The sequence below is a fragment of the Halichoeres trimaculatus genome, unplaced genomic scaffold, assembly GCF_033239565.1.
Source record: "Halichoeres trimaculatus isolate MK-OKI-2021-1 unplaced genomic scaffold, fHalTri1.1 fHalTri1_scaffold_11, whole genome shotgun sequence".
Classification (NCBI taxonomy): domain Eukaryota; kingdom Metazoa; phylum Chordata; class Actinopteri; order Labriformes; family Labridae; genus Halichoeres; species Halichoeres trimaculatus.
In genome coordinates this window covers 22,465,923-22,610,101 of record NW_027437189.1, presented here as the reverse complement: position 1 = coordinate 22,610,101, position 144,179 = coordinate 22,465,923, and the positions used below count along the sequence as shown (strand labels likewise).

General features: G+C 40.7%; 5 protein-coding genes across 8 annotated transcripts; 2 read left to right on the top strand and 3 right to left on the bottom strand.

The window, feature by feature from the left end:
• The first annotated feature begins 979 nt into the window (after nucleotides 1-979).
• Nucleotides 980-8,227, top strand: c1galt1la (core 1 synthase, glycoprotein-N-acetylgalactosamine 3-beta-galactosyltransferase 1, like a). The gene is made up of 4 exons (XM_074682141.1): nucleotides 980-1,214; nucleotides 1,990-2,244; nucleotides 3,090-3,754; nucleotides 7,074-8,227. The coding sequence occupies exons 2-4, from the start codon at nucleotides 2,034-2,036 to the stop codon at nucleotides 7,413-7,415; spliced, it is 1,218 nt and encodes a 405-aa protein (XP_074538242.1). The 5' UTR covers nucleotides 980-1,214; nucleotides 1,990-2,033; the 3' UTR covers nucleotides 7,416-8,227.
• Nucleotides 8,228-8,245: 18 nt separating this feature from the next.
• Nucleotides 8,246-10,222, bottom strand: tac3a (tachykinin precursor 3a). Of its 2 annotated transcripts, none has more exons than XM_074682142.1 (7): nucleotides 10,070-10,222; nucleotides 9,629-9,747; nucleotides 9,437-9,539; nucleotides 9,160-9,189; nucleotides 9,020-9,073; nucleotides 8,835-8,901; nucleotides 8,246-8,543 (listed from the first exon to the last, which is right to left on the bottom strand). In XM_074682142.1, the coding sequence occupies exons 2-7, from the start codon at nucleotides 9,731-9,733 to the stop codon at nucleotides 8,525-8,527; spliced, it is 378 nt and encodes a 125-aa protein (XP_074538243.1). In that variant the 5' UTR covers nucleotides 9,734-9,747; nucleotides 10,070-10,222; the 3' UTR covers nucleotides 8,246-8,524. The 2 variants fall into 2 exon arrangements, with proteins under 2 accessions (XP_074538243.1, XP_074538244.1); XM_074682143.1 differs by having other exon boundaries at nucleotides 9,650-9,747.
• A 31,199-nt stretch (nucleotides 10,223-41,421) lies between these two features.
• Nucleotides 41,422-118,570, bottom strand: znf385a (zinc finger protein 385A). Of its 3 annotated transcripts, none has more exons than XM_074680607.1 (8): nucleotides 117,891-118,570; nucleotides 75,228-75,379; nucleotides 65,829-65,939; nucleotides 59,616-59,790; nucleotides 49,600-50,001; nucleotides 45,359-45,543; nucleotides 45,124-45,216; nucleotides 41,422-44,831 (listed from the first exon to the last, which is right to left on the bottom strand). In XM_074680607.1, the coding sequence occupies exons 1-8, from the start codon at nucleotides 117,898-117,900 to the stop codon at nucleotides 44,583-44,585; spliced, it is 1,377 nt and encodes a 458-aa protein (XP_074536708.1). In that variant the 5' UTR covers nucleotides 117,901-118,570; the 3' UTR covers nucleotides 41,422-44,582. The 3 variants fall into 3 exon arrangements, with proteins under 3 accessions (XP_074536708.1, XP_074536710.1, XP_074536709.1); XM_074680609.1 differs by lacking the exon at nucleotides 117,891-118,570 and adding an exon at nucleotides 117,232-117,299; XM_074680608.1 differs by lacking the exons at nucleotides 75,228-75,379; nucleotides 117,891-118,570 and adding an exon at nucleotides 68,424-68,844.
• Nucleotides 118,571-131,758: 13,188 nt separating this feature from the next.
• Nucleotides 131,759-134,003, top strand: birc5b (baculoviral IAP repeat containing 5b). Its single transcript, XM_074682110.1, has 4 exons — nucleotides 131,759-131,974; nucleotides 132,451-132,560; nucleotides 133,606-133,723; nucleotides 133,816-134,003. The coding sequence occupies exons 1-4, from the start codon at nucleotides 131,849-131,851 to the stop codon at nucleotides 133,903-133,905; spliced, it is 444 nt and encodes a 147-aa protein (XP_074538211.1). The 5' UTR covers nucleotides 131,759-131,848; the 3' UTR covers nucleotides 133,906-134,003.
• Nucleotides 134,004-141,283: 7,280 nt separating this feature from the next.
• Nucleotides 141,284-144,165, bottom strand: neurod4 (neuronal differentiation 4). Its single transcript, XM_074681924.1, has 2 exons — nucleotides 144,016-144,165; nucleotides 141,284-142,958 (listed from the first exon to the last, which is right to left on the bottom strand). The coding sequence occupies exon 2, from the start codon at nucleotides 142,950-142,952 to the stop codon at nucleotides 141,894-141,896; it is 1,059 nt and encodes a 352-aa protein (XP_074538025.1). The 5' UTR covers nucleotides 142,953-142,958; nucleotides 144,016-144,165; the 3' UTR covers nucleotides 141,284-141,893.
• Nucleotides 144,166-144,179: the final 14 nt, after the last annotated feature.

Below are 144,179 nucleotides of genomic sequence, written 5' to 3'. Positions count from 1 at the left end.
ACACACACACACACACACACACACACACACACACACACACACACACACACACACACACACACACACACACACACACACACAATTTTTGATTTCAATGCAAGACATTGACTTATGTTGCCACACACTGTCATGTCTTACAAGTCGATCTGATATGAATATATATTTGCAGTGTTTAATTTATTTATTGATGAATTTATTTATTACTATTGTTAATTTATTGTATCTCCAGCCAGCACTGCCCTTACGAAAGAAAAATAAATGTACCAATATATATTTTTAAATGTATTGTAATATATTATTGATAATTTATGATATACATGGAATATTATATTGAGGGCACATATACAATGTATTTTATATTCATGAAATATATTGCAATATATTGCAAAATATACAAATGATTGCCACTTTTCATATATTTCAATATATTGGAAAATATAAATACTAAATCACATATATGGGAATATATTTCCTAATATATGACATTATGTTTTCCAATATGCTGCAATATATTTATCTTTCTTAAGGGTGGAGAGATTCTTTCATAGACATTAGTGCCCAACTGTATAAATTCATTTTTTGTGGGGGATCATGTCATTATAGGTAAAATCGGGGTACTTTTTTTTTTTAAATGAGAAAGCAATATCTACTTAGAATTTTTTTTTTCAAAAGGTCCATGCGCAGTTCTTTAAAAAAAAAAAAACTGTAAGGACGTGAGGAATAAATTCTTAGGCTTTGTTAGAGTGACATCTAGCGGACAAGGCTGAGAAAGCAACCTCTCACATTTTCTGTCACATGCTCTCTCTGCAGTTTTAAAAGACAGTTAAATTAGAAAATGACACATAAACCTAATACATGAACAAGCAATAAAACTCTTAATTTGCTGTATTTGTTGACAAGCGTTAGAGGACGTAAACAACCGCTTCCTCTATACGTCACCGGCTGCCAGCCAATGAGATTTAGTATTTCCACAGTTTAGCCAGTCGTGCTGGAGAATGTAAATTCTGCTCAGCAGCCTTCCTCTTACTAATCATCTACAGTTAAACGAGCGTCTGCAATCAAAAACGATACAATGGATGAATATGACCGTCACCTGACGTTATGGCAGAGAAATGTAGGAGATGTGTGCTTTATTACAGATTCAGGAAATATTTCGCTCGTTCAGGAGTAGAAAACGTCTCGTGCGTTTATAAATGAAAGACCCCGCAGAAAAGGTAAATAGCACACGCACACTCGCACGACAGGGTGAAAGCCAACATTTACAAAATGGAACAACCATGCGGGTGGACTAACATGAAATACCAGCTCATTGTTAGCTTTGTCTGGGCTACAGGCGACCTTATCTCTGTTTCTCGACAATCACAGTCATGTGTTTCGTGTTCAAACGGATTAAACGGCCTGATTAGGGTAACTGGCTTGTCCTGTATTTTTCTTTGTCGTCAAAAATTTGAGAGGGAAATTATCAACGAGGGTACAAGCACCCTGTAGTGTTAATCTTCGATATGTAAGAAGCTGGTATTTGAACTCATCACGGGGCAAAAGACAGATATGGACAGACTTCATGTGACACTGTGTCAAGTTTAAAGTCCATGCCCACAGAAGCTCCCTGAACTCAGCACGCACCTAACGGTCGCCGCGTGCGAATGTCGGTGGTCAAGCAAAACATGTTTGCACCTGTTCATATGAAGCTCATAGAAAGGAGGCATAGGTGTGATGATGTCATCACGTCAAACCAGGGACAACTCCACCGAGTGATTAGTGAGACAAATAGCTGAAAAGCACATGTAATGAGATTAAAAAGAAACCCACTGTGCTCTGGTAAACTTTTTATTAACGTGTATAAACATTTCCTGTCATGAAAACAAAACAAAAAGTTTCAGTTCTGTGTTTTGTCTTCAGTTACAGCTGGTCACCACCATTAACACCCTTTGTTTATGTATGTTTCAGCTATATCTATAAATCAGATTGGTCTGTTGTGTTTTCTTGTAGACATGCTGTAACCAGAACATTGCTGAGCTGGAGACAGTGTCACCATGAAAGGCTGTAGCTCCAGATGGGCCTTCTCCCTGGGCTTCCTGGTAGGGGTTTGCAGCGTCTACTTCTTCCCACGCCAGGTGTGGTTTGAGAGGAGCTACCCCCTGCTGTCAGAGGCTCAGGAAAAAGCCAGCGCAGTGGGGGCGACGCCTGACAGCTGGAGGAAGGAAGGAGGTGCTCTCATCAACCTGCTCCACCCTCACCATGCAGGTTCTGTACATTCTTCCACACTTTCCCTCTAATGAGACAGCTATTCGATGTGAATAGGGGGAGAAGCAGCACAGAAATAGAGCACTCAGTAATTATGTCTCAATTAATTATGTTTCCTCACTACTTTTCTTTGTTCTAACATTCCTGATTCTACAATATTTTAAGATCCCATATGGCTCTCGTTGCCCTCCTGGCTTTTTTTCCTTAGCTGTATGGGGACCATTAGGAGCCAAGGGGTAAAGTAAGAGTAAGTAGAATCATGACAGAATGCCAAAGCCTGAAATTGGTAGAGGACCCCCCCCCCAAAAAAAAAAAATAAATAAATAAATAAAGAAAGAAAGAAAGAAAGAATAAAGAAATAAAAAAATCAGGGAGAGCAGCAGCAAAGACTATGTGTACAGAAAATAACAGAGCAAGTATCAATGAAAATACATATGACACTGATAAAATCAGACAAAACCAAACTTTTAAATGTATTTTGCCACTAAGTAAGAGCACGCAGAGAAGAAAAACAGCCCAAAAACTCATCCCAGGGGTACATCACGCTGCTCTGGTACCTATATTTTAAGAAAAAGGTTCTATTTGATAAATAGAAGCCAAGCTAACTTGAAAACAGGGATCAGACCTGAGTTACTCACTCCCCTTTTAAGGCAGTTAATTCAGATGTTATGGTATGTGGTAGTAAATCCCCATCTTTCATCCAACAGAGTTAAAAGGCAGTCAGCCCCCTTGTATGCTGTGATAAAGCAGGGTCTTTCTTCAGTTTCAAGCCGTACAAATGAGTGAAAATAGAAAACACTGAATATTGGATTAACTGTGCTTTGTTGTTGGTTGTGTCCTTCTAGATGAAGTCAGCCAGGTTGCAGATCTGTTGTACCAGAAGGTGCGCGTGCTCTGTTGGGTGATGACAGGGCCTCACAACCTTGAGAGCAGGGCCCAGCACGTCAAAGCTACCTGGAGTCGTCACTGTAACGTGGTGGTGTTCATGAGCTCAGTGGAGGACCCTGACTTCCCCACAGTGGGCCTGGGCACCAAGGAGGGCCGAGACCAGCTTTACTGGAAGACCATCAAGGCCTTCCATTACGTTCACGAGCACCATTTGAATGAAGCAGACTGGTTCTTGAAAGCAGACGATGACACCTATGTCGTGGTGGATAACCTGCGCTTGATTCTGTCCAACCACACCCCTGAGGAGCCCATCTACTTCGGGAAACGCTTCAAGCCTTACACGAAGCAAGGTTACATGAGTGGAGGGGCGGGCTATGTGCTGAGCAAAGAGGCTCTGAAAAGATTCGTGGAGGGTTTTCGGACCAAAGTTTGCACACATACTACCCCTGTGGAGGACTTGGCTCTAGGGCAGTGTTTGGAGAAGATGAATGTCCTGGCAGGGGATTCCAGAGATACTCTGCATCGAGAGACTTTTCACCCATTTGTACCAGAGCACCATCTGACCGGCAAGTTTTCCAAGACCTTCTGGTACTGGAGCTATTGTTACTACCCTATTGTTGAGGCAAGTCTCTTCTCTTCTCATATAAAATTGTATAAACAGCCAAATATTCAGCATAAACCCAAGAAAGTAATTTTTATTATCCTTGCAAAATCAACCAATCTCTCCACTTTCTTTTCTTATCTTTTCTTTCTTGTAATTCCAGCTAATCAGAGCAACTTTTGTGCAAATGAGATGAATCTTCCTATACCCACTCTATATGTTGTCACATACATCACCAGTGCCATTTCTTTAATTTTCAAAAGATGCATCCCCATGAGTCTGCAAGCATTGTATTATCACTGGAAAAAGAAATCATTTTGTGTGTCTTTAACACATTTGTGACTCTGCCTGATAAAACCTCCTTTGCTTTTTGCTGTAAAGCAGACAATTGCAATGCTTTGTTCAGGAATCGAGAACTTAATGAGACTTGTTTAAATGACGAGGTCATTGCATAAGGATCTCATTGTGCCTCATAACAGGTTGGAGGGACAGGCCTTAAAAAATACAGGTCTGCACCATAGACTGTTTAACTACTGGACGTAGTCTCCCTGATGTCACCCATCTGTTCCTGAAACAGAAAATGAGGCACATCAGCTAAAGCGGCCATATTGGTAGTGGCAAGGGCTTTGAGTACAACTATAGGGAGCCCCTTGGTCATATGACCTGAGCTTGTGCCCCTGATTGGGCAAGCTCGATCTTAATATCCTCTGAATGGCTGAGTGAGAAAAAATTCACCCCCATACAGTGTGCCGATGTGAAATTAGCGATTCAGACAGGAGTCGTTTTTTGAACCTGGTTGTAAATAGGTTAATTTATGCTTTGAAAACAGCTTTTTTTGGCTTGGTGTGTATGTGACTTCTGGTACTTCTGGAGCCAGCCTCAAGCCGACACTCGAGAAACAGCAGCTTTTAGCACATCTGCATTGTCTAATTTTCTTAGAATTAATTTCTTTATCTGCACTAGGAGCTGAAGAAAATCACCAAAAATACCCCCAAGAATGGCACAATCTGTTCAAGTGCAAAGTGCAAGGTAGCTGCTTTACTGGACAGACCTCCTGCTGAGTGGATTTGTCTAAATTGGAAGGCTAAGTCAGCTGGGTGGACACGCTTTTTGGGTGTTAAGCGTTTGTCTTGAATCCTTTAATATAATTAGTGTCCATCTGCCTTCTAATTGCTTAAAATATTCTTTTATTTCGAAGAATACAGCATCAACCTGTTTTCTGGCTGAAGGCGAGCAAGAGTGTGCCACACTGTTATTTTGTTTTTGTTGATATAAGCATAATGTATGTGCTGTCATCAACGGCTCATCACAGGGATAATAACAAAATAAATGAAACGTGATTATCTGGCACTTTAACATTCCGTACCTGACCCCTGCATAAAACGAGTGAATTTAAAACGTGAATGAGTTCATTTTAAAGTAGATGGTTGCAGCAGAGACAATGTCCTGTCAACAAAGAGAAAATTGGTCAATTTGTCTCTGATGATGCAACTAATTTATTGTACTTTGCAATTAAAATGAGACAGGTCTATTACAGATCCTGTCACACCCTGACTGCCACGATGCTTTGTTCTCTGCGGTTTCAAAGGGAAAACATCAAAACAAATTGCCTCTTAATTTTAAATTAATATATATATGTTGTTTTATCTCACTGTACACTTGGAAATTTGTTGTTTCAGAACTGCCAGGATATGAGGAAATATGAGGGCTTAAAGAAGCAGGCAGGTTATACTGTAATCCTACCTTGTTGGGAACAAAGACATTAAATGCTCCAGAAAAGGTTATTTATTTCAAAATTCGTTCTTTTTGATGGCAAACTCTCAAAATTCAAGTGATGTGCATCTACTTTCATACTAATACACCTTATGGTAAATTTACAAACCACATAGTTATACTTACCAGAGGCGTTTTCACCTTTGTGACTGGGGCACTGACTTATGTTAGGGCGACATGAAGTCTGAGTGTACACACGCATACACACAAAATTATAACATCTACTTTAACTGCTTACAAAAGGATAAAGTAAAGGTGTTATATTCTTATGTACTTTTTTTACACACTACGTGGCAAAATTTGAATCTTGTGAGCTAACTTATTCACAGGCTCATAAAACATGTATTAAAGTCACAAAGTAATGCACTAAAATACAGCATAGAACTTTTAAGGAGATGTTGTCGATAACTGTATTTTGCATGTGAGCTATTTTTTTTTCTTCAGTATTTTTCTAAATTTAATGAACTGACTATAAACAAAATATGTGTCATTGTAATGCAAAGAAGGAGACAAGCAACACAGCTCATTTGATTTTGACCCAGGTCTTGTCTTTTGAAAGTACAGCTAGCAGTCAAAGCAGATGATTTTAAGGTGTTATCTTCAGTGACCACTTAGATTTTGATGGGGAGTCATTCTACCCTTGGTCCCCCCTCCGAACTGAGCTGTATTTGTTCTGTGGTAGCAGCTTTTATCAAGGTTAAAATGCAGATTGTGTTTTTGTTTCTAACTGGGAGCTCCTGTGAGGAGTTTTTGAGTAGTTATGAAAAAAAGCCAAAAAGAAGAGTGAGACGTCTTTATTTCCTAAAAGGCAAACAAGATCATAGCAGAGAAAAACAACAGAACTCAACGGACAAACTGGCAGCTGTAAGGCAGCACTTTGTCAACAGAGAGTGCTGGGATCGACACAGAAAGAATCCCACAGGAGTTTATTCATTTACTGCCCAGCTTTTTTCTACACTCCTTATTGCACAACACAGCTCTGTTAATCTACAGCTAAAAATAATCACAAACAAATGCAATGTGAACCCTAATCTGAGGAACAATCGCCCAAAACTTTGTGCCTAACCGATTTTAGAACAGCGGTCTGCTTTTTGAACAAATAAAGCTACTTATTATTATTTATGAAGTTGTTGCAGATGCATGTATGCAGGCTTGGGGCAGGCTGTCACACACAGGAGAAAACAGATACAAGATATTCTGGTTTGGTGTCTTGAATTTGAATTGTGGAAAAGCACCACTCTTCTTTGTAAAGAATGATAGGCAGATCTTTAAAGAAGACAAAATTTGTTTCAAACTTAGCTGAATATAAATTTCCATATTTTATTTTCTCCCTGGTTTTACGTTCCTTGTGTCTATAAAATAGAGACATTTGTATTGTGATTGTAGCTATCAACAGTTTGGACAGCTTGTTTTCAGGATTAGTAGTGGGACAGTGTTGGGAAAAGGGATTTATTTCTGATACTTTGAATTGTATTTTAATTTCATGGTATCATATGCGTTCTTTGATCCTCTAACCTGTACCTTGTATGTGTGTGTGCTGATGTGTGTGTTTGCTTTTCTTCCTCAGGGTCCGCAGTGCTGCTCTGACCTGGCAGTGTCGTTCCATTATGTAGAACCGGATCTCATGTACACACTGGAATACTACACCTATCACCTGAGAGCATACGGCTACAGGCACCGCTACCGACCCCCCTTACCGGCTGTGCTTAGGGCGCTACTACTCCCACAGAGTGTGACGTCACAACGTAAAGCTACTGAGGACGTGACCGAAAAGAGGAATCGCACAATTTCAGCCTTCTCTGTGAGGGGAAACCAAACCAAAGCAGAAACAAAGCTAGAGACAGCAGAGAAGGACAATTTAAAATCTCGGCTGTTGGGTGGGAACAGGACTGCAGTCACACAAGAATGATTGTCTTTCAGCAGAGGATGAATGTGTATGTGTGCTCCAGGGAAGTAGCAAAGTGTTTTCTCACTGATCACAGTACACAGTATGAGACTCAGCAGTATCTAAGTGTGAGAGGTTTGAAATTAAGCAGGATTCTCTGACAAACTGTGAACTAAATTGTGACGTAGTAAGTTTTAAAAATTTTAAATCTGCTTCTGTTGGATCTTTTAGATTCGCAAAGGTGAAAGTGTTTATTTTAAGAGTTTTTTTAAGCAAATTGCTGCACTGCAGAATTGTGTTTTTTTAATTCATATTTTATTTTGTGACTATTCTTTGTTTTGAATAGAAAGCAGTGACAAATCTTATTTCTTTTAAGAAATGAAAAGTCTAACAAAGACACGATGGATACCGTTCAGTGTTGAAGACAGCAGATGACTGGGCCAGTTAAAATGAATGATAAGTGTTTCTTTTATTCCTCTCAGTACAATTTTAAGTCTGTTCTTCAAATGTTACTTTTCTGAATTACCTTGTTTTTTCTTTTTTTCTTATTTGGTTTTTATTTTGTTTTAATGCACTGAAATAATAAATATTCACTTAACGTTCCCAGCCAGCAGGGATGTGTGTTTCAGCACAGTTTTGAAACTCCATGTGCTTCTATTAAAGATCAATGTAGCTTCTGATGATCACAGTGTTACACAGAGCTCAAATGAATCCCTCTTGTGTCGTCATTTCATGATCCCAGCAGTGAACACTGTAGCAGATGTGACTGAACATTTCTCTTTTTGCTCTGGAGCTGAGCTTGAAGAACACACACATGAACAGCTGCAGGAAAATGCCAGAACATTTTACATGAATAAATTATATATAAAAAATTATGTTTATTTTGAACTTTGAAGAAAATGAATAACATGACAAAGAAAAAGCATGTGTGGCATATCTCTTCTAATAATTTGTGTCTTCAGGTAAATCATTACAATCTGTGTAGATCATGAATGCGTCCCAGCGTAGCTGACAGGTTTACAGTGTGAATCATGTCTTTGAGTTGTTTTCATCAGATATTTCATTTATTGTATGAATTCTTTATGATCCTGTGTCTTTGTTGCCAGATGAGAGCGTTGCTTTAGCTTGAGCGTCTACAGTCCCTGGAGAAACCTGAAACAAACACACCATGCAAAGATGCAAATGTTGTTAATACACCTTAAATACACACAATCAACCATACAGGGCCAAGTGGACAAGTTTTTTTTTTCAAGATTCAAGGAAATGTAACAAAAGAAAATACAGTTTTAGTGTTGCTTTAAAAACGTTTCAACTAAATTTCCAGAGCCACTCCTGTCTAACAGTTTTGTCCATTACCAGACAGTTGAAGTGGAAGATTTATTTTACCAAGTTCTGGAGTGGGTGTGCTGTTCCATCTCTGAGTGAAAAACAAGCGGCACTCACCTCAGCCTGCACTTGTTGAGAAAGATCCCTCTCCTCTCCGGATACTCTCTCCTCCATGGGCCATTATCTGTGAAAGCAGAGATTAAAAATATCTTCACTGGTGTATACAGTACTGTAAGATGACTAGTTCAGAGCCCCAGCAGGGACACTGAAGACATTTTCACTTCATGGAATTGGACACTAACCAGGCTCTGAGTTTCTCCTGCCCATCAAACCAACAAAGATGTCGTGCATTTCCCCTGATAAGACAGACGAAAAATATCTATGTATGAACCTCAACGAGAAGTGACACTGAATTCATATACGAGATCAAAAAGGGGCTTACTTTTTTGTTGTGGTGGCACATCATTTTCGTCTGATGAAAATAAAATAAAATAAAAAAGAGAGTAACAGGCAATTGAAAGAATCACAACAGATGACTTGGAGAAAGTGGAGATAAATGAATTACTTAACCTCATACAGGAGGAAAAATTACAACCCAACTTCTAATGGCACTTTTGGGTCCATCTGATCATGTTTCACAGTTATACTGGTGTTGTAATGGCTGTCCTAAAGTAACAGGTGAATGATACCATAATCATTCAGATAAAAAAAAGACTTACCAGCATTTCGTCTTCCCATCAGACCAACAAAGCTGTCATAATCCAAATCGCTATACCTCTTCAGGATATTCCTCTTGAGGCTGTCCAAACCCGAAGTTGGCTGCTGTTATGGGAAATAGGAAAAAAACAGTTGCTTTAGAAAGTTTTACAGGGACTAAAACAGCCAAATTGGTGCGCGTAAAGGACACGTACATCTGAAGCAGATCTACGCACCCCGGGCTCCTCCTCACATCTGCACTGGCTGTATCGAAGTTTGGCGATGAAGAACAGAGACACCAGCAGAAAACATCTCCTCATCTTTTCAGCAAGATCTATGAACATATTTCAAGTCCTTTAAACCACACCGAACAAGGACAAACATGGCAAAGAGAAAACGGCACTTGTTGCTCAAACGCGCAGCGTAATTTGTGCGTAAAAGCGCCCGGAGTGGGTGATGGAAAAAGCGAATGAAGCAGATTTGAATGTATCAATTAAACGATTTTTATATTTTTTTCTGTTGTACAAAGACTTAAACAAAAGGAAAAAAAGTTTTCCTCGGCAAACCAAACATCCAATCCTTTAAAGAAAACTACTGATCCAAATAATACGCTAACATTTGCGCTCAATCATGCATTTGAAAGTATATTTCTTTACCTCGTTTCCGCTGAGCAGATAACTTAGTGAAAAGGAATCAGCTTTCACAGCTTAAGTGAGTAAAGCTTGGACAGATAGATCCTGCAGTGAGATCAGCTCAGATTAAATGAGGCGTCCAAGCTCTGGTGTAATAAATAATAGCTGGAAACCCGCGTAACGCCAATCAGAAATTGAGGCGTAGGTGGGGTCTCGGGTCTTATATCACGCTGTGTCGAAGGCTACGTAGCAACTCATTGATGGTCATGATGATGTCTGGAGCGTGTCCCACCCCCCACCCTCCACCCATCACTATGACCATCAAATACGCACACACGCCTGTCATAAATGACAAAAAAAGTACATGAAACGTCACAAGGACATAGGTCAGAGGATCCAAGCCCATCCCTGAACAAATGACTGTCTTTTATAGCACTTGTTGCAGCTGGATGAGAAAAACGCCTCTTATCAAACTTCAGCTGAACAAAGACTCAGAGTGTAACCCTCAGCTTGTGTTTCCAAACTACACTCCCTTGATCACTCCAGTATTTTGCCATCATGCACATATGCTCCTCTGTGTTCCTTGTCAGTCCGTTGACTTGTGAACATGATGAGAGTCAACATACTAATCTTTTTAGGAAGTCATTATGTGGATTGCAGCTGGCTCGGCCTGTCACTGAAGATACATGAGCCCCACTGTGTTGCATTTATAATTGACTGCCCAATAAACCCACCCATACAGATAATGTGCAAAGAAAACAGAGATTTGTCAAGTTTAATCTTGACAGGGTTTGATTGTTTCATTGATTAACAGTTTAGTTTTCCACCGCTGACATTAAGTATTTGAGAGGGTTTTTTTTTAATTGTGTGAGACCAGGGGTGTGCCTTTATCAACAAACAGTCTACAAACTCAGTATTTGCTTGAAGCACAAGTCCAGCTATCACCCATGAACATCAGCACAGTGTTCAGGGTGGGGGCACTGGCCTGCATTCAAGTCTAAGATACCACCTGAAAATCTGCAAAATACTCACTTTTGGATGGACAGGTTGGTTTGTTTACCAAAAAATGAAGTAGAAAATGTTGTTCCTTATGTTTTCAGTTGAGTCTGGCCACAAAAGATAAAAATCCAATTGTCCCAAGACAGAGTTGGCCCAAGTCTTCCAGCCCTAAGCTATGATTTTAGTCCATGGTCCTCTATCTTTATTTATAGTACTACACAAATACAAACAGGTTAGTATGAATATGAAGCTGTTTTGCAGCCAGTTAAAATATCATTTTCTCTCTTTTTAACTAGCTTGGTTTTTAATGGCTACACAAATCTCTTTGATAAACATTCCATTACCAGACATGCAAACATACCTTTACCTCTTTCTTCCTCTGCCCCTGAAGTAAAAGTCCTTTTTTGCAGTATTGTTTTGTCTTTAACTATCTTTGGATGCTCAGTAACTGCTGCCGGTGCAGTAGAACTTTGAAATTTTAGAGAGAGAATTCCTAGGCCTACATTATCAGCAGCACTCTACTGATATAAAGGTGCTTTTTTAAAATGTTCAATAATATATCGTTGATTGCACAACAATTAATGATTTTTTTTAATGTCGTTTATTGCTCCTGGGGGCCCTCTAGTGGCTGTGAGTCTTTGAGCAGGAAATCAGTTTGTTTGTGCGTTGGGCTGACTCTGTCCAATGACACAATGGCTGTACTCACAGCAAAAACACACTTTTTAAATCCTAGTTCAAAACCACACACTGTGTAAAACATGGTCTAAGTCTCAGCGATGGTCTAAGTCACCTTTTGGATTCTAAGGTGGTGCTTTTGAGCTCATATAGGTGGTGGCAGCATAGACTGTAAAAAAAATGGACGTCCACTCGAAGTGAGGTCTCCACAAAAACTGCTCCCCCTGGTGGCTGGCTGCAGTATAGGTTAAAAAATCAGGCTTTCCAGCCATTCCAGATGGGCTGTGGTCAAACTTTAAAAAATTAATACACCTCGTAGAAATGATTCTCAAGTCCGATTGTTGTGGTGATTTGAAGATATCGTTTGGCTGCCTTGTATTCAAGTCCTCTTTTTTTCTAAAAAGTTTCATTTTCATTAGTTATACGAGGCTAAAAACTAGGCTTTATGTAACGTTCAACGATGATTGACAGCTGCCGTTCTCGTGTATTTTTTTCGGGGATTGTAAAATATGTCGGGAGGTAGAGTCAGGAAGTGATTAGACTCTCAAAAGAAAAAGTATATTAATTTTGTCGCCCAGCTCCACTCAGATTCTCCCAGAATCCTTCACAGTCTCTTCTGCGCAGACTCTGGCTGCAAACTACTACAATGGTGGCACCTGTGATGGGGTATTTTGGCTTCAAAACTGTTCAATGATAAATGGCGGGGCCACGCTGTCCACATAATCGGGGCTAAAAGTGACTATTGATCAACTGAGCAAGAGGAAAAGAGGCTGAGTTGAGGCAGGCCTTATTACCTTCACTGCAACAGCTACAGTGTGACCACCTGTCAGTCTAATAGGTCAGCTGCGTCTCAAATTGTGCAAACTTGTAACCTTAATGTCTTCAAAGCTAATGTATCTGAAAGAAAAACTGTCAGTGTGGATAAAGAAATTAGCTACTTAGACCTGATTCAAAGATTTTGAACCAGCATCATAAAGTGTAGTTTTCTAAAACAACAAAGCACAAATAAAGCATCTACATGACACTCACATCCATTCACTCAACAATTATCTTTACCTTTTTTCCCCTTCAGGGTGCGGTAGATACTTACAGGTTGGAAGTAAAAGTAGATTTGATAAGTGAGGACAGGAATGGTACCTAAATGATACTTATTCATAAGTATGGTTGTACATTTACTTTATGCATATGTCAGAACCAAGCGGGACCACACCAGTCAAAAAGTCTGGATCAAGCCTGCAGACAAACAGACTGATTGAAATCTGTACTGCTTTGACAGACACTTTTTTTTCTATTCCAGTGATGATACAGTGAGTAGCAGTGGCGTCAGACAATCACTGTCCATGGCTTCTAAATTCTCTCCTTAAACGGCTCTGACAGATGCTGGGATGACCCGGCCGTCTTGTGGCTTGAAATAGCACCCACTGTGTGCCACTTTTAAAAGTGTGTGTCCCACAATACTACACAATTTGTTAAAGTTACCTTCATATTAAGTTGAAATATGGAAAGAAGAAGCTGGGAAGTTAAATCTATGATTCATATGTATACTACAAAATATGCAAGTGTTTCATAAAAGCAGCCTCTTTGGTCATCAATTGCTGAAAAACACTCAAATCTAGTGCTCATGACAACCCTATCATTTGTCTTACAATTACACAAGCAATTAGACTTGTGTGCATCTGTGTTTTTGCAAACACTCAGGTTCAAACCAGCATGAATATTTCTCACAAAGCAGAAAACTGGCAACTGTAACTTTCACCGGCCTCTAGAGACCAACACCTGATGGAGGGTTTGACACCACTAACAACAAAGCAGCAGTCAGGAACTTCACAGAGGGTTAACACTGCTATGATTTAGTAATGACTTCCCATTTCCATATTTGTCTTGTTCCTGTATGTAGTAGTGTGGGGTGGGAGGTGGTGGTGGTGGTGGTGGTGGGGTGTAGCAGTGCAGGCAGGGGTTCGGGATGGGAGATCTGACACAAGTGGAAGTCATTAATTGCAATTTTACATAATTGATGAGTGTTTTATTATCCCCCTTGGTAATCAAAGTGGTCCTCTCTGTAGACTAACAGAGAGCATAGCCAACGAGTGCCAGGGGCTATTTATCCCCAACATGCCATTACAGGCTTCTCCTCATTCCACTGAAAGGCATATGGATATTGGGTGTGATGTGCTCTGGGGCTGGCTGATCGTCCTGTTATACATCACAAGTTGTCACATGGCCTGAGCACGGCTAACCAATATGACGTGAACCCCTCAGCTATGTTGCATTGAGATGTCATTCATTTCTCAGGACCAGGAGAACCACTCTCCATACACAGGAGCTCCCCTTAGAGCTACAGACGACAGAGAAGGCAATTTGACAATATCTGTCCCTGACAGGCCAGCAGGATGTTCCCGGTTGGTTCACAAACAGCAGGTTGCTTATGGTGGCTGTACGTGGAACTGGATGTGAGGTGACACGTAACTCAAAAGAGAAAAGCTCAGTGTCATGGTCAAATTATTTAACATGAGGCAGTGTTAATTTTACAGCAAATTCTGATTTAGTCTTTTATATAACACGCCATTTAGTTTGAGTCATATTTAAAGGTCCCATATTATGCCAAAATCACTTTATTAAGTCTATTAGTGAAATTTGTGGGTCTTTGGCTTTCCTCCCAGCACACAAAATGTGATATTTAATGACAAAACCTGTACTTAGTAGTGCTTGTGAATGTAGAATCCTGACCTAAAACGAGCTGTTTCAGGGATTTGCTGACGTCAGCGATTCCCTTTGACCTGATTGGTCCACCGGATCAGATCTCCCTGCGGCTGCTGTTCAGAATGCCAAAGCTGAAGAGCTGCGCTGTTTTTGCCTGTAAACAGCCACATAGTTCCATTCACAAGCTTCCCATCTAGGAGGAAGACAAGTCTAAGTGGCAAGAGTTCATTTATGAGGGAAATGTGCCAGCTACACTCAGTAAAACTGTGCATGTGTGTGCTAGTCACCTCATGGCCGACTGCTTTTCCAACTTTGGACAGTACAACAGAGGGCTAGCAAGTAGACTGGTCCTGAATCCAGGCACATTACCAACCATCCACCAACAAACCTCTGACCTTGGAAATGTGAGTATTTTAAATGCTGTGTGCTGTGGAGCAGATGTAAGAGCTTTTCCTCAGTGTCCCCCCTGTCTCTGTGTTAGCTTCAGGATGCTAACTGTAGCTGTGGTTAGCTTGTTGTTCTAGCCTGTAATGTTACAGTAAACAGGCTTCGCTGTTTTCTGAACATTGTGCACCCGGAGCTCGTGGTGCCGCTCTCAGTGATGTGGAAGAAAGGGGCCGTATCAGCAGCGGCTCATTTACATATGAAGACCACGCCCACTAAATCAGAGCGTTCTGAACGGAGGGGCTATGAGAGCCTGGAAACAATGCTGCTGTGCTTGATTTATTAGCTTTTTGGACCAAAACATGTTACTACCATTTCATGAAGACATCAATGATCCATATTAAACTGCAGAAAAGGAGCAGAATATGGGACCTTAAAGTCATCTGAAACCTTAGTGTAGGTATAGTCGAGGAAATACCATAAGAGTTTTAGTCTCAGTTTTGTCTCAAGTTTTTTAGTCTCAGTATGATGGTTTTGAGGCAGCATTGTATTTTGTCTCACATCTTGCCTTACCCATTTCATCCTCTCCATCTGGAGCTTTCTCTCCTGTGAGCTCGTTTTGATGAAAAAGTGCTCAAGTTTGGCACATATGGTGGTGTGAGGCTGTATTGCTTTTCGTTGTTATTTCTTGCCTTCTCAGCGCCAGCCTTGCTCTTTTTACTGTCCACATTCTTGTGTTTGTACCGTGGACGGTGTAATAATAAAGGTTTGTACTTGTTCTCGTGAAGCCCTGACAAGCACTGCTGCACTTGTGCGTGCACGGATGAGTTGTCGAGGTAATGGGCAGAGAAAAAAGAAAACTGCTTCCCGTGCAGGCAGCCCAGGGACAGCTTTATCAACCTCTGTGACACATTTTAACCCAGTGCCACTCCCAGGGCCTGAGTCCCTCCCCAACATCTTCATCTCGTCTTTATTCATTGACAAAAGTGTCAGTTATGTTTCGTCACAGTCTTCATCATTGTGTCTGACTTTTTATTTAGTTTTTGTCCGTAAAAAAAGGTTCGTTAACAAATATTTTTTGTCATAGTCTTTGTCAATGAAATTAATAATAATAATAATAATAATAAATTTTATTTGTATTGCCCTTTACATCAAAAGATCTCAAAGGGCTTCCAAGTAAAAAAAAAAAAAAAAAAAAAAAAAAGGCAGTTAAAAAGATCTAAAACAGCGACAGCTAAGAAGAATCAAAAGCCTTGTTAAAAAGGAAAGTCTTTAGGTTCCTACACTGACATGTACACATAAAGGAGTGTGTGCCCCTGAAATTTGCATCATGTATAAGTAAAAGACCTCCCACAGTTTTAATCAGTCAGTTGGCTACTTGAAAACATTTAAATCCTCCTTGGAAATAATTAAATGTAAAGTTAAAAATCTAAGAGTTCTGACTTCATAATAATTTTTTTTTTGTTTTTCAAATATGTAAACAGAAGGCTGTTTTTTGTTGGTATTTCTATCCCTTTGAAAACTTCCTTAGGTTTTTTCTGCAACCACTCTCACAGTTTTATTAAATAATGTTGCCCATTTATCCCACGTCCCCTGTGCGAGTTTATTGAAATACAGACTGAATACACTGCAATAACCTTGCTTTGGAACACATATAAAGAGGGAAAATAGTGTGAAAACAGCTTTAAAGTGACTCACATTGAGTCAGGTGAAAACTTGTTTTTCTGTGTGCTTGCTGAGTGAAGAAGTCAAAACATTATCTCACACATTTTCCAAGTCTCCATGTACAGTTGCCTTCTGCAACCCTGAAAGATACAGCATGTCGGGATATATAAACAGTGAGTCTCTAGGGCAGACATACACACTCTTATTCCTCTGCTGTCTCTCTGATGGAGCTGTCAATCATCCATTGAGTCTGAAAGGACAGATCATCCAAGTTCCACCCAGAACTTGAAAGAGGGTAACGACACCCCAGCCATTTAAATAGGGAAGATGTTATGAAGGATGAGCAACCAGTGCGACACAGAAGTGAGCATGAAGATGAGGAAAGAGTGCAAAGATTCAAGCGTGAAGATTAATCTCTCTTTGTCCACAGATAAGGACTGGATGGATGAACAAATCTCAGGTCCAAAGGGGATTCTGCATGTTTGAACTCCCAAAAAGTCCTTCACACACTCAGTGGTCATCCCTGCTGTTTATCACTATTGCTTTTAGAAAAATGGGCATTAATTACATCTAGATTATTCCAGGCTGCTTCATGGTAGTTCATGAGGCACATCTGTCAGTAATCGAGTTAATGGGAACTAATCCATTAGGGAGAATTTAACCTAGAGTCCACTCTCTTTGGGCATGCAAAATGATTTTGATGGATGATTTCTTTTTTTTTGTTTTTAAATTTCACCCGCTCCTCTGTGGTCGCTAACTCACAAGGTCCCAGAGTGTCACTTCCATCTAAATGTTAATTTGAAGGCTGTTTCTTTCAGACCAACATAGATGCTGATCTGCTTTGAGAGTCCATTTGCATTAAATCACGTTTGCTGTGTGAAACTGTGAGCTGTTGTGTCACTCAGCCAAAACACATTATGTGTTTTTTTCCAGTGTTTTCCAAAATCTTCTTTTCTGTTCCCGTCTTGTCAAAAGGTTTTTGTTCTCTCTCTCAGTGACGATGGCCTGAACTGAGACCTATGGGAGACAATGAGACTCTGACGATGTTTAGGCTCTTGAATCTCTCTCTCTGATAGATTGGGGACTGTTTTGGTCCTCTTGTGTCGGTATTGCCCATTTTCTGCTCATCATGCAGTGCAAATACTCTGGAAGGCACATTCACCCTGTTGAGACAATCACTTTCTCTTACACTGTGTTCTGCCTACATCCTTTTATTTGCTCTAATGTTGATAGAAACGGTGAAAACGCTTTAGCTGTGGTGTAGAGCTTGTATTGTGCCTTTTGATGGAAAGAGGCAGATTCATTTTCTTCCACAGACTTTTTGACAAGACAAGATTTCTTTTTTGGTGGGTTTGTGTTGGTTTTTTTTTTCATCCAGCAGTTTATAACTGATACCTTTTCTAAGGATATGATTCAGTCTCTAGGTTTTAAGGGGTGACATTTTTCTGCCATGGTACCATGGTGCCAAGACATGACGAATGCTTCCAAATGAATTTATTGCAATATTCATGCTGCCAATTTGTCAAACCTTCTGTGGCTCTTTACTACTCACAAACCTGATTCAGAGCATTTGCTTTGAATAATGTGTGAAGGTGACTAACTCTCTAAATGGCTGCTTAAATCCCCTGGATTTGTAATACTTTGAGTCATTTACAGATTGTTAAATCAGATCTACAAATCGGTGAAAAAACTGTAGATTGATCCACTCTCCTCCTGTTTTCTTCAAGGCCAGGTTAAGTTGGCAGCATGATAATATTACAGGTATTCCATCTCTCCTCTTCAACCATCGTAGTTCGTGAGTTTGTAGCCAGGAGAAATTTGGAGGCTGAAAAACCTCCAGAAGAGAGAGATGCTGTGGAGGCAAATCAAATGCCATTTGGGTATACATTGTCTACATCCATGTCTACATGCCAAAATTAGCTGAACTGCTGCCATATGAATGGCTGATTTGACATTAGCGATGACGAGCAGTTGAACATCCATTCTTGATAAGGTGGCCAGTGAATGCAGTAGCTCCTTTGTCTTTTAAAGGTTGAGCCAAGTCTCTTGTATCCCCAAGCTTATCTTTTGGTCACTTCCAAAGCATGGAGATGCTGATGCCATTCATGTTTTTTCTTGGTTAGATCAACCACACACTGGCCACTTTTCAATCTTGGTTGTGTAATACAATGGGAGACCACACACATAAGAGACAGTTAAGAATGGTTTTTAACGTGACAGTCCTTGGTTCACCAATTTTTATCCAAAAGACTCAAAACCCACACACTTAATATCGTGGCTATGATTCTGTAATTATGAAATCTCACAGAAGCTGGTGTGATCAAATGCAGCTTAAGAGTATAAACGTACATGGAGAGCAATCAACCTAGCTGTCTTGGCCTGTGTTGTAACCAGAGTTGGGGTCCGTTACTCGAAAAAGTAAAAATTTACCTGTTAGTCATTACTATTGAAAAAAGTAGTGCCTTACACTACTTGATTACTCCATGGAAATAGTAACGAAGTTACACTACACGTTACACTACACGTTACACTACTTTATCCTCCTGATACATCTTTATATGCTTTAAGAGATTTGCGGTTGTGTTCCACGCAGTGTTCAGCCTCTTACTTCCTGGGCATAACTTGCATTTTACAGTCATGCTCTCCAAAATCGTGCCTGTCTATGCCCCCAATGGATCCCATTATACGGACGTCCGCTGCATGATTTTGGATCTAAATATCTCCCGAAGCACTGCTTGGATCAGGAAAGCCTTCTGGGTGAGTATTTTGTTCTACTTCATTCTATAAACAACGTCAAAGCTGTATAAACCGAAATTATCCTTTAAAAGGGGCATTTACAGTAGGAGGGAGTGCAGTGTTGTCAGTGGGGCACAGATTTATAAAAGGCAACCAATTTTACTGTGACAGTTCCATCAGCCCTGACCCGGAAGAGCTAGCAAGTAGTTGCTCGTATGGCCACCGTTCAATCTACTGGTGGTAATAAAAAGAACTCCGCTTAAATAGTAATATTTTAATATTAAAAAAATAATAATAATAAAAAATAAATAAATAGTAATATTTTGGTTGCTCTATTTGCAGTCATTGTAAAAGTAACGGTCATGACGTTTCATTTGTAACTCTAGTTTAACTACTAATCTAGGAGGAGTAGTGCCGTTACACTACTCGTTCCTATCAAAAGTAATTTAACTACTTGTAACGTTCGTTACTTGTAGTTATATACCCAACTCTGGTTGTAACAAACAGACAGAACAAGGTTAAGACAATAGGTAAAACATGCTACAAGCTCCTTTTCTTGTTCAGGATTTCACTTGGTTCTGGGTAAAGTTTTGACACTTTTGCTGCTGTGCATGTAAAATGTAAAAGAATGCAACATTGTTGATAATTAGAGTACTCTGTCAGCTGAGGTGGATCTTCTGTGGGTGCAATCTGATTGGTTCCCCTTGTGTGCCAACCCAAATTTCAATGGCTCTTGAGGCTGTTAGTCAAGTGGTTTCTACCCTCTCTTTTTCCATTAAACAGATGATAAACACAGTATCTGACTTAATTATGAGAAAAATCCGTGTTTAAAACAGTGGCAGTGGCAGCTAATGATGAAGCTTTTTGAAGCATTTAAGCTCTCCTGCCAAATGGTTGGTTCACAAAAAAAGGATTTACGTCTTGAGGCTTCCTGTGCACACAAACCCCCCTGCTGGTCAGAGGTTATCAATAGTCCTATCGGTGTGTAAAACACTCAAGACTGTCCTGCAATAGTGCAGCCATGGGGATGTACTGCCAAGTACAAGAAATGACTAAATCTCATTAGTGTGTATTGTGTTTTGTTCATGTATTCACTGATGTAATAAATTCAACAGACAGCACATATCTATTATTAACAGTCAAATGTTGATCAATAAATACTTTTGTTAATGCTTGGACTCATGAAAGTAATTGTTTTTAGACTGTTACTGTGCCTTAACAGAGTAAAAGATATTTAGTGTGCTTGTGCAACTTAAGGACTTTATTCCTTTCTGTTCAGTGTCGAAATAGGGTCTGCAGGATTCCATAAAAAAATAAAATGTCAGTTCTACAGGACTAACCCTGCTCAATCATTTCCTATGGGCCTCTATACATCTCTGTCAGAATCTGTGTCTGCCTCAACCCCCTCCTCTGCCTGTATGTTGATATTTTGGATGTAGCAGGAGGTTTCTGGGTGTTGAGTAACTGAGGTCACATCAGCCAGTCACAGAGCGCAAGTGACTTTGCGTGTTGATGATGGCAAGTGGAGGCTAATCAGAGCAGCTACGATCGTGGACGTGGCACAGAGAAAGAAAGACAGCCAAAGTGAAACAAAGGTGTTTTCCAAATGATATAACTTTTGGTGTAAGATTAGAAATTAAACATGATGATTTTTCTGTGATATTATTAACAAAATAACAAAAATGTCAAGAACTACCCATAGTTTGTTTTGTACATTTATAATAAAGGCAAAAAAACAACAACAACATAAAAAAACTAAAAAACTAAATCAACTGTAGCTTTGATTTCCAAAACTGAAAACCAGAGTAGCACACTACAAAACAGACTCAACAGAACAGTGACACTATATACTAAACGCAAAAGCAGTAGGCAGTATTTAGTGCCTACCACATACCACATTCATATGTATTAGGCAGTTTGGAAAACAGTGACAGTCAGAAGCACTGGGTGAGTGCTGGCACTGAGCAGAGGAGGAGCCTAGTTTGATTGCTGTGTTTACTAATAGGTAATAAAAATTCCTGCAGACTTTACCTTTAAAATCTGTTCCACTGTGCTGGGGTTCAGATTATTTCTCTTGTAGTGAAAAAATGAATGTGAAATGGTTCATTTTTTGGACCATGAACTAAGTTCAAAATTTTCAAAACTAAACCTTGAACATGAACTAGTTCATTTAGGGGCTGTGTACACAACAACAGTTTTAGGGTGAAACCCAAAAGTATCACTGTGTTTTGGCCTTGTGCTTACAGAAAAACAACATTTTGGCCAAACTGAAATGCAAAGTTTTGTAAAAGACCTCTTAAGTGGAATTTTTCTGAAATGCTGCCAACACTGTTGCCGTGCAAACAGTTGGTGTTTTCAGTGGAAACGCCGACGTCACACTTCGCTTTGCGCAACTGCCGTTGTGGACTACCGTGTTGTGCTTGTGCTGCTCTATCTGCTGTATCTGCTGACTGTCTTTCAACATAATGTGCATCTGTTGCTCCACTTCTGCTCTCAGTATTTGCCAATACACCAGATGACCGGCTCAACTCTACTTCGGTGGACATCTCCCAAAAGCGGCTTCTGGACAAGAAAGTTATAGCAGCAACTACTGGCCTGGCATGCTTACTACAGCGTTTTCAGTCCCTTATCATTTCTGTGTAAACGCAGATTTTTTCCACTGCGAGCTCACTTTTTGCGTATGCTGGCACAACACTGCTGATGTCACTAACCCTAAATGACGCATCAATACTGGCTTCATTAAATTCTTCAAAAGATTTCTTCACACTCTCCGAAGTGTCAGAACAGTATGACCCCATGCATACTGGGACAGACTTTTTTGGGGAGATAGCTTCAAGAGGACACTCTATGAACTGCGTCTTTTAGTCCTTCTGCACAGGCTTCACTTTTTAAACCAGATGTTGCTTTACATGTGTTTCGCAAACAAATGAAACAAAACTCACCTTTTGAATGGGATGCAGTTTGGCCTTCAGCTTTCTCTGTGTTTTACTGTGGTTTGTGTGTGTAATTTATTTTGTCTATTGTGTAGCTTTGTTTGGCAGCTTGCACATTGTGTGGTGTGTAAATGAGCACTTTGTGCAGACAGACCCTTTGACTGTTATTCTTGTTGTGAGTTGTAATTTGTTTGTGGTTCATTATCAACATTTGTGTGGCTTTTCTATCCTTTTTGCAAGTTTGAAGCTCCAGTGGGGAAACTAATGGTTTACAGTTCAGTGGTACCCGTTGTTGAATAAAAATGACACAGCATGGTTTAACAGGTGAAAGTATTTGCAGCCGTTGAGGTGGAAAGGTTTTATTGACAACAAAACTGCTTAACAACTTTTGGTCTGTGTGAAAAAAATTCTCTGTACAAACTTTTGCATGAAAAACTCTTTGAATTTCCAGAGCTTTGAGGTAAATTAAGGGAAGGAACATTCTAAACAATTTTTTCTGCCTTTTTGGGAAGGAGACCAAGAGGAGCATGCTAGTTTGAGACCAAGAAGACTGGAAATCCAGTGAGACAATCTGGTGCTGGAGCTTGACTGACTATAGAAACCTGCTAACACTTGAGATTTTCAGATGCCACACAATGAGTTAACATGACAGAACAATCTGAGTCACAGAGCGCAAACCAAGACTGAGGCAGGAGCAGCCTTTCACATATTTATTTCTCAACCAGGCACCAGAGAAACAGTGGGTCAACTTTGAAGGAGCCCCTGTACATTATTAAATTTTGCTCTGCCCTTTTTGTTTCACTATTAAAGGAAAAAAGGAAATCAGACCTTTGATGTATCACTCAGTCATGGCTGTTGCCCATATCAACACAAGCGTTTCAACAAATACAGCTGGTCTGAATAACACCTGTTGGAAATGAAGTAAGAAGAAAGCTTCTGATTGGCTGGAATGGCTGTACCTTTTGTCTATCTATCAGGCTAATCAGTATTTTTTCTGACCATGCTTTATTGAGAGTGGAGTCATGGCACCTACAGCGTACAGATGTAAGACATATCTCTATTTGTCTCGTTTCATGCATGCATCTCTTATCTTCACATCTACTTTAGACAGGTGCCATCTGCCTCTGTGCTTGAGGAGCAGGTTTAGTCCATCGCCACAACGCGTCTCAGAGCAGGCAACTCTAATATAATTAAAGTTAAGTGGAATCTGACCTGGATTGCTCTTGCCCACTGATGTACTAGCCTGAGATTCAACCTGAGGGAGGCAATTTCAGATCCTGCTCAGGCTTATATAACTCCTGACTCAAGACGCAGAATGGTTCAAGGTCTGTGATCTCCTTGTAAACGGCTTTAGGTCCCTATTTTCTGTTCTTCCACTCTTCATTTTCATCAGTTCTGTATTAAAGGAATTCAAAAGCTTAGACCTTTTGAGCGCCCTCTAATTCTGGGTGTTAGGCCATGCCTGTTTTTGACAGTCTGACTGCAGCAAGTCAACCCCAGACACCTTTAAACCCGTTTGTGTTGATTTTTTCACTCATTCTTTGATAGGTTTAACTGTTGGTCTTTATAAACATCAGAAAACAAACGTAACAAAGGATTGATCTGTAACTCCCAAAATCAAAAACAATTTAGTTTTGCATATTTCATCTATTGATGGGTAAATATAAATCTATATACACTGCCCAGCTCAAAAAAAAGTCACCACCAAAAAACAAAGGTCACACACTCTAATATTCTATTGCAGTGTCTTTAGCTCTGATTACAGCACGCATTCGCTGTGGCATTGTGCCAATTAGCTTCTGCAATGTCACAAGATTTGTTTCCATTCAGTGTTGAATTAATTTTTCACCAAGATCTTGCATTGATGATGGCAGAGTCTGACCGCTGCACAAAGCCTTCTCCAGCACATACCAAAAATTCTCCATGGGGTTAAGGTCTGGACTCTGTGGAGGCCAATCCATGTGGGAAAATGAAGTCTCATGCTCCCTGAACCACTCCTTCACAATCTGAATCTTGGCATTGTCATCTTGGAATATGGCCGTGCCATCAGGGAAGAAAAATCATTGATGGAATAATCTGGTCATTCAGTATCTTCAGGTCGTCAGCTGACCTCATTGTTTGAGCTCAGACTGTTGCTGAACCTAGACCTGACCAACTGCAGCAACCCTAGATCATAGCACTGCCCCCACAGGTTTGGACAGTAGGCACTAGGCATGATGGGTGATCACTTCATCTGCCTCTCTTCTTACCCTGATGCACCCATCAATCTGGAACAGGGTCGATCTGGACTCATCAGACCACATGACCTTCTTCCATTGCTCCAGAGTCTAATCTTTATGTTCCCTTTTTTCTGGTTAACCTCACTGATTGCTAACTACCATCATCAATGCAAGAGCTTGGTGAAAAATTGATGCAATGCTAGATAAATAAATCTTGTGACATTGCAGAAGCTTATCGAAACAATGCCACAGCCAATGCATGCCATAGTCAAAGCTAAAGGCCGTCCAACGAAATATTGGATTGCGTGCCTTTTTTTTATTTTTTGGTGGCGACTTTTTTTGGGGCCAGGCAGTGTATAGTACCAGGCAAACAAAAAATGTTTGATCTGTTTTCCCCATTTCTATGTTGCGACAAGACCCTGAGCTGACAAAGCCAGAACAATGGTATTGGTGTGGGAAGATTAACTGAAACACAGTCATACTGTATGTATACATAGGTACACAGTCTAATTTGGCCATTGAGCTCAATAAAGAATCTTAGGCCCCCAAGTGTTTGTTTTGGTCTGAGTTTAGATTGGCCTATCAGAGTATTCTCATGGGGGTTGCCAGTCAGGGTCCTGGGCTAAAGGTTTATGAACCCTGCTCAAGCTGATGTGCAAACCCTGGCTCCTAAAACATCACTGGCATATGTCATGTAGTAATGATGAAGGAGCATGTGGGATTAAATATTCAGCCAATTAAACAGATTGAGATCAAGTAACCTCATGCCCATGGTTGTAAACCAGATACAACAGGCTCAGGCTAGTGTTGTGTCAGGTTGCCAATGCTTACCATCCTGAGCAAGCCAAGGCATCGAAAAGGGATCCCTGCAGGCCCTGAAATTGCTGCTGGGACATGTACCAGTTGATTATATCTGATATTAATGTGCAAGACTATTTCAGGCCCTTTAGGACACGCTTCAATCATGCCTGAAGCCAAGCAAGTAAAGGCAGACTATGAGTTAAAGATGAGACAGCAATTGGGCAAAAATGTTGCACAGCTTTATTTTACACCATGGAGATTTTACTGGCTCTACTGCTCCACCAAAGTCTATCATATATTTCTTGTCATTGACTAATTTTGACTCAGAATCTTTTCGATGTTTTTGCTCCTCTGGGTTGGGTATTCCTCACTGGTGACTTAAAACATTTGTCAGTTAAACCATAAATACTTTGTGATTCAAGGTTTTCAGCTGCCTACCATTGAACAATGCTTGTAAGAACAGTTTGACCCACCTGAACAAGGAATCTTGAAAACAACCAAATTTCTAACTAAACAACAAGATTTTGCGGTGGACTTTACCTTGTCGTGAGCAGTGCAGTGAGTTACACTGATGGACCTCTTGATGAGAATTGACCATTGGAGTGATTTACTCTCTTGGGAGAAAAAGACACAACATTGGATTTAAAAGTAAACACTTAATGTGTATAACTAAACTAGTTTGTTCTATTTACATTTTTTATTTTATTGGCCTCTTGTATTGTGCTTGGGTCTCTGAGCTGCTGAAATGCCCTTTAAGAAGGTACAATCAACGGAAGTCCATAGAAAAATGTGCTTCTTAGTCATCTCCAAAGCTGGAAATAGAATATGATAGAAAAATATACTTCATTTATCCCAGAGGGGAAATTCAGGGGTCCCAGGAGCAATACAAGAAAACAAAAGTAATTAAGTTTATAGTGCAAAAAGGTTCATAAGAAAATAGATGATGACCTATTCTCCTCTTACTCAAATTGATTCACTTTTAAAGTGTCCACTGAATTCTATAAACAGGTGATGGTGATGTAACATGGGGTTTACAGCTTATTACTGTGGTGTGAATGAGGATCTACAATATTACTGCTTGGTATTTATCACATCTGGCCATTAGACTGGATGACTATGCCTGAACATGACCTCTGCCTGGGGCTTATTTCATTCTGTTATGCCTGCTTATAAAATTCTGTCAAAGGAAATCTTGGAGATCAAATTGTGCAAACTGGTGAAGGAAAAAGAAATTGGAAACCAAGGAAAGCTTTACATTTACATTATTCATCCCTAAAATGAATTTAAAGACTTAAGTTTAGGACTTTTCTGAAATGCCACTTCTTGCAGTGTGTGTTCTCCCCTCTTTCCATGTATGCATACTCACAGCAGCAGTAATGATAACATAAATATTTTAAGGACAGCATAGGAAAGTGCACATGTTTTATTCAGCTGTGATGGGACAGATTCCCATGAGACAAAGTGTAAAATTTCCCATGACAGCACTGGAAATACAATCGTCCACATTGATCTTTCACTATAGCAATAACCTCAAAGATTTCTATAGGGGAATGGAGGGTTTCTTTTCTGTATATGGTAATATAGCTGCAGTGTTGGTGCTCAGCTCTGTAAGTTCATGAACACAAATGCTCTGCTGATATCATAAAGACAGAACCAAAGATGAGTTTACCATAAAGGTAATTTAAAAAAAAACAATAAAAAATGTGACCAGTATATGACCGTTGGCATTTTGAGCTCTACTTTGTCTCTTTTCACAGGAGACCAAGTCAATGAAACAAATTATTCATGGGCCACTCATGTAATCTGCTGTTTGTGTTACCTTCAAGAAGCAGCAGTTATTGCTTTCATGGTATGAGTGGTCAGCTATTGATCAATTCTGACACATCAGGACAGTTGTGTTTGTCCTCAAGGCAAAGCTAGAGTAGATGGACCCGGTTATTTGTCAGTGAAAAACAGAACGTGTTTTCCATGCTGAGATGATGTCAGAATAGTTTTAGGTTTGAATGTCGTGGCGTGTTAAAACAAGGAGGAGGAACCAAGGGTGAGAAGGGAAGAAATGGATTAAAAAAAAAAAAAGCAAAACTAAAAAAAGAAAATGGACAAAATCCAAAAACACTTGGTTGTGAGAACACAGAGCCACCACAAATAGAAAGAAATTGCAGCAAAAAAGAGGTACAATGAAAAACTAATAAAGAAAAAGAAAACAGCAAGACTTAATACACAGAGTTATCTAACAAATCTGTGAGACAAGACAAAGGTGAAACTAACAAGGAGGCAGTTAAACAGAAGGTCAGACAACCACAAAACCAGACATGGGGAGCAAGAATTTGAAAAATAAAACAGCTAGCATTTAAAACTCAACAGGACAACAAAGTGAAAAAACAACACACATATCAGGGATACAAAAAAAAATAAAAATAAAAAATATGACAAATGGATTAGCCCTAAAAATATGAGAAAACAAGCCATGAAGCAAGACCATCTACAAAGAGTCAGGAAATCAAAGACAGATAACAAGCAAAAAACAGAAAACATGAGCCACACATGACATTAAAGGTTTGATTTGGGGTGGTAGGATATTAAAAATACAGATAAATAAATAATAATAAAAAAAGATTAAGAGATTTACTAGGTGTAGATAAAAGTCTAACAGGACTCAAAAGTCCAGAGGGAATCAAATTACCAGGTGTTATCTGCGCTGTACTTTATTCTGACAAATTTCTAAATTAGGAGCTGATTAAAACATCATTTTTTTAGAATGGGGAAAACTCAACCAGTGCCTTTGTGTCCTAATTTTAGATGGACTAAAAGAAAGAAAAGAAAAAACTCTAAAAAACCAAAACTTTGTTCAAATCTCCAAACAAATAGTTTATCATTTAAAACAGATACAAAAAAATGGACTCACTCAAGCAAACTGCATTGTTCTGGTGCATTAAAAAGTAGTTGTAACTCAACAAATCTGTTAAAAAAAAAAAAAAAATCACTTGCGTATGAGTCAGTGTCCAAAACTGATTGGCTGATTATAAGTAAAATGTTTTAACTCTTTACAGGTCATAAACAATCTTTTGTTGTTTGAACATCACGTCCAAAACATTATCCTTTCAGTCATCAAAATAAATGCATGCAGTATAATGCCAGCACTATTGACGAATGGTTTGCTGCACATCAAAGGATGGAAATGAAGTTCATTTCACCGTTCTCCTAGTCCCGACTCCAAAGGAAATTGTTTTTAGCCTGGTGGTGGAAATTATATGAGAACCAGCCACAGGATCAGATGTTCCTGTTGGACGCAGTATCTGAGGACATCACAGGTGATCAGTGCAGGGGAGGGGAGAAGGTCTTTTCCCCCCCTGGTTCATCCCAAGAGAAAACACTAGGTGTGATGTTGATAAAAACAAACACTCTCTGTTTAAGGGATGGTTTTGTTCGTTTGTTTTGGCTGACAGAAATTTTCATAAAATAGGATAAATTGAGGATCATACATAAGCAATGGATATTCTAAGTAAATTGTTCTTGTTGAATAAGTTTTTCTTTTGTTTTGACCGTTTTTCTGGATTTAGTCAGCGTTGTGGTTTCTTGATAGGCTCAATGGACACATTTGATTCGTACTGTCTGTATTTAGGGAACCATTCCCTTTGGAGAGAAAAAGTGGGAGGAATGCAATCAGCTGTAATGCAATTCCAAAACTCATTAGCAGCCTTCTAATAATGATGTCGCTTTAAGCTATATCTATAAACAGATATCTGCATGCAGAAGAGCCAATAATCAGCTCCTTGATGTCGCATCTCAACATCAAGAATCTTTCCACTTCTTTAGTTGCACAGTTGAGGCTATGTAAATCAGATGATAGCCAACAGGTAGCTCGTGATAATGCTGTTGAGCAGACAGCTTTATGAAACCTCTCAGGAGCATCCAGACTCCACCAACAGTGTCTTTTTAGAAATTTATAAGGGTGAAACCTTGATGATCAGGCAAGTAAAAACCTACACAATAACAGCTGGTTCAGGATTTTGTATCTTCCTGTTGATAGATTTGCTGTACATCTTCTTAACACTACTATGATAGGGGTGGTTGAGTTTGATGGTATATTAGCACCTGAAAAATCCACCAGATAGAGGCCATGTAATTGATTTGCCTTGCCAATGCTGATAAGAGTCTAAATACAGTGAGCTAGTGATCACATTGTCTCTAAATAGTTGTTAAGAGCCTGGACTACTGAGTGGGAGAAGAAAATAGTATTTATAGAGCTAGAGATGGGTACCTTTCACATTTGAAACAATACGGTACCGATGCCCGGTACCTGGCGATCGGTACCGGTACTCAACGGTACAAAGTTTCAGTACTTTTTTGTGTTTATGTGGTAAAAAATATCAATTTGGTTAATAATGAAATAAAAAAAAAAATCAAAATAAAAAAAAAATCAATTCAACAAATTTGTTCCTCAATATATAACCTTGCAATGCTGTGTTCATGTCCAGCATGAAAAAAATCACCTACCCTTCCACTCTCTCACAGTCACAAGGATGCATTTAGGTACCTAAACATGGTACCTTTTGGTTTTACATGAATCGATAGCCGGTACTTTTGACAGAATTCGGTCGATACCTATAAAAGTACCTAATTCGGTACCCATCCCTATATAGAGCATTTGTGCTAGTTGTCAGCATTGTATTGAGGACTCAATGCAGAAATATTAAAACTGTATTTTCAGTCAGTTTTCACAACTTTATACCATTATTTGGCACAGACATGATTAGCATTTTACGTTCCAACAAACGCCTCTCAAAATCTTTGAGATGTTTAATGAAAACGAGTTAAACCAACTGCAAGCCATAAAATTAGTTTAACTCATGTTGTACAAAGGGTACAAAACAGGGCTTTGAACTGGTTTTGGGGCGAAAAACAAAAACAGAAACTCTTGTCATTATGCTGGGAACAAAAACAAAACCAGAAACTTTTGAATTTTTAATTGTCTGGAACAGAATTGGAAAAATAAAAACAATGGTAACCGGTTAATGTCTGTCATGTTGGTCACGTAGCATTCACTTCCTGCGTTGTTCCCTCTTGCTCTTGCATGCCCACACCAGCCACCGGGCAGAGTAGTGGGAATTTAGCCACTACCGAACATGAGAAGTGATCAAGAACTACCCATGCGCAGTCCCCCAAAACTTTCCTTAGCTGTATCTTGCCCTGTTTCTGTCAGTTGTATAGATTGAGCAATGTGAAACGCTTGTTTCGGTTCTGTTCTGTTGTTCAGCAATACATAACGTCATTTCTTGTCTTAATTTATCTAGGTTATCACAATGCAACCAATGTAGGCATATTATGCATAAAATTAAAATTACTAACTGATGCAGCTTGAACAGCACAGGGCTATCATAAGTGATAATAAGATCAAGTGAACTATAGTGCTTGTTGTGGGAAATAACCGTAGATCGTATATAGAGTGGACAGCAGGGATTTACCATTGTACAATTTTGAAGCCAAAATACCCCCGTCACAGGTGCAGCCGTTGGTAGCAGTTGTGATCCAGTCCGTGCAGTCAAGACTGAGGGATTCTGGGAGAATCTGAGTGTAGCCGGGTGACAAAAATAATATATTTATTTCTTTTGAGAGATAAAGTCACTTCTTGACTTTACCTCCCAACATATTCTACAATCTCCGAAAAAATACACAAGAACGGCGGCTGTCAGTCATCATTAACCGTGATGTTAAACCTCATTTTTAACCTTGAATAACTAATGAAAATGAAACTTTTCAGAAAAAAGAGGACTTGAATACAAGGCAGCCAAATGATATCTTCAAATCACCACAACAATCGGACGTGAGAAACATTTCTACAAGGTGTATTAATTTTTTAAAGTTTGACCACAGCCCATCTGGAATGGCTGGAAAGCCAGATTTTTTTACCTATACTGCAGCCAGCCACTGGGGGGAGCAACCGTTAAACCCACCAATTTAAAGCCATAGAACAATATTAACCAGTTCAGGAACAACATTTTTGTTTCTAAACGGTTGAAGAACATAAACTTTGAGGTGGAACCCAAAACAGAAAACTTTAAAATACTGTCTCTGTTTGAATGAACCAATTGTGTAAAAATTCTGGTTCAAAACCCTGGTACAGAATGAGCTGTAACCGTAAATGACAAGTGCCATCTATAACAGTCAAGCGAGGGCTGGTAAAGTGATTATGTTCACAACACACAGTGTCCCGGTAAACACAGCTGGCACCACGGCTGTCACGCTAGACATGAGGGCAAATTGCTCAGTGCATGTGAAATTATGGATTGTGTTTGGGGTTTGTCTTTGCAGAATGTCATCACCATGGCAGATGGATGGAGTCCACCTTTATTCCACCTCACTTACTGGAGGAACTGTGACCGTCTGAGCCAGAGGATGTCACAGACGGCCAAGTATGATAAGAACTGATAAGATACCAAGAGGAGGACATTTAGGGTCTATTGTAAGCATGAGGAGCACATTATAAGCCTGTTGCACATCACTATCTGATCATTACTGTCATTATAATTCATTATAAATCTGGACTGGCTGGATAATGAGATTTTTATCTGACAGTGCCATGTCCTGATTTTAACAAATGAACACTGATATATATTCAATAACACAGCATCTACAAATAGGGTCAAAGGCAAATTGTCTGTCTTCTTAATGAGATTAATCTTTTTGAGTGGTAAAATGTATAAAGCCACTGCCAAAACAGCTAAATCTGTGTCTAATACTATGAGCTACATACAGAACTTTTCTCTTTTCACAAGACAATATGTCTCTTTTTTTCTTTTGTTTCGAGTGGTCCAATCACTGCTGTATATATTGTATAAAAACTTGGTCATTGTCTGGATTTAGTACACTTGGAGTTTGTACTTTTTGTAAAAAAAATAAATAATAACCCCCCCCCTTTTTGTTTTGTTTTGTTTTGTTTTGTTTGTTTTATTATCACAGGAAAGGCAAAGTTTAGAAACATAAATCATACAATGCCTTGTTTATGATGTGGTGCATGTTAATGTCTTTATTGAAGTCAAGACACAATTTCATAAATAGTCCAAATGGTATGAAAAAGAAAGAAAGAAAGACAGAGTGGATTTACTAGTGAATGAAAACCCAATAAATTATCAAAACTAATGTTAAGCTTTTAGAAATGCAACATGCCATCTGCACATCTGTACAGTCTGTTACCCAAAACTGCTCAGGTTCAAACTAGCACGGCATGTTAGCTCAGCTAATACTAAGTGGGCTATCGACATCAACACATTGGCTTTGTTTTCCACCCAAGTGACTTTGTGTCTGGTTATGTTTAGGTCTCTAGATTATTATGACCATTTACAACCTCAAACATTGTTCTACTCAGCTCAGGACACATTGGTAACTACAGCTTCTTGAAAACTGAGGGGAACTTTGTAGAACTTTTTTTGTGGTTATGTGAGGGTGTAACCAAAATGTTCAGACTTGGTCATATCTTCTCTATTCCCATCACATAGATACCTGAAAAAGTGCAAGTCAATGTCTTTGTGGACAAAGATTTGACTACAGTACAGTAGGACTCAGCACTATTGCTCGATGAAAATATGATACACGGGGGGGGGAAGATAAATGTATATCCCACTACTTCACAATTGTTTTCCTTTATTTGAAGGCCTCTCCTGTTAACCATCTTTTCATAAATCTTTAAGATATACATTTGTATAAAGGTTATCTTAAGCCTGATCAAAGCTCAGTTAGCTCCTCCATTAAAGCAATAATCTTGTACAGTATTTGATAAAAACTGAGTTTAAGTAAGCTTACACTTGGGCCTAAAAAGGAGACAGGGCATCAGATGACGGAGGGATAATTAGTTTGGGGCTGTCAAAACAGGATTATGTTGAATGACAACATTATTTGTTTCCTTCCACCAGTAAGTCATCATCTAATTAATGGTGGCATCCCACCATCTTTCACATAACAGCCTGTGTCTGACCATCAAGCTGCATGACAACACACCCCACAAACACATACACACACTTTCCCACAATCATTTTCATCACCATCATTTCCTGAAATGCTCCAGGGTTTACATTGCATGTATTTAAATAGATCAGTCTTGAAATGACATCTGTGAATCACTGTGCCTCTAAGCTAACCACATTAGCAAGATGCTCTACTGTAGTAGATCTGTGCTTCAAAGGGTGAATGAGAAGGTGAAGATATCAGAGTGATCAGAGTGATTTCATCATATATACTACAACCTTTGTGTGTGTGTGTGTGTGAGAGTATATATATATATATATATATATATATATATATATATATATATATATATATATATATATATATATATATATATATATATATATATATATATATATATATATATATATATATATAGAGAGAGAGAGAGAGAGAGAGAGAGAGAGAGAGAGAGAGCTACTTGCCAATGAATTATGGGTGGGTGCATTATATTTAAGCAGTTTTGATATCAATCAATTTTGATATCAATATCAGCTTTAATATCAGAAGTGTCATCCTTCTAATTACACTAATCAGACTAATCCTAATCAGACTATGTCAACTGTAATACAGCTCCAGATGTTCATCCTCGGCCAAGACATCCCTCCTTGCTATTAGCAGCATCAACACAGTTATTTTTTTTTTATCATTGCTGCTCCGTGATGTTAACATAATGACAACAATACTTTTTATTCAACCTCAGATGTCTCAGGATCCACAGTATGCTGTGTATTTGTTTGATATTACAGTCACTGATGGAAAATGCATCACTGATTAACAATAATCTATCCGACCATGCTCTGTGTTTTAAATGTACGGCTGATGTGTTGTTTCCTGTTAGCCATACCTTCTTACCTCTCACTCTTCAGTGCTGCTGCCTTGGCTGCAGGGTCTGGCTAACTGTACTGATAGTTCTTCTGGACACTACCACATTATGCAGACTATTTGAGTTTGCATACTTGTTCATTTCAAATGCCATAATTTTCTGTACATTTCTTCTGAGATGTTTTTTTTAATTTTTTTTTTTTAATTATTTTTGCTCAAGGACAGCGCATACTCTTCTGACACTCTCTTCAAATTTATAGAAGAGCCTCCTCATCACTATTTAATTAAACTCAGTCCAGCCTTGGCCAGTGCTGAATCAATGCAGTATGAAAATTGCCTTGACTGCCTGCTCTGACATGAAGGACTGCAGGCTGCTCTAACACAGTTGTTGCTTTTGTCTCAAGCAGCTCCTATGCTAACACAATCAAGCCACATAGACCCTGTGAACTAAGCCCTCAGACTGCTGAGTTATTAAAAGGATTTCTGTTAAAAAACTCATGTTGGGCAAGGTCACGCCACACACACCTGAACACACGTTGCATGACATGATCAGAGATAATCTGAGAGGATGGAGACTAAATCATGTGACCATGAGAGGAAGTTTGGTGGTAATTAGGATTGGGGAGAATTTACTTTATTTCCCTAAAGGGTGCAAGATATTACTCTGAGGCTTGATCGCTCGTCTGTCTTCCTCAGATGTCATCAGGTTCCTGCAATGATGCTACCAACAAGGGAGGACTGATAGATGCTTTTCACAGCAGCCTGTCTTCATTAATTCAGATATTAAGGCTTGACTGAATACATGGTAGGTAGAAGAAGACAGTTTGACATGTTAATATTCTGAGATAATTAGTTTCCTCTGTTGTTAAATTTTGAAACACGTGCCAGGTGTAACACTCCAAGTAGCTGCAAAAACAGTAATAACATCATGGAGCATTGGAGAACAGCGACAAACCGAAGTGAGAGAGTGAGCTCTCCACTTGGTCTCAACACAATTTTGCAACTAGTGATGATAATGAGATTATAGAGCAGATTACCCCGCTGTGTCTCCTCTCTGTCTTCCTCGACTGTCTGCAGTGTGCGCTCATTATGTCCTCACTGCTGCACCTGAACCTGCCAACTGGTGTTTGACAGACAGAGAGCACACGCCTGAATTCATCTCGGCTCCAACACTGAGGGATATCTGTTTTCATGGAGATGATCCTGCTCTACCTCACTCTGCATCTGATACGCTCTAATCTTTGTATTTTGACAATTTGCATTTTGGACTCGTGCTCTCCTTAAAACACTCTGAAGTTGACATGCAACCCACAGTGTGTACACACTTTCACTTAGCGACAGCTATTTGCTCAGAAGACATCTCATAAAAATTAATGGTTGTCATGACATTTTTCCCTTAACCCTTAAAAGCTTTTAGAACTTTTTCTCTGCTTGAATAAATGTATTTTGAAAAAGAACAACTCACCTTTTCCATTTAGCGTTGAACCTTCTGCAATTTTATGCATTCAAATTATAGACTCAAATTAAACATATCATTCATTCTGCTCAGAGAGGTTTATAATGGCCAGTGGTAGTAACACCGACACAATTCAAAAATCCCTGCCCTGTTCAGTTAACCACTGGAAGATTAAAATGTGCAAATGTATTACTGCTCTCAGTCATCTGAGACCCTGAACAGGATAAGCGGTTCAGAAAATGAATGAATGAATGAATGTATTACTGCTCCCCCTGGTGGCTGGCTGCAGTATATGTCAAAAATCCATCTCCCCAGCCATTCCAGATGGGCTGTGGTCAAACTTTAAAAAATTAATATGCATTGTACAAATGTTTCTCACATCTTGTTGTGTTGATTTATATATATATGAAGATATTATATGACTTCCTTGTATTCAAGTCCTCTTTTTTTCCTGAAAAGTTTTGTTTTCATTGGTTATAAGAGGTTAAAAATTTGGCTTTTCATCCTGTTTAACAATGATTGACTGCTGCTGTTCTTATGTGCTTTTTTCAGGGATGGTAAAATATTTTGGAAGGAAGAGGTAAAGCAGATTAGACTCTCAGAAGAACATCTATTTTAAAAATCTATTTTTTTGTCACTTGGCTCCACTCTGATGCCCCGTAGTCCCATATAGCCTCTACTGCACAGACTCTGGCTGCACCATGGCTGCCAATGGCCGCACCTGTGACAGGGGTATTTTGGTTTAAAAAACATACAGTGGTAAATGGCGGAGCCAAGCTGTCCTCTCGATATACAGGTTGTGTCCGAAATCACTCACTCATCACCTACTCACTACTCACTATATAGTGAATTAGATGTAGTTGACTATGTAGTCCACTCAATCAGCTAAATTCAAACAACATTTCGGACACTACTCATCCATTCGCAAACTACTGACAGTGACGTATTTGCTCTCTCGTCGCTCACGGAAGGCTGGGGATTTACAGTTATATCTTTTCTTAAAAAATGCAAAACAGTATTTATTTTAGTGATACCTAATATTATATTTAGCTTATTTTCTACAACAGCCAAATATAATAGAAACATTTATTACACGTTATTTTTAAAATAAATAAACCATATATTTGCGCGGAACTTATGCTGTGTTTAAGAATTACAAGGTCCAGTGAATGCATCACCCGTGTGGAACGGTTTAACGGCTAACGTCCGTGTTGTTTGTTTCTCAGCTCAAAGTTGTGAGACGGGCTCGTCCGAAAGTTAAACAGGGAGCTAAGTGTTATTTTCTGACAGTTTTTAATGTTTTTTCATGCTATTAGTAATCATTAAACATGTAATCAGCCATTTCTTCTGTTTGAATCGAAATGCATGATGGTATATATTGCTAATATAGTGAGCATCGCTAATACACTACTTTTCAAAATGCATTGTGGAATACATTGAGTGGACTATATAGTGAATGACCATGCTCACTCAAATTACGGACAGCACTACAAATGGCGTCTTCACTATATAGTGCACTATATAGTGAATTGGGAGTGATTTCGGACACAGCTACAGTCTATGACCCGAGCTGCTACAAGGTTGATGAAGCACAGATCAAGAAAAACAACCAAAGTGAAATGAAACGCCAAGCAGTCAAAGCTTTCTCCTACACTTAGCTTGTGCCAACATGCCAAGTCAGGTGCATGTCTCTTGAGTTTCTCCCACGTAGAAACACGATGCTGCAGGTGATTGCTGGGCTAGTGAATGTATCCAGGTAAAGTCATGGTTGGAGGCTGTGGGTTTGTGGTGCAGAAGAAGGAGGTGACCCGTTTGAATTTGTGATTCAAGGGACAACAACTGGTTCGTAAAAATGAAGCCTATGCAGAAGTGCTAAAAGTTGCTGTTCATTACGAATCTGCTTGAGGTTGGCTGCAGAAAGACCGGAAGTAGCATATACACCCAGCCATAAAATCGGACTTTTACAGCATTAAAAAGTATACTTACAGCCTGGTTCAAAAAACAGCTTGGGTCTTAAACGCTGATTTCATTGGCGCACACTACACTTTGAGTGATTTTTTTTCTTACTCAGCAGTTCAAAGGTTATATGGACTGTTTGATTTTCCATTCAGAGACACAGCTCAGGTCACATGACTGACGGGCGCCCTGTTGCTGTTGGAGAGGAAACTCACAGCTGGTGTCTAGGTGGCTACATCCATGTTTTATACAGTCCATGGTGTTGAGGCTGAGTTAAATGAGATGAACGGGGTCTGCGCGAAAGAATGCGTGAGGCTTTTATGCTTTTTAACACTCTGCGCATCTGTTGGTGTCTATTCCCAAACTGCAGGGGGCGGTGTATCACAAACGTGCGTCTACCAGAGTACTTACTGAGAGTGGAAGAAGTTTTCCTTTGTTTACAACATGACATATCTGCCCCAGAGACTTTTCCAGGTTCTTTTAACTGATTTGGCCCCAATTTCATGCCATGAAATATTTACCACCCAATTATCATGGTGATCTCTGTGTGAAGAGTCATACAGATGCTCTTTCTGCACTTCAACCATTAGATCCCGTTCTCCTGCCATCTTGTCCACACATCTCTGTCCGGAAGGTAAGAAATTTTCAAGTGTGCGGCGTGGAAATTTTCCGCGTGAAAGGTACCGCATGAGGGGGTGCAGGTTTAAAAATGACGTGACTTGTCCGCACAAAACAGTGTGGGCCCCACAGACGCGTCAAGCATAAATCAGCCTAAACAGGTAGGAACCCATGTTCACAACCAAGCAAGAGAACATTAGGGTAGATGTTTTGACATTAACTTAAAGTGTTATTTACTACAGTGAAAATCTGAGATTTAGATCCAAAATTATCGCTCTATTTTTGTGTCCCTTTCAGCACAGTCAGCTTTCACACTGTAGTATGAACTGCTACTGCTGCTGTGACAGACATGAACCATACCACTGTGCTTTTGATTAGCATGTTTCACTTAACAAAAACTGTGAGATGGAACCGTTGGCTTGTCCGAGACAGAATGCACTTTGATCCATAACTAATTTAGATTTCCCTATCATTCTCCAGTACTGCCAACATTCAGTCTTATGAAGCCCAAACTAACTACCATCTATCTCAGTGGAAACTTGTGTCATTTTGATATATGTCTATCACGATGAAGGAAACAAGAAGCTGTCTGAATTTCTTTGTAACTCAGGAAAGTAGGCTTGTTCCCGACAAAGGCAACTGCATAAAAATACATAGAACAACAAAAGACACTGGAACAGACAGTTAAAGGTATCGTTCTCATTTCTTTTATATAAAAGATCTTTTATACTGACATATAATCCTGACAAATTAAACAATGATGGTTCTGTAATTACAGTGATTACACTTTAATGTGTCCATAGTGCAACGCTTTTGCTGATCAGTTTTACCCAAAGAATAGAAAGACATTTGAGCTTTCACATCGTTTCAAGTAAACAGTCACATACTGAATTTACCCATTGCGCACAACATGTGTGACGCAAAACTCTTCAAAGAGAGTCAGCGTGGAAATGGGTGGTGGGAGGGCGAGCAAAAAGAACATGCCCTCTCATCTCAGGTGCAGACTTCCATTTAGAGAAAAGTGCAGGTAACCGAGCTCCCTCTTCAGCTTCCATTTGAAGGTCCCTGTCTGACTATCTCACAGTGTTATTGCCACATCTCAATGCATGGAGAGCTCAGGAAAAAAACTGCAGGCTCTGCCTCTCAGAGCTGTCTAGTGTGAAAGTAGGTGCATGCCATTAAGCTCTTGCTTTCAGGGAATCGTGATCCATAAAAGTGTTTGATTGAAAAAAAGAGGAAAATTCAATCTGTGGTCTCCACCTTTTCCTTTCATCTTCTGACCAAATAAAGTGTGACAGGATAAAAGTGCTTTGATGGGTGCTACATTATGGACTTACATGAAGTAAACCTGCTTTTGGACACCAAGCAGTCAACCTTTTTACTCAAGAGAAAAGCATAGATATAAGCTTTTGTGGAAATATTTATTAACATGAACAATTTCAATATAGTGTTTGGAGGGAAGTCTCCACCTGCTTTTTCAGACAAAATGCAAATTCTTCTGTTTTCAGTTGCATCCAAAATACATCCCATACAAAATTTTAAAACACATCAAACTGCACGAGGTTCATCTCTGACTTATGATATTTGATCCTCGTTTTCTCTGACTTCTTGCAGAATCTTATGGGTCATTTGGTTATCAATCTCTTTGTCAAGCACAGCAATAAAGAACCTATTCTCCAATCTGCTCATGGCCTTTTCATCTGCCTTTTGCAGATGAATTGGTCCTTTCAGGAAGGCTGAAGAGGTGTAGAGCTCTTAAGGGGCTCTATACAGTACTCTATATGTTCTCTATATGTATTCAGAATGTGTATTATTTTAAAGGTCCTCAATCATCAGCTGTCATGACCTTCACCATCATTCCTCTGATATTTGACACACCTGAAACCAAAGGTTGTTTTTTTTTGACAAACTCTTGTCATGGCAGCAAGGCCATCTAGTGGTTAAGTTGTATATTGCTACAAGTTGCAGATGTCTGCTGGCAAGTGTTCACTCATTTTTTGGGGGGGAATATGTTGTAAAAAAAAAAAAATCTAAAGGAATGGCATGAGGTCATTTACAGGAAATGGACACATCGGCTCTTCCAACAGAACAATGCTGCTCTTTATGAGACAGAACAATACAGCACCAGTCAGCTGCTGGTCCTCGAAACTGCATCTGCTGCTCCTAGATGAGATTCAGCAATGCCTGACAGAAGCTGAAATGTGAATGAAGAAAAAAAGTATTTGTGCTAATATTTCTAGTAGGGTCACACTGTAAACAGACATTTGACTGTTATGGCTAAAACTCACCTGCAGTTGGCTTTCTGTTTAATATAAAATATTTATAATTTGGAAGCTAATAGAATTAGTCATCTTTATGTTGACTTCTGTCAAATTTGAAAAGCATCCCAAGTTTCTTTACTAGGATTGGAAAAAAGTCAGTGCGACATTGGGTGTCTGTATGGTACTGGTTTGTAATCCTACCCAATATACAGAATAGTGGAATAAAATGTGCAGAATTTTTTTTATATAATATATGTACACACACACACACACACACACACACACACACACACACACACACACACACACACACACACACACACACACACACACACACACACACACACACACACATTGTTTGAATATCTACTTTTTAATGAATCTTGTCTTATATGAGTTGTGTTCTCTTCTCTTCTCTTGCTTTCGTCTCATAAGATAAAAATGAAACACAAATAAGCAGAAGATTTTTTGTGCAATGGCCACATGCATTATGTCCTACTGTTTTTACAGGAAGAAAACAAAGCTCTTCCTTTAAATTCATCAAAGTAAAGAAAACACACAGTTTCCTTATATATTGGATAATGTAATGATAATTTCCCCTCCTCTCTAAGCCATGTATTTTAAACTATATTTAATATCATGACCAGAAAAAAGACATTTTAGCACATCCATTAGTTCCTCTTCACATGTGTGGCAGCTGCTGCTGAGTGGTAGAGTCGTCTTCTGTGTTGCCGAGCAAGAAACTGAGCCCCAAATTGCTCCTGTGATGTATGAATGTCATTAGATTTCTGAGGGCCCCTGACTATAGCAGTCTTTGCAATCAGTGTGTGCATGGCTGGAGAACTACCGTCAAAGTGCTTCTGGTGCTCAGAAAGCTGCTTTAAGTACAAGTGCGTTGAGCGTTTACATGTAAAAACCTGGTTTCTCATTTAGTGAAAGGGCCTTAGGGTGCATTTTATTCTGTGCACATAATGAATGAGACCTTCAAGGACTATGATTTACTGAAAGACTGCACTCTACATGTGTCAGAGATACATTATGTGCTATTTCTCATTATTTTATCAGATGTGATGTTGAAAGGAAGTCGTGCACCTGATGGATTCAGAAAAAAGACAGGACTTTTTTTCATTTAATGATTTATTGACATTTACTTTTTTCCCACCATGGTTTCTCTCAATACCAACAGTATTGACCATAAAGTTTCTTTTTCATTTAAATTACATTTATAATGTTTTACTCACATACACATTTATTGTTTAATTTTCTTATTGCAATAAACAAGAGTAGCCAGAATGAGTCAGGTATTGCTACAATTCGCCATACAAACTCTTTGTCCCCTCTGACAATGAAATTCAAAAATAACTTTATTGGCAAGACAAAATTACACCATAGCCTCTCCATCACTCTCTCTGCTCTGGGAGAGGCTGAGGGCAGAATAAGGCTAAGGCTAGTAGCCTAAACACAGCTAACATGAAATACCTGCCTAGAAAATCTAACATTTATTTCCCAAGTGTGAATAATGAGGATGAATCAGTAAGAATTACCACATTGTGGACATACCTAGGACAATATGAACATATCCGTGGTGCTGCTACTCGGCTGACCTACCAGGGATGAGACTGCAGTACTCTGATTAGGTTTAGTCGTTGATCAGGTCTGACAGGATCAAGGATGACTGATCAACATTCTCAGACCAAACATGTGGGTTGTTTTATTTTCCTCCTTTTTGTGTTAGGCTACTTTAAAAGTCCAGGTTGCCCTTTGTATCTTGTGGGGAGTGGGGAGAGAGCAGGTCCCAGCACACACTAGAATACATATGGTACACACACCAACGGGTAGGAGAGCACAGATCCTGGAATAGTTTCTCACTCGTCAACTGAACTCTGCAAGGAAGGTCTCGTTCAGCAACACAAAGAAAAGAAAGAAAGAAAAAAAAAGAGCACAACGGTGGAAGCTGACTCCAAGCCAGCGTCTTCTTTAAGTAATGGCATAGATAATATTCCTCATGGTTTCACTTAAAACACATTTCTCACACAGAAAAAAATAAAGCAACTCAGTGAGTCCAACTCATAATATTAGCCTCAATCCCTCGATACCTGGCGTTGTACCCTGTTCCCCAAGCAGAGATAACCATAGTTAAAAACGCCCTTTAATATGAAGGGTCGGTCCCTAAGCCCAGCTACACCTCTGTCACTCTCTCTGTCCGTCTCTCAGTCTCTTCGAGGGCCTGAACCCCACATGGAAGAACAGAAAAGTCTATCAGCTGGCTGCTCCCAGTTTACACATGACTCCAAACAACATGTCACAACATGTCACAATGATAACAAGTCACTCTGATAAAAATTGCTCATTGCATTGCAATATTCAGACAAAGGTAAGACATTAGAGCTCATTGCTTCTCAATGAAAGGGCACAGTGTACATCTTGTTCAGAAGAGGGTGAAAGTTTGTTGCTTCTTAGCTAGCTTTTGTGGCGTGCCGTTGCTGCTTTCAATCAACAAATGTCTGATTTATCATCAATAATCCCACCTTTTTCTTCCCTTCCCTTCATCTTTGCACTTATTAACCTTTCCTACCTAAAAAAATATTTTTTTCTTGTCTTTTCAGTTTTTGCTCTTTTTAAATGTGATATAAATGAAAAACCCCAAATAAAACAACAGTCTAACACCAAACTAAACAAAGTGCTCACCAGTCTTTGTAAGAGAAAACAAATCATGGTGCATTTCATGGCTTTCAGTTGTAAGACAGGAAGTATTGATGGATGCCTCGAGCTGGACATCTTGGCTCCCCCGCTCTTGGCGGCTCTCGCTGGGCTACTGGTTCGGTTGTCACTCCAGCTCAAGATCAAATTTCTCCCAGAATGTGTTTGGCTTTCATCTTCCTCTTTATAATTTGTTCCCTTTGAGCATTTATGGTTTGCCAGTGTCGACATGTCCTTTACTTTTCACTCATGTGAACCTTTAGAGATGAAGGAGGTGAGGAGGAGGAGGAGGAGGTAGGGCAGGGCACAAATGAAAGAGTTCAACCCCTTGGTGAAGAGGCCTGACCCTGCAGGATGTTTTTGCAAGGTTGCATGCAGTAACAAGATAAAGAAATCAGTGCACAGGGTCACATCGTATTCATGAATCACCACCCACACAGTGAAGAAAGACCAGGATGCAAGGACTTGAAACTCCTTTTTTTTTTTTTTAAGACACTCAATGTGTCACTGTATAGATCTGAACTGTGCTCTAACAAGTTCAGTATCTCTGATAACAGTTAAACCAATTACTGTCATCAGACACAATGTAAGCTAAGATCAAATGCAGCAGTACAGTATAGATGTGACTTGTGCATGTTTCACCCTTCAGTGAGGCCTCTCTCTGACTGTTATGGAGGTTGGCAGATGTGCCCTGCAGCGGGTTTTTGTTGGTAAAGTCTATTTTAAAACACAGATTCGTTTGGGCTTGTGTGTGTCTGCATGCTGCCCGGGGGTGATTCCATCCGCTGACCCATGCCAGCCCTCCTCTCACCTCACACTCGCAGGGACATGACAGGAGAGTGCAATACCCCACAGTCACTTTTCTGCTGTCCAACCCCCTACCCCCCCATCCCCTTCAACTCCCCCACTGTAAAACCCATCACACATGCTCAGATGCGGCAACCACCTGCCTGACAGCCGAAGTCATGTAGTCTCTAGTGACAACCCAGGGTCACAAACTGAAGAGTTGCTGGCCTCCGGAGCAGAAGGGGGACATGTACAGTACCGAGGAGGCCGCCACGGCTACATGTGGCACTAACAGCAAAGACCGATGGAAGCAGCTACCCTACTGACATAACATTATTGTCTTGGTTTTTTGAGGTGCATAGGATGAGAAGAACACGTTGAGCTGTGATGACAGGAGGAACCCAACCTGGCCTGTAATTACTATGCAACACTACATGTGGATTAATGTTTCTGGAAAGGTCTGCTTGTGTGTCTTCTGTAGCTATTTGAGGAAGCCTTTTCGGGGGTTTCAGAGTGCAAGGGAGAGGGACCAGGGAAGGTGAGAGATGTACAAGGGAGTTCAATGCATAATGAAAACCTCTCCTCTCCTCATTCCATCTGCTCAGAAGTCTTTTTGAGATGAAAGGAGAGTTTCAGGTAAAGGGAAGAAAGGAGACTCCAGTCCTCTGCTCCTTTCCCTTGTTTCTCCCTCTGTTTGATTTCTAAATGGTTGGATTTTTTTCAAGTCCCCTATCATTTGCTGTTTGTTGATCATGTTTGTATCTTCACAGTGTGCTTTTTGGAGTGGCTGTTCCTGACTGGCCGAGGTCAGAAGGTGATGTGTCAGTATGGGGAGAAGAGGATTGGCCCGTGGGTGGTACGGATAGGCCCAGGGGCGGGTCTCAAGATGGCGTGGCTGAGAGGCGGGCCTTGCAATAAGTGATGGTGTGGATGGGGCGCGGGGGCTGCCGCACGGAGAGCCAGCTGGTTCGAGGATGCTGCTGCAGCCATCGCTGCTGCAACAGCCAAGGGGCTCGGCAAGAGCCCTGCACCCAAAGCTTTGGTGAGATCCTTGGAGAAGGTCAAAGAAGACTGCAGACAAAGAGAGAAGAGATAGAGAGATGAGAATGATTGACTCCAGAAGGTTAACACATGGTGGGGAAACAGATTTAGACCATCATGCTGCAGTGCAGATGTTTCATCTCAGAGATTTGCAGGAGAGCAGTGGTGAAACCAGAACTGGTATTTATTAAAAGTGATTACATCAACATAGTTTTTAAGGCCTTGCAGAGTTTATTTCCTCTATTATCACTGCCCTTCTGATCTGTTTCTCTGAGGTTTGCTAATTCAAAGAAGGGGTCAGAATTGAAGAATGAAAGGCTACCGTCAGATCAGCCCCCCTGTGCTTCTTGTGCCGGCTGAGGAGGGGGTTAGGCTTGCCCGCCATACCGTCACGGTGCCTTCGACTTGATATGTGCTAAAGGAAAGAACACAGACACATAAGCTGGCCCCATTGTAAATAAATTAAAATATAATCCCACTATAAGCATGTGAAAAGTGAAGTGTTGTTAAAGTTTCTATAATCATACCATGAGTATTATGTGATGTTTCTTTTTTACCTGTTTGAGTTGCAGTTCAGAGTTGACCCGCACATTGCAGATCTCACAGTGGAAGGTTCGTTCCTGAGTGTTTGGGTCCACTGGCCCCGCTCCCTGCTCTCCACTGGGCTTTGGGCCCAGACGAGGATACGCCTTGATGGGGCCCAGCCCGCTACGTGCCTCCAGGATAGTTTTGTGTTTGGTTCCTGCAGGCAGCCAGACGCACAAGACAAAAAAAAAAAAATCACAGGTCAGCAATGTCAGTAACCAAAGAGGAATTACTTTGGGAGCTGGATTTATTTTTTTTAAGAATATGAATCCTGATTCATCATGTATGAGTCATATGGTTTCCATCTGGACGTGATAAAATAAATCTGGAGACATGTTTCTGCAACACATTGATAGAGAAAAAGTCAGAATGATGAATATCAGGCATGAAATAAAAGAGTGGACCACTGGCTTCACTCACCAATAACTCCACACATATGCACAGCACACTGAGCATGTCCCATTGTACCAAGCTGTGGTGCCAAGTTTCTGCCACTAGGGGGCTGCAGTCAGACACAGCTGTGCTTTATGGGATGAGCTCAAAGCCCCCTCTAATGTCCGCACCACATTTAACTGTTTGATAGTGTTTTTAATTTGGAAGAGTCAAGGATGTCAGATCATAAAGTGTGAGCTGTAGTAAATTATCTCAGAATAAGTGCCAACACTGGTGACAGAGATGAACCACTGAACCCACACTGTCAAGAGCAATAATTTTGATAGTAAATGTCAAACTTAAAAATTTAGGGCCAGGTCATCATGAGAAACAGATTTATCCAGGATGAGGATATCTTTGCAGTTAGCTCAGGATTATGACACCTGTTCTTTTTAATGTGTGTCATTCCACATGTAAGTGATTCAGTGGCATTGTTACATCGAGCTGCAGGGGCTGGATACCCATGAAGATATAATAACCTTTTATTTTGTTTTACTGTATTTACTGTCACATTTGATACCATCATGTTTCTGTCTATTATTTATTGAACTGCCAGATCAAAATTAAGGCTTTTTAATAAATTACTGGACACAAAAGTAATTGAATACTGGGATTTTTTTTCCTTTCAATTAACAGAAAACAAGCAGGTATTCCACTATTTATCAATGTGTGATTCCAAGAAGAATTTTAAGACAGTGCACATTTAACTCTAGCTAATTTTCTTTAAGGATATCTGACCAATTAAAGTTACCAGGCAGATACTGTCATTTCGATTAAGTAGTTTCATAAAGACAAACAGAAATTGTTGCTTTGTGTGCTTTTAAACAGCCTACACATTCCAACACAGTAGGAGGTGGTATGCAATTTGTGATTACATACAGAGACGAACAACTCTCTGGGGAGAAAGTAAAAAATGTGTTCACGCTGTTTCGGAGCAGGATAACTCATTTGCAATTTGCAAAACATGCAGCAATTAATCTGCACAGAGGAAAACAATCTCCAAGTTTTAAAACAAAAACTAAATTATCATCACAACAAAGGCGAACTGGTGAACCGTAAAGCAGATGTAGCTGCAGCTAGCAATTTTTGAGTTAATTTTACAGGTATGAAGTTAATCAGAGACAAACAGAAACCTACTGAGTCAACAGCACATGGTGACCAAACTGTGGACAAATGATTTTGGTACATGGTACAACATCTAAAGACCTATCCCTAATTGGCTTTATGATGGGCTCTCTTAATGCAATCAGTCTGATTGACAACAACTGTAATGTTAAAGTAAATGGCATAACCTGCAGCCCTGCTTTACATGTAGATTTTTAATGTATATAAGGTGATAATTTTCTGATTCTAGCCATATCCTTCCTAGGCTGGCAGTTTTTGCTAAGTAGACCAGAGATGATTTTGTACATTTCTTTCCTGTCATAATGGTCTGCAATGTAGCACACCAACAAGAGTTCTAGAAAACATTTTATTATTATTGGAAAAATCCAAAAGATCACATTTTCTGGATTAAAATCCTTACCTGCCCATCATCACTCTGGTTTCCCCTTTCCCGGACATGCATTTCATCCCTTAAAGTAAAACATCCTGCTGATACTGGCTATGACTTTGAGTCGCTCTCTAAACCCCCTTTGAACACAGTTAAGGTTACAGCAGAGACAGACACTGTTGGGGTGGGTGAACATGGAGGCTGTGGGCTCCACCGGGGAAGAAGGGGGCTGGAATGACGGATTTCGCTCGTGGCCAGAAATGTGCTCTTGGGGTGTTTCTTTTCCCTTTGTTCTATTTTGGTCTGACAATGAATGGCCCAGTGGAGTTTTTTTCATCTTTGTAAGGTTGACTCAGTGTCAAGTAACACACAAGCAGACAAGGCACATCTAAAAACACAAAAATATGCAACTGTTTGGAGGAAATAAATGTTGAATAACTAAATATTGACATGGACACTGCTCACATCACAGTGTCTGCACATGTGCATTTATTTTTGAACCCCTGGAACATGCAGAGTTTTGATTTTGAGAATGAGTAAGAATGATTGTTTCCAGATCTTTTTCCTCATTGAGTTTGTTGACAGCAGACTTTGGCCTCTGATAGTGTGGTTCCTTTTTTACTTACAAGTTCAAGTACATTTAAACAGCAGATGCAACACAAATGCATTATTTTGATCATTATGGCAAAGCTTGGTTAATGGAATCATGGTGGTAGTTTCTCTTTGATCGTTTAGTACTTTATCTAAGAGGTATTTGTTTCCTGCTTTCTGTTTCAGCTGGCTGAGGCTATCATTACTCAAGGCAGGAGGGATACAGTTACATGGAGTCAGTCCCTCATCTTCTGTTGTGTTTTTCTCCATGAGCTGGAGAGAGGATAACACCCTAAAATAAAGACTGGAGGTCAGCAGAAACAACACGTCCTCAGAGGGAAACAAGGTCAAAAGGGGAGTTCTGTTGGCAGGACATGATGGATAAAAGCAGGCAGAGGGAACCGGCGGGCTGTTTGCAGCCCTGAGAAAGTGTCCTCATGTGTGAATGCTGCCTGACACAATGTCACAGCCGCCTTTGTCTGGTGAGCTCACCCACATAACATCTTATTTTTCTTTAATCCCCCTGATTAAATCCCTTATGCAGTGGTAACCATCTTCCTCAACTGTTAGAAAGCCCTCGGGCTAGAGGAAACAGTTTTTATGCAGCGAAGGAAAAAGACAATTTATGAATGTTGGAGAGCGGGAGAGTTTTGTTTTGGATAATCGTGTCTTTTGTGGGAGAAGAAAGTGGTGTGTGTTAGCAGATTGCAGGACAGGAGAGAAGACAAACAGGGCTCTTGAAACCAGAAGATGAGTGCTTGGTTTCATGGGTTGAGACTTCCAGAGTCAAACAGATCATCTGTCTGCTGAGCAGTGATCCTCTCTGTGTCCTCTGTAAGGTCATTGTCCAGTCATCAACTGAGACGATGCAAAACAATATGTAATATTCTAAATTAGGGAAAGCCTTATTTCAATCCCCAAAGTGTTAATATTCCTCATGCTTTTCTTTATGGTTGGAAATAAACAATCTTTTCTTGAATTCCTTCTTCTAAATGGACCACTTCCAGTTTTTGTCTCAGCCAATTAAAGGTCTTATGGAGAGCTTTTTGCTGTTTTGAGATAGACCGAAACTAACTTTATGCCTTTTTGTGACTGAAAATTGAAATCAGCATACAGATTCATTATTTTAATGGAGCTGTTTTTGAATGCCTCGTACCCCTGGCATGGGGTAGGTTTCAGCTGAATGACAGCATGTTGTTGAAACTACCCTTTTTCATCAGCAAATACTATCAGTGAGTGATAGGGTTGATTGCCAGAAAACTGGATGAGATTTCGGTTAAATAGCACTATTTAATCGGCAAAGTAACACTCCTTTGTCATGAACCAAAAGTTCCTCACATGAGCTTTAAATATCTTTCTGTTATGAAACAGAGTCCCACTTCTGTCCTAGTTTTCTTAAACATTTCCACAGTGTTTAGTGGAGTTTTAATAGGCCTTGAAGATATATTTAAAAATTCTTATATTGGTCTTTCTCTGCAGAATCCATCAGGTGACCAGGGTGTATACACTTGGTTACCAGCAACAACAGCAGCTGTTTGGTTTCAGTAAACAGAGAGAGGAGCCCAAATGAGCAGGAAGTTCCTCCTCTGAAAAGTCAAACTTCATTAACAGTCACACTTAATCCCTCATCAGCTAATTGCTTCAAAGTTCAGGAGCTTTACAGCAGTTTCAAGTATCAGAGGCTGAAGGTGAACCCACCTTTGTTATGAGCCTCCAGCTGTGACAGGGAATTGACAGCCACCTTGCACAGTGAGCAGTAAAGCAGCTTCTTGGCCTTGTCTTCCTCTGTCTCCGGATTGGACTGGCTGCTTGAGGCCGGGGGGCCGGCGGCTCCTGAAACTGGGGGTCCGGTCCCAGGCTGCTCTGAGATGGCGCTGCCATTGCCGCAGCCAGGGGAGGAGGAGGTGGAGGAGGAAGAGGAGGAGGAGGAGGAGGAGGAGGAGGAAGAAGGGGGAATCAGAGGGGGAGTGGAGGTGGGCAAGAGGGGGCACACTGAGGGCACAGGGGAGTCCATGGGGGGAGTAGGCGGGGTTGCAAGAGGAGGGAGGGGCCCCGGGGCCAGCAGGGGCATGTTTAGCTGTGACAGAGGCCGCGTTTCATCTATGAAAAGGAAACAGAGAGACAAAGAGAAGCAGAATAAATATACAGAATTTAAAGAAAGTCACATGACAGATTTTTTGTTTAATGTAAAAACTCTAAAGCATTTCTTATTGGCTTCTTCATGTCATTAAATTTTTGTTAGTTAAACCACATTTTAAACCACTCCTAGTTGCATGTTTGCGCCACATTAGGCTGCATAGATCTGACAAACCAACTCAAAGCGCTTTCTGTCGGAAGTACTGTATAGACCTCCATGGTTAAAAAGCCTTCCTTTTAATCAAGCTTCATATAAAGCAGACCAGAAGAGGAGTAATGTATGTTCCATGTGTGTGAAATGATGGTAACATGTGACACATGTGTCTCAGCTCTCTGATGTTTTCAACTGAGCCTCCCACTGATGTGGTCACATCTTATTGAAAGCATTTCTGAAGGGAGAAACAGGAAATAAAAAAGCTCTCCCTCCGCATGTTTTGACTCTTTCTCACACACCTGTTGTTTTTGGATGAGGTTGAAGTGGAATGCAGTTTGCTTTGTCACAGACCAACACATGAAGTCCAAAGAAAATATTAAGTTTTTGCTTCCTTTTGTGCTTGATGGTCATTGGAGAGCATGTCTGTATATACATTTCCCAGCACATGTTTCTGGTCATCCTCTGCACACGTAATGCAGTTGGTATTCACTAAGCGGTGGGTGTTGCCTGAATAGAGACCCCCTGATTTTGGGTGGGGTATTAGGAACTCCCCCAATCAGCAGGGATCCTTTCCAAACTCGACAGGATGTGGAGCCAAGGGCAGACCACAGAAAAGCTCCTTCGGATCATAGTATTTCAGGGATAATGTGGACTATTTCCTGGGAGAAAACAAACATTGACTTGAAGTGCTCAATTTCCTTTTACGTACTCCATCATACTCTGTCATTTTGTCACGCTCCATGGGACTGTGATACATATAGGAATGGTTCATGAGTCAGCTCCTTGTTTCTGAATAATAATTTGGGTACTGCAGAACTAAAGAGAGGTCACCACATTGCGTCATCTCTTATGAAGATGCCATTGTGAGTGCTTTCCATTCCTCTGCTGGCCAAGATCAAAATTCCCTCTCTTTCCATTTTGGAAGTTTCCAGCTGCAGAGCTGCAGGCTGCTCAGAGTGTTTGTTGAACAGATGTTTTGTTATAAAGTAAAGAAAGCATATTTCTGCTCTTGATGGCACTAAGGAGTCTATAAACCAGGCCTGGATTAAAGTGGAGCATGAGGATCTGTGTTATTTGAAGAAAATTGTTACTAATAATGCGCTTACTGTACCGCATTTCTGACTCAGCTGCTTGAAGTGAATGCAGAGCTTTTACCTGCAAGTACAGGGAGGAAAACTGATAGGGAAGCAAGCGTGTTTTTCTCCTGTGATGCGGTTAAATGTTGCCCACACACAGGCGCACACAAGTGCACACCACTTAAACACGCTGCAGAGAAGGATCTAAGAATCCAGTGCATCCATTACATGTGGTTCGAGTTAGAATCCAGAGCTGAGGAATAGAGAGGGTTGGCCAGATAGTAATGAGGGATTTCATGATCCATGATGGCCTGGAGGTCTGCCATACCAAGCCAACACATCCAGTCACTGTTTCACTTCATACCGCAGTGAATGCCTCACACACTCATCCCTCTTACAAGAAGTTCAGCTTGAGGATAAGCCCTCGAGCCCCCCTCAACCACAGTTAGTTACTCTTTGTCTTTTCAAAGCCAAAGTTTTGAATCTGACTGAGGAGCAAAGAGTCGCTTTAATATATTTACTGTTTGTAATAAAAGCATGAAAGATTTTGCTTGGATCAGATATTCTCTTAAAGAACCAGCAGACACAAACTGCTCATTTTTTCTCTCCCGGCGAGTGAGAGCACTCCACCGTCAGAGGTACTTGATCCTGCAGACACTGGGGATATGCTGTAAGTCTAATTAAACATTGATAAGCCAGCTAACTGACATTCACCCCTTCTCACTGGCCTCTTAGCCAAACACAGAAAGGCAGAATTAGCTGGGAGAGGTCAGCAGAGTGAGATAACTCGATCCAGATGCTGTTCACTATAGCCCGGTGTGTCTACGTTGCCTTGATCCACTTCAGGAAATTAAAGTTATGGATAGTATGTGGTCCATTGGGAGGAGAATTGTCCTGAAAGCCATGGGATTTGAAACAAACCTATTTCAAATTCCAACCAAAGAACTTTCAGTGTTTGCTGCAAAAGTCAAAGTTCAACAGGATTTCTTAAAGGGCCAGTGAGTGGGATTTCATGACATCTGGCAGTGTTTGCAGATAAAACCACTTAGCCAGTAACTGTTGTCCACATAAACACAGAATGGGTTGGTTTTTACCTTAGACGGTGTAACATATGGTTGAAGTGATGTCACTATACAGAGTTTTGAGATGCTAAACTCAACTTAGCTTTGTTTGAGTTTGGATGAGGCACAGAGCTCAGCCCTTGACACCTTTACAGACTGTCACAGAGTGCCTGCAGGTCAGTCCAGTCAACCGAGCCGTCACATTGGTAAATCTCATAAATTTATAACTTTGAATGCAACAAGCCTTAAAAGAATCCACCACTTGTACAGTGTGCAGATAGAGAATAAGAATTTTGGGGGGGACAAGTCTGGTCTGCGTTTTTGGGTGGGACCTGACAGCGCATGCTCATGGAGTAGACACCTTGCCCAAAACTCCTGAAAAAATTAAAAAAAATATATATATTACTCTGAGAACTTCCTTACAAAATGTTTTCTTATAAACTTTTTACTAGAGCGTCTTTGATCGTCTTAAAAATTTCGTACAAGGCACCCAAGGAACCAAGAGAGTGCAGGTCTTTAAAAAACATTACTTCAAACTCTACAGCTAACTCAGAAGCTCCAAAAATCTGCTTTTTGCTTGTTGTTTACATTGTTTCCAGGTTTTCCAGCCTCAAGCTAGTCCTCAAAGCACTTAGGTCTTTATCTCCTCTGCATAGGCCTAATAGTTTTGGAACCAGGGTTGCCGCTTGGTTTTTTATGACCTGCAAAGTGTGGTGGTGCTGTCAGTGTAACTGTCTGTAAGACACACTCATACCTCTGTAGATAAAAGTAAATTGAAAAGTTGCAAAAAATATGTGAAAATACTTTTTTTTTATTCCCAAAGGTCCATAAAGTGTGAAATTTTCTCAAGTTTTTAATATCTTTTTGGAAACTAAAGCATTCAGTAATACTACATAGTGCTATGTCTTAGCATGAAACTTGTTTCCTATTTTACAAGAAAAACTCACCCAAGAGTCCCAAATTCACTGAATAAGAACACCTGTGTAAGAACAATGTGTGGTCCTAAAAACAAAAAAACCTACTGCTGTAATGCTCTAACACTGTTTGTTAGTTTCTCTAGATGAAATTGCACAGCTCAAACCAAGGGAAACATGTGACAGGCTTGCTTGGTTGACACAACTCTGACCTACTGACTGGGTTTGTAAATGGATATGTTTTATGTAAGGGCTGGTGTGTGGGATCACAGGTAAGGGTTACTTCAGTATGATGTCTCTATTTACCAGGGTGCACCCACCCCCCATATCTTGCCATTTTTAATGATTAACAAGCTCAGAAACCCAATGCTGGCTTTGGCAGCAGAGCCTCATTCATAATGCAGTTTGGTGCATTTTTCCCAGTCCGGCCCCATCCGAGCACAAAAAGCAATATGAAAGCTGTACACAAATTAGTTTTACAAGACAGCCCTACTTGTGCTGATTGTTTCAGGGATATTTCAGCAAAAAGGCTTACTCCTCAAGAGAAATCAAAATAAGTGAATTCCCCCAAAATAACCACCCAGATCAACTGCTACTACAGACAGAGCATGAAATCCATCCCAGCTTTGTGAAACTAAATACCACAGTCACCTCACAGCCGTGCAACTCTAGCACTCACATGAAAGTCATCTGTTTAATTGACCTTGGCTGTGTGTGTGTGTGTATGTGTGTGTGTGTGTGTGTGTGTGTGTGTGTGTGTGTGTGTGTGTGTGTGTGTGTGTGTATAAAAGAGTGCTATAATATCATGGTGGTTTTAACCGGGCCCTTCATTAGAGTGGGAGTGTCAGACAGCAAAGGGACAAAGCGGAGGGAGAGGGTGGGGGAAAGGGGGGAGGGGGGCAGAAGAGTTTCTCTCCAAGTAAACAGCTGCCTCTCCATCACCCAAAGGCCCTGCCAAACCCTCAGCTCACTGGGCCAAATCCCTCTAAGCCAAGGGCCTCCTCTTTGAGGGCAACTCTGACCGCAAACCCTTTGAGGACTATAAAAACATGTGACCTGCTCTGATAGCCGAAAGGTTAAGAAACCAACAGCATTCAAAGAGAAGGCCAGCACTGACCCAGTGCTGTCTGAGCCCTTAGCAAGGTCTCTCTGTGTCCTGCTTGTGGCCATCACTGCATTTGGTATTTTAATGTGACATGGTGCAGAATTTAAGAGAAGCTAGAGACAATGCTGGACTAAGTTTTTATTGTATGGTGTCAGAAAATCTCCAGATTATGTTTACTACACAAAAACCCAGATCAACAAGCAGACCATTCACAGGAACAAAAAGCAGTCTATAACAAATGCTGCTCTATGTTGTAAAGGAAGTGCACTGTGGGAAATCTTCTCCTTGCCCCTCCCTGTGTGTGTTTGCTCGGGCCAGACCGGTTTGTTTATCTATGTGTGTATACATGTGTGCATAAATTATGTGTATATCTTATGTTCTTTGCTCCAGAGTGACCCAGGTCACTCTCTACAGGCCAAAACCACAGCAGCCAATTTCCAGATGCTGCTTTCCCAGTTAAGGCCATGCACAGCTGCCTTCTCCCAGGAATCTGTCCCCCATTCAGTATGGAGCAGAGGGACAAGATCACACTGGGGGCCAGAGCACACAGATAACACACACTCATAAGCAAGCAAGCATTGCAAGCAGGCCGGGAAGAGACAAGGTTCCAGGGTCACGAGACAGAGGCTTGGATGGAAAAAGGCATTCTTTCACATGTTGCTACTTTCAGATCTGGATCATGGCAGGCTGCTCATGCTTTTGAATGAAGAATCACTGATGGCTGCAGGCCTGGAGCTGATCTAAGGTCCCCAGTGAAAGACAGAGCGAAAAAGACTGGCCCTCTTACTACTTTGAGATGAGCTAAAGTGAACAGCCTGGGTGACTGTGGATTGCACAGAGGAGCACGAGACACAGAGACTTTTAAGGACTCTGGACCTTAGCTGCCTTTTGGCCTTTATAAGAGCTCCTCTTTTTATTCATCATGTTTACTCAGTGCCCCCTGCCAGTAAGAGCTGAAATGCCTGGTAAACAGTCAGCTACAGAAATTTTTGTAAATGTCAACAAAACATGGCTGATCTATTCATTGCCTGGTGTGTCGTCCAAGGGCAGAGTGGTGACACTGAGGGAATGGAAAATGTTGGGTGGGGTGAGGACAAGAGCAGAGGCACAGTCGGTGAATTAAAGACTGAAATAGGAAGATGAGCAAGACATAGAGGAGACAAAACCAACAGAGCAATGAAGACACTGCTAAAGAAAGAAGGTGCAATGCCTCAACAATGCCTTGCATCCAGCTAATAAATTGATTTGGCAAAAAGTTAATCACTTTTCTTGGCTTAGACTCTGGTCAATCAGGTTGTTCCTTAGTGGCATCATGTTTAATTTCTATCTGAATCAAAGCACTAAGCAGGTCTTAAGCCCTCCTTGAAAAAGGAGAAGCCAAAGCAACACCATCTTTAAAAAAAGTTGTCATGCACTGAATCACTTTTAGATTTTAAACTTTCTGTCAATAAACTGATAGTGGATCACGCTAAGTTTGTTGTCAATTACAAACTTTTGAAAGTGGATGCTGTTTTTGAGGACAATCACTCACTGCTTAATCGAGCAATGTGGATACAAATTGTCACAGACTGTTTATTCTAGTAAAGAGGACGCTTACTGGTAATATGGTGTCTTAGTCATTTAGAAGCTCTAGCCAGGATTATTTTTCATAAGTTACTGCTCAAACATTGGTTCTCCAGTTTTTCAGGAAAATTCAGCAGCAGCTATCAATAGCAGCATTCTTGTGTTCCTGTGCTCAAGATCTGGCCGGAAGTGAAGTATTCCAAAGACCATATGGAGACTGTCCAGACAGTAGGTTTAAAAGCAGATATATTAAGATTAAGTATCAATATGCTCAAAGACATTTTTTTATGTTTAGAGCACTACTCAACATCAGAAAACATGTGTGCACTTGTAGCAAATTGCTAGATTTAGCATTAATAATCTGACATGGCTCTGTATTGTTCCTGTGCTACTTGGAGAATGCGTTATATGCACTGTTTGTAAAATGCAGCATTTTGTAGCGAGTTGTGAATAACATTATAAGAATGCATTTACAAATTCACTTAATTTTGAGACCAATATAGTTAAAGGTGGGGCCTGCAGATTTTCCTAATAAAAATAATTACCAAATGTCAACTTTCAGAGGAATAATCCAGCTCAATCGTTAATTCTAGGTCTCTTTAACTGTGTGCCAGTACTTGTGTCTTCGCCACCCTCCCGGCTGCCCGTATGTTGATGTTTTGGTTGCTTTGGGACGTTTCTGGGCGGAGAGTTAGCGTGATTACATCAGCCAATCACAGAGCGTCCAGTGCGCAAGTGACTTTGCCTGTTGCTAACGGCAAACGGGAGCTTTCCTGAGTAGCCACGATATTGGCCATAGCACGAGGAAGAAAAAACAATATTAAAAGTGAAACGAAACGCCACACGGATAAAGCCTTTTCCCAGACGAGGTTGAAGCTTTAAGTCACTTCCAGACACCTGGAGAGCAGCACGGGATGAAGAGCGACGCGAGTTGGCTTTCTGCTGAGCAGGTATGTGTCAAATACCCGTGATTAGCTTGTGCTAACCATGCGAACTCAGGTGCAAAGCTCTCGAGTCTCCTCCAACGGAGAAACGTGGTGCTGCAGGTGGTTGCTAGGCTAGTGAATGTGTTCACATAACCCCGTAGACCAGTTTGAATTCGTGTTAACATGTAACGAAAACTCCTGCAGACCCTACCTTGAAAGGGCATATTGCAGGTTATTGAATTCATTTATTAATTTGATAAATTATTGTTATTTTTTTCTCTGTGTTTCAATGTGGTGACTGATGAGATCGCCTCGTGTATACAGACGCCCCACGATGAGTGGGCAGGCTATGCATGTGTGTGATACCTGCTAAAGTCTGGTTCGTATTGGAGTAGTGTGACCGCTGGCCGTATTCTTCAGCGGGGGGCAGCACTGCGGGCAGTCGTGCTTGAGTACGGCATAGTTGGAATGTCCAGAGTGGCCGCGCCCTGGATGTGCTTGTAGTGGAGAAAACATAATAGCGTGCACGGCTCTTGAGTTTCCTACGTATAAACGTGATGCTACAGGTTGTTGCTGGGCTTGTGAATATGTTCACGTAGTGTGGATGCTCGCTGGCAGTGAGCCAAGGAGGAGGAGCTCGGTTTGAATGTTGTGTTTTAGTGATGGGAAACTCGATTCTTTTTACTGAATCGAGTTCAAATGAGTCACTCAACAAAGTGAATCGGGTTTTTGAGTCATTTGAGTCACTCGAGTCAGTTACCCAGAAAGTGCATAGAAATCTATATTTCAGAGCGATTCATACCAGCGAAATGACTGAAAAGGACAACTAATACACTCCAATGTGAGAAAAAAAAGAATGAAAGATCAACAAATATTAAAGAAACTTTTATTTTTCTGACTCAAAAATAAAATAACATTAAATTAGATAAATATAACTGAGAAAAATTACAAAGTTCAAACAGAGTGAGTTAGTGTGATCCGTATGTGCTAAGAGTCGAGCCATGCTACGTATGTTCGAGCTGACGAGTGACTCATATGTGCTTTGAGTCATACTGTGAGAGAGTTAGTGATCCATATGTGCTGTGGGTGAGTTAATGACCTGTGTACACTGTGAGTTGAGCCATTCTAGGTACCAGCCATTCTCCTGTGATGTGAGTGAGGGGCTGGGCTACCGTGAGCTTTGTACTGAGTCAGTAAATGAGTAATTTTGGGCGAAGAATCGTGATTCTCAAGTCAGTAAAGTGATTCTCGGGTATTGAACGATTCGTTCAGGATTCGCACAACTCTATTGTGTTTGCTTACCATTTACGAAAATTCCTGCAGACCCTACCTTTGAGCTGCTACGTTTATTTTCTTACATTTAACAAAATGCTGTTTAGCAGGACATTATAAAGGCAGTAAGCTAGCGTTACAAGAAGCTAACACTCACCAAGGACTGTCAGTTATAAAAGCTAAAGCCAAAGAATCCCACTGTAACCATTCAGTGTGCTTACTACTAGCCTTAGAGGGGGGGGCGGAATAAGGATACTGGTACAAAGGACTGTGTGACTCTGTAGGTGAGAATCACAAGTTAAAAGAGCAACTTCTGTTTTGTGCAGAGTGTCATGGGTACACTCTGGCGGCAAATGGGCAGCTGCTTGCTGGCATCAGTTGTGTGGTGTTGTTTTCATGACAACTTTAAGTAAGTACACTTTAATATAGATATCAACAAAGCGAATATTGTCTTGATTAAAAGATTTTTCACATTGATGATTGTATTTGAATGAGTTTGTTTTACTCAGTGGTAATACACTGAATTGTTTGAACTTGAGTTGCCTCGGATGATAGGTTATTGTGCGTGGCACATAGCATTATGTTTCTCCTTTGATCAGCATGTCACTCAGAAAGCGGCTCACAGGATATTTTGTATTATTTTGGTAGGTCTACTCCTCTCTGTGCAGTTAAAGCAAGCAGGTTCTCACATTACGTGTATGTATTTGATTTAAGTCTATGCAGTTTTTTTCAATTAAAGGTTGAGCCAAGTCAGCTTTCCAGCAGAGAACCTAAGACGAAACTTTTGATTGTAATGAAATCAGTCACAAGAAGATGCCACAGATACTTATTGAAAATTCTGTACTTGGTTTTGGTTTGTGCCAGGATGTCAATTTAAACTTCTCAACCTTACTGGAAAATGGGGTCAGACTCTTCTGCTTTAGTAAAGTTTTCCTATAAACCTGCCTCTCTTCATTTGACTGATCACTGGCTGTTTTCATCAAGCATCTGCCAGGACTTAACCAAGTCTAAATTCAGACAGACTTGGGCCCACTCCTTTGAAGGCTCAATCTAATTTCTCACTGCAATTTCATGTGTCCCGAAAAAATAACTCACTTCTTCATCTGTGTCCCACTTTTAGAGCAACTTTCTCAGTCTCATATGGATGCATACATAATATATATATATGTATATGAATTCATTTATTATACCACTTTTACTTTGCTGCATGAAGAAAGTAACTTATGGGGTTTAGTGGGAGTTTGTTGTTGGTCATAAGCTCTGCTGGAAACTTGTCAGACCACACAGAGAGCTGAGATGCTCCCAAGAAAAACAACACAGTGCAAATCCTCTGTGATTAGATGTCTTTGTTATTCTTGCATACTTTCCATCTAATTTTCCAGCAAAACGATAACCCTCCAAACATCCTGCTAAGATTAAAAAAACGTATTGCCACAACAAAACTCACACAAGCATACTTTTTTGGCCTCTACTCCTGTTTTTTTTGTGTGTGTTTTTTTTTCCTCACCGGTTTTGCCTGGTTCGCTGTCTGGGGTGGTGCCAGGGGCTCCGGGCGGAGATGGGGAGGAGGTAGGGGGCACAGTTTGAGGCTTGTCCCCTTCTTGAGGACGACTCTTTGAGGTCTCAATGCCTTTCACTCTCCTGGCATGGCGGTTTCCCTTGTAATGGGCTTCAGCCTGGCTCTACAAGAAGAAACAGAAACAGAAAACAGAAATTAAAGTTAGAAGTAAGATCCAATGCCAAGTAGTGAATAAAACATTTCAGGCTAGGTCAGAATTACTGTTAGTCCTGCACACACTTCATGTCATTATGATATCATGTTATTCAATATACTCAGGGGCTGGAGACTCAGTCTGCAGGCAGGTTTACACCCGAGGGGTAGATTGATTACATAAAAAAGGTACAGTTTACTTTGACAGATGCTCTGCACCCTCGGTCTGTTGTCGTCCTTCTCTTGTAGTCAAAATCATATTGTATTTTTTGCAGCCAGCAGTAAATCTAAACCAGCAGTAGATTTTCTTTTGGATCATCTGTTAGTCTGCAGTGGACATTACTTTGACATACACTCTCTGCAGTCTAAACCTGGACATAGGCCCTGACAGTACTTGGCTCCAGCTTTCATTAGTACAGCCACGCTGACAGACATGCCAGAGGGAGTTGAACTCTGGGTCATCAGGATGCCACACTTTTGGCCTGCAGGGCCCATAAGTCCCACAGAGACACCAACCTCCCTGCTACAACATGCACGCATGTCATGTTACAGCCCACATTACCAATGGGAGGATGGCATACGTGGGAGCCGAACATAAATAATGTGGCCACCTCCAGCTGCTCGCTGAGCAGGGTCAAGCTCTTCCACAATCCCAGACTTAATTGCCTGCCTATGGATCTAAATATACAGGCATCCAGAGAGAGTTATATCTTGTGAAAAGCTAAAAATGGGTAATGCAGGTACCGAGCATCATCCTGCAATCCAGCAAAGAAAGAAAAGCAGTGCAGAGATCTATTACAGAAGCCTGTACGGCTAATCCCCTGTATGAGGGTCCAGCTACTAGCTAATGTGTTTGTTCACAGAGTAAATAGAGGTGAGTCATTCCTCAGCAGGCCACTGTGACATCAGGGGAGTCTGTCTCCAGCCGGTGTGTTTGTATGGCTGTGCAGAAATGCACGAGTCCAGGACTTCATGCTGGATGAGATGGAAGGTTGCTACACAGAGCTGTCGCCAGGCGTCTAGCTTCACGGTGTGATCAGACGCACACCCAGGTGGGCAGGGGTTATCCATGTGATTCCATTTACCATCTGTTTGCAGGGTCTTTATCTTTCCTTGATCATGGTTTAAGTGTCTCTAAATTAAAAACACAAAGAGGCTTCTTGCTGACACAGACACATAATGTCAGTAGCACACTTGATTGAGATTACACCCCGCTACCTCCATGAGCAGACGGAGCAGATGTTCCTTACCATGTGCTGTGCAGGCCAGATATTGTCTGTACCAAGAGGCCAATGATGAAGATGATTATTAAGTGGCTGGGCTGCTGTTAGTTGCCAGGGAGAGACACAGACTTGAAGGCTGGCTGACAGCTGTTATAGGTGCTGAAAGGCATTTGAGTGACACTTAGGACATTAGACTGACCACAGGCTCAGGGGTGGGGACAGACCGGCTTGGCATATGAGGCAGGGAGTGATGAGTGATGTTTTTAACTGAGTTTGTGTGTGTTTTGCTATACCATGAGGCATCCAGGTTGTGAAAGGCAACATAAACCTTGGCTATTGTGATTAAGAAGAGCACTTTTCATTTAAATCACGATGATTAACCAAGCTGCAGATAAGGCAGACTTTCTGTAACCGGACCCTGTCAAAGGGGTCTTAAGGAGCTGCTACAGCAAAGCCTGACAGATCAAGGTGAAGAGGGAGATGTGGGTGCAAAGGGGGGTGCTGGGAGCTGAGTGATCTCATAGATGAAAGACGGAATGAAGGGAGACAGAAAGATATACGGGAGCGCATGGCAGAGCGGCCACCGCGGCTCTATTAACCTCTCCGACCAAGCCGCAGGGATCAACTGCCAAACAGCTGAGTATCAATGTGAGGTTGTGCATAGAGAGAGGGGAGAAAGAATGAAAGGGGGATGAAAGAGAAAAACTGACACCAGGGACTACAAGACCAGAAAGATGATGTAAGAAGCTGGACTGACATGGGGAATGATATAAAAGAGGCAAAAAAAAACTCAGAGAGAAAAAGCTGCACCGCATCGACCGATGACGCCTGTGTTTCATTATGCAGAGAGTTCAAACTGAACAAGTGCTTTCCAGCAAGACATTTTTTAAAGAGGGAAAAGCTGTAGTGTTTCTAGTCTGCTACAGCTGGTGCTCCATGAGCGATAAAGAGGGGCAAAAAAAGGCGAGCAAGTTTAAAAAGTCAGAATATGACAAATAGACTTGGATCATAAAAAAGGAGGAAGTGGAGAGAGCGCGGAGTGAAAGGAAGAAAAGGAGAGCAGTGGAGTTGGCAGGAAGAGGAGGGGAGTAGGGGACGCATATCGGTCTATCTTGCTGCAGTAGCTGTGACGTTGGTCAATGCAGGGCGACAAAGTCTATGATGTCACTAATGCAGCACGCCATCAAGGTTATTCTGCATAACCGTTTAGCACCTCACACCGGCGCACGACCCAGGGACAGCAGGGGCACACAAACCCTCCCTTTCCTTTTCCTCCTCTCCTTCCCCTGTAAGTCTACTCCTTCTCTTCTACATTCCCAAGATGCACCGGGGCTGTCAGAGCCCAGACACTAATCCATGCCCTTGACGAATGCATCTTATAATAAGTAGTGGCAGGCAATTTTAGGCATTTCCACACTGTAAATAATGCAGCAACAGAGAGGGAGACGGGCAGGATGGGGCGGGAGGAGGCTGCTGAGCGAGAGACGGGTAGAGAAAGGGAGAGAAAAGATCAAATGAGACGAATGAATGATGGCAAAATGGTGCGTGAAATGAGGAGAGCACGGGGTGGGAGTGGGGTCCTTTGAAGACAAATACATTGATCATGACTGTACAGTACGTGTTAGGCTAAAAGTGTTTTTTTGACCTATGAGCAACCTGACAGGCTCACAGGTGGTGGATCAAAACAGAGGGATGTCAAAACTAAGAGCAAAATATTCTTTTAGTGGAAACTGATCCCTGAACCATGAAAATGAGATGGGGAGTGCAGCATTGTATCCTCAGAAGTGTTTTCCTGCTGTGTTATTTCTTTGATGAAAGACGTATCCCCACTTGATGTGATGTCAAAGAAGAGCATTGTGGGAGGGGAGCCATTCTATAGGATTTTAGGCAGCCATTAATCTCCAGCTGAGCTCTGTAGGACAGCACGAACTAGACACAGCCTGCTGCAGGGATGACATTGATGATACAGTGCAGCACGGGCTTTTTCTGGCGTATACTGAAAGTGAAAGTCACATTGACGGTAGAGTGAACATATGTATGAATAAGTGGCTAGGACACACGCCAAGGCTGCTGTAGTTTACACTCATTGTTACCTGATAAAGGTAGGTATAACTCGACATGACATCCATTTCTCCTGATTCCTAACATTTGCTCCTATATGCACCAGAATACTAAAGCACACCTTGGCTGATTTGAGTAAATAATCTATGAAATGTGCATTTTCTTTCAGAATTTTTTTTGTTCTGGTTATGTAACAGGGGTTTTGTGGCATTTGTCTAAGTTCCTTTATGTTTTCACTCACTGCTGAACAAATATTTCATGCTGCTGACTTTCATAACATTCACCTGGTTTCAAAAGAAAAAGAAAAGAAACAGGCAAACAAGAGCTGAAATTGAGCCAGCTGTATGTCTTTCAGCAATTTATAATTCACAGTAAATCCTCCTTCTCTGCTTTTTGTTAAGGCACTAGAGGTGTGGAAAAATATTGACATAACAATATATCACAATACTTTCACTTGTGATAAAGTATTGATATATTGAAAATAAAAAATCCTATTTTAGGTGAGTTGGAAGTACAATATGTCTTTCTTTGCAGTATATGGGGCTGAAGAGCTACTCTGCTGTATGTTTTCCATAAACTGTATAATAAATCTAATCTCAAAGTGTATTAAAAATATTTTATTCCTAAACTTGATGTGGGTTTTGATGCCGTAAGCATCAATGTTTTCTCTCTATTCTTGGGTCAGTTATTAAAAATCATTTAAAGTTTAATTACAGTGTAGTAGACTGATAAAATTATAATAACAGTCATGTATTTCACAATATTTTTTTTGCGTAACATTGTTTACACCAAGTCGCATTTATCAGTTTCACAAACTGATCAAATCTTTCATCCAACAATTTTTTTGCAAAAGTAGTTTTATATCACAGTAGTGTAACTGACAAAATTGATGCACTTTATGTTTTCAAGTTAAGTTTTGTATGAAACACTGCATCTGACTTTCATTATTTCAAACACAATAAAATAAAAAAAGTTGTTTTCAATCAAATAGTTAGCAGTGTAGAATATCGCAATATATCACAATATTTTGATATTGTGATTTTATTGTATCATGACTAGAGGTGTCCCAGTTCGATATTGATATCAGCAAAAAAACAAATATCGGTATCGTATCGGAATGCATCTAAAATCTCCGATATAAGCACTCCGATGTAAGCAGTTTCTGTAACCCATTGCTTAATAATTAATAGGTCATTTTTTGCTCATGCCTACTGTTGCTGACTACTGTTCTTTGTTTGAATAATTTCACTTAATCAAGCCTTTTCTAACATGACAGACATACTACAGAAACAGTAATGAAAGTATGCATGTTTAATGCTGATATCGTATCAGATTAATATCGGTATCGGCCAATACTCAATGCTGCAGTATCGGTATCGTATCAGAAGTGAAAATGTAATATCGGGACATCCCTAATCATGACCCAAGTATCTTGATGTGTATTGCATTGTGAGGTTCTTGCCAATACTCGCCCCTATCAGGTTTCTCTCTCAGGTTTAGGTCAATTCATATCAAATATCAGGTATCATTTTGGGTGGATTATACTGCTATGACTCATACATTTTGATCCCACTTTGCATTAGAGTCAACATTTCTTCCATTTTCCTGACCACATAATAATGATTGTAAATATTCAGATGCTCAAAGTTCTTCTTTCTGAACAAACTTTAGCAAAGAGGACATGTCTTCTCTGAAAAGGACCTCTGTTTGATCATAAACTGTCGGGTTTCAAGTATTTCATTATGTAAACATCTTCTTGTGATTGTTTCCTGTGCTTCAGAGATTTACTGCAGACGACGCTGCAAAGTGGCGGCTTAAGAGATTACAGCTCTGTCGCTCCCAGACCACATGGAAACCATGATTGTAGACCTGAGAGGTATATATAGCCCTGGTCTCCTCCTTAATGTTGTGTACTGTGGATGGATGCACGCCCTGGCCCTGAAGTCTGCACCACTGAGTAGGGAGCGTCGCAGCCAAATTATACACTGCACACATGACAGTTGGCTCTGATGTTGTCATGTGTCCGTCCTTTTCCTCTTTAGCAGAGAGAAAACACAAAGGAGCTAGCAGTACTAAATCTAAAATACTTCAATGTGATTTTTGTTGCTGTTAGTCTGTCAGCGGTAATGTGTATGAGGTGCCCATGGGTATGATGTGTCGTTATCCTCTCATTACCAGTCTTCATACTAAGTTACTCCATATGGACAGATTGATGAAGCTGCAGCGAAAATGAAGCGATTGAATTATGGAAACGCATGCAAAAACAAATTGCTTTGATTACAAAGTGATTCTTGTTTCATTGCATGCTAAAGCGAAATTAACTCTACTCATGTCGGAGATTTTAATCAAGCTTTGTTGCTGTTTATGAGAAGAGAAAAATCTCCAGGGTAAAAAATAAATCCTGCTTCTGCTAGGGGGCTCTGCAGCAGCTTTCCAGACTGTGCTGCAGTGTAGTTTCCTCACTAAACTCTACTCTCTAAAGGAAACAAATTAAATTCCAGTGGGGTCACAACTGCCAAAACACAGCCCAGACAAATGCACAACATCCCCTGAGTCAACTCAGATACACATTCCTGAAGAATCTGTGTACAAGGTGAAGGTGTTTGTGTGTAAACAACAGGGTGTAGGATATTTAATTCATTTTGGTATGAGGAGACTTTTTGAGAGATGGATGGAGTGTATTGTGAGTGTATTGTGCTGTGAATGTGCTGTTTTTTTCCTGTACCTCTGAGTTGAAGCGGATCTGGCAAACGTTACAGGAGATCACAGGCCGCTTGGTCTTCACCAGTGGAACCCCAAAGGTGTGGTTGATGACGGCCTTCTGCACCGGGTCCATCTGATGAGAGATGAGGCAAAAAAAAAGAGAGAATTGGAATTGTGAGCTGTGATTAATGCTCAGGAACTACTACGATACAGCTCTGCGCTCCAGATGTCCTGGTGCTACGAGTCGATGGGCCGGTCCATCAAAACGAAGTCAGGGGTGAACGTGCTTAGCTGACTGTTTTGGATTGGTGTAAGAGACCAGAGCGGAGGAGAGAGGATCATGCTTTTTCTTTCCAAGAGACTAACTGTTGAAGTCAAACTCGACACACACGCACACACACAGAGGAGAGATATTACAACAGTGTCGATTGTTTGTCTGTGTTTATATCCTGCTAACATTGGTTCAAGTGTGTTTACGAACTGTTGTAGATCTTAAGCACCTGTTGCATGCTACCCAAGCTCAGGCTTCTCTTCCAAAACCAGGTTTATAGATTCACACTGTCCCTGTGCTAATTGTTTCAGCTGGGTTGTCCATCATCCGCGTGGTGATAAGCGCCTTGTATAAATTTAACTGACTAGCTTTAGCCGCGCTCCAATGTGTCATTGACTGAGCCGCTCACTTTAACCCCGTCCCAGACACAAAAGACCTTGCCTGCACCCAACTAGACGGGCTCCATTCCAATTATTTATCTCTGTTTGAAGCTGAATTTATCTAGCGATCATTGTTAATTGACCTGAGCATTATTCTGGGCTCTTTGGCTGGGGTGGATTTCCAACACAGACAAGCGTCTGGCACTGTGGCTGCAGCTAAAGCAGGCAAAAATTTATAAGGTGATGTGGCTGCGTAACGCTACACAAAAGGAATGAAGAGATTCAAGAGTCCTGGCCTGGAGACTCAAATGGATATGATATCGAGTGCTGAGAATTTAGAAAAAGTTCCAGAGAGTTCTCCAAGTGTGATGCAAGCCTGTTGCTTGGGAGAGTCTGACAGACTGTAAATGACTCAATTTGGCTCAACACTACGTTTAATTTGGCTAATCACCAAATTTTTCTTCCAGCTATCTAGCACCCAGAGTTTGGTCTCATCAAACACACAAATGGCTCAAGAAGACACTGGCTGCTTGGGGGAGAAAAAGGAGAAAAGAAGGGCAAGGATGAATATTCTCATAACTCAAGCACTCACAATGTGAATTTCTGCATGGTGCCTGTTTCCCAGCAACCCCAGAGAAACGGCGTAAACAGAGAGAAAGAGAGAGAGAAGGAAATGGGGAGGAGGCCTGAAACATTTAGCTGGGTGACAGGACGGTCCAGAAACGCACCATCTGGAGGAGCGAAGGAGCGAGGGGGAGAAGATGGATTGGGAGATAGAAAGAGAAGAAGAGGCAAAAAAAGGAAAGAGCCTTGAGAGGCAGAGAGAGGAAGGGCCCAGACATCCTTAGATTACAAATTCTTATCTCGTTTGGCTCTTTCTTTCACGCCACGTTCCATGACTCCCTTTTCTTCTTTCCCAAGAACCAGACTCATGTAGTGTCAAGAAGTTGTGAAATAAGACCAAGAAGTGAGGTAAACTACCCACATGAATGTATGAAAAGTACAGCACTGGCTTTACATTTTTACAAAACAATCTACCTTGCCACATTTTACCCCAGCTCTCACACTGAAAAGTTTATATTTTATTCATTATGCAGTTGTCCCATGTGTGACCCCTGTCTAAAAGCTTTAATAAAAGTAGAGGAGACTTGGTGGAGTAACTGTACAACATGATTCATGGGTTTTCATCCCAGCTAGCTGCTGCAGGACTGGGTGTGGGTCAGTTATGATCCATCCAGTTGATTCAGCTGTTAAAAACAACTACCAGCTGCCAACAAGCCTTTTTGGACAGCAGCTCACATGGCCTCAAACCCAAATGCTCCGCAAAACATGTAATGAAATAGGAGCTGAGCCTTGTGATGTAACTGCAGTGGGAATTTCCAAAACTTGCACAGACTGACACGAACCGGCTTCTTGCATTGAGGGTTTGATTAGATTCTCAACAATAAATGAAATGAGTAACATGAGTGAGCTGGGGAGTTTTTGTAATGTGGTAAGATCGGAGATATAAACCACACACACCGCTAACCCTGCTGCCCTTTTTAAACACAGAGCTTTTTCCCGCAGAAATGTGCTTCATCTTTTTTTCAGAGAGCGCCTCAGCATCTTTGCAACTGCATGCACCTTATGTCAACAGCATCCTGTGTTGAGATCTTTTCCCTCCTTCTCCCCTCTCTTCATCTTCCCCTCTTTCATCCTTTCTGTGTAACGTCCTCTGATGTATTTGATCGTTTCCCTGCAACAAGCTATTTTGAAGCGTTCAATTCCAGCAGCTAGATATGCACACATCTCTCTGTGGGGCCACTCTGGCAGTGGTGGTAAAGCCTGCGCTGCTCCAGATTATTTTTTTAAAAAGCCTTTGAAGCTCTGAATCCTGCAGTACTTTTTAGTCATGCCCAGATGAGGACATGGTTGGATGAAAGACAAAAAGCAACGCTAAAAATCTTCAAGCCTTAAAACAACTCACCTTCCTCTCCTCTGTGTCTGTAGAGGCTTGGAGCTGCATTGGTCCTCCAGTGTGTGTGCCGTTACTGCTGGCCGAGGTGTGTGTTTGTGTCTCAGCATGTGCAAGGCTGAGAGTGTGTGGTGCACCTTCCTCACTCATTCAGCCTCCTAGTTGGTTGTCAGTGTTGAATACAAAGTAACTCACTCAGAGAAGTAGGGCTTGTGCCTAGAGATGCATTGCCAGCAAATATTTCTTTGTTTTTCCTTTTTGAAGTGCACTCCCTGCCTCTCCTTTAGAAATCTGACACTGACATCTGAAAGTGTTCCCTCCAAATGATTTCCTTGCTCTCCCTTCTTGCCTTTTCACTGACACATCACCTTACAAGTTGCTGTCCCTTAAGTTTAGCCTCCCTCTCCTCTCCTCTCAGCTGCTCTCTCCCTCTGCCTCACGCCTCCCTGTAGAGCTTTTCCCTTGGTTTTCTCCTCCCCTTCTCTTCCTCTCTCCCTTTTTTTTTCTTTCTCCCTCCTTCTTCATGCATACTCAATCAGCCCAGATGCAGCCGGGATTCTGTGTGTGTGTGTGTGTGTGTGTGTGTGTGTGTGTGTGTGTGTGTGTGTGTGTGTGTGTGTGTGTGTGTGTGTGTGTGTGTGTGTCTGTGTGTCTGTGTGTCTGTGTGTGTGTGTGTCTGTGTTTGTGCGTGTGTTTCTCTCTCTCCCTCTCCTCTTACTGAACTCTCCCTCTCTTCCCCAAAGTTCACACTATCTATCAAATGTCATCACCAGCCGCTGGAGCTTCAGCCCAGCCCAGCAGCCCCCCTGGACAAACCACACATGTATACACACAAGCCCACTTGATACTCCTCCTCTGTGGTTTCTTACTGTAATTGTAAAGATTACAAAACAACTCAGCACACACAAGTTGTAAAGCCCAATGAAGAACAAAAAACTGTCTAAATCACAGGCCAAGGGGAAAAAAAGCAAAGCATTTTACATACATTTACAAGTAAATGTATGTTATTTTAGTATATTATAGTAAAGCATAGCATAGCACGGTTTAGTTTAGGATAGAAATTTATAGTATAGTATACTTTAGTTAAGCATAGTAAAGTATCGTACAGAATAGTTAAGTAAAGTGTAGTATACTTAAGTTAAGCATAGCATAGCATAGCATGTTATAGTATCGTATAGTTTACTTTGGTTAAGCATAGTATAGAATCATATTGTATGGTATAGAATAGTATAGTATAATATAGTAAAGTATAGAATAGTATAGTCTAGAATAGTATAGTTAAGTATAGTATAGTGTAGTATAGTATAGTAAAGAATAGTATAGTATAGTGTAGTATACTTAAGTAAAGCATAGCATAGAATAGCATAGTAAAGTATGGATATTAAAGTATAGTATACTTTAGTTAAGTATAGTATAGTATGGTATAGTATGGTATAGTATAGTATAGAATAGTATAGTATAGAATAGTAAAGTATAGTGTGGTATAGTATAGAATAGCATAGTATAGTATAGAATAGTATAGTATAGAATAGTGTAGTGTAGTATAGTATAAAATAGTTTTGTTTTGTTTTCTTTTGTTTTCTTTTGTTTAGAAGTATGTAGTATCGTATTGTATAGTATAGTATACTTAAGTATAGTATACTAAAGTAAAGTGTGGTATAGTGTTGTATAGTATAGTATCGTATAGTATAGTATAGTATAGTATAGTATAGTATAGTAAAGTATAGAATAGTATATTACAGTGTAATATAGAAAGGTATAGTATAGTATAATATAGAAAAGTATAGTATAGTATAGTAAAGTATAGTATAGTTTAGTATAGTACAGTGTAGTGTAGTACGGTATAGTTTAGTACAGTATAGTAATAGTGTGACATAGTATAGTATAATATAGAAAGGTATAGTATAGTTTAGTATAGTATGGTATAGTATAGTATAGTGTAGTATACGGCCTTCTAGGCATTGATTTCTCTAGTGCAGCGTTGCTATCTCCAGTGGTAGTAATGTCATCTTTGGTTTGGTAAACTATGAAATTTGTCACTGGATCTGGATATCTCTGGATGTAAATAAGTAAAAATCTCTGGTCACGTGACATTGATGTGGTGTTTTGTTATGTCTTATTGACTGAAACAGGCAATGTAGTGTCTCTAAGTGGTTAAAGGACGCTATGAACCAGGGGTGTCAGCCTTGAGCCTGCACATACCTGTCCTTCTATCTTCCAGTTTACATGTTTCTGTGATGAAAGTTGAAATTCAGTTGTAAAATCGAAGTTATACTGATCTATGCTAACTACTAGCATATCAGTGCAAGATCCCTTAAAGCTAGGGCTTTTTCTTTCTACTTTGTTTTCAGTACATTAGGAGATGTAGAACTTATTGAATGTATTGAATAGGAATCTTGTGTGAGATTGTAACTCGCATTTATTTGTGTTTCAGTTCTTTAGTAAAACTTTAAGCTAAAAATCAGAGTTTTCTTAGGAAACTGTAATCATCTGCTAAGCTAAAATAGTTGGGGGTGAATAGTTGAAGTAAGGTCCTGCAGCTCTGGATTAATGTAATGAATCGATAAGGGAATTGTTGAGCATAGAGGATAATTATATTGATGGATTGAACCATTTCTTACCGATTCATAACAGGAACCAGTTTTCGATACCCATCCCTACTGAGGAAATACAAAGTGAAGTAGCTGCAGCCAGCATTACTAGAAGAATAAAAAGGAAAATGCTGTAGCCTTAATTTGAGCACTGAAGAAATTTAAATAGAAATGTAAAGCATATTAATAGCCATCAGGAGCAAGCATCCAATACCAGTATCAGCACCAAAAAACCTATCTCATTCATACCTAAGAATAGACCTAACATTAGATTCCTAAGATCAGACTTAAATAAACAAAAGTAATTTAACAAGATGCGCTGTTTGAGAGTGATTTATAACAACAGAGCAAAGAAAAGGAAGAAAACGTGTATAGACAGGTGAGATTCAACAAGTCCGTGACTGCATTTGCATGATTCGACACCTTTATCTAAAATTCCTGACTCTGCAGCTTGAGCGCGTCCACACTGGGGCTGAGGGAGCGTGTGGCTGTCTCAGGCCCAGCTGCTGTAGATAAATAATTCAGCCTTGTCACTGTCTTGAGTCACATTGAGTAAGACAGGCAGGTAGAGGACAAATTGTATTAGAGGACCATAAAAGCTGTATATATAGCTTTAGGAGAGGCCATTATTGTATTTTGGGGCTAATAACCTTTAGTCTGATTAAGACCGTACACTCAGCACAGATCACTTATTAAGAGAGTGACGGAATAACTAGCTGCCAGCTCAGCGCATGGACATGTCTCTCTGTGTTACAGCATCTTACATTGTGTCCACATCAAAGTGTTGTTCATATTCATATTCATATTTAGGCAAACACCAAAAGGCATGTAGGATCAACACTTTGAACCTGAAATAATACAGTTCAGCTCTTCATTCACAGCGTAATGTAGAGATGTAATGTACTGATGTAGAGTGGAAGTCCCCAACAGACACTCCATGATTGTTTACGCATTCCTTTGCCTAAAAGCCCAAAAAGCCATAAAATAAAACCAGTGATGTAAACAGAGCAGCCAACATTCCCTCTAATACTCTCGCTTTTCCTGTTTAAATTTACTCATCCACACAAAACTGAATTAAACATGAAAACATCCCAGGGAAAGCTTAGGGCATCAGAAAACATCAAGACAGAATCTTCATTAACAGCAACCAAAGTTTTATCTTTGTTATTTTCTGTGAACCGTGGCTAGAGATGTGCATTAATCAGCCGTCAAACAACCTTCGAACAGACCGAGCCTTATTCAGAGGGCTAAATCTTGCCCTGAAGCAATCACAGTCTGGCTTTTAGGTCGTTAGAAAACAACCTACTTGAGGAAATTTGGACAGTTTCTTTTAAGAAGATGATCATTTTAGTACTAGGCCTCTTATTCCATTCATTAGTTTGGTCTGTTTTATGCAGTGTGAGAGGATATGAAAATAATCTAAACTTATATTTTCAGTGTACCCAGTTTTACAGTATTATATTTTCTGGCTAAAACATAAAAAGTAGATGTTTGTCCTCTGGGCAACAGCTATTTAAAATTTGTCCCTTTAATGAAAAAAGACGACCTTTGAGACTGAAATTAAATATTATAGTATGAAGGTTAAACTGTCATTCTGCTGGTGTTTTGAGTACAGCACTTTAAAAGGACGTTAAGTTCCCTCTTTGTGTTCAATAGTCTGCAGTAAAGCTCTAAGGTTAGAACGTCCTCCAAGCCTTTCCTATGGCCCCCTCTCCTGGCCACAGGGCTGTAAAACATCACTCATGGCCAGCTCACAGTCATAGCAGCAAAAGCTATTAACATTTGCACTCCCTGTGAGCCAAGACGTTGTTCTAAATATTAGGATGGAGAGCAGGCAGCTGTCAAGGGAAGAGAGAAGTAGAGATTTTAAAGGCAGAGAGAGATGAAAAAAAAAAAAAAGCAAAGCAAGAATGATTTCAGGGCTTTGAGAGCAGATGCCGGAGTGGAAACTGAGCGCCTGCATCGCTTCAGTATCTCCATTAATCCATGTCTGCTGGGTGCACTGTGCTTTTAACATCAGTGAGAATACTTCCACTTATGTCATGGCTCCGCGGAGAGCTATTAAAATGACTGTATCATTAAAATGTGTTTAACAGTGTCTGGACACATGTAACCAGGCTACCATACCAGGTCAAAGCAGATACAAAATATTCCCAATTAGTAACAGGAGACTGCTGTGATGCCTCTCTGCAGACTAGGCCTACCCGTGTAGAGAATAACTCAGACATGATCCTAGAATAGCACTGCCCCATTTACAGTACATGCAGAGTTCATAGATTTTACATATTGCTGACGAGAACTGTGTTGACAATCCCTAATGGTGTCTGGAGGAACAGGCAGTGCTTTATGCTGAGTAAGTAAAATGCTAAATGTCTCTACGGTCTCGTCGTAATGATCAGATGTTAGTCAGGGCCCGGGGAACAGGAAGATCCCTCTCCATTAAAATAAATACCACATCAAACAAACTGCTGCGTTTGAAGTACACGGCTCTGAAGATGGCTTCAGAACTGCTTCAAATCAGTGCTTTGAATACAGAAAAAAGTGGAAGAAGTCACAAGAAAACACCTTTAATTTCTTGTAGTGAGCAGCAGCTATGCGAGGGAGGGACGATATTGTGGTATACACTTGGATTATGATATTTTTTATTAGAGGTGTCCCAGTCCGATATTGATATCGGATATCGGTCCGATATCAGCAAAAAAACAAATATCGGTATCGTATCGGAATGCATCTAAAATCTCAGATATAAGCACTCCGATGTAAGCAGTTTCTGTAACCCATTGGTTAATAATAAATAGGTCATTTTTTCCTCATACCTACTGTTGCTGACTACTGTTCTTTGTTTGAATAATATCACTTAATCAAGCCTTTTCTAACATGACAGACATACTACAGAAAAAGTGATAAAAGTTTGTATGTTTAATGCTGATATCGTATCGGATTAATATCAGTATCGGCCAATACTCAATGCTGCAGTATCGGTATCGTATCGGAAGTGAAAATGTAATATCGGGACATCCCTATTTTTTATTAACAAAATATAGTCATATTGCTAGAAGAGCCAGACCGATATGGGATTTTTGGGGCCGATGCCGATACTGATACTGGGGCAAAAAAAAGCAGATATCCAATAAATCGGACGATTTATCCGATTTACCGCCTAATATAAATTAAATATAATAAATTCATTGATATACACAGGATATATACTGTATATTAACAAAAATTATAATACCCAATGATGCAAGACAGAGACAGAACTCTATTAAATTAAAGAAGTCAAACTTTAAACACAGTAAGTAGAAAAAAAAGTCAAACTGTAAACACACAATGAGCAACTTACACAACGTTAAAACGCTGTATTATTGTCTTACATAAGATAATGATGGACGCGTGAAATAACAGTACCATTTATCTCTGTTTATCTCACAAAAAGCAACTAACACAATGTTAAAACGACATTCTATAGTCTTACATTAGATAATGGTGGAAGGAGGGGGCGGGCACTCGGGCAGTGTACAGCCCAACACACAGACACACAGGAACAGGAGTAACAGAATCTCCACGGAGCAAAATTTTTAATAATCGGCTATATTTTGGCCGATGTGCGACCGCGAACCGAAAGCGAACAGCAGCAGAAGGATGCTAAATGTTAAAGTGCCGTTTCGAGGATGATAAAGAAAAGAGAAGAAGAACAATCCTGAACAAGCTGCGTTAACTCTTGAATTGAAAGTTACATCTGCACTGTGTTGTGTGCTTCAAGCAGTTGTTAGCTACACCAAATGCTAGCTAGCAAGAGCTTGTTGAAGTCTTTTTGGTCCCAGCTAATAAAAATTCCCTGTTGCATTTTTATCATTAATTTTTGTGGTTATATTTTGTGTATGTGTGGTTTGTGTACACATTCAGTTTGGATTCCAAGAATGATTAAATCTGCATTTCTATATTAATGTTATTTATTTGTTTTCACTTACAGTGTGGCCAGTATATGCTAATGATAAATCATGAATCTTTCTTAACCTTGCCATAGCTCAACAATGGATGGATGAAGTTTAAAGCTCGTTAGTATTATGGAAGCAAAAACACAAACCCCATGTTGATACCTGGCTTCAAGTTTTTCTTATTTTGTCAAGACACCACCCCCTTCATTTTTTGTTTCTGTCAAATTGGGGGAGTTAAAAGACCGCAGAATGTGTGCGTCAGTGTGTGTGACTGCACCACTCCTCACCGTGTTGAAGTTGTGGAAGAGGCTCATGCTGTGCGGAGGAGGTGGGGTCTCCATGGGAAACTGCAGGAAGGGCTTCATGTCCAGGTGTGGCTGAATCACTGTAGGGGTCCGCAAGAACGTCGGCACCGCTGCCCCGGCCCGGTTTATGCCTCCTAGACACCAAAAACAACAGAGATAAATAATTGTCACTCAAATAGAACAGACAAGAATTGATAATGAGAAAGTTTTCACTTTGCTTCAACAATGAAGATAGCTAAAGGCAACTAATGAGCAGAGAGCAATTGGACAGAAACAATTTTATTGCACACTGTTGTTTCATAGAATCTGCCTCTGAAATCCAAAAACCACAATGAGCCATAATTGCACTGCAAAGCAATTATTTCTCTGCAGATAAAGCAAAACTTGTAGCACCCTCGTGGACAAGCCGTCCTGTAAACTGTGAGAGGGAAACGCAGCATTTGTGCCGTTAAGACTGCTCCATTGATTACTTTGGACAGCCCTTCTGTTTTTCCTGACAAGTTGGCAAGACTGAAACGCCAAAGTGCAACGCCACTGCTGTGTGCAAGTGCTGTGATGCTGAGAGGTTTGTGTGCTTTGAGGAATCCACATCACTTAAGCGTTTTATTTAGTGAAACATTCACACCAAATGAGGCAGGGAGAGGAGAAGAAAGAGCACGGAGGAAGTGGGGATCCCTCTTATCCACCTGCCTTCCAGTCTTTTCTCTTCTCCTCCCCTCTCCTGGGACACATCTGCAGTCTGATGATAATGAGTTTCATCTCAGCGTGTGTTGCTTTATGTTGTCTTGACTTGTGTACTGGAGTTGGATTACTTGTGCAGTTGTATCTAATTATGGGATGAATGAATCATACATTGTTATTTTTCTTGTCATGTCTGGCACATGCTCTTTGGTTTTGACTGTATGTACCAAGCTGTTTGAGTAGCACTCCATAGTAAGGCCGAATAAATGTGGAAAAAATGTAATCGTGTTTTTTTTTTTTAAACAATATTGCAGTATAAATCAGCATTATTCACTAAGCACAAGCAAAAAATCTTTCTATAGTGTGCCCACAAAGGACACTGTCAACATTAACAATTCTTTCCTGTAGGCCACGCCTACATGTTATAAGACAGTAAGACCAATTTATGCATGAATTGATACGGATAACATATCTTAACTATTACAATCACAGGAAAATACAGACTGCTTAATTTAACCAAAAGTTATTATGTTCCCTCAAGTTCTGTGTACATGAAACTTTGTAGTAAAAAAAAAAAAAAATATATATATATATATATATATATATATATATATATATATATATATATATATATATATATATATATATATATATATAAATTGCAGCCTCTGTGATTTGAGAATTGCATTTTTTACATTGTGATGTCGTTTTCAACTTGATTAATTGTTCAGTAATTGTTCAGCCCTACTCCATAGGCGTTCAAAAATACACTTATGAACACAGCTGCAAAGTAATCCTACATATGCACACCTAAATAAAAAAGACTCACACACCTCTGCACTTTGTTGATGTGTAATTCTCCTAAAATAGCATGCAAGGTTGTCATAATGATACACGGCTTTCTATTCTAGCTGCTGCTCCCCTCTGCCTGCTCCTACTCTCCTCCTTATCCCTCCTCGTCTCCTCTTTAACCTCTGTCAAGGATGATAGTGATGGGGCCCACACAGCAAAACTCAGCCTCAGCAAGCTCTTAGATTAAGCCTCTTAATATCCGCAACTGGATTTCTGTGGCTTTCAAATTCTCCAGCGACTTAAAGCTTTGCCGCTCTCCTTTTTTTTTTTTCAGGATTGCTCTAAGCTACTCTCTCACTTGGTTACTTTTCTCCATCCCTCGCTCTGCAATTTGCCTCTACCTGCCTCCACACTTTCACATGGTAATTTGTGCATTATTTGACACCTCTGCCTTTTTTTTTTTTGCCAAGCTTTATGTCAAGCGAAAGTGATCAGAGGAAATAATATGGCTGCCTGGCTGGTGGAATAGGGTGTTAGCAGAGGCAGTCTACAAAGTTTGGATTAGAGAGGGTGGGAGGGAAAGAGAGATAGAGAGAGATTGACTTTGTCAGACTGAGTGAAAATGCTGTCTCAGCTGAAGACCAGCTGCCTTCTGCCACGCATCTGTGCGCCTCAGGGAGGAGAGGACTGCATCATTACCTCTAGTTGGGCGTGAAAAGTTTCTCCCTCTCTCTGAACAAACCACAAATATAAACATGTAAACACATCTAAGAATGTACAAATCTGTGCACACAAATTTACAGTCACAGGTTTGCGGCCTTCCCTGGTGCTTCTCATCGTGCCATGACTCAGCTCTCCTGAACTCTTCTCTCAAATCTATTTGTGTTTCTCTACAGCAGTGTTTTTCAACCACTGTGCCGCGGCAACAGGGCTGGGACGATATGCTCTTCTCGCAATTTGATTCAATTACGATTTTTGGGAGGCCAGTTCTATTTAAATAGCAATTCATTGGTGTTTATGTTTTTTGCCACTGAGTGATGCTATAATAAGGGGTACATTTCATGTCCATGGGAGATATTTATCAATTTTACAAAGTATTAATTTCAAGCAATGACCATTTTTACAATGGGTCATTTGCATGATATTTCACTTTTATTTAATACAGAAAGTTAACAGTCAATAATTTATTAAGCTAAAAATGCAACTCATGTTTTGGAATTTGCAGTTTTTGTGCTATCTGATTTCTCAAATGTCAAGTTTGCTCTTTAAAATTAACACTAGAATGCATGTTCGTAAATATTATTTTCAGTATTTTTTTTTGTTTAACAAAGTTAAAGACAAGACAAAGGTGTTTTAAAAACTGTTTCAATAATTTGTATGGATCAAATAATTCAATCATTTTTTTGACAAAGAATCCCAATTTTGATATTGCAAAACAGAAAATCCTGACATATGGGTTTTAGATTTTTTCTCCCACCCCTACATGGCACACTAGTGTGCTGTGAGATACTGTATTGTGTGCCATGGGAAATAATCCAGTTTCACTTAATTTTTCTAAAAACACTGAAAACATGCCATTGTCGAGTTGCTTTAAAAGTAATGTGCTTTCTTCCATGTCAGCAGGTGGCAGCGGGTAACTGATTGCCCTTAATACTCAGCTTTAGTATTGCATGAGACAGGTAGCCTCTACATTAATGGAGAAATTTTTGAAAAGAAATTGTCCAAACTCCAAACAAGGCCTGGGACAAAATTCAGACCCTGATGAAGGCTCTAGTATGGGAGGTAGTCAAGGAAAGCAAAGATGGTGAACTCAAGGCTGTACTGCAAAAGCTGTCTTTCATTTGGATTTACTTTTACCAGGATGCAATGACACGGACTCTGGTGTGCTTGGTGTGTGGCGAAAAGCTATCCAGCAGTGCCATGGTCCAAAATAAGCGTATACGCCATTTCCAAATGAACCACCCGATGCTTCAAAACAAGCAGGTGGACGATTTTGCCTGTGTTGAGAACATGTTGAAACAGCCAACTTTTGTGGGAAAAAAACACAAAGGAACAGGCCTCGAAGCTAGCTACCACATTGCTGAACTTTTTGCTGAATCAAAAATGATGCACACTGTAACAGAGTCATTTATAACACCTGCCTGCAAAGCTATTGTAAGGGGGTGCTTAGCTCTGACACGGTAAAAGAAAGTTAGGGTATCAGCTTTATGTTCATCTAGACAGGCCCAAGTTTCACAGTGGGTGAGTAGGGATGGGTACCTTTCACTTTAGAAACGATTCGGTATTGATGCCCAGTACAAATTAAAATAAAATCTAATTTTGTTTCAATTTGACAAATTTATTTTTCAATATATAACCTTGTAATGCTGTGTTTATGTCCAGCATGGAAAATCACCTACTCTTCCACTCCCTCACAGTCACAAGGATGCATTTAGGTACCTAAACATAGTACCTTTTGATTTTATGTGAATCGGTACCCGGTACTTTTGGCAGAATTCGGTCGGTACCTATAAAAGTAGTACCCATCTCTATGCGTGAGTGTAAGACACTATATCTTTATCAGGCTACAGATGATATTTTTTAATACTTCTGGTTGGTGGTGTGCAGTGGGACTTTTTCAATGTAAAAAATGTGCCTTGGCTCAGAAAAGGTTGAAAAAACACTGCTCTACAGAATACATCTTGAATAAGTAGAATGATGCTGATCCTTTATGTACAGTCAAAATGCCTTGTTAATATAAGTCCACAGTTTTCTCAAGGACTCCACAGCTTCTCCTGGGTGATGTGCTGTGACGAGAGAAAATGGGAGGTCCTGCTGCTGCTCCGTCCTCCACCTCTACCTCCATGACTGATGAAGGCAGCTCCTCCTCTGGGGCTGCGCCACTAACAACATGACTAATACTCTGCCTCTTGACTGCATTTATCATGACACTACACTGCATGTTGATACATGGCCTGAGCTCCTGTCTGTGGCTCCTGTACCGCGGTGATGTTTGCAGCTCCCTAGTGAGTCTGCTCTCGAACATGAAGTCTGTTTCTGGCAGTAGGTCAGGCCGCCTCTGGCAGGCGGACAAACGGAGAGATTTGGCTGACCTGGGAACAGAACGTGTCTCTGCAGCAGCAGCAGAAGGAGCTGAAAGTGAAGGAGGGAGAAGAACTGCGGAGCAGGAAGCAGAGCGAGGGAGGGAGGAGAGCAGCCGTCCTTGGAGCAAAGACAGAGCTTTCCCACCAGGGACAGAATGCGTCTGTGTGCGCCTATGTGTGTGTCTGTGTGCAGAGCCATGTGTGTGTTTGTCTGTGAGCATAAATCAGAGTGTGGCTGCTTTCTTCTCCCACTGTGTAATTACCCCATTAACTTTAACATGTCTGCTGGGACCATCTCACAGTGTAAATAAAAAAAAAAAATCACTGTGTGTGGGAGCAGGAGAGTGGCTGTGCTACCTGAGCAAGTTTTGCTTCATACATGTGTTTTTACAACATGTGTGCACAAGTGAATGTTTGGTTATGGGCCCATTAGGCCTGGCAGTGCACACTGACAAAATTTTACACAGAAGCAAGAGCAAGAGCTAATCCAATGATCAGACACAAGTGTCTTATTAAAGACAAATTCTCACAACTGAATAAGACAAAGAGGTCCAACAAAAGCAAAGGAAATGATTCTCCTCTATAACTATGACACAGACAAAAGTGCAATTCCAATACTTGTGCTTAAAAGATTTAATTATTTATCACAAGGTTACTAAGTCAGATAAAATAATTTCAATTTCAATAAATTAAAAGGCCTCCCTTGATGCAGTTTATTGTTTCTGAGGGTTTAAAGGTAAAGTCTGCAGGATTTTCCTCAAAAAGTTCCTCCGGCTCAATCATTACCTCTGGGCCTCTAAACATGTGAACCAGTGTCTGCGTCTACCTCGAGCTTGACTCGACTTTCGCTCGCTTTCAGGCACTTGAAGAGCAGCACGGGACAGATAGCAACACAAGTTGGCTTTCTGCTAACCAGGTATGTGTCAAAACCTGTGATTAGCTTGTGCTAACATGCCAGGTCAGGTGCACTGCTCCCAAGTCTCTCCCATGTAGACAGGGGATGCTACAGGTGGTTGCTGGGCTAGTGAGTGTGTTTGTGTTGTCATGGTCGAAGGGTATGAGTGTGCGCTAGGGCTGGACAATTAATCAGATTTTAATCATGATTTCAATTTTGCCATCTGACAATCATAAAACCAATATAATCGAAGAAAAACAAATAATATGCCACACAGTGAAGATGTATGCAAGTTCCTGTGCTTCATAGCTCTTCTGTGTTCCATGTGCAGCCACAGCGAGTGTGTGTGTGACTTATGTGAATCAATAATACTGTATGTGCCACTTGCTGGTTCTTTAAAGTTGTGTTTAAATCAGTACTGAAGTTTTTGAATAAATGAATAATTGTGTATAATAATTGTGATTTCAATATCACTTAAAATAATTGGGATTTTTATTTTTACCATAATCGCCCAGCCCTGGTGTGCGCTGCCACTGGCACTGAGCCAAGGAGGAGGAGCCTAGTTTAAATGTCATGTTTACTAACAAGCAATGAAAATTCCTGCAGACCCTACACAGACTGTATAAAATATGGACATAGTCGCCATGACGTCACCCCTCTGATTCTTAAAAAAAAAAAAAAAAAAAAAAATGAATGTTGCCCTTTGAGACCTTTAAGCTTAACAAAGAATATATGTTGTTGCTGACTGCTTGCAAAACAAGCAGCTTCAAGATTTGGCTGCAGGAAACTGTAAAGCGACCTTTTTTATTTTTGTTGTTTTATATTTTATGGTTTCACTTATCATGAATGACCTGGATAATAAAAAAAAATACATTCAAAAATGATCCTCAATTAATCATGAAAGTAACTGCTGCTATTAAGTGAAAAAGAAAGAAGTGAGGACAGAAACTGCCTCGCCTCAGTGCTTTGCCATATCCCCTTCCTTCTGGACCCTCTTGACTGGCTGCTGCTGTAGCCTGATCGGTTTGAGACAGACACTGTGACAGACAGGCCAGTCTGGAAGAGCCGAGAGTAGTCGGACAGTGATTTGGATGTTGTTAAACCCTCTGACATGCCAGGAATCTTACCAGGCTCGCAGGGGCCATAATCAGAGCTCTTAAACAGCCTACGGGGATCCGCCAGAGGGTTTCAGTTTTGCAGCCAGGGGCTTGCTTGAAATGTGCATGTGCGTGGGCTTTTTATGGTTCTGTCTTTTTGGGGACCTCTTTGGGAAGAGAACTCATATTTAATGCTGATTTAAGTTTAGATTATGGCTTCAGAGTGGGTTTAGGTTTGGCGCATAGCTATAATAGTTTGTTTTGAGGGTTAGGGAAGGACAAGAGGATTGAAGAATTATGTGTCTGCAGCGAGCAACCACAAAACCCATGCTAATGCAGTCTTCACACATGCAGATACAACAGCATGAGAGGAAGACAAAGCACAGGCCTGTTTTCTGCAGTGTGGCAGAAGGGAAAGAGTTAAAGATGAAACTGCGGCAGTATAGATGAGTTTACAGGGGGTATAGGGGGAGAAAAGATGGAGGTTTAAAATTAGAGAGCAGGCAGAAGACAGATCAAAGGCGGAGAGTGACTGATTCTCCTATTTGGAATAATTCGCTAGCCTGCATGGCCCTGATAAATATGCTGCTGGCCACATCCCTGCTTCTGCTTGGGAAATACATAGATATGTATATATACACACACACCCACCCACAGAAATCAGTGTTCACAGCTCCTATTTCTCCATGTGACTTAGTTTAAGGCTCTTCAATGCGGGTATTTTCTCACAACTTTCTCTGAGCTATAATGTTAACATGAAGTGACACTCTGTTAATTATAAATGATAATCTCTTTAAACCTGTCATATGATTATGCTCACACTGCTAAATGCATAACTCTGTAGACTGAAGCTGATACATGAAGAATAATCAGCGGATGTCTCTGTCGTTTCTTCAACGGGACAATAAGCTGTTTCTAAAATCTCGGCTTGGAGAATCTTTTCATGTCCTGAGATTATCTATCAGGCTGTGTAGGTTGTGCCACACTGTGTTCAGCCCTCTTTCCCATGGGCGTTGGGTGCATTCAGCAGAGAACAATGGAAGCAGGGTAGCTGGCAGCGGGCATGCTGGACAGACACAGATGTGCCAGGCTGTTTGGCAGCTAAAGGCCGGGAGAAGGAGGAGGTACAGTCCGGCTGCCAGCTCGCCTTTCTGCTGGGATGTGAAGCAGGCACCTGTCCTCCACACAGCCCAGAAACAGAAACATTTGAAGACTATCCATAGTCAGTGCTAATATGTTAGATGATAGTCAATGAAATAACACATTAGATTACATAAGCCCCGACTTGGATTAACATATTGAAATGACATGAGAGAAATATTTTTTGGCATATCAAAGTTTTGTGCCACGCAGCAGCTTTAGCGATTATCTGCGCGGCGTTGGTAATTTACTTTATCGAGCTGGTGTGCGCAGCGCTTTGAGATTTCAGACTAACTGCCGACTCTAAATCTTGAGAAAACCTGCCCTTGGCTTATGTATGCATTATTGAGAGAACTCTGAGTCAGTGAGATGATTTAAAGAGACTGGGGGCTGCACTGGGAGCTTCCTCAACATAACCCCTAACATAGCCTTCCTCATAAAACCTCTCTTTTTTTTCTCGCACTTTCCTCTTCAGACACACACACACACAACAGAGCAAACCAGACTGATGCTGTAGAAACACCATTAGCAGAGCTTCAGACTCAGTCTGACAGTTCAGAGGATACTGGCTGTCTGCACGTTGACTAATTCAAGGCAGAGATACAAACTGGGGTATCCAGACTATTTCATAACCACAGAGGAGGAGAATTCTTGTGACCCAAAATGACTGTCTTGTTGATATGACACTGTTTGTGGCCAGGGAAAGCTGTTGTTTTCTCTGTTATATCCCTGCTGGTTTTCTGTTTCATATGCTTGTAATGTGTGGCAAACAGCCGGCCATCTGTCTGTCTGTCTGCCTTCATTTCTCATACGATGTCACTCTCATTCCCTCTTTTTCTCCCTCATGATGAGCTCAGTGTGTATTCTGCTCTGTACACAGCTGTGCCCGGGCCTACTGCAATAGCCAATTCATTTCAGCAGTGGAGGCAGCGTGATAGAGTAGGGGACACGGGAGTATCAGGACGGCCAGAGAGAATGAAAATTTGGCCATGGTCCTGCTCAGTATTCCCTTCCAGTCCCAGGCCCAGCAGGACAGTATGCCTCCCTTTCACCTGGCCCCGAGCGCAATCAACAGGATCACACGTCTGGCAAAAAGCCCCACTCAGACGCACAAAGAACCAACTGAGGTTGGCACTTGCACAACCACACATAACAGGCATCAAAGGCAATTATATGTGAACACAAGCATAATGCCCTGCAAGATTTCACTTTTCCTGTCTCACTGCACCCTCTTTTATGCATTTAGGGGATTATCTAGCCGAGCCAATGAGAGGCAACATTCCTCCGACTTACACGTCTTTCTGACTTAATCATGTGTCCATCAGAAAGCAAATAAATTTGTTTTATGTTCACCTGCATCCATCCAAACAAGTACTCTCTCACATGCATTGAAAACACAGGAGTGCATGCTGTCGCAGCTGCAACCCCACAGTCTTAGCAGTGTGCCGCACAAGTCTGACGTACATTACCAAAGATTAGTGTGCAACATTGCTGAGAATAATATGGTGCAGCTTCCATCTTGAAACCAAAAATGCAGCACTCCCCCAAAAAGACCCGAGCAAATACAACCACAAGAGTGACCACAAGAGTGTGCTCCTGAGTCCCTCTTTAAACTTCAGAGCACCACTTTTTACTTTGTTAAATCCTTAATGCCTTGAGTTATAATAAGATAAAAAAGTGTATCAAACTTTATCCTTCCTATCTTTTTTAATCACTGTATGCTAATTTTAGCTTCCTATGAAGGTTAATACTTGTATAAAAGGTAGGTGGATGTAGATAAAGATCTGTTTGATTTGCTGCCTGGAACCGCTGCTGTTATGCTTTAATGGGAGGATTATGTGGGGAAAGCTTTGGAAAGCTGGAACTCGTTTTGCTGCATCAATTTCAAGTCGGCTTTTGCTTTTGTGTCACATGTAAAGTGTGCCGGTCTGTCTGGTGGAGTGTGCGTGCTCGCATGTCAGGTAATGTAAAAAGGTTTTGAGAGCTTAGGGTTACAGTGTAATGATGCAAGACTTCAGCACAGTGCACAGTATCAGTCAGAACATGTCTCAGGACTTAATCCTAATATAAGCACTGCAGGGAGAGCCATGACAACACACACACACACACACGCTTACAAAACTGTGAACCCATACGAGCAGTGCCAGAGAGAAATATGATGGGTGTAAAAGTAGTTGCAAATGAACACTGGCTTTGTCTCTGAATTTGTTGTTCTGTGCGGCCGAACCGCGCGGGCAACATGTTTGTTTCTGCTCACATTTTTCTACATCAAGAGGAGGGTGTCAGACTTTCCCCGCTAATTGCAGGTCTTTAGATTTGAACCAACCTACCAATTTGGAGAGCAACAATTTTGCTAATTTCATCATACTGTAGGCTACAAGTAAAGTACAGACTGGAGCATGTGTGGTGTTTTGCTTTGTGGTTGGAATACCAAAAAAAAAAGCTGTGCAACAACAACAACATTAGGGTCACAGAAAGTTAACACAGCTTCCAATGAGTGATCAAAGTCTCAGACACACTGTTGACATTTTTAGGTGGAAGCAAAACAAAGTGTGCATTCATCATCATTGTCCCAGCTTGTAAGAAACCAGACCAAAACATCGAAACATGATCTGTGGTCTCTCCTGGTCCAATCAGCTTTATACAAGATGGGTTCTCCTCCAAATGGCAATCCTGCCATAAGAAATACCACCAGACATACAAACATGTCACACACAGATAAGGCAAGGTAAACCTCCAGTCTGCCAAGTGGGAGTATTGTGAGTAATGACAGAGTGGATGGGCTGGTAATGACACCCTGGTGAGATAATATGACAGTTGCAGGCCCAAAAAGCCCCCCGAAAAATCCTATCTTGATCTCTTCTAAGTAGCTGAATCAAGGTTGGGAGGATTTAATTGCCAGTCTGTCTCTTTGGTAGACACAGAGGAGCTCACTGGGGATTCCAAGCGAGACAGAGAGAAAAGAAAGATAGCGGCTAATAAGGGAGGAGGTGTATGATGCAAAAATAATAGAACTGAATGAGTAAGAAGCAACGTAACCTCTGATTCCCTTGCCTATGTTGCCTGTTGACCCTAAAATCCACATAACACAGCGATCAAATACACACCAGGGCCGGTGCACGTGCTTGAGCCACAGAAGCAGATGCACACCCCCTTCCCTTTAATCCTTTGGATAAATCTCCTGCTGGCTCTGCATCCAGCAGCAACTGAACTTTTGGAGGTTGTTGGCTTTTGTTACTTGTGACTGGGGTGAGGGATTGTGTGTTGGTGCAGCACACAGACACAAAGACACACTGGCATACGCATACATGCACGCGGATCTAGTGGGCTGATCTGTTCTCTCCAGAGTAGGTTGTGACCTCCCTGATTTATACGGTAGATATGGTGTAGCGATACAATCAGCTTTGCAAAGCCAAATCCTTTCACTCTGTAATTTTCCCCGTCTTTTTGCACTAGATCTGTATTATCTATTCATCCAAGGGCAGTAAAGGTGGGCTGGTGCAATAACACATCTCTATTCCTTTCTCAAATGACTGATATCCTGTCCGTCTCCAGTTCCACCTTAAATCAATGATGGCTCGGATAGCCGCATGTTGGGCCGCATGTTGGAGCCCGCACCAACTTGTTCAGGACAGGATTAATAGACTTAATGAAAATATGCCTCAGTTTCCCTCAGCCTCATTACATTCCAATGTGATACTTATCTCTGTAGCACCTTGCGTGATGAAAGCATACCATGCAATTAAGTTTGAACTGCAGCACGAAATGATTTTGCTGTGCCAGGCTCAGCTTGTGTGCTGTCCCTATATGTGTGTGTGGGTTTCATGTGTGTGTGTGTTTGTGTATGTGTTGTGACCGAGAGTGTGAGTGCTGTTTTGAGGTCAGTAATGACAGACAAATAGCTGTCAGGGCTAATGGGAGGGGACAGCCAGGGATGATGGGTACACTGAGAGAACAAGGCAATGCAGCGCCGCTGTTGAGACATGGAAACACAGCACAACCACTGTGTTCATACAAACACAGTAAACAAACATTTAAATATGCACCAACACACACCCCTGTGTAGTTATCAGTGTCTCATTTTATTATTACCTCTATAAAATGTTACCATGACCCAGCTAACTTTCATATAGCTAACCCTTATGTGAGCTAACATTTGTAAGCTAACCATGCAAGCTAACATATAAACCTGGACTGCTTTTCTGCAGACAGTGACAGATGTAGGACACAGGTAAGTGAATTTCTCTGTAGTACCCAGTGGTATTAGGTACTGGTGTGGACAGTTTGCAGTGATTCACTGTGAAGAGACGCTGTAACTGGGAATGTAAGTTGGCATGCTAACATCAGTGGCACAGAAGTGACAAGCAACAGGAGATCTTCAACAAAAGTTTTTCTTTGAAGTACAGTTTATTTTACACACATGCCCACCTAATGCTCATCTCCCTTTGTGTAAGGACGCAAGTCAGCCAGAGTCCATTCATTCCTGTGGGATATCTCTGTGATAACAGACGTGTCTGTGATGTTTCTCCAGCTCTTTAATGCAAACAATTATTTTCTGAGAATTGCCTTTGTCATACTGAAAAAATTAGATTTTTAGTGTGGTACTTCAGCTAACTTGCTGCTAATAGGCTAACAGGCTGTTTGCGTCAATATAGTTGCTTATATTGATTATCATGCAAGTTTGTGTGTTTGTTGGAGTTTGTTGGAGCGCAGATGACCTAGTGATTTAGATAGTGCTCCATGAATAGGTATAAATAATTATAAAATAATAAATAAAATACATAAATGAAGTATTTTCTATTTCTATTTCTATGAGGTTCAGGCTCACACGGGTGGCCCGGGTCTGAATCCAGCCTGTAGTCTTTTTCCCACATGTCATTACCCACTCTCACTCTTCTGCTTGCTCCACTGTCTTCCCTACTGTGTGATTAAAGGCATAAAAACTGCCCGAATAATATCTTTAAGCAACAAAAAAAAAGTTTCAATTTTTTTTTTTTGGGGGGGGGGACAATTTTACCATTTTTATTGCTCAGACAGAAGAAAAGAGGCATGAAATACAAGAAGTGGAAGGCTGTAAATGAGTCATATAGCTACCAATGATAGGGTGTACATTTGAGCTTCTCAGCCAAATCAGCTACTCATTTATTGGGGTTTAACACTTTATCAATCTGATTAATGTAACTCTTCTTAACTGTATGGTTATTATTTCACGCAACCAGATTATCTGTACCAGTTTTATAAGGAATTTAGGAATGCAGATAGGGATGCACGATATTATCGGCACAATATCTGTATCGGCTGATAAAAGCTTTAAAACACGTTTATCGGTATCGGCAGATGTGAAAATTTCTGCTGATAGGCACAGACGATAAGGTGCTATTCAGTTAGGATTATTATTATTTTCCACCTGAAAAATAAACTTCTTAAATAAAATGTAGCACTTCATTTATTTGCACTGCAGAGCTCTGTGTGTGTCACCAGGTTGTTACAGTAGCTCTAAAATAATCAAATGCAACTTGGTTATGTTTAAAAATGCATTGTACATTTAAAGTTCATGTGATCTAAAGAAATTATTTTTCTGTATTTCAATACTGAATGTCTTGAGTTTGAAAAAATAGTACATTTCTTATTTTTGGTAAAACCAAATGTTTTTTGTCTTGTTTTACGTGTGTTTCTTAAACAAATAAGACTGTCACAATTAGAGTAACGTATAAATTCCAGTACAGGATAGACTTAGCTTTCTTTACAGTGAAAAAAACAAACAAACTTGTGATTATCGGTATCGGCCAAAAGGGGTTTTGATATATCGGCATATCGGATATCGGCAAAAATCCAATATCGTGCATCCCTAAATGCAGATGTCATCTCTACCAGTAGAAGTAACTGGTCCCACCTTGGCTACAGGTAGTCCCTGTAAGGTTTCTGTTTCTGACATGGCTGTTACACACTGGACCACCGACTATGCATTTAAGGAGCTTCAGGCTCCACTGACAGACTCCAAAAGAAATAAAGCATAATGAGCAATGAGGTAAATAACGTAGCATCAAGTTTTTGTCAGACTTCTAACCCTTATAGAAAACAAACTGTCTGTGGCATCAAGAAAATACTGTGACAAGACCAACAGGAGATCCTACATTCCTCCCCTTCAACCCCCCCTCGCCCTTCTCTCTCAGGTTTCTATCTTTTTATGTATTTTTCTATTGTAATGAATGCTCCTCCCTTGGCCGAGAGCCATTCAGGTTTGTAAGATGATCACAGATCTGTCCATCGGAGATGTGTCTGAAAGTGGCTGGCTGCAGGCAGTGTCTGAGTCATTGATAGATGGACTGCTAGAATCCTGTGGATGAGGAACCAGAGCATTTCTTTGTTGTGTCTGTTGAAAGACAGTGATCCACTGCTGCAGAGGGAGATCAGACTTATGGCACTGGAAGAAAGGGGAGGGACAATGCTGTGTGTATATCAGAACACTGCAATAGGAAAAGAGGGATGTAGGGACTGAGAGAGAAAGCCAAAAAAAGGGAAGAGAGGGACAGACAAAGGACAAGGTGACATTCGTATTCCATAGCGGCAGCACAGCCAAACATGTAAACCCTCTATTACCTCCCCTCTTCACTCCACCTGTCCTCTGTCGTCCGCTGTTCCTCACCACAGCCTGTTCATACCCTGCTCCCACTTCCCTTTTGCCACCCAGCCCCCACCCAAACCCACATGTGTGTCTCCCATCTCCTCCCCTTCTTGTTCCAGGTATGGTCACACACCCAGGTGGAACAATGGCCAGTGACTTTATTCCCATGCACCTCCCAGAAACCTGTGCCCTCAGGTATGGAATTCAATCACTCAGTCACAAACAGGCGGATCAGCCCAAATACACTTTGCAGGCATACACAAAGGCAGCAGATTCTCTCTGAGATTAGGCCCCCAGCTCTTTGGGAAGAGAAAAGGAGGAATGATGACATGAAAGGGGGATGTGATGATTTTTTACTCAGCTCTTTCAACAAAAAAAAAGAATAATTTACTCTTTCCTGGGGTTGCTAGTCCTTTTCATTGACTCCTTCTCCCCAAGGAGGGTAGAGGGCAATATGCTATCAACCTAATAGAGTAGGGGGAAGGAGACTTTATGGAGTTGACATCCACCACTTTCATTGCAGCCCTGCAGTGTGTTGTCTATGAATATGGAGCAGACCACAGACGAGCATGTCCTCCAACATGGTGCTCTCTGTTCGTCCCTGGGCAATCTAAGCACACAGCCCAATCTCTTTAAGTGCTGGAAGCTCTCTTCTGTGATGTCACTTGTCATTGGTGTGACCACAAATGACACTTTTGTTTAAATCAGCCTCCCCTGAAAAAGGAGCTGGCCCCAACATACTGTTTTGGAGACTTTGCAAGTGAAACCCACGCAGAAGGACCCCCCCCCAGGCTGCTGATTCCCCAGGCAAGGCTCATTATATGAAAGAAGGGAACCTCCTTGAGGCAGACCTGAGCTCATTTGTCAAAGTAGAGAGCAATGTTTTCCTCCTCTTGTCTTTTACGCAGAAGCTAAGTTGAGAGAAGGCGCTCTGCTTTTTCATACCACCACCCACACATCTAAGTTCAGCTGAGCCATATTCAGCATATTTTCCCTGATAGTAGGCGATGCATTATTCATTGAGCTGTGGTTGATCTTGGCTGTAATAAATCTCCAGTTGATAGACACACGGACCTAAACCAGCACACGCTTACACACACAGACTTACATTCTCCTGGTATTGATGCATGATGAATTAAAAAAAAGGGAAGTGAGCATCAACGAACCAAACCCCAGTGGAGAGATCTTAAACAAAGCATAGCATGGATAAAAGGAGCGCAGTGCTTTTGAACAGCTATCCAAAGCAGCATGGTAATGAGAGTAATGAGGTTATCAGACACTGAGCACGGTGCAATATGCTTTTTTAATGTGACAGCTGAGTTACATCAGAGGCTAACCCCAATAAAGAAAAACACTTTTAAAAGGAAAAGCAGAACTTTGCCTCAGTTCACATTTTAAGGACACTTGGAGTTCTCCCATTAAAAAAATAAATAAATATACAAATAAACTAAAAAATGAGGGGAACTGGAACACTTTGCAATGAGTAACACCAGTCCTCCAAAAGAAGGTCATATCACTGAAAAGTCTGTAGGAAACTCAAAGTTTATATTGCTGTATAATTTCTAAAAAGCTGCTCTCTAGCTATCAGTCTGATTCAGGGATATATTTTCTTTTGCAACTTATGTTTTGTTGTAAGAAATACAGGAAGTTAAACCTATGAGAAATATGTTGTTTATGAACTCATGAGAAACACACATCTTATTCTTACATCTCATTCAGCTTACAGTGTTAGTGATAGCGGTTGTGTTTTAGCACATTGGCACAGTAGTGGGCTTGGTACTTGAACCTGAATCGACAGGGGCCACTTGCAACTAGGGGTGTAATGATCCATCGATATAGATCGATACATCGATTGGTTAAGCAATGATCCAATCACATCGATGGAAAGTCTAAACATCGATCAACATCGTGGTCTTTAATGTACGCCTTTATTTTGAAATCCCGACCGGACATGCCAGACAGCTGTGTGGTGTATTTTTGTCAGCTGTTTCCGGTAGCAGCTACTACCGGAAACAGCTGACAAAAAGACACCACACAGCTGTCTGGATGACAGCTTCTGAAGAAGACGGCAACGTTTACGTCGAAACATGTCAAGGTAAAAAATACCTTTTTGTCTTTAAAAAGAACACTAAAACACTTAAGATTTCTAAGAAGACAAGATGAATATAATCTGTAATTAATTCATTTGTCATTTTAAAGTCAAACACCACTCGGTGAAACTTGTCTGGTCTTTCTGCTTTTACTTACTTTATCTGATAGAGGTGGTGCAGCTGTTTTAGTCAGCTGTTTTAAGCATGTAAACAAATCTATGGAGTTAATCTATTCTATGCTCATTTTCTTTTTCTCTTTTGTAGCCCACTAAGATCCAGCACAATTAATTTAGGTGTCAGCAATAAAAACTCGTCACATGAACTTTCAGCAAAATAACAGCCACAGCATGATGTTTCCAGTTGATTTGTGAGGTTACCACCAGTGTTGCCACAGTTAATTTAAAAAAGTAATCTGATTACTGATTACTGATTACTGATTACACCTTCAAAAAGTAACTTAGTTATATTACTGACTACTTGATTTTAAAGGTAACTAAGTAAGATTACAAGTTACTTTGTTAGTTACTTTCAGCAGCTGCCGGCAACACCTGCAGCTGCATAATTTGGCAAAAATTGTACAATGCAATTAAAATGAATTATAATATGAGCCCACATGTTTTGTTTTAAAGGAATATGCAGACATTGGTAGTTGTAAAACGTGTACTTTACGATTAAAAACAAAAATATTCATTTTACACATTTTGAATTTCAAAATACAACTAACAAATGCTTTTACAGTACCAGTTTTGGTGCACTGCGCAATTTTTTATATAAATTATTGTCTTTTTAAATTCTTTTTTTTTATTTTTTATTTTTTTTGGGGGGGGTCTAGTTTGGTTTTTATCAGTTTTGTTTTTCTCAAAGCTGTAGTCTATTGAACCTGTATTTGTAATAAAACAAGCAAAAATAAATGTTGCTGGAGTGTGGGCTCACATAATTCTCATTACCCTGCTCTGGGTCCCCCAGTCTAAAAAGTCTGGGCACACCCCTGCTTGCCACTGGGTGCCTCGTTGTAGCCTACGTTATGTTGCTCTGCTCCTCAGCGGATGGATTTATGCTAAATTAAGGGTTCAGCTCTTGGAAAAAAGGGAGTTACAATGAAAGACGGGACTCACCTTCCCCCAGGTAAAAATCAAACAACTTCTCAAGCGTTTATGGCCGCAGTGCGCGAATCTCTCTCTGATTGATTCCTAAATGTTTGAGTCAAATATCTTAGGCAAACTGCCAGTGCAGAGTGAACAACGGACCATAATATTACCATCTATAGCTGACACAAACTCAAAACAGTGACTGTGTTTCCAGCTAGAAAACGAGCATCTCTCCTCTCCCCCTCTGTTTACGTTTGTGTCGCTGGCTGCTATTACTCGTGAGTTGTCCTCATGCTGAAAACCTGATGAACATGCAACTTCCGTCACTCCCCGAGACACAAGGAAAAAGCATTTAGATTTTTTAAATGAAAAATGAAGAAAAGTAGCGAAAAGTAACGCACAGTGAGTTGAACAAGTAACTTTAATCTGATTACTGGTTTGGTAATTGTAACGCGTTAGATTACTTGTTACTGAAAAAGGTGGTGATATCAGAGTAACGCGTTACTTAGTAGCGCGTTACTGGCATCACTGGTTACCACACATTCTCCACTGTGACTATTGTACATGTGTGGAAGCTGGTGGTAATGCTTAGACAAAATACCCTACAGCTGTCATGTGTAATAAAAAAATATTCATTAAATAAAAAATAGATGTCATACTGTAGACTGACGAGAAATTTGGAGAGCCTGCAGCTCATACCAGCTGTAGATGATATGATTTAAACATGTAAGGCCTACAGGGTCAGGATACCTTGAGAAAATCAAGTTTACCCTCTTATATGATCTTCCTCTTATCCGTCTCCCTGATCTTCATCAAAAGGCTACACTAAAGAGAGTTGCTTGAAAGCAGCAGTCTGTCATTTAGGAAAATGTACTTTTCCTCTTTCTTGCAGAGACATGAATGAAGGCATCAATAACACCTGTCTGTCTGTTGATAGGCTCGCACACATTTCTCTTCAGCAGCCAGTTAGCGTAACTTGGCACACAGCTCGTCTAACTCTACACAGAGGTGTGATTTTATTTTTTTAAACCCAAAATGCCAATCTTATCATCAGCAGTTATCTCTTAGAGACAGTAAAACCTGGGATCAGGGTTTGATAGACTCACAGCAAATACAGTTTTCATGCCTGTTTCTGTGGTGGACCAAATAACTGTTTCTGTTAGTAAACGCTGAAGTCGTTGCGCAGTGGTGCTTCATGGTGACCTTGTGCTCTTATTGTCAAGGAGAAAAACACAAATTAGCAAGGGACAGTGTGTGTGTGTTTGTGTGTGTGTTTTACCTTATTGGAGAGTGATAATAGAGGGACAAAGATAAGGAAAAGCTCACAGAAGAGAGTGCTAACTACTTTTGATTGTCAGATAATTCAGGAGTCCCGATGCCCCCCCCTCTCCACACACAGGACGGGGAAAGGAAAGGAGGAAAAGAGGAAGCACAGAACAGCAGTGTTTTCAGACATGGTGAGAGTTCATCACTGTGGCTTAGGTGCTGCTTGCCTTTGCAGCTCGTCCCTCATTGTTATTATGATTTATTTTTTAATGAGCAGCGCTGCCCTCCCCTCTGCCATACAAAGGCCTGATTGAATCTGGCGTTCCATTAGCATGTTAAAGAGGCCCGGCTTCATCTGTGAGCCGCTGACTGACAGTGGATATCATCTCTGTAATTGCTGGGTATAGTGGAGCCAGGGCTGGCTTGGAAGAGAGGAGCGAGGGAGACTGTGGAGGAAGAAGGGAGCTGCAGAGAAACAGAGAGAGAGGGATTAGGATTTAAAATGGGGGGATGCAGGGAAGAGGGGGAGCTTTGAGAAGCTGCTGGATCGAGCTACATCTCTGTATATCTCAATTTGGTACGGTTGGTACCTCATGCAGAGAGCTGGGAGATGTCTGTTTGAATAAGTTTTTTTTAAAGCAACACTCGCAGTTGAAGACACTTATCAAAGCAGAAACAGAACAGAAGACCTGCTTGTTCAGAGCCTCCTGTTCTACAAGGAAATTATGTTGCACCAAGTTCGTAGGTATTATTGCTCAAGCCTCAGCAAAGTGCACATGGGATTATGTCGTGTGCACTGTTGGCGTTTTTGAGCAGAGCTTGTCATGTTCTGCGGGGACGTGACACTGTACCTGACACCTTTATGTGACAGTGTGTGTTTGCTCTGCTTGTCAGCTCTGCACCACATCTCACCCCATGTCCTCTGCTCTTTCTCTCCCCCCCTGCCGCTGTGCACAGAATGTTTGTGCTTTTCCCACTCACTCCTCTCCATATTTCACTCTCTTCTCTTCAGCTCTTCTACTTTCTCATCCACTGCATTATCGAGATCCTCCACCTCATCCATCGCCCTTGCTCTTCTCTCCCTCTTTTCCCCACCTCTCTTTCTCTCCTTCTTTTCCCTCTTTCTCCCTGCAGTAAATGGTAATTGAAAAAACACTCTGGTGGTGTTGGTGGTGGTGGAGGAGGAGAGCTGCAGAAAAGATGGTTATCCTAACTTCACATGCACTGCATCCAAAATTAGCCTCCCCCTATCCCTCCCCCTCTGACTCCTTCTCCCCTGCTTGCTTTGCTGTGACAGTGTGACATGCATGCAGTGCTGCAGCATCGTCAGCTTTACGTGTTAACACTGGAGGACAGTCCAATGGTACCACAGCTAGTGGGTGCGTGTGTGTGTGTGAAAGTCAGATGTGCAGCACCAGCACATTTCCAATTCCAAAGAGAGACCAGGTGACAATGAAAGATGTCAAAGCACAAAGAAGCACCAATTACCCAAATCTGCAAAACTTTGCAGGAGGAGATTGGTGCTGCATGAGGTTTCCATCCAAGTTGCTTTAATTTCAGATGACTAATCAGGATGACTGTGAAGTGTAAAGTACAGAAGGATAAAGTAGAGTTAATAGGGCTTCCACGTCACTCTGGACAAATCACATTATGTCAATAAATCTGTCTCAAATAGATTGGATAGATTTACTAATGAGTAAATTAATGCCCTCGGCTGATGCTTTCAGGTCTTGCTGTCACACAAAGCGGCTTAATTCATCAGCTGCAGGCTGCTGTCGGGGATTTACTTGAATCAGAGGGACGTTTATGTAAACAAAAAGGTGTTTTAGAAAGAAAAGCAATCATACAGACACAATCCACTATGCTTGAAAGTTTTCTATTCATAAGTCCTGGAGTAAGTATAAAAAGTATAAGTTTGACTTCCTCTGCTCTAAAAAACACTCTCACACACACATATATAGCTCTTAGAAAATAAAAGTTATCTTGTCTTCTAAAATAACTCAAGACATCCATTTGTTGGCCCAGAAAAGACATGTTTCAAGATTGTTTCTATGTCTAAAGCCTTTTTGCTCAAATAGTCAGAATTGAGGAAACATAAAAAGAGAAGTATCTTAAGCTGTGAAGAAAAGCTACATCAACTTTTTGCACTGGATCAGACTGTTGGTTTGCAATGACAGCTCTTTACTTTTACTGGACAGCTAGACAAAAGAACAGACTTGCCAGTGCATCATGACATCTGAGTGCAAACACACAAGTTAAAAGCATTTTTATGTAGTTGTTAATGTCAAAACATAAAAATATCATGCCCATGTTACACATATACATACATACTATATATTTAAGTAGTAACAACAAAAAAGGGAGTGACAACATTAAAACTCCTTAGCTTGATTCTCGAAGGACTTGAACAGAAGATGCAAATCTACTGCTAGACTAATACAACTAAATGATTAATAGGCAATCACGGTTGAGCATTTTAAAGAGGTACATTTAGATATTTTGATTTTAGAGCGCGGCCAGGGCCAGCCCCAGTCACCCCTCTGGACACACCTCCGAACCTCTAGAAAATTTGCATGAGCTGTATTTCACTTAAGGAGCTGAATCACTAGATGGTCAAGCCAAGTGTTTGACAATGGGACATTACCAGCTGTCCCGGACACTCAAGCAATTGTATAATACACAGTTAAGTCTCAGTTATTGGTTACAATTGGTAAAAAAAGAGGAATGCAAATGTTAAGAAAAGATGACTGCCTTGAAAATTGATTTTCTCTTCAGAATGATGGTCATAAAACCATCTTAATTCATATCAGCCTCGGTGGTTAGCTAAGGATACAAACAAAGTTGCTAGGCACTGCCCTGTTGGCTATGGCTGCCTTTTGCAGCAGTTCTCTCTTTTTTGTCCGTTTCTTGTAATTTTTTTTCGTCATCTTTGTATTTGGAGTGGATCATTACTTTGTATGGCTCATTTTTGGTCATGGACACCAAACTTTTTGTGTCTTCAGTGATAATTTTACTACTTTTTCTCCTGTGTTTGTCCGGAGATCCTACATGTATCCATGGCTGCATTGTTTACATGTGAACTCAGCTGTTAGCAGCCTGTAGCATGCCAATGCTAACTTGTGTAAGGCCTGATGTCTTCCCACAAGGTGAAGAGAAGGAGGTAAGGACGACGTGCTGGTTCTCAGGTGTGAGCTAAGAAATGATGACATCGACCTGTCCTTCCATCCATCATCATTGGGAAAGTAAGATCTATCTCCAATAAGATGCACAAGCTAGCTGTGCTAACCCAGCAACAGAGGGAATACCAGAGGGCAGAGGACATGGCTAACGGAGCTAACATCAGACACCAACGCCATGTGGGAAGAGCTTTTCTATTCTAAACACCGGGTCCATTATGGATTGTATCCTGGTAATTGGGAGACGGGTATGGAAGAAAAAATGGTAGCGAATTCGACTTTACTCAGATTGTTTTGTTTGTTTTGAGTTATCTTTGACCTCATGTCCATTTTCTCTGCTTTACATACAAAATACTGAGAATATCAAGTTAATAACCATACATATATATCATACAATCTGAATACACACGCATTGAATACCACATCAAAGCACATTAAATTCATGTTGACCTCTAAAAAAACGGCCTTTCAACATATATTCTTAATCTTTTCTGCTTATGTAAATTTGCATTAGTTATATCCATACATTTTTCAAATTGCTACATGCCCTGATAACAATCGAACACACATACATTCACTAACACATGCACACTCATGCACATGTTAAAGTCCTCCACAAGCCCTCAGGCACCCCCTCCTCCACTAACACACCATGAAATCTCCAACACTCAACACATTTACATCACATTATTGCTAACGTGGTATAAAACTGTGGTCTGAACAGCATCTGCAGAAATGCATTGTTTGAATGTGTAAGCTTCAGTGTGTGATAGCAAATGTAACAGTTTCTGCTGCCATTTACATTTCGCTGATTGTTAACAGCATCTTATTAGTGATGTGCATTACAAGAAAACAGTGATTGCATTGTGTGTGTGTGTGTGTGTGTGTGTGTGTGTGTGTGTGTGTGTGTGTGTGTGTGTGTGTGTGTGTGTGTGTGTTTAAAAATGAATACATTTTAGTTGCCTGATTGTAATGATCTCCTCTGTGTTGCTCCAGGATTAGTAAGGTAATCATGGCTTGTGTTGACACACACTGTTGGTGAGATTGATGTGTGTGTTTGAGTGGTGCAGGACTCCGAAGCTTTACTGACTGCATTAGCCACTTGCTAATAATCTGAGCCTTAATGGCTTTCCCCAACAATGTTGTTCCCATGCTAAATGTTTTATTCAAATGCAGGCTGGCTTGGCTGGTAAAGTGTTGAGATCTATCACTGTTACTTTCCCTCACACAAACCCTCTGTCCAAATCAATGTAGCCACGTCCAAAGAGGTAGTTTATCACCGGCAATTATCCTCCTGGTAGAGTACCCTCTCTTCTCTGTCCTGGACGAGTCAGAGTTTCGTATTCACTGTATATGGGCAAAACCCTGAGGCCAAAGCTGACATATGAAAATATGTGTATATATGTTTCTGAATGTGCTCACAGAAAGGACACAGAGGTTTGGCTGACGAAGTGGTGTGTGTCTACAGCAGTGAGAACAGCCACAGGATAGAGGCAGATAACTGTCATCATTGAAATTTCTCTCCCTGGTTTCGGCTAAGTTGTTTCTATTTTGAAACTGTGGACTGTGCTTAAATGTCACAAGCACACCAAAAGCAGTAATTAAAGTTTTTTGGTAAGATTCTAAATTCAGAATCCAATCACTGGGTGTATAGTTTTTCTACAGCTGAATTCCCACATTCTCTTGACTCTCCAGAGTTTTTCAGGGTGAGCTGTGTGTGGAAATGAAAACAGCCTAATTTTTCCCCAACTTGACCTGGAGTTTTTCTGCCAAACTCTCAGGAAAGAATAAGAAATCAGGGTGAATGCAGCAAGTGAAATTCATAGTGTTCCTTTTTCACTCATTTATTGTAACTGGGGTTATTTACAACCATTAGAGTTCATGACCAATCCACTTCTGCAGTGGTTTTCAAACTAGGGCGTGCGTACACTAGAGGGGCTTTACATTATGACAGGGAGGGGCCAGGTAAAGTGAAGGTGCCTAGTACGTAGTTTGGGTAGATCAAAGCCCCGTTTACATGACGTTTCATCTGAAAACACTAAAACGCAGTGAAAAAAATCTGTTTTTACACAGAAACTGAAGGGACTGAAAACGCTGTAGTAAGCATGCCGAGCCTGTTGTCAACGCTATAACTGTCCTGTCAAGAAGCTGCTTTTTGGGAGATCTCCACCGAAGTAGAGTTGAGCCGATCATGTGGTGTATTGGGGAATACTAAGTGCAGAAGTGGAGTAACAGATGTACATTTTGTCGAAAAACAGTCAGCAGATACAGCAGATTGAGCAGCACAAGCACAACACGGTAGTTTGCGACGATCGTAACAATGGTACTGTTGTCCTAATGTATGCGCGAAGCGGAGTGTGACGTCAGCGTTTCCACTGAAAACACTGTTTACACAGCAACGGTGTCGGCAGCGTTTCAGAAAAATCCCACTCTGGAGGCCGTTTTCAAAAATTTGCACTTGGGGTCAGCTGAAACATCATTTCCATGTAAATGCGAGGCTGAAACCCTAAAACCTTTGTCATGTAAACGGCCCCCAAGTGTCAGTTAAAAATGTTTTAGGTGTTTTTCCATCGTCTCTTCTGTGGCATTTGAACCATTCACACCCCTTCAGCTACGCAACCAAGATGGCGAAATTTATAAAATGTAAAAAAAAGCCATAAAAGATCTTGGTATGGCTAGAGATAAGCATAAGGAGTGACAATCAGTCAAAAATTAGTACTATAGAATTACTGACGTACCCTGAACAGTATGAGCAGTATAGAAAATGAATGAATGAATGACTTTAAGTAAAAAAAAAAAAATAGATAAATAAATTACTGCCCTGTTACTCTTTCAGCTAACACTACCAAGAAAAGTGAAAGTTTCCTCAGTTTCTCAGTAAGCTAGTGTCACAGTTAATGTTAATCTAGCAGGAAATGAATCTTGTGCAGAGGCAAGTTTAGCGAAATTCTGCCACAAATGTGATATGCAGCTAATTTTTTTGAACATTTAATAATGCATTTCCACAAGATTGATACAAGAGGCTGTGCTCAAACTACATACGGTATTTCAAATAAATTAGGTCTTTGCGTGTTTGCAGGAAAAGCATATATGTCTGAGAGTGTATTTGTTTGAGAGCTTGTGTGTGTTATTAGTGGGACTTTATCTCCAAAAGATGGGCACAGCAAAGAAAAGTTTTGAAACCCCTGCTTTAAAAAAAATATGTATCATACAAATGTATTCAATAATGTGTCATGAAGCTGAACAGATTCTTCAGACACCACATGCAGCAGTCAGTCACCCATCATTCAACCTGGCACTGTGAAAAAGATTTTAACTCTGACAGTTTGTACAAGTTGCTGTGGGTTATTGTGGGCTGTAATTCAGAAATCTTTGAATGAAGAACGCTTCAAAGGGTGATCAGTTGCCACAACAGTGAATTAAAGCTGTGACAAAATTTGACATTAACAATGATTTTTTTCATCATTTGAGATGGTTTGGAGCTTGCCAAAGACTCAACAACTGATGGTGACATTAGAGGAGGACTGTACCTTCTCATGTCCTGCCATCTGAGACCTCAAATCTAAGTCTGACAGGGAAATCTTTTTGTTGTGATGGGCATGTGTTAAACGGGAGCTCTGGGTCAAGCTGTCCCTAAATGTTCAAGAAATGTTCAGGGATGCATATGTGAGACTTTAAATACAATTGGACTAAGTACATCAGACCCCCAGAGAGGAAGAGGTGAGGTGTTGGTTTAAAAACCTACAATAATTACAAATCAAACAATTAATTTGAAGTGCTACAGGGTACATGACAAAATTTTTATCCATGCATTTATACTGTGCACTTATTAAACAACCTAGAAACATCTATTTGAAAATGTAAAGAGAAAAAAATAAATTACAAATGAAAACCTGGGTCATGCTTATCTTTGGGATGCACCAATACCGATCAGTGGTATGGGTAATGGGTGCCCCTCACAGCTGGATCGGTATCAGTGGGAAGAGATCCATGTTGCCGATCCAGGCAAACTGCTCTATGCTTTTTTTTTCATATACCAGCGCTCTTTGCTACTTGATTTGAAATGTTGCCTCTGATGCACTTGTTATGTATTTTGCTGCATTACCAGTTTATAGTGTATAAAAGTTTACATTTGAAAAGAACTTGTGTACATTCTGAAGAATCATTTTGCTGGTAAACAATTCAATATTTTTTAGTTAAAATAAATATTAACTTCAGTCATTCCATGTACTTATTTTTTGCCTTTTACCCAAAACATTACTAGTTGTATCCCACAATTATCACAATTTTCTGGCCGATCACCAATCACCGATCACAGATCTTTAAAAAGTCTGACCTGCCGATACCGATTTGGGCTGATTTCTATTTTTTTTATTTTTTATAACTGACAGCATATACCTTCAATGCTCTAATCTTATTTTATTGAAAATCATTTAACAATACCTGTGAAACAGTAAAATCTTTATGTTTTAACTTTAACAACCAATAAAGTGTCCTGAGTTTTAGGTCTCAGAGCAAAATGCAACAATAGCTGGCTGTCAGACCTTCCCAGAGGTATATAAGATCAGTTTCATGTGTAAAGATGGGCTGATCCCTGATCTCTGATCCCTGATCTCCCAAAATTAAGGCAATCTGCACTGATTGATCGGTGCATGTCTAAATGCAGGTTATTATTTTACACTTGTATTGGATCGGTATCTGTTGATACCAAAACCCAGATATAGACAAAAGTTGGATCGGTGCATCCCTAGTTTATCTGTTTAAACTTTTCAGACAACATTTGCTGTGTTTAGATGAATCAGAATGAAGTTTCCTCTCAATCCCCCTTACATCAAGTGCTTCCTCTGTGCTGTTTACTGTGTGCATCCCTAAGCAAAGTCTGGAGACTAAAGTGATGTTGAAGGATATCTGTTGTGGAAAAGCAAACACGTGTATATGATCAGTGAATCATGATTGCTTTTGTGTGTTTGTCACCCAAGGCATTGAGGCTGGTTAACCTCACCTCTCATTAATGACTTATCAGCCCACTCGCATGCCAGATCTTCAATTGTGGGTGTGGTTTTCCATTTTTTCAAAATATTTACCTGACAACAACCTAAGAGGTGTCGAAACCTTGTGGTGATTCAAACACTTAGGAGCATGCAGTCCGTGTGTTAGTAAAGCTGATCGCACCTTTTTACAACCCTGGATTCAAGGGTGTATGATTTTTGATAATGGCTTGGAAAAATAAAACCCTGCCTTATTCTTGAGGTTTTATTGTGGGTATGTTAACTTGGCTAATCAAATACCCAAGGGCTTTGTGGCATTCATCCCGGTATCTTCGCACAGTGGCAATAACAAGTTTGCATGTCTGTATATGTCACTGCACATTGACGGAAAAGCCACGGTGATGCAGATTGTTGTGCTAGCTGCTGCTCCTCTGCTGCTTAAAGGACACACAGATGTGACGCTACAGTGACGACAACAACTAACCACAATGTAGTCTTTCCTGTTTCTTCCCTGCGTGCTGAACACATCCCACGCCCACTGCCTTGTACTCCGTCTCTCTCGCCTCTTTCTCTCCACTCTCCATCCTGCTATCAGAGTCTCAGACTGCGGCAGCGCAGGGCACTGAGTCGGAAAATACAGTGATTGTTTCAGACAAAAATAGAGGGGCTTAGAGAGAGAGAAAGAGACGCTGAACGAGGCCAGGAGGAGGAGGAGGAGGAGAGGGAGTCCAAGGGTGGCAGACAGAGTGGAGGAGAGGTAGAGGAGAGACTGCATAAGATGAGAAGAGCATTTCTAAGGTCATCATGTGGCTTCACAGGCTCAGGGGAGACGCGTAGAGAGTAACAGCTCCACTGAGAACTCCACTCGTTGTGCCTGCGTGTTTGTCAGCGAGTGGGTTAGGTCGGAGGACGAGAAGGAGGAAAAGAAAGGGGAAGTGCAGGAGAGGAAGCCAAGCTGTACTACAAAGAGTCTCACCTTGTTCTGCACCATGCACACACAGCACCCCAGCTGTCATCCAGCTTCGCTCGCTTTCTCCATCAGGGCCGGTGGGGGACATGCATCATTCATGAGCGGGGACTTACTTGGCTGCGTCATCTCCTCAGATAACTGTCAATAACTTTTTCCCTGGCTTCACCTTTACTCGGGCAGGAGGGAGCACTGAATGCACGCCAAATGTTGTCTGATGAAAGGATTTCTTTTTCAGAGACAGAGAGACAGCTGATGGGAGCTGCTTCAGCATTTGATTTGTCCAGAGGACTGGCTCAAAATTAAACTCTTCTCCATGTTGCAGAAGACTTTGTGAAGGAAAGAAAAATCACGTCAATAGATGTCAAAATGAAAATGAATACAATTTTGAATCCAGTATAGTTTAGAAATAACAATAGATGAGGTTTTTTTTTTCTGTATGATTAAACCCTTCCCCACTTCATGATGCATCACTGCTACAGCATCAAAGAGAGGACAACCACATACAGAGTGTAATATAAGAGGTTAATTATCTGAGAACCACTGAGTCCTGCCCTCAGTACCTTTTTTTTTGCCCAGTCTGTCCTCTTCCCCGAGTGCCTATGTCGCAGCCTGCTGCGAGGCTGCCTGCTGTGAAGGTCACCCTCCCTGCAGCGATGGATTACACAGGCGCACAGTCAGGCAGAATACGATATTGCTCTTGAGGGGCAGGTCTGGGGCCCTAGCTGGCAGGGACAGGCCCTTTTGGAACTTGCGGATCCTGCTGAGACCCAAGAATGATAACGTGGCTACCTCCAAGGGGCTAAAAGGAAGAAGGAGAGATGCAACCCTCCCAGGGGGTGCATTTCCATCTATTCTGATGGACAGAAATCTACATTTTGGCATCCAACATTTTTTGCACCACTGCAGTTCTGGGTTAACTGAATATAAGTACAGGCTGTGGGTAAAGCGAGAGCACAAGGACATCTTTTACTGTGCATATAAAACACCATATGACAGCAGCACAATGACTACTGTGATACATCAGTTCACTGGGGTAAACAAAATCACTCTGACAGTAACCATCAGTAACCCTATATGCCACTCTTTCAGGTTGAAGAGAGGAAAACAAGGAACTTATGAGTGAAATTGCCATTACTTTAGTTACATGGAAACTGTAAGGAGATCCACTACTTATGAGTCACTACTGCTCAACATTTATCAGCTCAAACTTTGACATAACACGCTCAGATTTCCTGAACACAAAGGAAACAGAAATTCCAGCGCATAAGTATGCAGTGCCCTACCTGGCTGACGTTAGCACTTAGGGATGCTTATGCTAACAATCTGTTAAAAATAACAGATCAAGAAAAACAAAGTATCAATATTACTTAGTATCTTCATTTAAACTACTGCTACTGTATCTCTAATTATGATTTTGTAATACTGATGATCAGGGCTTGACATTAACACCGGCCAACCGGCCAAATGCGGGTGGAATTCGGCAGTGGCTGGTAACACCACCGCTCCCACTGGCCACTTTGGCGGGTTGAATTTTTATTTCAAACATGGAGCAGAGAGACAAGCAAAAAGATGACTGATGATGAAAGCTCTGAGGAAATTTAATTTACCTCTCCTTTATTGTCATTCTCATGAAAAAAGAAATGATTTTCTGATTACAATCGTTAAATATTTAAGCAGACAGTGTCTCTTGCTGAGTTTTTACCAGTTCAATTAATCCCCTTTACCATTTTATTATAAGCAATAACAAACTACTATTTTGATTACTATGTCTTAATAGACTGCATATTTTCATATGAAAGGAGCACAATGTTACACACAACTTTATCAGAGCTGAATACCTGATTAAGGTACCTGTGGATTTTAACATTGGTGTAGTCTTGTTTTGAGTGTGCATAGGGGTCATTTACATTTAAAGAGGTTGTAAATCTTTTTTAACTAAACTTTAGCATGTCATCATCGGCTTTAATCATATTGAACATAATTATCCAACAACAAATTGTGGCCAGTCAAAATACTGAGTGGCCAGTAACTCAGGGATACCACTAGCCACAGTGGCTGGTGAGCAAAAAAGTTAATGTCAAGCCCTGATGATGATCATATTATGTGTTGAAAGGACCCCCTCGAAAATGAGATGATGCATCTCAAGGGGTTATCCTTGAAATAAACAATAAACAATCCTTTGTTTTAACAGTTATATACTGGAAAATACTTTTCCCAGTTATTTACTTTGGATATTACTGTAAGATACTGAGTAAACTTCCAGTAGCTCACACATTTTTGGGGGGAAGATATTAGTAAATAAGGCCCATTGACTGCGAAGATCGTGATCCATCAGTGTTACTATTTTTTATCCACACCTGACGCAGACATCGTCACAGCTCCAGCGTAATGTCTGTGACTGCTGCTAACCACCAAAGTGTGGTAATAAGAGCCCTTAGGTACCAGAACAGCATTGATGGGACCAACAACAGCCACAGATGAGTCACAAACTCCCAGCAGGCAGAGCAGGGAATGGAGTCCCATAGCCTTCACCAGGTGTTATCAAAGAGTCTTCAAAGGAGCATTCATCACCCTGTTTTCTAGCCTGAATTCAAAGGGACGGGATGGCTCCTTTTATCCTGCAAAAACGCAATGAGGGTCAGCTTTCCTTTGAGTGGGACAGGAGGACAACGTCTCTCTGGAGTCTTGCCACCGTTTAGAGGTCGGACGAGAAAAAAGAAATCTACGCACGCACACACAAGCACAGTTGGCAGAACGTGTTGTCCTTTGCTGGCTTGGCTCTGCCCACTGTGACCTTAATTTGTTCTGTCTTGAGTATGGGTGCCCAGTGGGCAGCCGATGCACCTCAAGGGCAGGAAGTGACATGACATGTGAGCGTTATGAACATGTGGGTTCAAGCATATGTGGGAGAAGACTGATAGAAAGAGATAGAACAAGGAGAGAGAAGATTGAGACAAAAACATCAAGATCAAAGTGTGTGTGTGTGTGTGTGTGTGTGTGTGTGTGTGTGTGTGTGTGTGTGTGTGTGTGTGTGTGTGTGTGTGTGTGTGTGTGTGTGTGTGTGTGTGTGTGTGTGTGTGTGTGTGTTCGTGTGTGTGTGTGTGTGTGTAGTTCGTGTACTTCTGAGCTTCCGCCGTGTTTGCACATTTAAGCAAAGGAGACAAGAGGGGGAGAACAGCAGGCTGGAAACACAGGACGCAGGTCCAACAATAAAAGCAAAAGAACACAAGCTGTCTCCCTGCCGGCTAATCCTCTAATGAAGATTTGTGGCGCTGGCTGGCTGGTGATTATTGGTCCAGCACGGAGACAAAAACCTTCCATGGTGCTACTGTAAATACAATCTTTCGCATTTACATGAGCTATCGCTGGCACAAATGAGAGCGTCTTGGATCGTGGCAGGCTTACAAAATGTATATGTGCCTTTCTCAGACATGCTGTCACAGCCCAGATAGTACATCAATAAAAAATCCCATCACAAGCCCAAACATTAACCAGCATTATTCAGAAGTGAGGAATGCAATGTGAAGTGGCTCATGTTTATGTGGTTACTCCTGCTCTGACTATGCTGATTTTATGAAAATGCTTGTTCCCATCCTTCTTTCTGCCCTTCCACTTGTTACATTTCATCAGTGCTCTCTCGAAAGACAACAACAGCATCAGGAAGACAGAGTTTGAGTATGAGCAGGAAGTCGGAGTTCCTACATATGTTAACCATTAAGAGCGCTGCCCCCATCGGATTTTTTACTGAAATCTAAAGAAAATGTGTGTAAATATTTACAAACAAGAAGATAGTGATGGCCAGATACCGATACCAGGTATTGGTATCGGGCTGATACCAGCCTTTTTTCAAGGTATCGGCACCCGAGAAGGCTGCAGATACAAGCACCAGATACCCAAGGCGAAAAAATCTTACATCCAGCAAGTCCTCCTCGGTACTAGATGCTGCTAATTGCTGCGGTTTAACACCACTGCAAATGTGCGCCCAGTCCTTTTAAAGACAACATGAATGAACCAGGAAGAGTTAAAAGTTAAACTCTTTTATTTTGCACTTTAGTTTACTTTAAAAAATACTTAAACTCTGACAGTTGTTCGTTTTATTGTGTAATTTGAATATTTTTTTTTTAATATTGATAAAAAAAAAGTTCTAAACTCAGAGAGAGTTGTTTGTGTTTTATTTGGACTTAATGGCAGAGTGACTGTGCTGTCTTTGATCAAAATGATCTGTCACTGTTAATTGAAATTTTATGTATCAGTAGTATCGGTACTTGGTATCAGTGAGTACTCAAGAAGGAGTATCCGTACTGGTATCGGTCTGCATAAAAAGTGGTATCAAACATCCTAAAAGAAGATAGATTACGTCAAAGCCGTAATTTGGTTAATAATAGACTTATATTAAAATACCTCAAAGACTCACAACCATACCAGAGTTTAAACAACAATAGTCTCTGATCATCTCTGAAACAAGCTGTTTAATATTAGTGTTGGAAAATAAAAAGTATGAACCAGTAGCTCTCCCGTGCATTTTATGGAATAGTAGTTTGATCTGACCTTATAGTTGATGGAGTGACATCTGAAGGTTAAGTTGTCTCTGTGGGATTGTTCAAGGACTTTATTTTGGTTAAAGTACAGTCTGAGTAGAAAAAGTACTTCTTTGACCAGGGGATCTAGTGATATCAGATGTTGCAGTGATAACCTCCATCAAGGAGGTTATGTTTTTGGGAGAGTTTGTCTGTCTGTCTGTGAACAACATAACTCAAAAAGTAATAAACGGATCTTGATTAAATTTTAGGGAAATGTTCAAAATGGGATAAGGAAGAGGTGATTAAATTTTGGAGGTGGTCTGGATCACTGCCTGGATCCAGGACTTTTTTAAAGGATTCTTTTTATCATTGTGGGATAAGGCCGTTTCCACCATATGTGTATTTAACTCCACCATAAATGATCAGATTGCTTTGCAAAACAATACAAGACAAGGTCACCATAATTTCTGACAGATGTTAAAGTATGATCAAGATCCTGGCAATATTCTGGATACTAAGATCTAAAATATGAAATATGTTCTGGGTCATCATAATTTTCAACACTGTCAGGAAACAAATGATTGTACAAACCTGCAGCTAACACCAAATTGTAGCAGACAGTCTGCTGGAAGGGAGTATAACATTAAAGTAGGATTAAAGTGTTAGTGACAGTCACAATATGCTTGGCGGAGGTCTGTGCTCTCTGAGTGCTTTTCTATTTCTTTTTTAATTTGAATTTATTTGTTTCTGATGTGTTATTCATTCCTGATTTATTGATTAATTAATTTATGATTCCTGAGTGTCATGTTTATTTGTAGCTACTACAAAGTATATTTGTTTGCCGTGGTCTTAACTCTTAAAGTTAATAAAAATGAAAGTAAATTTAAAAACAATGTGCAAACTCTTTATGCACATTGATCTTTGTAAACCACAAGTACAGAAACCTTTCCTCTTAATTAATTTAATAAACCAAGAGCCCTGAACACAGCATGTGATCAACACAGTAACACACTGTAAATTGATGACCTCGTACCACATTACCCATGCGTCCCTTTCAGCCTTCTAATCCACACCTCTAGGACCTCACCTTCTTTATCCTTCCTCCTCCTCCTCCCCTCTCTCCTCTCCTCCCTCAGGCAGGGGCAGGGAGCAGTGGTGCAGGTCCTGGCAGGGCCCCTGCTCCTCTCCTCTCCTCTCTTCTCCTCTCTCTTTAAGGGGCAGGGCTGCTCATTCAGAGAAGAACTTGCGTGGAGACAGGTGTGCATACCAGACGCTTGCACTAAGCCCTGCACCACGAGGATCCTTTAACTACCTGCTAGCAAGGCTTCCCCAGTTTTCCACCAACATTACACTGATATCTTCACCAAGGACATCTCATGCTAAGTGTAGCAACAGTTTCTGTCCGTGGGCAATGTGCCACTAAAGGCAGGTTTGTGCTTTCATTTATCACCCTCTCTTAGCACGTTCAATCAGTGTTTATACACACCATTAAAACACATTGGAGCAGATTTAGTTGGCAGGGGAAAGGCAGAAGGGGTGGAGATTTAGGCTATTTTGAGCCGTTCATGTAACATTAAGGATTAAAAGCTAGCTCAGGGATTCTTGGAAGCCAAAGCTAGTACTATTCATTCAGTCTGCGTCCCTGGCTAACCCTTTGGTTGTAAAGAGAGAGCTCTTTAGATGGATGGGGTCACAGAGAAAGGAGATGCCCTTGTGGCAGTTGGTAAAGTTCATGCAGATTTGAAGAACTGTGTCAGATGTACCGCTAACATATTCACCCTGCATGAGTCAGATGATACAGAAACTGCAGCTCAATGCTTCCTGTTGGGAGGAAGCATCATTTTTCCCCCTAAAGGCAAGTTTTAACTAAATCGTCACTCTAACCCAGATCCAGTCTTTGGCTCATCTTTCTGTTGCTCATTTCCTTCTTGCCTTTATCCATTCACTGCTCCCTTAAGTCTCTCTCCTCCTACACTATGCGCTCAATCCTGCTCCCCCTTTCTTTGGTTGCCTCATCAACTTCCTCCTCCCCTTTAGCTTCCTCCTCCCCTGCCCCTCTGAATTGACCTTGCTGCATCTCAAGGAGAATTGATTTCTCCTTTGGTCTTTGTGTGAAACTCTATCTTAACAGCACTCAGAGGAATTTCCTTTTCCCTCTCCCCAGGAGCTGGATAAGGCTAATTCTCTTTCATGAGGACACTTTTCACTCAATTTTTGTCCGTCTGCCTCTCCGCTTTCTCTTGCTCTCCCTCTCTCCCCCGTCCTCCTCCTCCTCCTCTAAACCTCTTCTCTTGTGAGCACACGGAAATAGAGCAGGCATGATTAATGCAACATCCATTGCCGCCAAACGTTAGCTTTGCTCAACCTTTTTATACTTGGCTGCTGTTTGGGGAAAATTATTATTCATGCGACTTCCAAAGCTGCGACTGAGTAATTCCATCAGTCGATCAATAAAACAGTTTGACTTCCTACATTTTACGAGCGTGGATGGTTGAAAGAAAACACAGAGCTGGATTAGGCATTGACAGAACGTTCATCCTAACATATTTGAACAAACATGTATGTTATGTATTTTTGCATCTTATCTTGTCAAACACTGCATGGTCATGGGGCGTAATTACAGAGCAATAACAAAAATCAAAAATTAAGATAATGACATTTTTTTAAAAGTGACTGCACTGGTGGGTGATTTTTCAGTGTCTTTCCATGAGACCTGATTCAAACTATTCAAAAATGATTAATAAATGGTTAGGAATCGGTATCAAAAACCAGGTCCTGATGAGAATTTATAAGAAATGTTTCAACCCATCGATGCCATTACCCTTTATGCCTAACGATTCTCTTAATGGTTCTTTACACTTGGGCCCGACCGATTAATCAGGCGGGCCGATTAATCAGGCCAATTAATTGGACCGATTATAGCCTGTCACAGATGAATAAACATCGGCCAAAATGTAGCTGATTAAAAAAAATTTTGCTCCGCAGAGATTCTGTCGCTCCTGTTCCTGTGTGTTAATTAATATAAGGCTACTACACAGCGTCTCACTTTATAATGCAGGATTAACCTGGGCTTATAAAGTCACTAGTTATTGTCTTGGTTGAAATAATTTTTGAAAATGTGTTAATGTATTTTGTTGTAATTGTATTTATTGCATGTTTTGAAAGCAGCGACATTGTTACTTAAAATCTAGTTTAGTCCCATACATTAAATGGAAGATGGAACTTTTCAATAGCTAGTCATAATTTGTGTTCATATACAGTATTTATCCTGTGTATATCAATGAATTATTACATATATTAGCCAATATATCGGATATCAGTCGATATATCTGATATCGGCTTCTTTTTGCCCCCAGTATCGGTATCGACATCCGCCCCCAAAATCCCATATCGGTCGGGCTCTACTTTACACTATGCCGTAGCTGCTGGACCTTATGTCAACTAGTCTGCCACATAAACAACAGTTTCCCAGGAAAACTCTGATTCAGGATTTTCTGCTTAAAGTTTTACTGAAGAACTGAACAAACAAAGAAATTTACATCACATTTTCACTCAAGGTTCCTATTCAACACTTTCAACATGGTTAAAAAAAAAAAACATACAAACAAACTAGCTCTCACTTGATGGTAATGTACATGGGAAATTGCATCGATATGCTAGTGGTTAGCGTACATCAGTATAACTTTGGCCTCAGAATATAATTTCAACCTTCATCCTAGAAACACATCACAGTTACTCTTTGCAAACAATACTGAAAACTTTAAATGTCAAAATAATAACTGACAAATTAAAGAACAGTTACGTGCAGGCTCATGGCTGACTTCATAACTACAGCAAGGTTCCAAACAACTTAAAGCAATGCAATGACCATTTTGAGACATTAAATGGCCTACTTCAGTCAACATATGACAAAACAGTCCATCAGTCATGTGATCCAGATCCGGTGACAATTTTCATATTTATTAACTCATAAACTCAATCAAATGTTGTTGACACAGATCAATCTCTATTTTGTTCAGAGAAAATTCACAGGAGAAGTTGATAAAGGAATCAGTAAAAAATTGGATTGATAAGTAAAATCGATAAGGGCACTGGTATCAGTGAAATCTTATCATACCCATTTAGAATGGTTCAATTTTGTTGTATTTTTTTCGCACCTTACTGCCTGAATTAATTTGCGGATATATTTCTGTGTTTTTTTTCAGCTCACCCTCTAGCTAATATTTTGGGACATTGTGCATTTGAAACCATCCTTTGTATGTGTAGAGTATGAATCAATAGGCATCAGTGGGATACTAAGATCATCTTAGGCATATTGAGACCTAATAGGGTATGTCATAAATTCGCAACAACAGGTATCGAGGATTTACAAAGGAGGTATCATGCTTTCTTTAGGCAATATACAGTCCCTCTGGTGCCTCCTGTAACTTTATGTGTGACACACCTCGAAAATAACCCTGTTTTTCTCACACTGGTGCTGCAATAACTCCTTTTAGATGCTGTCTCTTTAAGGCTTCCTGCTCCAAAAAACCCTTTCCTCTGATTGGCCTAAAGGAGCAAAATTGTCAAACTGTTGTCAAACTGTTTACTGTTTACTTTAAATGATTGTTTAACTCACAATGAATTAGGTTATTAGTAAGCATAAAGCAAAAAGCAGGAAATGAGTACGGATCAAGTAATATTTTAGTGCTGTAATATGTTTTCTTAAGTGTTGTTTGGGTTTTTGCTGGTACATTTTTCTTCTTTTACAGTTATAGCATTTTTGTGGGGCTTTTTATGACAAGTATTACTGTTGATATTAATAATGCTAGTTTTCACCAACCAATGAAACCTGACTAAAAAAGAATACTTTGAATAAAGTAAAAGTTGTTCAAAGACAACAGAAAAGGAGGTATTAGATGTTAACTGTGGTAAAGGCAACATTTCCTCTCTGCAAACACTTGAGAGCAGCAGTGTGAAGAATCATCTGTTCCCTCTTTCCACTCTGTGATCAGGGAGACTGCTGAAGCATACTGAACATTTTCCAGGCTTCAACTCCCAGGTGTCTTGTAGCCCCAGGATTCCCAGTAAGCCGTCAGCCGGGCTGCCTTGGTGAATGCACTAATGTGACACCATAATCACGCACAGGTGCATTTTTGTGCTTCACAGAGCAACAGCAGATAGCTGAGGGTGATGGCAGGTGCTGGCACTGGTGTGTGTCACTTTAAACTGCACGTTTCATCCAAGTGCATGAATGTTGTGGAAACGTGCGTCATGTTTACGTTAAGATTGTGTTCAGTGAAGTTAGACCTCATCACTCGTATTCAAAACCTGAAATGATGTGTGCTCATTTTCCACTCGGGCTTTTTCTTTTACTGAATGCTCTTTGACAGAGGGCACTGCAGTGAGGCCAATGAAGCAGTGACACCTCCACCTCCTTCTGCTCCCTCCGCAGTGTGCTACACACACACACAGATGCACTCACAGACACAATGGGTTTCCTTCCCACCAGTCCAATAACAGGCCTATTCATTAGAGTCTCTTACAGACAGTATTGACAACCTGCTGACACACAGTCACTCCAGCATAAACAAATGGAGCAATAGAGAAGAGGAAGGAAGGAAAGAGTTAGAAGGAAAGAGACCTGTTATAGTGGCTTTTTGACTGAGGAGCGTATCTCTGCGAGCAAGGAGTGAGTCAGACTTAGCGGAAGAAGAGAGAAGAGGAAGACTGATGCCAGTTCTGCCTCTTCTTCCCATCAAATGAGACAAATCACAACATGGTCCCACTTCAGATGGCAATCACGGTAATCGCGGTCACTCCTACTCTAATAATACTTAGGGAAATAAATCCTTCTAGAAAGTGTCTTGTCATATATGGAAGCAATGGAAAACTTGGTCAAATAAAGTGGACAAGTCATTCTGGTCACAAAAAAGTGCCTTTAAAGTTTGCCTTTAAAAAAGTTTGTTTCATATGGTATGGTGTAATTATAAAGACGCGGGTATGCAAAGTTTGCTCAGCATGTTTCACTGCAGAGTTTCAAGTTGTAGCTGCACCAAAGCATTCCTAGTCATATCTTGGGTATGCAAAGAAGCCTAAGGGGGAAACACTGTGCCATGCATACCAAATATCTGGCTCATTAAGGTCTTATAATTACTGTGTCACTTTGACATAAACAAAGAGAGCAGAGCAGTCATGGAGAAAATGGTGAGGGGAAAAACTGCTGATCACTTTAAAGACATCGTGTCCGGTGTGTGTCTTTGAGCACCAGTGAGTGTGTTGGAGAAAAAGGAGGGGGGGAGGGTTGGCCAGGTGAATGGAATGAGCAATAGCTATGCAGACAGGTCAACAGAGAAACAGACTTTATGAAGACAGATGAGGCCGGTGTGGGCGCACAAACACAAAGACAAAGAGACAGATAGACCCTGGCCCGGAGCTCGGGAGGTCAGCTCTGACTCACAGAGACAGGACAGATGAGATGTAACACAACATGCCAACAGGAAGAGCTCGTGACTGAGACCGTCCAGAAAAGTTGGGGATAAAAAGTTTGGGAAGTGAAATGTCCAAGGAAGGCCACCATAGAGTATTTTAACAAGTCTTTTCAACCTTAGATGTTAAAAAGTGAAGTAAAAGTCCACTTGGGGCTGACTTCAAACTGACAAGACTCATCTTACATTAGGTCCTTTTTACAGCAGACACACGTTAAAGGGATAGTTCAGTTTTTTTGAAGTGGGGTTGTATGAGCTCTATGTGACCACCAAGGACATTAGATACAGTAGAAAGTTGTCTCCTCTCCCTCAGTAAGACACAGACTGTAATCGCTGGTGACGAGGAAATAGGCGCTAACAGGGACAGACGGTACCAAATTCAAAGGCTATTTTCTCCGCCTACAAGAACTAAAATCAAAAAGTAATACCACAGTTTAAGAGTACTATGACAGGGACGATGAAGTTCCATTCACTTTGGAACCAAAAGGATACCTGTATGAACCGGAGTACACAGAAGAGGAGCTGCTACAGATGGCGACTGAAAGGAATACAGAGGAAACATCCGCGGACACTGGACATTATTGCAGTTTGTGTCTTACTGAGGGAGAGGAGACAACTTTCTACTGTATCTAATGTCCTTAGTGGTCACATAGAGCTCATACAACCCCACTTCAAAAAAACTGAACTATCCCTTTAACAGCCTGCTTCATATGTGGTTCTCTACTCCTGATACATGCACGGGGAACTTGAATAACTGATGTTTTTTTTTTTCTAAGTGTTGTGTTATTTGACGTTATTTGAGGTGTAGTTAAATTGACTATTGCCTGGACTTCACTTTTTTGCCAGTTTCTGCAGGAACAAAGTAAAACCAGCATTTCATACTGCGACTGCTATCTTTTGGCTCCATGAGACGTCTCCAGGAGCTAATGTATGCCACTGCTCAGACAAAGCCCGTGTTTTATACAATCTGTGCTGCAGCTCCAAAGCTCTGAAACCCTCGCTTCCACATGTTTGACTATCCAGCATTCCCCCTTTCTTTTTTTAGCTTTCAGCTCTGCATGAGAAATGCTGTCTTTGATCCTTTTCCTATAGTTCTTCAGGCTCTTTACATTTTTAATGTCCTGTTATCCCCTGGCTGGTTTTAGAGTTTGCTACACTGTTTCAGTTTTGTCACATTTGATTCTGCAGCACTTTGGTCAATTTCTGTTTGTTTTTTGAAACATGCTTTACAAGTGAATCAGGATAAATTTTAGATTTGGGATGACACTTAGCAGAGAGGAAGATTTTTCTTATCTAAAGCCAACTCCATACCAGGAATCCTCTCTATAGGCATTAGGATGCTGATAGCGTAAATGGATTTTTAAGACATCATGGCGGCTGATAACAATGACGCCACAGTCAACTGAGAAGCTTGACGTCAACAGAAACCTGGTGATCATGTTCTCCATTAGTCTTCCATTGTTCTCCCTCAGCCTCACTCTGTCTTCTGCAAAGATAATAACACTAACACTTAGATTAAAAAAACACAAACACACACACAGCAGCAGCACTAGCCCCATGCATACCCCTAACTTGGTGCAGAGCCCATGACAGGCAGGGAGCTAAGCTGGCTGCCTGCAGCTTTGTATACAACACAACTACACGTCCATTGCCATTATCGGTATCAGGACTGTCATCGCTATCACAGCGGCCAAAAGACCTCTGCCAGGGCCTCGGACTGCCTGCAACGATACTTATCATGGACTTGTGAACACGTCGTCGAGGACAAAGCATAACTTGCAGGGAGGGGGTTGGTTGCTCAAGGTCATATAGAGGATAAGAAAAAAAGGCGAATACAGTAGCTACACTCACTCAGCTGGTGATGCATGTGGTTTAAACACACATGCCAGCATCAAACACACGTCACTTATGTCTTTGTTAAATACAAACTAAAACAAAAGACACTGTATGACGCTATATGTTGTGATGTTATCACAGCCTGGCAGATTTGTCTCTCGGAGCTGAATCAGTTTTTTTGCTGATTGGAGTTCCACATCAGCATGCTTTAGGATTGTAAAGGTCATTACAATGACATTACCCTTTTCAGAGGAGGAAAGCCAGAAATGTCAAATCGCTCAGCAGCCACATCGTCCCGCAAATGGAGCAGAATGTTAGGGACTGGGAAACCTCAGAAATGATTAAAGATACCTACCTGAGTGATGAGATAGGATGTAAACACACAGATATGGCACCTCTAAAACTCTCACTGTAAAGCGTTGACTAAAAAAGACAGCGCTCAGTGTGTCTGCAAAATAATTCATAGTTATGCACATGCCAGGTTTTATGGCTGTAACCACAACTGGAGTGCCAAAAGTTGAAATGCACGCTACAATTATGCATGTATATATAGGTTTTTTAGCAGCAGACAGCTGTGGCTGAGGGGTAAAGCTGCAGCTAACATGGCCATGCCAAATATCATTTACAAGAGGGAGCTGCTACCACCTGCACCCTGATCAAGACAGAGCTTGTCTAACTGTTAAACGAGTAAAGTCAAGGAAATGTTCATGTTTGTGCAGTAGCACGTGCCTTAGTTGCAGTCTAAGCAAAAATAAAGAACAGACTCAGAAAGGGAAGACCTCCAGAAAAACTAACAATCAAAAATAATTTGTGTTAGTGAAAAAGTTACCCTTTCTACATTCATTCTCTCAAACATGAACTCTACCAACTTGTTCAGAGCTTGAAGCTCATGAGAGAGCAGGGTCCTCAGTGTGCACACTTCAAAAACCTGCACACCTCAGACTACATGACTCCCTATAATCATTAGAGATGTCTGCCTGAAAAACATGCCTGCCGGGAGAGCAGAGGAGCAGAGCTGCGCCTGAATCAGCCCAGGCATGCGTTAAAACAAAGTGGCCTCTCCGGCAGAGAACATAGCAACACACATACACACACAAACACACATACACACATATATACACAAAGCTCAAACAAATGTACACACCATGACCTTACACTGACGTAGACACACAAATAAGAGGACTCCAGTACACTCTTCACAAGCTGACACGAACGCACAAGTTTGTCTTAGCCTCATAACACATCACAGATCAGTCAGACTTCAGGACTTACAGTAGCAGGCTCCCATCCTCCGTATGAGAGGAGAGCACAGAGCCCACACAGAAACCCCTCTCTCAGACACGGCCACTATGAGAGCAGAATACTAAAGAAGTAAACGCTGGCTGACTCAGAACAGAGCAACCCTGTATGATAACTTAAAGCTACACTAAGCTACAAAGTCAGGCATGAAGCTCTGATGTTCTTCATCTGAAGTGATGACCTGTGAGCACATGAATCACAAGTAAAGTTAAAGGGACAAAACTTAACCCTTTAAAAAAATAGTTATTCTTCATGATTAGTCATAAAAAATCACAAGACCAATATCAGGAAGCATCACTGACACTTTCACCTCTTCCTGCAGGTCATGACAATGGTGGCGCCTGGTCATGTGACCAAACAGCTCACAAAGAAAACACTTTGACCTTATATGTCATTACTCACACCTGCCAGGTTAATGACACACTGTTAACATAATTACAAGCACTAAGTCTAATTTAGAGGTCCATCCTGTCATTTAGCGTGGACAGATGTCTGTCTGTGAGGAGTGGACACCAGGCAGATCACACTGTTAATAAAGAGCTGCTGGTGGCCAACTTTAAGTAGGGATTACTGATTCAACAACATGACTGACCTCTCCACAATCCCATGCATCAAACACAGCCACAACTCACCCAGAATCATGCTGAGGGTTGCCTTTGGTGTCCCTGTCTTGGTGCCCCCGTCTCTCCTGCCTACGCCAAAGGGACAATGGCTCCTGAATGTCTTTTCAGAGTTCCCCTTTACTCTCCAGAAAGAGGCAACTCAGAGAGGCAGCACTGGATGTGAGGACACACTGCTGCTGCTGCTGCTGCTGCTGCTGCTGCTGCACATGCCGTCTCTTGCGCCTGCTCTCTCCAGGTGAAAAGCTGAGTGTGTGAGGGAGAGAGAGAGAGAAAGACAGCGTGCTGTGCTGTGTGTGTGTGGAGGAAGAGGAGGAGGAGGAGGAGGAAGAGGAGGGGTGTCCAGCGTCTCTGCAGTTGAGGTTCAGGTAAGCCTGAGGACAGTATGGAGGGGGGGGGTTGTACCACAGAGGAAGGAAGGAGAGGGAGAAGAGGGGAGTCAGAGAGAGGGAGAGAGGAGGGGGAGCCTAAAGTGTGACAGCCAATCACAGGGGGAGGCTCGAGAAGCAAGATCTTCTTCTCCACAGCAGTCAGGAGGAATTGCAGTGGTCTCCAACAAACAGCTGACAGGCAGTTTCTTCCAAACAGTGTCAAATCAAAGGCAGCTTCAGAGGTCTTCAGTGTAAAGTCAGTACCTGCTTTGCTCTCTGTGTAAAACACACACTCCCTCTTTCTCTCCCTCCCCGGCTCCCTCTCCCTCTCTCTGCTCCTTGGTTTTGGGGTTGGGTATAACCTAAAGGCACCTTACATGCCTCAGCTCTGATTGGTGGCAGCCTCAGCCAATAGGAACAGCTGCAGACGCCTGTCATCATGCAGAGTGGAGGTCATGAAGGAGAGACAGAGCTTGACTGAAAATGCTGTTTATTTCCTTCAAACTACTCTTTCTCCCTTTTTTGCCCACATTCTCCTCACCCGTCTCCCCCCTGAGGCAGGACTCGATGATCAGATCTGTTTAGTTCCCCCCTTCATCCCCTCACTCCGCCTTTCCTCTCCTGTCTCTCTGTCCTTTGGCTCCATGTGTACGTGGACTTGTTAAAGGATTAACCTTTTATTTGTTCTGCTCTGTCCTTCTCCCATTTCCTTTAAACCTTGTAGTTCATCTGCTCGGGCAAGGTTACGCGTTTTATCAACTCTGTGTTTGGAATCCAGACTGGGAGTTTGGGGGTGTAGGGTTGGCAAGCAAAAAAAGGAGAGATGAAATGGAAAGCGACAGAGCGGAGGAAGCAGAAGAAGGAGGGGCAGAGATTAAACCAAATACAAACTGACAGAGGGATGAAGAGATGTGGAGTGACATGAAGAGACGACCGGGAGGATGGAATACAGAGACAGACACAGACAGAGTCGGACACAGGAGAAGGGCTGCGGAGAATCCAGACTGTGGAGCATTGCAATGCAGCCACTAATTGAAGAGGAGCTTCACAGCCCGCTTCTTACGGTCCACTTCCTTTACACCAAGAAGCCACTCAAACAAACGTCTGGTGTCACGTCCGAGCGCCACAACCGCCGCTCTGTTTCTCTTTCTTCCAGGATAGCTAAAGAGAGACTTTTGAAAACCACACAGTCGCAGTGTTATTGAGAAGCTCAGTGCCTAAGAGACAGCTTAACAAAGCTGTCAAAAATTAATCCCCTTGGGCGGGCATGCTTGCAAACACACAGATACAAACACGTGAGCCTGGGGCTACAGAAAACGCTGCCTGATGTTCATAGTGCCTCATCTTGTCCTCTTCTCTTTTTGCGTCTCTTTTTTCTCTTCTATCTCCACCCCCCCACCCTTCTCACGCTCTCAGGCTGAGGCTGTGAGTCACAGGGTGTTGGAGTGAATACTAAGGAGGGTGGCTGACACCTCCAATACCTCTCTCTGCACAGCAGCTTCACTGCACACATTTAAGCCCTTTGTATGTAAACACTGGCAGAATGAGGGGCCACAAACACCCACACCAACAGATTGTTGGTTTGGGTAAAATCCACTGGGTTAAAGGTGCTGGGAATATGAAAGATATGCTCACTGTTTGTCAAGGTGAATCAAAATCCCATGAAAGATCTACTACCTGCAGCTGTAGAATGAAAAGTACAAACACAAAATAGTGACCTTCTGATGAAAGCTTTAAGGACAAACAGATTAGGGAAGGAGTTCAAGACTACGGATCTTTGGATGAAACATGCACACAGAAACTCTCTCTCTCACACACACATTCGCACACAAGCATTGTTTTGCAGGAAATAGGCCAAGCACCAACACAATATTAGTTTTTGAAAATGGGGCACTCACAGGTGGAACAATAGTTATCAATACTTTGCTATATGCAACTCCTTCTGTGAGCATGTGTGTGTGTGTCAGTGTGTGTGTGTTAGCAAAAAAGAGCTGAGATAGGGTTTCCTCATTAGTTGTGTTGGTATCAATAATTCAGAGCCGGCCCTTGTTGGCGTTCAATGGGCCGAGTGCTAATGTGCTGTCGGGCCAACGGGGGCCCAGGGCCCAGCGCCACATTAATGGATGTCATGATGAGAGGGTGAAATCGGAGCATGGAGATCCTGTATCATCCAAAGGTAAGAATGGAGGGAAAGGACAGACCAGAGGAGAGGCTAGGAGAAGACAGGGACTTGGTTAGGGTCATTGAGGGGAGATGGGTAAGTGATCAGGGAAGGAAGGACGGAAGAGTGAAGAAAGAGGGTAATAAGGAGGTAACAGGGTTATTAGGTCTATTGGGTTGCCCTTGGATACAGATCAATCATCCCTGAAGATGATGCGCTGGCCTCCATCACCTCTGGATGGGCGGTGATCATATAACACAGATGTTGAGTGGTCACTGGGGGAACATTTTGAATGAATAATGAGTAGACATAATTTCATTATTCCATCCACTTGAGTTGTTAGAAGTACTTCTCTCTCAATCCAATCAAGCTTGATGGGATAAACACAATTAATACAAGTGCTTTATTTTGCAGGTTAGTACTTTGCAAATAAATCGTTTGAAAAGTTTCTGTGAGCCACTTAATTTTTATCTGTCTTTAAAAAAAAATTGTCTGTACTCCCCAATTTTTTATTTTATGTGTGTTGAGCTCTGGTTCTGCAGGTTCAGAGTCATGAAGCCAGTCGTTGATGGGGGTCCATATTGGTTAGGACATGGGGTTTGAGCTTCCTTTCTAACAGTTATAGGGCGTCTGTCATCACAGGAGCTGAGCTGTGTCTGATTGAACAATCAGACAGTCTTGACATCTTCTAATCCACTGTGTTAGTAAAAAAAAATCACCCCCATACAGTGTGTGCCGATAGCAAAATAAGCATTGCAGACCCAAGACATTTTGTGAACCAGGCTGCTAATATGTTTCTTTAATGCTGCAAAAGTCTGTTTTTTGTTTGTTTTTGGCTGTACATGGTTTAAGTATTAACAGAGCTTCAAAAGCAAGTAAGACATGATTTAAAGGTGCAGCACAGTGTTTAGTGTCATTCAGCAGAGCAGACTCATTAGAAATAAAATTGTTTTTCATTGCAGTTTGTACCCAAGTATGTTACAATTAGTTTGTCACACTGGAATATAAATGGTTTGATTCTTGTTAACTCAGAATGAGCTGTTTATGTTTACATTGGAGCAGGTCTCCTTCACACAGGTTGCCATGTTACACTGCTGTGAGTCTATTGCAGTAACAATTTAATTTACTTGAGTATTTGTACTTAAGTATGATTTTTTTTTTTTTTTTTTTTTTTTTGTAATAATCTGCACGTTGCTTGAGTGTAGATTTGGGGGAAACCTTATGACTTTACTCCACTGCATTTAAAATACAATTATTATGCTTTCTACTCCACTGAATTTCTATCAATATTCCTCTACTCTAGCTCTGAGGTCAGCTGATTAATTTTTCTGTTTTTCTTTTTATAAATAGATCTGGTTTGTGTTGTGGTCATATCTGCACATTGTGCATCTCCATGGTTAAGACTTCACCCCATGGATAAAGTTTGTGAAATGAAGAATGATCGCATTACTTTGAATGCTGTCTCAGGTTACAGCTCTGCACAAACTTCATCACAGTTACAATAACTCACTGTCCAACCTGAGAGAGCATCAGTTAATGCATCAGTCTTTTTTATTTCTATCGCCTCAAACTACAATAAATGGTATTTCAAGATTTACAGAAATTTACAAAAACAGCAAGTCTAAACCATCTCATGTTATTATTAACACAGATGTCACATCAAGACAAGAAAAGGAGTCTAATCTTGTTTTAGTCCACCATAAGTATATCACCTCGCAGCATTTAGGAAGTTACAATGAAAAGAAAAAACTGAGGCAGAAACCTCAACTAGAACCAAGCATGTCAAGATGGGAGCATTTTTATTATTATTATTATTAGTATTATTAGTATTATTATTATTATTATTATTATTATTATTATTATTCATTCATTCATTCATTCATTTTCGAAACTGTTTATCCTGTCAATCACAGGACTGACACAGACAGACAGACAACCTTTCATGCTACACTCACACATAAGGACAAGTTAGAGTGCTCAGTTAACCTGATGAGCATGTTTTTGAACTGTGGGAGGATGTCGGAGTACCCAGAGAGAACCCTCGTTTGCACAGGGAGAACATGCAAACTCCACACAGAAAGGCCCTCCGGCCAAGCTGGGAATCGAACCGGTGTCCTTCTTGCTGTGAGGCTGCAGTAATTATTTATTATGATTATTATTATTATTATTTAATATCATTTATTTTTCCCTGGTGGACATTTTCATGCCAGTTAAAACTTTGTAGCTGTTTTTATTCCACTTTATACTTTTTAGATTTTTAAAATAATATGTAGCATGTAGCAGAATATACACCCATATGTTCTTATGCATTGTAAAAATAAAATAAAAAAATCTAATAAAAAAAAAAAGGTTTTACTTTGATACTTAAATATTTCTGAAAACAAGTATTCCAGCACTTAACTAGTTTTATAATTTAACCAAGCAACTTGTACTTATACAGGAGTTACATTTGGAAAATAGTATCTATACTTTGACTTCAGTGATGAAGCCATGTACTTTGTCCACCACTGTTTTACTGATGCTTTAAATGGAAAATATACTATGTGTTGTTGTATTTAATAAGTTGCCGGATGGAAGATGAACAAGAGAGTGGTTGTTGTGCACAAAAGAATGTGCATTCAAAGATATTTTGATGGTATAAACTTCAAATATTTAGGATTATACTTCAGGAGCATCTTGACCTCTGAGGGGTGAGCATGGGAGCAATTTAATCCAGAACTTTTTAGACCAGATTTGATCTTTTTGAAAATCATTTCTTAAAACTTTATTTTTTAACTTTTGAAACAAGTAACACTAGATCAAATCAACCTATCAGGATTACTCTGGCTCAAAAGCATTACACAAAATGGTAATAAATAAATAACACTCAGTTAAAAATGTGATGACACAAAATGCAAAAGACAGTAAAAGAAAAATGAGTGTGTATGTGTTTGGGAAGTGTTCCCATCCAAATGATAATAAATCTAAATTAGCCCTGAAGTGATAAAATACAAGATGAGCTGTAACCACAAAGTTTAGCTGCAGAGTTTAATGCCAACATTGTCAGTGGTTTACATTAGAGGCATGATTAAATTTATTTTGTATTGAACCACAAAGCCACAATACAACATGACTGGGAGGATGAGAGATTCACATTAGGAAACAGCATAAACACAATTTTCTTTGCTGCCTGAGAGGACAGTGCACTCACTCATGTTCAGAGAGGCACCACATGTTCAGTCTTTGAGTTAACCCCCACTTCAGACGTTACTTTGCTCCTCAGAATCAGCCTTGCTGATAGGTGAGTTTCCCCACAGTGATAATGATAAATCACAAGTGCACACACAAACATAAAGAGGGTAAAATAGGGGACTCTATATCATCCTCTCCATACCTTTGTCAGGACATGCTGGTGATTAGCTGTTAATCTTTGCTGCCCTCTGCTGGTGTAAACCTGTCATCACAGACAGAGTTCACCGTTAACTGACACTGGGAATGTGCTGGAGTATTCTGGCTTTGCAGCCCTGGTGCGAGCCAGCAGTCTGGAGACGATCCATAATGAAAATAATGCCTTGTAAACTGAGAGGCTAATATGTTCCCAGAGACATGTCACCCCCAGGGTTAAATAAGGAGAGTAAACACACATGAGGCGCAGCTGGTACAGTATTCATAGCATGGCAGAAACATTTTACTCATGCAGAAAATCATGTTTACGACAAAGTGGCTCAGGCAGTGTGTCACTGGTTAAATGTTAAAGATATCTGCAGCCCGAGGAGGGAAGAATCAAACTCCTCAATTCATGCAATGATGTTTTGTCTCCTTTAGCAGGGGAAAAACCCAGTAAATCTACACTCCCTGACATCCAGATAGACCGTCAGTCACTTCTCCCGGCAAATACTCAAAAGCGGTATCAAAATACGACTTCTGTGGATCATAAATTCTCGTCATATTTCATGATCTGGGGCCTGCGGGCAATATGTGACTTTCCAGGGATGTTTCTTTGCAGAGCTCCTTTCGTCTTCTTTCGGGATTTTGCACAGTACTAGAAAAAAGGGGATTGTTTGTTGATCCAGAGTTCACAGCTCGGTCATATATCATGCTTGAGGTGTCTCCTGGCAGTGTGGTGGTGAATTTAGAGGCTGTCTATGAGGGTCAAATGTGAAAGGACCAAGAACACAAAGGTATGGCACACTTACACCCCCACCACCACCACCATAGTGCAAGCATTTACTTAAAGCACCAGGTAATAAATAACAGCTTATTAGGCTTTCTAAATTAAACTAAGTCTGTCATGGCACACCCTCTATCAAATGGCTTCATAAGCATTACAGTGAATACTGCACGTCAAGTAAGTCAGCTCTGTATGAATGAAAGGACCTCTACATTCCCCTTGAAGTGGCCTGAGCCTGCAAGTCTGACAGTTCAGCATATCAGTTTGCAGCTGTGAGGGATAATCATCTCACTAAATTTAGACTATTGATCCGGAGTGGATATGTGCAGGAAATGCAGCCAGCTGTACAATACTGTACTTTTTTTTTCACCCCAGGAATACTGACATAAATGAACACACAAGAGCTTTGACTGCTTGCTGACAAAATTACAACTGATGACTTTTAAGACTTTTGGTATTTTGAGCCCTCACTCTGACTTTCTTGTATGATTGAGAAACAGAAAAGAAGAGAGATTTCGTACATTATTCATTTTGTGAAACACACTGAATCTCAAACAGGTCAGAGTGGTAAAAGCATTGTTAAAAAAAGAGACAGTAATGTGGCAAAAATGAAGCAGAGAGACTGTGGAAATATGCACCAAATTCTCAGGATTATATAACTGGCTGTCATAAATAAAGATAAGACTCTTGTTAGACCCTTATTCTTTTTCTTCATGTCACAACAAGAATTCCCACTCGTATATCCTTCTTTTTTAAGGCTTGTCAAGCGTATAGTCTTTCATTGCTGCTGTGTATATAACTGCACCACTCGACTTCTGATCGAATCTGATCGAGAATAATTGACCCATTTTTCAACCAAATTCCCAGATCAACATTTCAGATAAAGAATTGCTTCTTTTCTTTGTTTTCACACGGGGACCATGGAAAAAATAATGCATTCTCTATGATGTTCCTCACTGGTTTTTGGGTGTTTCTTTTAAAACCTCACAATGGTAGGCACCACACTAGAAGGCTGCTCACACATCGTCATTCCACAGCAATGCTGGAGCAAAGTCCTACCAACACCTTGCCTTATAAGTGACACGCCACCTCTAAAAAATTGTTTTATTAGCATCCTTGTGTGTAATTTCCCATTGCATAGCAAACAGTGGGAGTGCCAGGTACACACACAATTTCGAAAATGCACATACACACAGTGCCACCACCATGGATGCTACACGCCATGGCTGTCTACATCCCATTGCGTATCTGCGGGGGCGATCAGAGGCTTTGCCTCAGTGTTACACTTTTGTGCATCACATAGAGACCTTAGTAGTCTCACAAAGACTGGATTCAAGAGCTATTTGTATCTGTTTTTCAGCCACAGCTCAAAAAACAAGGAGCATGGAGCCCCCTGGCATCAGCCTTAACACACTCATCTTCCTGTCAGCTCAGCCACACCCCTAATTTGGAGATGTATAAATCTAAGCCTTGATAGATTAAAAAAGACATGTCACAATCCACCCCCTGCGCATTATAAATAAATGAGATACATACCCATCAGATATTTATTGATCCAAGCTGTTAACCAGTCATTTAGCTGTAAAAGCTGACATCTTAGCGTCAAGCTACAGGGGATTCCTAAAGTTTTACAGCCGACCTCAAGTAGACACTCAAGGAACTGTAGTTTTTAGCATTTTTGCACCGACTTCATTGTCTAAGGCTGTGTCTCGAATCGCTTGCACACTTACATGAAATGCACTGCACTATTCATTAAATGCAACCATCAACCATCTTTTGATCTGTTCCTGTCCCTTCCTTTTACATTACCCAATATGGCGGCTGTTGAAGGTGATAAGTATCCAGCATTCCACACTCAAAGTTTTGACAGTTTTGAGTGCACCAGCTGAGAAATCAAAGTGTACAATGTTTTTCCTCACTTTCAGTGTGAGCACGCTTATGCACTCAAAGTAGTTAGTGTAAGAGCAGAAGTACAGGATTTGGGACACAGTCTAACATTGTGTGTTTATTTCAGGTTTTACACCACAGAAAATGAATTTCTGCAGGTTGTTTGACATTGATCCGAAAAAGCTTGGAAAGTTGTGATCTATACTCTAATCATGGTTTTGCAAGATTTTTCTGTAGGGTCTCAAATTGATGGAGGAAATAATTTAATGTCTCCATCCCCCTAACCAAAGATATGAACACATGAACACACAGGCATTTAAACGAAAACTCAACATGAGACACGTGAATTTGACAAATCTTTGCATGTGTTTGGAATCTCAGTTATAAAAAGTACAAAACTACTGATGCAGTAGACTAGACTGAATTAAAATATTCACCAAGTTACTTTTAAGAGGACTTCACTGAAAGTGGCACAGAAACATGCACAGTGAATCAATGAGTGGTTGGCTTGGTGTTATCATAGACTGTAGAAAACAGGGGTGGCCAACCTTCGGCTCGTAGCCACATGTGGCTCTTTAACCCATTCATAAAAATATGATATATAGTTAAGAGTAGTGGTGTGCCGATCAAGCTAGAATATTGATATACTGATGCCAACCTTGGGATTAGTGTTGATTGTTTGGGTGTACAGATTGATACTTAAGTTTCAGTTTCTCTTCTCTTGTATGAATTTAAACACACTAACAAACACAAGAAACCTCGCTTTGAAAATTGTATATGTTTTGATTTTCATTTTATGTCATTTTGTTTATGTGTGAGAGGAAGTGTGTTAGTAAGACTACGTGTGTGACATGGCTCTTTGTAGTAACACAGTCATTTTTGTGGCTCTTGGTCTCTGACTGGTTGGCCACCCCTGGCATAAAGGGGTGGACGTAGTCTCCTCGACATTACACGTTTGTTTCTGGAACAGATTTTGAAGCGAAGGGGAATATCAGCTATGTCGGAAATGGTAGGGGCTTCACATACACAGCTGTAGGGCGCCCATCAGTCACATGACCTGAGGTGTGAAAAAAATTCACCCCCTCTACTGTGTGTGCCAATAGGGGAATTAGTGATTCATATAGGAGATGTTTTTTAAACTGGGCTGTAAATAGGTTCATTTCTGCTTTGAAATGGCTTTTTTTTTGGCTTGGTGTGTAAGTGACTTCCAGTACTTGAAAAACATCGAGTTTTAGCACATCCTCATTGTCTCATATTCTTAAACCGGAGGTTGTCGCTTGGGTGTAATCTGTTTAAAGAATTATTCATTCTTTGCCAACAGGGCTTTACTGATTGTTTTGTTGTTTCTATGAAGCTTGCTGCATCCCCCAGTCAAAACTCAGACCCCCTTTGCAGTAGTGCCCCCAGCTTTGAGAAATGACTTGTCGGATCAAAGTGATACGTGTAATAATCAGGAAACAACATTTCCATCTTAGTTATAAAAAGAGTTTGTAGCATGAGCTCTGAATAGTATAGGTAGTTTCTTCACTTTTTGTCTATATTTACCTTCAACACGCTTTCCATCAAAAACTATATGTCAACAGAGCTTCAGCAGAAGCAAAGTAAACAGAGGTTGCTGATTTTTTGGGGTCCATAGATATGTATGTGTACACAGGTGGGTGTGCCTGTCTTGCCTCCAGAGCTGGAGAATGTAGATGTTGACTGTTAACACTCTCACACCTCCATGATATTTTACACCGGCACCAGAGGACAGGATGCCTTAATTTCCTAACACATTCACATCACTCTTATGTGCCAGAACTAACTGGAACTCATACTTGTAGTTGTTGAAATTTTGCTGTAATGTCAGCTTTACCGTCCTAACCAGACACAACACTGTTAGCTGACACATTCTGCGTCGCTGTTATGAATGATGCTCGCTGAAGACAGCGTTTTGAAGTAATTATCTCTGCCTTAGATCACGATCTATTTCTGAAGCTTAGACATTCCTCGGCTGAGAGTGATGTGGAAGATGATCTCTGTAGAGGTCAAAGGTCAACCACAACACTGCTGTACACTGTAGTCTCCTTCACACACTTAACAGACATGCATCATATTCATCATACTTTGTTCAGAAATGAAAAAGCACGACTTAAAAAGTCATCCAAAACAGCATTTCTGAACCCTGTAAACACACACATACACACTCAAGATCTCTTCAGCGTCATTCTAGCGCGCAGAGTTCAGTCTGGGTGTGAGAGCAGAAGGAGACAGGTGGGGCTGTCGGGACATTTGTCAGCTTCAAGGAGACACAAATAAATTTGAGCAGAGGATGAGGACTCCGTGTAAATATCTGTAGTGTACCCACACATTTGACAAGTAATCCAACGAAACAAATGTGAATTAGGCAAATCAATGCATATTCCCAGCCCAAAAAAAACTTGTAAGTCAAGGCTTTATCAACTCAAGAGGAAAGAAAAGAAAGGTGTTTTTTGTGCCTCCTACAGATGCAGGGCTGCATCATTCTAAAGGGAGCAGACAGATGCAGAGCCAGGAGATGGTAAAAGGCTGTTCTCTTACCTGTGCTCCACATTGATTGCACCTCTGGTCCTCCTGCTGCTCTTTCTGGGTGAATCTCAGAAACTACTATTTCCTCTGTGAAATCCGTCCCAGTATAAAACCAGCCAGGTGGAAGAGAAAAAGCTGGAAAGATCTGCAGGTGTTTGCATTAATTTGAAAAGATTCCAAGCAAACAACTCAACCTGACGCCCACAATGGCACTGCAGAGGGCATGTAGAAATAGAGACCACAAACATCGCCCCTATCACCTCCCCTCCACCTCTCTACATCCTCTCTCCTCCCTCCCTCCGTGCCTCTCTCAGCCCTGTGTGAAAACAAAGCAGGATCAGGAGATTCCTTCAGCTAACCATGACTGACATTTATAAGAGAGTAAAGCTGTATCGTAAGGAGAAGGTGACAGCAGAGCTAAATGCTGTGGTAGAGAGGATATGAGAGGAGGAAGAATCAGATGTCACTGAAGGCATGGCACAAATACTTTAATAGCCAAAACAGTTTCAGTGCTTTCACCAACATGGGGAAGAGGAGGCGACAAAACAAGCACATTTAAAACCTGTATGGACATCCGCTAAAGGCCTTTAGAGCAACATCACCACTTTTGGCGCAAAACTTGGGAATGAAAGAGGGCAAACTGTGAAACCTTGTACTCATAGTGCTGCAAAAGTAGCAAACCGTTAGGAAAAAATGTAACTTATGGAAAAGTAACACATACATGCGTAAATTCAGAGGTCTGTGTTATTCTGCACAGTCTACAGCAAGCAGCCACCCACTGTACAGTAACATGGAATGAACAGCAAAGCTCCAATTTGTTCTACGTTTGACCTTCTCATGTGGAAAATCTATCTGAAGAAAATAAAATTAGAAAAAGTAATTAAAAAACCAAGTCGTTTCACAAAGTACAGACAACTATCAGAGTGATGCCTGTAATATAAAAATCATCTGCTCCTGAGCACCGCTCCAGTGCTCTGAAGGAAGATAAGGTTAAAAGGGGAGAAGAACAGCAGTTTACAGTTGTAAGCACATTTCAGCACCCAGAGGCCCTTGAGGGTAGAGTTACGGGGACACACTGCACACCAGGACTGTCCCTGTCTCTCACAGTCATAAACAGCTACGTTTACATCACAAACTATTAAACTGATTTCTGGTCGTAAAAAATAAATCAAGACTTTTTATTTAAGGTCAAGTTTATGATTTAGTTTATTTACAAAGCGAATGATTCAGCAAAGAATAACTGGGTATCTTTGCTGAATAATTAAAAAGTCACTTGTCTATAGGCCTTTTCTTTGTAGTGTTTAATACAAAGGAAATATTAAAGAGGAAGACGAATTCAGTAAGTTTTCATTAACACAGTACCATCCTGAAACATCCAACTGGAGGACATAAGTTCTTCTTCTTGCTGAGTTTTCTTGAGGATAAAACCAAACAGTTGATGGTACCAAATTGTTGCAATTGCTAAGACCTAACCTCATTTTAAAAAAAAAGTTTTAAAACATAAAACACGTATTTAGAAATATCATGTTGAAAGGGATGACAAATTAAATCCACAGTTTTTTAAATGTGATTTTCAGATAACGTAGTTGCATAGAGTTTGTGGTTATTTTGAAACTTAAGTCTTTAGACCAGAAAAACCCAATAATGTTAACTGTTTATTTGTTTTGTTATTTTTGTTTTGTTTGTTTTTGTGGTGTTGGTGCTGTTATTCGGGGTACCTGTCAATTTTTAGGAGATTCAAAGGAGACCTGAGTCAGCTCCATCCATTTATTTGGGAGCCAGGGTGATAGCAAGCATCCCCTGCAGACGGGGTCAGCTCTGTTACGCAGATTTTAATCAAGTTCTATCCACACATGCACATTGGTGTAATTGTTTTATAGACCAACATTAATCGTTTTTCAGTTGTTCCCTTTGCCATTAGATACAGCACATGTCCCTGTAAACCAACCCTTTATCACACTTGAAGTTGTTTCTATCCAACTGTGTTGATCAGATTTTGATCCTGGAAATGTGATGACATGTCTGATGAAGGTCATATTGACCGAAACGTTACATACATAAATATAACTGAGAGTGTTACATTGTGCGGGAACTTTTTTTGGACTTTGTGGACATGTTTTGGGGTTACGCCCTTTTCCTCCACACCTGTGCCTTCAGGTGTGCTGAGATTCTACATTCATGTTTGATCCTGGAAACGTAAGACAAAATATTTGTAATAAACCGTCTCTTAATAATAGCTAAATTTCATATTCATTGTTCCAAATTTGCTAACCAACAACCAAACAGTATTGTTTTCAAAGCCATATTGTTGTCCTATCTCAGCAATATAGGAAAAAGTTTAAACCCCAAGGCAAACAAAACAAAAATGTTGTGTGAAAAATATAATATTGTCTGATATTATTCAATTATTTTTTAACCTCGAGCCTTTGTTCTATGTTGTTTGTTTTTTTTATATATTTTGTTGAATTCTGTGTTTTTGTAACTGCATTTATCCTGAACATTCTATAAGAATCTTGTTAATATTTTGTCAATAAAACAAAACAAAACAAAACTTTTACTCATGCATTTGTTGGAGATTGAAAAAGCAAATTCAGAACACGGAATAAAGACCTTAAGATAAGAGTAAAAGTAAAAGCTCTAGAATTAGCTAACAGAGTTTAAATGACCGATTATCTAAGCAAAAATTAAAAATTTGAGTTTCTATTGGGAGTCTGTTGCCTTTCCACAGCCCTGCCCACCTTACACTTTTGTCACAGCCAATCAGGCTAAACTGCAGTCACCTGTGAAGTTTGAAAGCACCTACAGAAAAAAGTTCACTGTGACTGAAACTAGAGAAACTAAACTCTCCGACAGAATGGCCAGCATAGATATACTGACAAACAGATTTCTCTCATATGGCAAAATGTACAGCCAGGATTTACGTGAACAGAGCTTTGCAGACTGGCCATTCAGAGAGGATTGTAACTGCACACCTGAAAGGGTAAGATGGACATAAAATTCTTTTTATGGTTTGTGTTAGATTAAGACTTTTTGCTTCAATGGCTGATGGTAACAATACCAAAGCCTTGTTTACACAGCTATATTATATCACAGCCTTAAATCCAAGGATGTGACAGCTTTGTGATGTATGCTTAAGCAGGTGCCAGATTCAGTTTCATAGGGTCAGGTGACTAGTGCACAAACCCTTTGCTCACCCTGCTCATGCCATGATTGATGAGCTGCTGACATTTTACTCAGTGATGCCATGTTACGAGCTCTTAACCCCCCACTCTGAGTCCAAAAGGAGATCCTCTTCTGGTTTCATTCTCACTCACTAATCCTGACACAGCCATGGACTCTTGAGCTGCACTTGTCATCTTAATCATTTATTTATCATCTCATAAAATTCCCACCGCCTTGTTTTGTTTTATAGTCGCCTAAAACATAAAGGTATCTTTTTTTATTGTGCTACTGCAGATGGCCACGGCTGGGTTTGTCCACTGCCCCAGTCAGAACGAGCCTGATGTTGCCTGCTGTTTCTTCTGTTTGATCGAGCTGGAGGGCTGGGAGCCAGATGATGACCCCTGGTAATAAAAAAAAAACAAATACATATCACCAGAACTTACATTTATTTAGATGTGTAGTCAAACAGATTGGTACAAAATCTTCAGAGAACAATTTGTCTTCGGTTTTAGAAAACTTAAACAGAGCACATCACCACTGAGGTGGATTTAAATAGAAAAGTGTTTTCTGGATATTAATCAGTTTGAGGCTAAATAAGCCTTTTTTTTATTGTAAATACAAAAGTGTGACCTGGTGCAACTCTTTAAACTCACCAAAAGTTATGTAGTCCAGAAATGAGAATGCATTATTTTGAGTGGAAAACTTAAGTATCATCATCGTGTCCTTACAATGTCCTTCATCACTTAAGTGTCATCTTGGTTTGATTAAGCAGTCTGTTAACTGTAAAATTGGATACAAACTCCCCCAGATATCCACTGAAGCCCAGTTATTTATGACTCTTTTGTGCATCAGACAAATTTACCTCCAATACCCCTTCATGGTACTGGCCAAAGAGTGGCACTCCAATGTACTGGTACGCTGCACAGCTCCAGTTTATTTATTATAAGCTGTAAGAGCAAAATAAATAAAATAAAGATCTACAGTCTTTCCCAAAATAATGTTCTGTTCCCACCCACATGAGGCTGAATGTTTTGTAACTCAGTTAATTTTTATTTTTTCCAACAGGCTAAAAAGCATGCCTCATTTCATAAACCCTTACAAAACAATCATCAAGTGACAGTATTTTACAATGATCTTTTTAGGCAGATTTTAAAAATAAATATAAAATTGATTTTTTTAAAAAAAGTCGAGGGTGAGCCTGAGACCTTAAGGCCTCTTAGCCCCTTAAGGCTAAGATTAGCATTCCTCTTCGCTGTCTTTCTCTGCACTGTCAGCACTGTGCAAGCATCAACATGACTTTAATAAGCAATCTGTGAACTGATTTACTACAACATCATCCACTCTCCTTCAGTGACAGCAAAAACTCATCAGATTATTTGCAGTTTTAACTCAACCTTCCAGTTTTCAGTTCATTTTCTCATATGTGACAGTGTCTCATCCTCCACACAGGTCTGAACATGTCAAGCGCTCCCCTAACTGTGGATTCTTTACTATGAGGAAAGACTTCACAGAGCTGAGTGTGGCTGAATTCTACCACATGGAAAAGGACAGGCTTAAAGTCTTCATTGTAAATGTCCCCATCTATAGCTATAAAAGGCAACAAAACAAGGTATTGTGTAAACTTGTACAGATGTTTGAATCTTTTTTTTTTTTTTTCAGAGAAAGGTTTGTCATAAGAAGATGGCGTGTTTGCGGGAAAACAAAGACAACACACTTAAGAACCTCAGATTCCTATTAGAGTCTGTCTGAGTAAAGCTGACTTCCTGTCTGTAAATTGTGATTTTATATTCTAACTCTTCTTGAATGTGTAGACTGTAAAAATTAATAAAGTTTCAGATTTATTTCTCTTTGCAGTTTTTGAGTGTGACCACAAGGTGGTGCCTTTGTCTTGAAGCATCAGTTTCTCTTCTTCAAAGACTCACTCTGTGTAGCCTCACACTCAGACTCTTCACAAAGGCAATCTGAAATGAAAGCACATATTGAGCAGGATTACAATGTGGGCTATATTCCCTCTTTTCAAACCAAATACTTGCTATTTTCCTGAACGTGCCACCATCTCTACCACCCCTTTTCAAACCTTGACCCTGGACAGATGGCCTGAAGCCCCTCCTCTTCAATACCAACTGTTGCCCCAGTAACATCTGTTACATATAGGGGGACAGTGCTCTCTGCGAAGGCTCACCAGGATACTCACTTAACCCTGTGAGGAGGATGAAGATTTAGGAAATACTGAAGGAGACTGCAGAAAGACAGAAGAGATGGTTTAGCTACTTGCACAGTTATCACCCAGAGTGGGTTGTGTCATGGTTTTGCTTCAGTGCTCAGATGTAGGAAGCAGGAGCTCAACACTAATATGTGCCAAAATAAAGTCTTAAGACTTAAGAGGTTAGGATATTAGTTCTCAGTCTGTGGTTGAGTCTGATGGGGGGCTTGGCTGTGTGGAGTGCAGGATTAAAACCTGCTAGCCCTTCTCCAACCTTCCTCTGTTGTGGATTAATGTCTAATGTAACACTCTGGACACTGAGCCCAGATCAGCTGCTTAATTCTCCTTTATCCACTTGCTGCAGGACAAATTGAAGAGAAAATATTTGGAGCCAAAAAAAATTTTATACGCACAAGTGATGTAACATTTCCAGTGAAACGATGATGCAGCATCGTTTTCAGAGAATGTTCTTGTACTCTGTGAGAGACGCTATTCAAAGGTATGACCTCAAACATTCATGCTGTGACGTCGGAGCTAAAAAAAATGGTTATTGTAGCAACCTGTAGCTGTATTTTATGGGGAGACAGTTTCCTGAAATTACAATACAATTCCCCCAACTGTCAATGGTGGGAAATGGGATTTGCAGTTCAGTTAGGTTGAGTGGTGTGGTATTTGCATAAGTACACAGATTATAAAAATAGTGTTTACTGTAATTGCTAATGTAACTCTAATCAGGTTTTTACCCTCATCCATGTCAATCCACTTATTCGTGTGCTCCAGAAAATGAACAAAGAGCAGCACTGGGAGACTGAGTGGCACAGATGTGATAGATGGACTTATCTGTGGGAACTGTGCAAAACTGATGATTTGATTGGATCATAACTGAGACTCAGGAGCTTTATATTTTTCCCACCACTCTTTATTAAACTTATTAATATAAACCCATTGAAATGTATTTAAAATAAGTCGTTAAGCTAATAGGAATGAGCAGAGGAATCATGTACATTAGATCTGATTGATAGGCAGCAACAAAGCCCCTCTTTGCAGTTTTCTGATTAATTTGTTTTAGCTAAACAAACTGTAAACAATGAGTGTAGCAGATGGAAAAACGGACAGATGTTACCAACAGAAAGTTTACAACCTGAGCTTTCCATCAGGCCCCATCTGTTGCTCTGGAGCATGGTACCTCCCTCTTACCCTCCTCCAATCTTCCTCCTCATCAGCATCTATCAGCAGACACTGATGCACCACACATGGACCACACTGGCCCTAAATAAATGACATCAGCATTTAACCTCCCGCCTGACCTGTTCCAACCGTTAATAAACAAAGGATAAATAAGCCCCATGTCACATCTGAGTGCTAAATTTACATAACTCCCCGTGCAATGTTTTGCTTCTTAGGCTGAAAAGGACTCATATTCCTGTTTCTACGTTTATACTCTGGTTCTTTGTCCGATTGTGTGTTAATATAATAAAGGAATTTGACGCCTGATCCTGGCACTCTGTTGCACCATATTAATGTCAGTACACAACTATGATCCAACTCAAATGAAACAGCCCTAACAAGTACTTTTGCTGTGTTTACCATCTGGACACAGACATGTTTAGTTAGAAGTGGATTTGATGTTTAGACTGGCAGGTTTAGAAGAGATTTAGTCTTCACAGTGACACTGAAGTAAAGCCACATAATGTGTCTATATCAGCTTAATTTACAAGCAGATTACCAGAATAAAGGGACACCCTTCCTTGCACATTACAATAAGAAAAAAAAAACAAGTTTCTCTTTTCACTTTTTCTTCCCCCACGTCACTGGCAGCAGGGCATGCCGGCTGATACCACAGCCCTCCTACCTTTGGCTATTTTTTTTTTTTTTTTTTTTGTGCCCATTTCCAAAGGGACCTCCATCTGTCCCTACACTCAGGCCCATTGTAGTGTCCCAAAGCCCAGCAACTTCCACAATGCAGTGGGCGTGCAGCAGTGTGGGAGGGTAAGGGGGGTGCAGGGTAAACACGACAGCATCCAGATCCCATTAGAAGCTCTTTAACTTCTACACCCTAATACTCTCAGACTCGAGGAGGAGAGAACCCACCCCTTATCAGCATGCACAATAACACCCCTCACACCCGATCTCTGAAGTAACGAGCCTGCAAGCTGCCCTGCTTCCTCCCCTAACTTGTATATGTCCTTTCTTTTTCTTTTTATATTTTACATCTGTTGATCAAACTGTTAGGTTATTTTGATCAGATCCAGATACAGTTTAATTGGTTTACTGGAAAAAAAAAATTCTGAATGAAGAATCATCTAAAAATGAGTTGAAACATGCTGCAAAAACACAAGACACCCTGCCAAGTGCTGTATTTGCTATAGCTGTGCTATAAAATGACAGTGAACAACTAAGATGCATGATGCCTCATTGGCTGACTAGATGTTGTTGTATTTCAAAGTGGAAACTCTGAATGAGAGTTCAAGGTTTAACCTCCTTCTCTTGAATTTCCCTCAGGATAAATAAAGTATCTTTCATCTATCTATATTCATAAATCAAGAGTCCACAACTCTGTAAAAGGCAAAACCCGAACACATTTTCAGTGGCAATTTGCAAATACACAGCATACTGTCCATGCATTTGAGAGAACAATCCTCTTATCCTGTGATGTCTTGGAAAAACATGATGCTGCTGTTTGGAAACTTTAAATAAATTCAGTAGAAACCAGAACTAGGCTACAAAATATAAGTGCAAAAAAACCTGCACAACTTACCTTCCATTAGTTTTGTGACACCAAAAAATTATCAATGAATCAGGCATTAAAACATGTCAGTCATTGTAAATCAGTAACTGCACAGAACTGACTTTTCTGGTTTAATACCTCACACAGTCATAGGATTCAACCTTAGCTCTAAGACTGATTCAGCTGAGGAGAAGCAACCTTTTCTGATCACAAAATATACACAAATAGTTTTCACACTGCATAAATTTGGACTGATTAATTTGCCTAAATTTCCTAAAGCATTTGCAAATGGTAGCACAGAATAATTTTTCACTTATTCCAACAGCCAGAGAGTTGGTCCAGAGCAACTGACAAAAACTGTAACATGTTTGTACTTTCCCTCTAATTTTCACAGAGGAAACAGTTGTGTTTTGTAGGTTGGAATTAAATTTATTCATGTCACACTAATGCGAACCTTCTAAATGTCTGGTCTGTTGCTATGTGGTAATAAAACCACAGCAATGAAGCGTTAAAGTTTTATAAATTTAACTTTAATCACTTCCACCATGTTGACCATGACCAGACCAATCATCATTATTCAAATTCTCTGCACAGCTTCTCACACCTCCATCCACCCCACCCTGTCATTGTTTCCTTCCTTCTTTTCCCACATCTCTCTCTTCATCCATCTCCTCTGTCCTCTCCTCTTTCTTCCACCAGCTGCTCCTCTAAGTCACGGACGTCTCTTTTTTCAGGGTGCTCCACCTCTCAACCTAGGCGCTCATATATCCCCTATGCTCCCCACAGAGGAGGCGTGAGTCTGTGTGTTTCTACATGCGTGTGCATGCGCTCTGAGGCCTGAAAGCAGGGGGTGGGGGGATCACTGTGTTGGCCCCAGCTTAGAGGCTGAGGGATTACCGGCACACAGACACTGATTAAAGCCTTCCAGCCTCCTATGGCCCCATTAATACAATCTTAATCACAATGCTTTATCCCTCTATCTCGCTCCTATGGATCAGGACCTTTTCATTTTAGAGGGAGCCACTCTTGTTTGGCCAGTGGATTAAGTGTGCGGCCCACAAAAACTGGACTATATGCACAAGACAGCCAGCAAACTCTTTCAGCCCCAGTTGTGCGTAAAAATGAATCCAGTTCACAAATTTCACCAAATTTCGCCATTTGGATTCATTTTTTAATGTGCAATCTACAAACGTTAAATTCAGAATACCACAAAAAGTTGTTGCATTCATTTTCCATGTGTTGATGTCTGACATGACCTTTGCCTCCCAGGGGATTGGGCCACAGGTCGCGCTCTGCAGCCTGTCCCCTCGGCTGAGATAGCTTTAAAGAGCATGTGCTCCCTTCAAATTAAAAGACCCCTGTTTCCTCTTCATGGATGGGAGCCACTTGATACATTCAGTATGAATCTCTGTTTGCTTCTTCAGTAAGGATTTTCAAAACAATTTTGCAAACTGATATTTTAGTTTTACCTTTATTTATATATTTATTCATTTAATTTTTTGCTCTTTTACTTTGAGCAATATCCCAGGGGGAGTTCTTTTGCAGATCCTTTTATTCCTTTTGTAAATCCACATGATGTTTGTTTTTGCATCACTGAACTACAAATATTCACAATACACCAAAACTAAACTGTTTCCTATGAAATACTTTCTTTGGGCTTAACTTTTCAGCACTTACGTTTTCTATTCTTTTCATTTCTTTCTACCAATTTTTATTCGAAATCATTATTCAGTTGAGTTCTGTTTTCCTAAACTCACTTTGAGCCAAATTTAGAGTTGCACTGAATGATAACTTTTTTTTTTTTTTTTTTTTAACCTTGTTCAGCGTCACGGCAACAGAATTATGGTCTGGCTGCCGTATTGTGCAGAACACATTTACTTTTCCAAAGGGGGCCGTTAGTGTATAAGGCTCCCCTTGAGTTTTTTTAAAATTATACTCTTTATTTTTAGTGTTTTTGATATATATATATATATATATATATATATATATATATATATATATATATATATATATATATATATATATATATATATATATATATATATATATACATATTTTTATTCCCGTATATTGCCGAGTTTGAAGATTACAGCTTGACCAGAACAAGGTGATATCAGGAAAGAAACAGTGATAAAGGGAAAGAGTGTAGAGAAGAGACGAGACAGAGAGGGAGAGAGAGACAACAAAACAACAGTAGAGAGCAACCAAAACAACTGAGCAAGCTTCGCTCAGAATCTATAACTTTCCACCTTTAATATCTTTTCGTCCCAAAGTGTCCCATGCCATTATCAAACTAAATCTACTCTGCATGCCCTGAACTCCAGAGACTGTCCTCCATCTCTGTGTCCTGTAATCTTGTACACAAAGTTTTTTATGTGGATTATTTCCATATCCACCCACTCATGTGTTTGGACTCAGGAGGATAATCCACATACCCTGCCTCCCCCATAGTTTTTTTGCCAAAACAAAACAGCAAAGACACAAAGAGGGAGTGCGCCAGCTCACTCTGCCAGTACTTTCTCACAGGCCAAATGTCTGTATGTGTGTAAAGCTATGTGTCACTCCTCTGCCGGGCCTGACACACGAGAGCAAAGAGGACAAACGTGAATGAGGAGCAAGGACCTCCATCACCTCTCCTGCCCTCTCCTTTTCTTTCCTCCTCCCTAACACACAAATTCCCTCCTCTCGTCCGTCTCCCTCTCATGCTCTTACTCTCCTCTCTCTTCCCAAATTGGCCCAGCTGTCCATCAGCCCCCCCGCAGTTCCCCCAGCTGTCTGCCCTCCCCGAATGAAAGTCGAACAACAATACAGGTCACAGGTCAAGAGAAAGAACAGGCTGCGTTCACAATGGACCAGTGGCGCCCGCTAAAACAATCGTTCCCTTTTTCTCCTCCGTCCTTTCTGCACTAGTGCTGGGACTGGAAAAGACAAACCTTTGGAGAGGTAGCTGAAGAGGGGGGATGCCTCTGCTGGACAACAGCCTCAGAAGCACTTTCCTCTTCTTACAATCGCCTAAAGGACCACAATCATAAACACTTGAACACACCAGCTCTTGCTCTCCCACCCCCTGGTTTCTTGTTTCTGTTGAGTGCCATCATGTCCTTTAACACATCGCTGAAGTCAAAATGCACACTTTTGACATTAGAACAGTGATATAAATGTGTTGAAAACCTTGGCACCAGTTTAATCAAAGCAAGGAAAAGGCATCAAATATAAGTGTATCTTTTTCCATCAGTGCTCCTATGTGTTAACAGGGATGGACTGTAACGACAGGCTTTTGCCCCTCAGTGTTTTGGCATGAGCTGGATGGGAAAATGTGGGAGAGAAACAGACTCTGTGACACACTCACCTGTTTCTCAGAGCTGTTTTCCCATGGCCCACAACAGCCTTGCTGTCTGACCTGATAGAAACCCCCCAGAGCGCGCACACACACACACATACACACCCACACACACACACACACACACACACACACACACACACACACACACACACACACACACACACACACACACACACACACACACACGCACACACACACACACATCTTGCAACAGATCTCTATTGCCTGAGCACCACCTTTGCATTAAGCATAGCATTTTAGCCCCGCACATTTTTATTTGTTCATCAGAGCACCCTAAATTCCTTAAAATTACATTTTTTAAATGCTTTTAGTTCTTGTTGTAAGATTCATTCCATCATCAATAAAAAAAAAATGAAACAATGGTCTTAAGCTTATAAGAAACTTGTTCGTCTTCCATGTATTAAACATTTAGTGAATGATTTGACACCAAATGTATGCTAAATAGACTTTAAGAGGGTGGGTGTGTTGTATCAGATCTTTTTGAAAGCTTTGATACAAGAAAGCTTAACTTTGTGTTTCCTTGTAAAATTGCATAAAGGTTATTAATATTACTCTTTTAAGTTGTTTAGTGTTGTTTCTGAGAAACAATTAAAACCTTACAATATTATAACCTTTATCCACACATACTGATGTGCTAAAGCAGCATTAAGGCGCCCTGGCTTTGGAGACTATTCGTAGCAGCAAGAAAGACAGAAAAATAAATTAGCAGTAGAAATAGCTTATAATATAAGAATATTTATTCAATTAAGTGCGAAACAGTGAAATATTTACAAAAGTACAGTATGACAAAAATTGTGACACCAAATGTACGAGTACCTGAAAGACCTCAAATAAATAACTTAAATACAGTACAGATGCCAGTGACTAAACAAACCAAGAAGACAGTAAAACAAAAAAAAAACTGTGCTGAGAAAAATATAGAAAAGAACAAGACGTTATAGAAATAAATATTAAATACAAACATAAATAAATGCATTTCTTTTCCTAAAACAAGGGGGATTTAGTTGTGCACAATTTAGGTTTAGCTTTTGATCAGTTTTTCAGCTTTTCAGACAACAGATCTTCTGACAAAGTCTGTTTGTTCTTATTTGATCCCAGTTACATCACAGAACCTTTTGGTAAATCATTTTCAGTCACTTTAAATCAACTAAAGGCTTGATTCTTTTAAAGAAGTAAGTGAAATCCAAATGATGTAGCATAAAAAAAATAAATTAAGAATAAAAAAAATTCATGGGTGCGAGTTGGTATCAGGTAGACTGAGTTGAGTTGGTGAGGCTCTCTGAGCATTCAGCGCTCTCCCAGAGTCACACAAAACATAAACACAAACCATTTTCTCTGTACAGTCAGCTCCACAGCCGTGGCTTTTACAGCAGTTCATTCAAGAGATTAAGTTTTTCACCTTGAATAGTTTGAGTCCGCTCTTCCCCCTCCATGGTCACACCTCAGATTGTGCCCATCTGAGAGCTGATCAGGTGAGAGGGAGTGAAGGAATCAAAGGCCACATCTAGAGGAAGCTCGTAGCGAGGAGCCTGAAAGAGCGGGTGGCCCTGAGGCCCTCCTACTGTGGACGAGGGGTAATGGTGTGATGAGAGGTAGTGGGTGTGGTGGCCGATGTGGGGTGTGTAGTTCCTCTCTGACTCATGGGGAGAGGGCTCTTGCTTCAGGGCAGAGTTGCCGCTGATGCTGAGCGGAGGAGTGAGGGGCCCGTCGTACGGTGGGGTCCCACTGCTGCACTCGTTAGGGGAGGGGTTGTCGTACACAGGCCCCTTGAATCCCTTCATATGGAGGAGATGGGAGGCCTCCAAGGAGCCATAAGGGGGACTTGGAAGTCCTGGAGATGGGTAGCTGAGGGAATGACCAGTCTGACCCCCCATACCACTGACCACAGGGCCTCCACATTTGTCCTCCAGCTTGTTGAGCATCATGGGGCCAGGTCCCAGCTGCAGGCAGCCAGCCACCAGGTTACTAGTGGGCTGAGACAAACCCTTACACAGCATCTCCACAAAGCCATGGCTCTCTGTAGACTGGCCACTCTCCAGCACCTCAGACAGAGCCCAGATGTAGTTGCGGGCCAGTCGAAGAGTCTCGATCTTTGACAGCTTCTGTGTCTTTGAGTAACAGGGCATGACTCGACGCAGATTATCCAGAGCATCGTTTAGCCCGTGCATTCGAGAACGCTCTCTGGCGTTGGCTTTGACTCTCCGGGCACGAAACCTCTCCTGTCGAGCTTTGGTCATCTTCTTCTTTTTAGGTCCTCTCCTTTTAGGAGCATCTTCCCCATTTGCTCCAATCTCCTCATCATCTTCCTCCTCTTCTTCCTCCATGTCCTCACTGCCCAGCTCTGTGCAGGAGTGGATCCGGCTACCAACTGTCAGGCCATGTCTTCCTCTGCTCTCAGGACTTTCTTCTCCATCCTGAGAGCTGCAGTCCTCCTCTAGCCAGCCAAGGGAGCTCACCAGCTCACTGACATCGCTGCTCTTTCCAAAATGTTTGGTCATCATTTTGATCTGAAGAAACATGGAGCCAAAAAATGATCAGTCAACAGAAACTCACAATGTTTTCTAACTGAAGATGTACCAGCATGGTGAATTGTCTTCAACACAAGATGTAAAACAGAAATAAAATAAAAAAAACACAGATGCTGTGATAATGAGGACAGGAAATAAACAAAGTTTTCTGAGTTATGAGTTATGATAACTTTCAACTCATTTCCTCTGAAATCCACCATGAGTGCTCTCATTTCAGCACTTCAGAGCGGACAGCTCTCTCATCCCACTCTTCTCACTCAAGAGCTGCTGGCTCTGTGTCCTTCACTACAAAGTTATTGTAAAGAAACTGTCATCTTCAGGAGAAAAGTCTTTTGTTGTGATATTCTAATATTTGAGGATGATTTTCAGACTAATGTGACTGGATACTCCCCTGCTGTTTTGCTGTGGCCGCTACAGAAACGCTGTCTATCTAGGACACGACGGGATTTACTCTGAATATAAAACTCACAGATTAAAATAGGGGACATGCAATTCAACACACATATAAAAAAAAGCACACACAAATACTATGTTAAACATCACAGATGACAGAATTTGTCTCTTTTTATCTTTTTTGATATTGTTGCGCCTTAAAGAATTCATCCTAAATGCAACAACAATAAAACTTTACAACTTGTCATATTTAAGATTGCCACTATATGTGTGAATAACTCATAACTCATAACTCAAAAAAATAACTGTTGAAAATATTTATGCTCAAATGGGTAAAAGAAGGGAACAATTTTGAGATCTTAACTCTCATAAATCTCAGCTTCATGCAAACTCACATAATAAGACTTACAAGAAAACTGAGTAAAAAAAAAAAAAAAGAAAAAGAAAAAGAAAAGAAAAGAAAAGAAAAGAAAAGAAAAGAAAAGAAAGGAAAGGAAAACCTAAATATAATGTGTTTTTCTGTTCCAGCAGTAAATACAAGTACACCTACAAGTGGATGGGCTGATTTATTTTCACTAAATTTGTGCAACTATGTCTAGTTTGTGTAGTTTTCTCCATGGAATGATAGAGTTGCTGGACTCACCTGTTTGGATTTACAGCTCACTCAGTGCAAAGTAACAACAAAATCTGGCGAGTGGAAGAAGAAGCAAAACTAAGTGATCCAGAGTCCTTGCGTCTCTTTCTTGATGCATCCAAACTCTGCTGCTCCCTCAGTTAGCCATTAGTGCGCGTGGAAATTTCATCTCC

Excerpts from the sequence above, each read along its gene's own strand:
- c1galt1la (XM_074682141.1), top strand. The coding sequence starts at position 2,034 with ATGAAAGGCTGTAGCTCCAGATGGGCCTTCTCCCTGGGCTTCCTGGTA. Across the intron at positions 2,245-3,089 it reads GCTCCACCCTCACCATGCAG|ATGAAGTCAGCCAGGTTGCA; the intron begins GTTCTGTACATT and ends GTGTCCTTCTAG. Across the intron at positions 3,755-7,073 it reads GTTACTACCCTATTGTTGAG|GGTCCGCAGTGCTGCTCTGA; the intron begins GCAAGTCTCTTC and ends TTTCTTCCTCAG.
- tac3a (XM_074682142.1), bottom strand. The coding sequence starts at position 9,733 with ATGAGGAGATGTTTTCTGCTGGTGTCTCTGTTCTTCATCGCCAAACTT. Across the intron at positions 9,540-9,628 it reads TGCGTAGATCTGCTTCAGAT|CAGCCAACTTCGGGTTTGGA; the intron begins GTACGTGTCCTT and ends TTCCCATAACAG. Across the intron at positions 9,074-9,159 it reads TGTGCCACCACAACAAAAAA|GGGAAATGCACGACATCTTT; the intron begins GTAAGCCCCTTT and ends CTGTCTTATCAG.
- znf385a (XM_074680607.1), bottom strand. Across the intron at positions 59,791-65,828 it reads AGATCCGCTTCAACTCAGAG|AGCCAGGCTGAAGCCCATTA; the intron begins GTACAGGAAAAA and ends TTCTTCTTGTAG. Across the intron at positions 44,832-45,123 it reads ACAGGGGGGCTGATCTGACG|TCTTCTTTGACCTTCTCCAA; the intron begins GTAGCCTTTCAT and ends CTTTGTCTGCAG.
- birc5b (XM_074682110.1), top strand. The coding sequence starts at position 131,849 with ATGGCCAGCATAGATATACTGACAAACAGATTTCTCTCATATGGCAAA. Across the intron at positions 131,975-132,450 it reads GTAACTGCACACCTGAAAGG|ATGGCCACGGCTGGGTTTGT; the intron begins GTAAGATGGACA and ends GTGCTACTGCAG. Across the intron at positions 132,561-133,605 it reads GAGCCAGATGATGACCCCTG|GTCTGAACATGTCAAGCGCT; the intron begins GTAATAAAAAAA and ends TCCTCCACACAG.
- neurod4 (XM_074681924.1), bottom strand. The coding sequence starts at position 142,952 with ATGATGACCAAACATTTTGGAAAGAGCAGCGATGTCAGTGAGCTGGTG.